Source organism: Euprymna scolopes, chromosome 15 (assembly GCF_053919585.1).
Source record: "Euprymna scolopes isolate OS-2025 chromosome 15, ASM5391958v1, whole genome shotgun sequence".
Classification (NCBI taxonomy): domain Eukaryota; kingdom Metazoa; phylum Mollusca; class Cephalopoda; order Sepiida; family Sepiolidae; genus Euprymna; species Euprymna scolopes.
The window spans coordinates 843479-965374 of record NC_136496.1 but is presented as its reverse complement, the minus strand read 5'-3'; the positions used below and the strand labels follow the sequence as shown (position 1 = coordinate 965374).

The following is a 121896-nucleotide window of genomic DNA, read 5'->3' as shown; positions in this document are numbered from 1 at the left end:
GCGCGCGCGCAACTGGGTTTTACAGTTGGGGCAGCGCGCCATTAATCTGTTTTGAATAGATTCGACGCGGCAGCGTCGGGGCTACGACATATTTACTTCAAGACATTTCTCCATAATATATATATATATATATATATATATATATATATATATATATATATATATATATATATATATATATATATATATATATAACTCAGATCAGCTTGCTTGGGCGTTTAAATCGTCCATCCGATTTGTGACTTCCGGTTTCAAAAAATTCGTCTGCTTACCTATTTCATAGCCGCCCTGTCTTAAGTCCGATATTAAAAGCCACTGCTGCTATTCAAAACATACACAAGGTAAATAATATATTTTTTTGTTTTAACTTATTTTAACGTGTTTTCCTTACAAATAAATTTAATTTAACCCCGTTTAGTTAAAAAAAAACCCCAACTGATTTAAATATAAATATATAACATATAACTATAATTATATGGTTGCATATTGGATGGCAACGCCAGATTTATCGCTGGTTGTGCACACACGCAGCGGGTGATGGAATAAACGACGTTTTTTGTATAAACAAATTGTCAGTGTATTCCTTTTGAAAAACAGGTTGTCGCTTACATTATATATACGCGCAGTCGCGCAGGTATTTTGGAGCACTCGAGTTTAACAGACTTTTATAAGGCTTGAGTTAAAAAGAGTGCAGCAATAACATAACAGACCAGTTTAGGCGTCGTGATCAGGATTATTCACACAAGAATAAAGAAGAATTAGTATCACGAAGACACACCAAAAAACGTGTCCTTGAAGAACAAAAAAGGTAAAAGCAGAAAAAAAGAAAAGAAAAAACAAAGAAACAAAGAAACAAACAATATGAGTGGCCTTCGATATTTTACCTGTGTGTTTCTGCTCTTGAAAAATATATATGTATATATACAAAACAAACAATTGATATATATATATATATATATATATATATATATATATATATATATATATATATATATATATATATATATATGTAATACTTTTTAAGAACTAAAAAGAAATACACGAATTTAGTTAAAAACTGATGATTTTTTAATTATAATTTTGATCATGAGTTTTTTTTTTATTATTATTGTTATATTGTGATTCCTTCCGTTTAATGGCATACTTTATTATTGTTACCTTGCGATTTCTTTCATTTAATTTCATACTTAATTATTGTGATTTCTTTAATTTATTCGTATACATTTTATTGTTAGCTTGTTATTTCTCTCGTTTAATTGCATAGATTATTATTGCTATTTTGTGAGTCGTTTCGTTTAATTGCTTTATTATTGTTACATCGTTGTTTCTTTCGTTTATTTGCTTATTTTATTATAGTTATTTTGTGATTTATTTCATTTAATTGCATACTTTATTATTGTTACTATTTGAGTTCTTTCGTTTATATGTGCACATTTTTATTGTTATCTAGTGTTTTATTTCGTTTTTATGCATAATTGTTATTGTAACATTTTAATTTCATTCGTTTAATTGCATACTTTATTATAGTTACATTGTGAGTTCTTTCGTTTGTTTGCATACTTTATTAGTTTTAACTTATGATTTTTTTAATTGTTGTTACATTGTTATTTCTTTCATTTACTTTCATACTATTATTGTTACCTTGTGATTTTTTAGTTGCATGACATAATATTGTTAACTTTTGAGTTCTTCGTTTATTTGAATACGTTTTTATTGTAAACATCTACTTTCCGTCAGTAATTTGCACACTTTTTCATTGCTATCTTGTGATTTCTTCCGTTTATTTGCATAGTTTTTATTATTGGAAACTAATTGTTTTTTTTTTAATTTAAATACTTTATTATTTTTCTTATTCTTCCTTTCCATGTTTTGTTATTGTTACGTTGTGATTTATTTTTTATTTTTTACTTTATTATTGTTAAGTTTTGATTTCTTTCGTTTATTTTCATGCTTTATCATTGTTATGTTGTGTTTTTTTATTTTTATACTTTATTATTGTTAACTTTTGATTTCTTTCGTTTATTTTCATACTTTATCATTGTTATGTTGTGTTTTTTTTATTTTCATACTTTATCATTGTTATGTTGTGTTATTTTTATACTTTATTATTGTTAACTTTTGATTTCTTTCGTTTATTTTCATACTTTATTATTGTTATGTTGTGTTTTTTTATTTTTATACTTTATTATTGTTAACTTTTGATTTCTCTCGTTTATTTTTATACTTTATCATTGTTATGTTGTGTTTTTTTATTTTTATACTTTATAATTGTTAACTTTTGATTTCTTTCGTTTATTTTCATACTTTATCATTGTTATGTTGTGTTTTTTTTTATTTTCATACTTTATTATTGTTAACTTTTGATTTCTTTCGTTTATTTTCATACTTTATCATTGTTATGTTGTGTTATTTTTATTTTTATACTTTATTATTGTTAACTTTTGATTTCTCTCGTTTATTTTCATACTTTATCATTGTTATGTTGTGTTTTTTTATTTTTATACTTTATTATTGTTAACTTTTGATTTCTTTCGTTTATTTTTATACTTTATCATTGTTATGTTGTGTTTTTTTATTTTTATACTTTATTATTGTTAACTTTTGATTTCTTTCGTTTATTTTTATACTTTATCATTGTTATGTTGTGTTTTTTTATTTTTATACTTTATTATTGTAAACTTTTGATTTATTTCGTTTATTTTTATACTTTATCATTGTTAACTTTTGATTTCTTTCGTTTATTTTCATACTTTATCATTGTTATGTTGTGTTTTTTTATTTTTATACTTTATTATTGTTAACTTTTGATTTATTTCGTTTATTTTTATACTTTATCATTGTTATGTTGTGTTTTTTTATTTTTATACTTTATTATTGTTAACTTTTGATTTCTTTCGTTTATTTTTATACTTTATTATTGTTATGTTGTGTTTTTTTATTTTTATACTTTATTATTGTTAACTTTTGATTTCTTTCGTTTATTTTTATACTTTATCATTGTTAACTTTTGATTTCTTTCGTTTATTTTTATACTTTATTATTGTTATGTTGTGTTTTTTTATTTTTATACTTTATTATTGTTAACTTTTGATTTCTTTCGTTTATTTTTATACTTTATTATTGTTATGTTGTGTTTTTTTATTTTTATACTTTATTATTGTTAACTTTTGATTTCTTTCGTTTATTTTTATACTTTATCATTGTTAACTTTTGATTTCTTTCGTTTATTTTTATACTTTATTATTGTTATGTTGTGTTTTTTTATTTTTATACTTTATTATTGTTAACTTTTGATTTCTTTCGTTTATTTTTATACTTTATTATTGTTATGTTGTGTTTTTTTATTTTTATACTTTATTATTGTTAACTTTTGATTTCTTTCGTTTATTTTTATACTTTATCATTGTTAACTTTTGATTTCTTTCGTTTATTTTTATACTTTATTATTGTTAACTTTTGATTTCTTTCGTTTATTTTTATACTTTATCATTGTTATGTTGTGTTTTTTTATTTTTATACTTTATTATTGTTAACTTTTGATTTCTTTCGTTTATTTTTATACTTTATTATTGTTATGTTGTGTTTTTTTATTTTTATACTTTATTATTGTTAACTTTTGATTTCTTTCGTTTATTTTTATACTTTATTATTGTTATGTTGTGTTTTTTTATTTTTATACTTTATTATTGTTAACTTTTGATTTCTTTCGTTTATTTTTATACTTTATCATTGTTAACTTTTGATTTCTTTCGTTTATTTTTATACTTTATTATTGTTAACTTTTGATTTATTTCGTTTATTTTTATACTTTATCATTGTTATGTTGTGTTTTTTTATTTTTATACTTTATTATTGTTAACTTTTGATTTCTTTCGTTTATTTTTATACTTTATTATTGTTATGTTGTGTTTTTTTATTTTTATACTTTATTATTGTTAACTTTTGATTTCTTTCGTTTATTTTTATACTTTATTATTGTTATGTTGTGTTTTTTTATTTTTATACTTTATAATTGTTAACTTTTGATTTCTTTCGTTTATTTTTATACTTTATCATTGTTATGTTGTGTTTTTTTATTTTTATACTTTATTATTGTTAACTTTTGATTTCTTTCGTTTATTTTTATACTTTATTATTGTTATGTTGTGTTTTTTTATTTTTATACTTTATTATTGTTAACTTTTGATTTCTTTCGTTTATTTTTATACTTTATCATTGTTAACTTTTGATTTCTTTCGTTTATTTTTATACTTTATTATTGTTAACTTTTGATTTATTTCGTTTATTTTTATACTTTATCATTGTTATGTTGTGTTTTTTTATTTTTATACTTTATTATTGTTAACTTTTGATTTCTTTCGTTTATTTTTATACTTTATTATTGTTATGTTGTGTTTTTTATTTTTATACTTTATTATTGTTAACTTTTGATTTCTTTCGTTTATTTTTATACTTTATCATTGTTAACTTTTGATTTCTTTCGTTTATTTTTATACTTTATTATTGTTATGTTGTGTTTTTTTATTTTTATACTTTATTATTGTTAACTTTTGATTTCTTTCGTTTATTTTAATACTTTATTATTGTTATGTTGTGTTTTTTTATTTTCATACTTTATTATTGTTAACTTTTGATTTCTTTCGTTTATTTTTATACTTTATCATTGTTAACTTTTGATTTCTTTCGTTTATTTTTATACTTTATTATTGTTATGTTGTGTTTTTTTATTTTTATACTTTATTATTGTTAACTTTTGATTTCTTTCGTTTATTTTTATACTTTATTATTGTTATGTTGTGTTTTTTTATTTTTATACTTTATTATTGTTAACTTTTGATTTCTTTCGTTTATTTTTATACTTTATTATTGTTATGTTGTGTTTTTTTATTTTTATACTTTATTATTGTTAACTTTTGATTTCTTTCGTTTATTTTTATACTTTATCATTGTTATGTTGTGTTTTTTTATTTTTATACTTTATTATTGTTATGTTGTGTTTTTTTATTTTTATACTTTATTATTGTTAACTTTTGATTTCTTTCGTTTACTTTTATACTTTATTATTGTTATGTTGTGTTTTTTTATTTTTATACTTTATAATTGTTAACTTTTGATTTCTTTCGTTTATTTTCATACTTTATTATTGTTATGTTGTGTTTTTTTATTTTTATACTTTATTATTGTTAACTTTTGATTTCTCTCGTTTATTTTTATACTTTATCATTGTTATGTTGTGTTTTTTTATTTTTATACTTTATAATTGTTAACTTTTGATTTCTTTCGTTTATTTTCATACTTTATCATTGTTATGTTGTGTTTTTTTATTTTTATACTTTATTATTGTTAACTTTTGATTTCTTTCGTTTATTTTCATACTTTATCATTGTTATGTTGTGTTTTTTTTATTTTTATACTTTATTATTGTTAACTTTTGATTTCTTTCGTTTATTTTTATACTTTATTATTGTTATGTTGTGTTTTTTTATTTTTATACTTTATAATTGTTAACTTTTGATTTCTTTCGTTTATTTTTATACTTTATTATTGTTATGTTGTGTTTTTTTATTTTTATACTTTATTATTGTTAACTTTTGATTTCTTTCGTTTATTTTTATACTTTATTATTGTTATGTTGTGTTTTTTTTATTTTTATACTTTATTATTGTTAACTTTTGATTTATTTCGTTTATTTTTATACTTTATCATTGTTATGTTGTGTTTTTTTATTTTTATACTTTATTATTGTTAACTTTTGATTTCTTTCGTTTATTTTTATACTTTATTATTGTTATGTTGTGTTTTTTTATTTTTATACTTTATTATTGTTAACTTTTGATTTCTTTCGTTTATTTTTATACTTTATCATTGTTAACTTTTGATTTCTTTCGTTTATTTTTATACTTTATTATTGTTATGTTGTGTTTTTTTATTTTTATACTTTATTATTGTTAACTTTTGATTTCTTTCGTTTATTTTTATACTTTATTATTGTTATGTTGTGTTTTTTTATTTTTATACTTTATTATTGTTAACTTTTGATTTCTTTCGTTTATTTTTATACTTTATCATTGTTAACTTTTGATTTCTTTCGTTTATTTTTATACTTTATTATTGTTATGTTGTGTTTTTTTATTTTTATACTTTATTATTGTTAACTTTTGATTTATTTCGTTTATTTTTATACTTTATCATTGTTAACTTTTGATTTCTTTCGTTTATTTTTATACTTTATTACTGTTATGTTGTGTTTTTTATTTTTATACTTTATTATTGTTAACTTTTGATTTCTTTCGTTTATTTTTATACTTTATTATTGTTATGTTGTGTTTTTTTATTTTTATACTTTATTATTGTTAACTTTTGATTTCTTTCGTTTATTTTTATACTTTATCATTGTTAACTTTTGATTTCTTTCGTTTATTTTTATACTTTATTATTGTTATGTTGTGTTTTTTTATTTTTATACTTTATTATTGTTAACTTTTGATTTCTTTCGTTTATTTTTATACTTTATTATTGTTATGTTGTGTTTTTTTATTTTTATACTTTATTATTGTTAACTTTTGATTTCTTTCGTTTATTTTTATACTTTATTATTGTTATGTTGTGTTTTTTTATTTTTATACTTTATTATTGTTAACTTTTGATTTCTTTCGTTTATTTTTATACTTTATTATTGTTATGTTGTGTTTTTTTATTTTTATACTTTATTATTGTTAACTTTTGATTTCTTTCGTTTATTTTTATACTTTATCATTGTTATGTTGTGTTTTTTTATTTTTATACTTTATTATTGTTATGTTGTGTTTTTTTATTTTTATACTTTATTATTGTTAACTTTTGATTTCTTTCGTTTATTTTTATACTTTATTATTGTTATGTTGTGTTTTTTTATTTTTATACTTTATAATTGTTAACTTTTGATTTCTTTCGTTTATTTTCATACTTTATCATTGTTATGTTGTGTTTTTTTATTTTTATACTTTATAATTGTTAACTTTTGATTTCTTTCGTTTATTTTTATACTTTATTATTGTTATGTTGTGTTTTTTTATTTTTATACTTTATAATTGTTAACTTTTGATTTCTTTCGTTTATTTTCATACTTTATCATTGTTATGTTGTGTTTTTTTATTTTTATACTTTATTATTGTTAACTTTTGATTTCTTTCGTTTATTTTCATACTTTATCATTGTTATGTTGTGTTTTTTTATTTTTATACTTTATAATTGTTAACTTTTGATTTCTTTCGTTTATTTTTATACTTTATTATTGTTATGTTGTGTTTTTTTATTTTTATACTTTATAATTGTTAACTTTTGATTTCTTTCGTTTATTTTCATACTTTATTATTGTTATGTTGTGTTTTTTTATTTTTATACTTTATAATTGTTAACTTTTGATTTCTTTCGTTTATTTTCATACTTTATTATTGTTATGTTGTGTTTTTTTATTTTTATACTTTATTATTGTTAACTTTTGATTTCTTTCGTTTATTTTCATACTTTATCATTGTTATGTTGTGTTTTTTTATTTTTATACTTTATTATTGTTAACTTTTGATTTCTTTCGTTTATTTTCATACTTTATTATTGTTATGTTGTGTTTTTTTATTTTTATACTTTATAATTGTTAACTTTTGATTTCTTTCGTTTATTTTCATACTTTATCATTGTTATGTTGTGTTATTTTATTTTTATACTTTATTATTGTTAACTTTTGATTTCTTTCGTTTAGTTTTATACTTTATCATTGTTAACTTTTGATTTCTTTCGTTTATTTTTATACTTTATTATTGTTATGTTGTGTTTTTTTATTTTTATACTTTATTATTGTTAACTTTTGATTTCTTTCGTTTATTTTTATACTTTATCATTGTTAACTTTTGATTTCTTTCGTTTATTTTTATACTTTATCATTGTTAACTTTTGATTTCTTTCGTTTATTTTTATACTTTATCATTGTTAACTTTTGATTTCTTTCGTTTATTTTTATACTTTATTATTGTTAACTTTTGATTTCTTTCGTTTATTTTTATACTTTATCATTGTTAACTTTTGATTTCTTTCGTTTATTTTTATACTTTATTATTGTTAACTTTTGATTTCTTTCGTTTATTTTTATACTTTATCATTGTTAACTTTTGATTTCTTTCGTTTATTTTTATACTTTATTATTGTTAACTTTTGATTTCTTTCGTTTATTTTTATACTTTATCATTGTTAACTTTTGATTTCTTTCGTTTATTTTTATACTTTATTATTGTTATGTTGTGTTTTTTTATTTTTATACTTTATTATTGTTAACTTTTGATTTCTTTCGTTTATTTTTATACTTTATTATTGTTAACTTTTGATTTCTTTCGTTTATTTTTATACCTTATCATTGTTAACTTTGGATTTCTTTCGTTTATTTTTATACTTTATTATTGTTATGTTGTGTTTTTTTATTTTTATACTTTATTATTTATAACTTTTGATTTCTTTCGTTTATTTTTATACTTTATTATTGTTATGTTGTGTTTTTTTATTTTTATACTTTATTATTGTTAACTTTTGATTTCTTTCGTTTATTTTTATACTTTATTATTGTTATGTTGTGTTTTTTATTTTTATACTTTATTATTTATAACTTTTGATTTCTTTCGTTTATTTTTATACTTTATTATTGTTATGTTGTGTTTTTTATTTTTATACTTTATCATTGTTAACTTTTGATTTCTTTCGTTTATTTTCATACTTTATTATTGTTATGTTGTGTTTTTTTATTTTTATACTTTATAATTGTTAACTTTTGATTTCTTTCGTTTATTTTCATACTTTATCATTGTTATGTTGTGTTTTTTTTTTATACTTTATAATTGTTAACTTTTGATTTCTTTCGTTTATTTTCATACTTTATCATTGTTATGTTGTGTTTTTTTATTTTTATACTTTATTATTGTTAACTTTTGATTTCTTTCGTTTATTTTTATACTTTATTATTGTTATGTTGTGTTTTTTTATTTTTATACTTTATTATTGTTAACTTTTGATTTCTTTCGTTTATTTTTATACTTTATTATTGTTATGTTGTGTTTTTTTATTTTTATACTTTATTATTGTTAACTTTTGATTTCTTTCGTTTATTTTTATACTTTATTATTGTTATGTTGTGTTTTTTTATTTTTATACTTTATTATTGTTAACTTTTGATTTCTTTCGTTTATTTTCATACTTTATTATTGTTATGTTGTGTTTTTTTATTTTTATACTTTATAATTGTTAACTTTTGATTTCTTTCGTTTATTTTCATACTTTATCATTGTTATGTTGTGTTTTTTTATTTTTATACTTTATTATTGTTAACTTTTGATTTCTTTCGTTTATTTTTATACTTTATCATTGTTAACTTTTGATTTCTTTCGTTTATTTTTATACTTTATCATTGTTAACTTTTGATTTCTTTCGTTTATTTTTATACTTTATTATTGTTAACTTTTTATTTCTTTCGTTTATTTTTATACTTTATCATTGTTAACTTTTGATTTCTTTCGTTTATTTTTATACTTTATTATTGTTAACTTTTGATTTCTTTCGTTTATTTTTATACTTTATCATTGTTAACTTTTGATTTCTTTCGTTTATTTTTATACTTTATTATTGTTATGTTGTGTTTTTTTATTTTTATACTTTATTATTGTTAACTTTTGATTTCTTTCGTTTATTTTTATACTTTATTATTGTTAACTTTTGATTTCTTTCGTTTATTTTTATACTTTATCATTGTTAACTTTTGATTTCTTTCGTTTATTTTTATACTTTATTATTGTTATGTTGTGTTTTTTTATTTTTATACTTTATTATTGTTAACTTTTGATTTCTTTCGTTTATTTTTATACTTTATCATTGTTAACTTTGGATTTCTTTCGTTTATTTTTATACTTTATTATTGTTATGTTGTGTTTTTTTATTTTTATACTTTATTATTTATAACTTTTGATTTCTTTCGTTTATTTTTATACTTTATTATTGTTATGTTGTGTTTTTTTATTTTTATACTTTATTATTGTTAACTTTTGATTTCTTTCGTTTATTTTTATACTTTATTATTGTTATGTTGTGTTTTATATTTTTATACTTTATTATTTATAACTTTTGATTTCTTTCGTTTATTTTTATACTTTATTATTGTTATGTTGTGTTTTTTATTTTTATACTTTATCATTGTTAACTTTTGATTTCTTTCGTTTATTTTCATACTTTATTATTGTTATGTTGTGTTTTTTTATTTTTATACTTTATAATTGTTAACTTTTGATTTCTTTCGTTTATTTTTATACTTTATCATTGTTATGTTGTGTTTTTTTTTATACTTTATAATTGTTAACTTTTGATTTCTTTCGTTTATTTTCATACTTTATCATTGTTATGTTGTGTTTTTTTATTTTTATACTTTATTATTGTTAACTTTTGATTTCTTTCGTTTATTTTTATACTTTATTATTGTTATGTTGTGTTTTTTTATTTTTATACTTTATTATTGTTAACTTTTGATTTCTTTCGTTTATTTTTATACTTTATTATTGTTATGTTGTGTTTTTTTATTTTTATACTTTATTATTGTTAACTTTTGATTTCTTTCGTTTATTTTTATACTTTATTATTGTTATGTTGTGTTTTTTTATTTTTATACTTTATTATTGTTAACTTTTGATTTCTTTCGTTTATTTTCATACTTTATTATTGTTATGTTGTGTTTTTTTATTTTTATACTTTATAATTGTTAACTTTTGATTTCTTTCGTTTATTTTCATACTTTATCATTGTTATGTTGTGTTTTTTTATTTTTATACTTTATTATTGTTAACTTTTGATTTCTTTCGTTTATTTTTATACTTTATCATTGTTAACTTTTGATTTCTTTCGTTTATTTTTATACTTTATCATTGTTAACTTTTGATTTCTTTCGTTTATTTTTATACTTTATTATTGTTAACTTTTGATTTCTTTCGTTTATTTTTATACTTTATCATTGTTAACTTTTGATTTCTTTCGTTTATTTTTATACTTTATTATTGTTAACTTTTGATTTCTTTCGTTTATTTTTATACTTTATCATTGTTAACTTTTGATTTCTTTCGTTTATTTTTATACTTTATTATTGTTATGTTGTGTTTTTTTATTTTTATACTTTATTATTGTTAACTTTTGATTTGTTTCGTATATTTTTATACTTTATTATTGTTAACTTTTGATTTCTTTCGTTTATTTTTATACTTTATCATTGTTAACTTTTGATTTCTTTCGTTTATTTTTATACTTTATTATTGTTATGTTGTGTTTTTTTATTTTTATACTTTATTATTGTTAACTTTTGATTTCTTTCGTTTATTTTTATACTTTATTATTGTTATGTTGTGTTTTTTTATTTTTATACTTTATTATTGTTAACTTTTGATTTCTTTCGTTTATTTTTATACTTTATTATTGTTATGTTGTGTTTTTTATTTTTATACTTTATTATTTATAACTTTTGATTTCTTTCGTTTATTTTTATACTTTATTATTGTTATGTTGTGTTTTTTTATTTTTATACTTTATTATTGTTAACTTTTGATTTCTTTCGTTTATTTTTATACTTTATTATTGTTATGTTGTGTTTTTTATTTTTATACTTTATCATTGTTAACTTTTGATTTCTTTCGTTTATTTTCATACTTTATTATTGTTATGTTGTGTTTTTTTATTTTTATACTTTATAATTGTTAACTTTTGATTTCTTTCGTTTATTTTTATACTTTATCATTGTTATGTTGTGTTTTTTTTTATACTTTATAATTGTTAACTTTTGATTTCTTTCGTTTATTTTCATACTTTATCATTGTTATGTTGTGTTTTTTTATTTTTATACTTTATTATTGTTAACTTTTGATTTCTTTCGTTTATTTTTATACTTTATTATTGTTATGTTGTGTTTTTTTATTTTTATACTTTATTATTGTTAACTTTTGATTTCTTTCGTTTATTTTTATACTTTATTATTGTTATGTTGTGTTTTTTTATTTTTATACTTTATTATTGTTAACTTTTGATTTCTTTCGTTTATTTTTATACTTTATTATTGTTATGTTGTGTTTTTTTATTTTTATACTTTATTATTGTTAACTTTTGATTTCTTTCGTTTATTTTTATACTTTATTATTGTTATGTTGTGTTTTTTTATTTTTATACTTTATTATTGTTAACTTTTGATTTCTTTCGTTTATTTTCATACTTTATTATTGTTATGTTGTGTTTTTTTATTTTTATACTTTATTATTGTTAACTTTTGATTTCTTTCGTTTATTTTTATACTTTATTATTGTTATGTTGTGTTTTTTTATTTTTATACTTTATTATTGTTAACTTTTGATTTCTTTCGTTTATTTTTATACTTTATTATTGTTATGTTGTGTTTTTTTATTTTTATACTTTATTATTGTTAACTTTTGATTTCTTTCGTTTATTTTCATACTTTATTATTGTTATGTTGTGTTTTTTTATTTTTATACTTTATTATTGTTAACTTTTGATTTCTTTCGTTTATTTTTATACTTTATTATTGTTAACTTTTGATTTCTTTCGTTTATTTTTATACTTTATCATTGTTATGTTGTGTTTTTTTATTTTTATACTTTATAATTGTTAACTTTTGATTTCTTTCGTTTATTTTCATACTTTATCATTGTTATGTTGTGTTTTTTTATTTTTATACTTTATCATTGTTAACTTTTGATTTCTTTCGTTTATTTTTATACTTTATCATTGTTAACTTTTGATTTCTTTCGTTTATTTTTATACTTTATTATTGTTAACTTTTGATTTCTTTCGTTTATTTTTATACTTTATCATTGTTAACTTTTGATTTCTTTCGTTTATTTTTATACTTTATTATTGTTAACTTTTGATTTCTTTCGTTTATTTTTATACTTTATCATTGTTAACTTTTGATTTCTTTCGTTTATTTTTATACTTTATTATTGTTAACTTTTGATTTCTTTCGTTTATTTTTATACTTTATCATTGTTAACTTTTGATTTCTTTCGTTTATTTTTATACTTTATTATTGTTATGTTGTCTTTTTTTATTTTTATACTTTATTATTGTTAACTTTTGATTTCTTTCGTTTATTTTTATACTTTATTATTGTTAACTTTTGATTTCTTTCGTTTATTTTTATACTTTATCATTGTTAACTTTGGATTTCTTTCGTTTATTTTTATACTTTATTATTGTTATGTTGTGTTTTTCTATTTTTATACTTTATTATTTATAACTTTTGATTTCTTTCGTTTATTTTTATACTTTATTATTGTTATGTTGTGTTTTTTTATTTTTATACTTTATTATTGTTAACTTTTGATTTCTTTCGTTTATTTTTATACTTTATTATTGTTATGTTGTGTTTTTTATTTTTATACTTTATTATTTATAACTTTTGATTTCTTTCGTTTATTTTTATACTTTATTATTGTTATGTTGTGTTTTTTATTTTTATACTTTATCATTGTTAACTTTTGATTTCTTTCGTTTATTTTCATACTTTATTATTGTTATGTTGTGTTTTTTTATTTTTATACTTTATTATTGTTAACTTTTGATTTCTTTCGTTTATTTTTATACTTTATCATTGTTATGTTGTGTTTTTTTTTTTTTATACTTTATTATTGTTAACTTTTGATTTCTTTCGTTTATTTTCATACTTTATCATTGTTATGTTGTGTTTTTTTATTTTTATACTTTATTATTGTTAACTTTTGATTTCTTTCGTTTATTTTTATACTTTATTATTGTTATGTTGTGTTTTTTATTTTTATACTTTATTATTGTTAACTTTTGATTTCTTTCGTTTATTTTTATACTTTATTATTGTTATGTTGTGTTTTTTTATTTTTATACTTTATTATTGTTAACTTTTGATTTCTTTCGTTTATTTTTATACTTTATTATTGTTATGTTGTGTTTTTTTATTTTTATACTTTATTATTGTTAACTTTTGATTTCTTTCGTTTATTTTCATACTTTATTATTGTTATGTTGTGTTTTTTTATTTTTATACTTTATAATTGTTAACTTTTGATTTCTTTCGTTTATTTTCATACTTTATCATTGTTATGTTGTGTTTTTTTATTTTTATACTTTATTATTGTTAACTTTTGATTTCTTTCGTTTATTTTTATACTTTATCATTGTTAACTTTTGATTTCTTTCGTTTATTTTTATACTTTATTATTGTTATGTTGTGTTTTTTTATTTTTATACTTTATTATTGTTAACTTTTGATTTCTTTCGTTTATTTTTATACTTTATCATTGTTAACTTTTGATTTCTTTCGTTTATTTTTATACTTTATCATTGTTAACTTTTGATTTCTTTCGTTTATTTTTATACTTTATCATTGTTAACTTTTGATTTCTTTCGTTTATTTTTATACTTTATTATTGTTAACTTTTGATTTCTTTCGTTTATTTTTATACTTTATCATTGTTAACTTTTGATTTCTTTCGTTTATTTTTATACTTTATTATTGTTAACTTTTGATTTCTTTCGTTTATTTTTATACTTTATCATTGTTAACTTTTGATTTCTTTCGTTTATTTTTATACTTTATTATTGTTAACTTTTGATTTCTTTCGTTTATTTTTATACTTTATCATTGTTAACTTTTGATTTCTTTCGTTTATTTTTATACTTTATTATTGTTATGTTGTGTTTTTTTATTTTTATACTTTATTATTGTTAACTTTTGATTTCTTTCGTTTATTTTTATACTTTATTATTGTTAACTTTTGATTTCTTTCGTTTATTTTTATACTTTATCATTGTTAACTTTGGATTTCTTTCGTTTATTTTTATACTTTATTATTGTTATGTTGTGTTTTTTTATTTTTATACTTTATTATTTATAACTTTTGATTTCTTTCGTTTATTTTTATACTTTATTATTGTTATGTTGTGTTTTTTTATTTTTATACTTTATTATTGTTAACTTTTGATTTCTTTCGTTTATTTTTATACTTTATTATTGTTATGTTGTGTTTTTTATTTTTATACTTTATTATTTATAACTTTTGATTTCTTTCGTTTATTTTTATACTTTATTATTGTTATGTTGTGTTTTTTATTTTTATACTTTATCATTGTTAACTTTTGATTTCTTTCGTTTATTTTCATACTTTATTATTGTTATGTTGTGTTTTTTTATTTTTATACTTTATAATTGTTAACTTTTGATTTCTTTCGTTTATTTTTATACTTTATCATTGTTATGTTGTGTTTTTTTTTTTTATACTTTATAATTGTTAACTTTTGATTTCTTTCGTTTATTTTCATACTTTATCATTGTTATGTTGTGTTTTTTTATTTTTATACTTTATTATTGTTAACTTTTGATTTCTTTCGTTTATTTTTATACTTTATTATTGTTATGTTGTGTTTTTTTATTTTTATACTTTATTATTGTTAACTTTTGATTTCTTTCGTTTATTTTTATACTTTATTATTGTTATGTTGTGTTTTTTTATTTTTATACTTTATTATTGTTAACTTTTGATTTCTTTCGTTTATTTTTATACTTTATTATTGTTATGTTGTGTTTTTTTATTTTTATACTTTATTATTGTTAACTTTTGATTTCTTTCGTTTATTTTCATACTTTATTATTGTTATGTTGTGTTTTTTTATTTTTATACTTTATAATTGTTAACTTTTTATTTCTTTCGTTTATTTTCATACTTTATCATTGTTATGTTGTGTTTTTTTATTTTTATACTTTATTATTGTTAACTTTTGATTTCTTTCGTTTATTTTTATACTTTATCATTGTTAACTTTTGATTTCTTTCGTTTATTTTTATACTTTATTATTGTTATGTTGTGTTTTTTTATTTTTATACTTTATTATTGTTAACTTTTGATTTCTTTCGTTTATTTTTATACTTTATCATTGTTAACTTTTGATTTCTTTCGTTTATTTTTATACTTTATCATTGTTAACTTTTGATTTCTTTCGTTTATTTTTATACTTTATCATTGTTAACTTTTGATTTCTTTCGTTTATTTTTATACTTTATTATTGTTAACTTTTGATTTCTTTCGTTTATTTTTATACTTTATCATTGTTAACTTTTGATTTCTTTCGTTTATTTTTATACTTTATTATTGTTATGTTGTGTTTTTTTATTTTTATACTTTATTATTGTTAACTTTTGATTTCTTTCGTTTATTTTTATACTTTATTATTGTTAACTTTTGATTTCTTTCGTTTATTTTTATACTTTATCATTGTTAACTTTTGATTTCTTTCGTTTATTTTTATACTTTATTATTGTTATGTTGTGTTTTTTTATTTTTATACTTTATTATTGTTAACTTTTGATTTCTTTCGTTTATTTTTATACTTTATTATTGTTATGTTGTGTTTTTTATTTTTATACTTTATTATTGTTAACTTTTGATTTCTTTCGTTTATTTTTATACTTTATTATTGTTATGTTGTGTTTTTTATTTTTATACTTTATTATTTATAACTTTTGATTTCTTTCGTTTATTTTTATACTTTATTATTGTTATGTTGTGTTTTTTTATTTTTATACTTTATTATTGTTAACTTTTGATTTCTTTCGTTTATTTTTATACTTTATTATTGTTATGTTGTGTTTTTTATTTTTATACTTTATCATTGTTAACTTTTGATTTCTTTCGTTTATTTTCATACTTTATTATTGTTATGTTGTGTTTTTTTATTTTTATACTTTATAATTGTTAACTTTTGATTTCTTTCGTTTATTTTTATACTTTATCATTGTTATGTTGTGTTTTTTTTTTATACTTTATAATTGTTAACTTTTGATTTCTTTCGTTTATTTTCATACTTTATCATTGTTATGTTGTGTTTTTTTATTTTTATACTTTATTATTGTTAACTTTTGATTTCTTTCGTTTATTTTTATACTTTATTATTGTTATGTTGTGTTTTTTTATTTTTATACTTTATTATTGTTAACTTTTGATTTCTTTCGTTTATTTTTATACTTTATTATTGTTATGTTGTGTTTTTTTATTTTTATACTTTATTATTGTTAACTTTTGATTTCTTTCGTTTATTTTTATACTTTATTATTGTTATGTTGTGTTTTTTTATTTTTATACTTTATTATTGTTAACTTTTGATTTCTTTCGTTTATTTTTATACTTTATTATTGTTATGTTGTGTTTTTTTATTTTTATACTTTATTATTGTTAACTTTTGATTTCTTTCGTTTATTTTCATACTTTATTATTGTTATGTGGTGTTTTTTTATTTTTATACTTTATTATTGTTAACTTTTGATTTCTTTCGTTTATTTTTATACTTTATTATTGTTATGTTGTGTTTTTTTATTTTTATACTTTATTATTGTTAACTTTTGATTTCTTTCGTTTATTTTTATACTTTATTATTGTTATGTTGTGTTTTTTTATTTTTATACTTTATTATTGTTAACTTTTGATTTCTTTCGTTTATTTTCATACTTTATTATTGTTATGTTGTGTTTTTTTATTTTTATACTTTATTATTGTTAACTTTTGATTTCTTTCGTTTATTTTTATACTTTATTATTGTTAACTTTTGATTTCTTTCGTTTATTTTTATACTTTATCATTGTTATGTTGTGTTTTTTTATTTTTATACTTTATAATGGTTAACTTTTGATTTCTTTCGTTTATTTTCATACTTTATCATTGTTATGTTGTGTTTTTTTATTTTTATACTTTATCATTGTTAACTTTTGATTTCTTTCGTTTATTTTTATACTTTATTATTGTTATGTTGTGTTTTTTTATTTTTATACTTTATTATTGTTAACTTTTGATTTCTTTCGTTTATTTTTATACTTTATCATTGTTATGTTGTGTTCTTTTATTTTTATACTTTATTATTGTTAACTTTTGATTTCTTTCGTTTATTTTTATACTTTATTATTGTTATGTTGTGTTTTTTTATTTTTATACTTTATTATTGTTAACTTTTGATTTCTTTCGTTTATTTTCATACTTTATTATTGTTATGTTGTGTTTTTTTATTTTTATACTTTATTATTGTTAACTTTTGATTTCTTTCGTTTATTTTCATACTTTATCATTGTTATGTTGTGTTTTTTTATTTTTATACTTTATTATTGTTAACTTTTGATTTCTTTCGTTTATTTTTATACTTTATTATTGTTATGTTGTGTTTTTTTATTTTTATACTTTATTATTGTTAACTTTTGATTTCTTTCGTTTATTTTTATACTTTATTATTGTTATGTTGTGTTTTTTTATTTTTATACTTTATTATTGTTAACTTTTGATTTCTTTCGTTTATTTTTATACTTTATCATTGTTAACTTTTGATTTCTTTCGTTTATTTTTATACTTTATCATTGTTAACTTTTGATTTCTTTCGTTTATTTTTATACTTTATCATTGTTAACTTTTGATTTCTTTCGTTTATTTTTATACTTTATTATTGTTAACTTTTGATTTCTTTCGTTTATTTTTATACTTTATCATTGTTAACTTTTGATTTCTTTCGTTTATTTTTATACTTTATTATTGTTAACTTTTGATTTCTTTCGTTTATTTTTATACTTTATCATTGTTAACTTTTGATTTCTTTCGTTTATTTTTATACTTTATTATTGTTAACTTTTGATTTCTTTCGTTTATTTTTATACTTTATCATTGTTAACTTTTGATTTCTTTCGTTTATTTTTATACTTTATTATTGTTATGTTGTGTTTTTTTATTTTTATACTTTATTATTGTTAACTTTTGATTTCTTTCGTTTATTTTTATACTTTATTATTGTTAACTTTTGATTTCTTTCGTTTATTTTTATACTTTATCATTGTTAACTTTGGATTTCTTTCGTTTATTTTTATACTTTATTATTGTTATGTTGTGTTTTTTTATTTTTATACTTTATTATTTATAACTTTTGATTTCTTTCGTTTATTTTTATACTTTATTATTGTTATGTTGTGTTTTTTTATTTTTATACTTTATTATTGTTAACTTTTGATTTCTTTCGTTTATTTTTATACTTTATTATTGTTATGTTGTGTTTTTTATTTTTATACTTTATTATTTATAACTTTTGATTTCTTTCGTTTATTTTTATACTTTATTATTGTTATGTTGTGTTTTTTATTTTTATACTTTATCATTGTTAACTTTTGATTTCTTTCGTTTATTTTCATACTTTATTATTGTTATGTTGTGTTTTTTTATTTTTATACTTTATAATTGTTAACTTTTGATTTCTTTCGTTTATTTTTATACTTTATCATTGTTATGTTGTGTTTTTTTTTTTTATACTTTATAATTGTTAACTTTTGATTTCTTTCGTTTATTTTCATACTTTATCATTGTTATGTTGTGTTTTTTTATTTTTATACTTTATTATTGTTAACTTTTGATTTCTTTCGTTTATTTTTATACTTTATTATTGTTATGTTGTGTTTTTTTATTTTTATACTTTATTATTGTTAACTTTTGATTTCTTTCGTTTATTTTTATACTTTATTATTGTTATGTTGTGTTTTTTTATTTTTATACTTTATTATTGTTAACTTTTGATTTCTTTCGTTTATTTTTATACTTTATTATTGTTATGTTGTGTTTTTTTATTTTTATACTTTATTATTGTTAACTTTTGATTTCTTTCGTTTATTTTCATACTTTATTATTGTTATGTTGTGTTTTTTTATTTTTATACTTTATAATTGTTAACTTTTTATTTCTTTCGTTTATTTTCATACTTTATCATTGTTATGTTGTGTTTTTTTATTTTTATACTTTATTATTGTTAACTTTTGATTTCTTTCGTTTATTTTTATACTTTATCATTGTTAACTTTTGATTTCTTTCGTTTATTTTTATACTTTATTATTGTTATGTTGTGTTTTTTTATTTTTATACTTTATTATTGTTAACTTTTGATTTCTTTCGTTTATTTTTATACTTTATCATTGTTAACTTTTGATTTCTTTCGTTTATTTTTATACTTTATCATTGTTAACTTTTGATTTCTTTCGTTTATTTTTATACTTTATCATTGTTAACTTTTGATTTCTTTCGTTTATTTTTATACTTTATTATTGTTAACTTTTGATTTCTTTCGTTTATTTTTATACTTTATCATTGTTAACTTTTGATTTCTTTCGTTTATTTTTATACTTTATTATTGTTATGTTGTGTTTTTTTATTTTTATACTTTATTATTGTTAACTTTTGATTTCTTTCGTTTATTTTTATACTTTATTATTGTTAACTTTTGATTTCTTTCGTTTATTTTTATACTTTATCATTGTTAACTTTTGATTTCTTTCGTTTATTTTTATACTTTATTATTGTTATGTTGTGTTTTTTTATTTTTATACTTTATTATTGTTAACTTTTGATTTCTTTCGTTTATTTTTATACTTTATTATTGTTATGTTGTGTTTTTTTATTTTTATACTTTATTATTGTTAACTTTTGATTTCTTTCGTTTATTTTTATACTTTATTATTGTTATGTTGTGTTTTTTATTTTTATACTTTATTATTTATAACTTTTGATTTCTTTCGTTTATTTTTATACTTTATTATTGTTATGTTGTGTTTTTTTATTTTTATACTTTATTATTGTTAACTTTTGATTTCTTTCGTTTATTTTTATACTTTATTATTGTTATGTTGTGTTTTTTATTTTTATACTTTATCATTGTTAACTTTTGATTTCTTTCGTTTATTTTCATACTTTATTATTGTTATGTTGTGTTTTTTTATTTTTATACTTTATAATTGTTAACTTTTGATTTCTTTCGTTTATTTTTATACTTTATCATTGTTATGTTGTGTTTTTTTTTTATACTTTATAATTGTTAACTTTTGATTTCTTTCGTTTATTTTCATACTTTATCATTGTTATGTTGTGTTTTTTTATTTTTATACTTTATTATTGTTAACTTTTGATTTCTTTCGTTTATTTTTATACTTTATTATTGTTATGTTGTGTTTTTTTATTTTTATACTTTATTATTGTTAACTTTTGATTTCTTTCGTTTATTTTTATACTTTATTATTGTTATGTTGTGTTTTTTTATTTTTATACTTTATTATTGTTAACTTTTGATTTCTTTCGTTTATTTTTATACTTTATTATTGTTATGTTGTGTTTTTTTATTTTTATACTTTATTATTGTTAACTTTTGATTTCTTTCGTTTATTTTTATACTTTATTATTGTTATGTTGTGTTTTTTTATTTTTATACTTTATTATTGTTAACTTTTGATTTCTTTCGTTTATTTTCATACTTTATTATTGTTATGTGGTGTTTTTTTATTTTTATACTTTATTATTGTTAACTTTTGATTTCTTTCGTTTATTTTTATACTTTATTATTGTTATGTTGTGTTTTTTTATTTTTATACTTTATTATTGTTAACTTTTGATTTCTTTCGTTTATTTTTATACTTTATTATTGTTATGTTGTGTTTTTTTATTTTTATACTTTATTATTGTTAACTTTTGATTTCTTTCGTTTATTTTCATACTTTATTATTGTTATGTTGTGTTTTTTTATTTTTATACTTTATTATTGTTAACTTTTGATTTCTTTCGTTTATTTTTATACTTTATTATTGTTAACTTTTGATTTCTTTCGTTTATTTTTATACTTTATCATTGTTATGTTGTGTTTTTTTATTTTTATACTTTATAATGGTTAACTTTTGATTTCTTTCGTTTATTTTCATACTTTATCATTGTTATGTTGTGTTTTTTTATTTTTATACTTTATCATTGTTAACTTTTGATTTCTTTCGTTTATTTTTATACTTTATTATTGTTATGTTGTGTTTTTTTATTTTTATACTTTATTATTGTTAACTTTTGATTTCTTTCGTTTATTTTTATACTTTATCATTGTTATGTTGTGTTCTTTTATTTTTATACTTTATTATTGTTAACTTTTGATTTCTTTCGTTTATTTTTATACTTTATTATTGTTATGTTGTGTTTTTTTATTTTTATACTTTATTATTGTTAACTTTTGATTTCTTTCGTTTATTTTCATACTTTATTATTGTTATGTTGTGTTTTTTTATTTTTATACTTTATTATTGTTAACTTTTGATTTCTTTCGTTTATTTTCATACTTTATCATTGTTATGTTGTGTTTTTTTATTTTTATACTTTATTATTGTTAACTTTTGATTTCTTTCGTTTATTTTTATACTTTATTATTGTTAACTTTTGATTTCTTTCGTTTATTTTTATACTTTATCATTGTTATGTTGTGTTTTTTTATTTTTATACTTTATAATTGTTAACTTTTGATTTCTTTCGTTTATTTTCATACTTTATCATTGTTATGTTGTGTTTTTTTATTTTTATACTTTATTATTGTTAACTTTTGATTTCTTTCGTTTATTTTTATACTTTATTATTGTTATGTTGTGTTTGTTTATTTTTATACTTTATTATTGTTAACTTTTGATTTCTTTCGTTTATTTTTATACTTTATTATTGTTATGTTGTGTTTTTTTATTTTTATACTTTATTATTGTTAACTTTTGATTTCTTTCGTTTATTTTTATACTTTATTATTGTTATGTTGTGTTTTTTTATTTTTATACTTTATTATTGTTAACTTTTGATTTCTTTCGTTTATTTTCATACTTTATCATTGTTATGTTGTGTTTTTTTATTTTTATACTTTATTATTGTTAACTTTTGATTTCTTTCGTTTATTTTTATACTTTATTATTGTTAACTTTTGATTTCTTTCGTTTATTTTTATACTTTATCATTGTTATGTTGTGTTTTTTTATTTTTATACTTTATTATTGTTAACTTTTGATTTCTTTCGTTTATTTTCATACTTTATCATTGTTATGTTGTGTTTTTTTATTTTTATACTTTATTATTGTTAACTTTTGATTTCTTTCGTTTATTTTTATACTTTATTATTGTTATGTTGTGTTTGTTTATTTTTATACTTTATTATTGTTAACTTTTGATTTCTTTCGTTTATTTTTATACTTTATTATTGTTATGTTGTGTTTTTTTATTTTTATACTTTATTATTGTTAACTTTTGATTTCTTTCGTTTATTTTTATACTTTATTATTGTTATGTTGTGTTTTTTTATTTTTATACTTTATTATTGTTAACTTTTGATTTCTTTCGTTTATTTTCATACTTTATCATTGTTATGTTGTGTTTTTTTATTTTTCTACTTTATTATTGTTAACTTTTGATTTCTTTCGTTTATTTTTATACTTTATTATTGTTAACTTTTGATTTCTTTCGTTTATTTTTATACTTTATCATTGTTTTGTTGTGTTTTTTTATTTTTATACTTTATAATTGTTAACTTTTGATTTCTTTCGTTTATTTTCATACTTTATCATTGTTATGTTGTGTTTTTTTATTTTTATACTTTATTATTGTTAACTTTTGATTTCTTTCGTTTATTTTTATACTTTATTATTGTTATGTTGTGTTTGTTTATTTTTATACTTTATTATTGTTAACTTTTGATTTCTTTCGTTTATTTTTATACTTTATTATTGTTATGTTGTGTTTTTTTATTTTTATACTTTATTATTGTTAACTTTTGATTTCTTTCGTTTATTTTTATACTTTATTATTGTTATGTTGTGTTTTTTTATTTTTATACTTTATTATTGTTAACTTTTGATTTCTTTCGTTTATTTTCATACTTTATCATTGTTATGTTGTGTTTTTTTATTTTTATACTTTATTATTGTTAACTTTTGATTTCTTTCGTTTATTTTTATATTTATTATTGTTAACTTTTGATTTCTTTCGTTTATTTTTATACTTTATCATTGTTATGTTGTGTTTTTTTATTTTTATACTTTATAATTGTTAACTTTTGATTTCTATTGTTTATTTTCATACTTTATCATTGTTATGTTGTGTTTTTTTATTTTTATACTTTATTATTGCTAACTTTTGATTTCTTTCGTTTATTTTTATACTTTATTATTGTTATGTTGTGTTTGTTTATTTTTATACTTTATTATTGTTAACTTTTGATTTCTTTCGTTTATTTTTATACTTTATTATTGTTATGTTGTGTTTTTTTATTTTTATACTTTATTATTGTTATGTTGTGTTTTTTTATTTTTATACTTTATTATTGTTAACTTTTGATTTCTTTCGTTTATTTTCATACTTTATCATTGTTATGTTGTGTTTTTTTATTTTAATACTTTATTATTGTTAACTTTTGATTTCTTTCGTTTATTTTTATACTTTATCATTGTTATGTTGTGTTTTTTTATTTTTATACTTTATTATTGTTAACTTTTGATTTCTTTCGTTTATTTTTATACTTTATCATTGTTAACTTTTGATTTCTTTCGTTTATTTTTATACTTTATTATTGTTATGTTGTGTTTTTTTATTTTTATACTTTATTATTGTTAACTTTTGATTTCTTTCGTTTATTTTTATACTTTATCATTGTTAACTTTTGATTTCTTTCGTTTATTTTCATACTTTATCATTGTTATGTTGTGTTTTTTTATTTTTATACTTTATTATTGTTAACTTTTGATTTCTTTCGTTTATTTTCATACTTTATCATTGTTATGTTGTGTTTTTTTATTTTTATACTTTATTATTGTTAACTTTTGATTTCTTTCGTTTATTGTCATACTTTATTATTGTTATGTTGTGTTTTTTTATTTTTATACTTTATTATTGTTAATTTTTGATTTCTTTCGTTTATTTTCATGCTTTATCATTGTTATGTTGTGTTTTTTTATTTTTATACTTTATTATTGTTAACTTTTGATTTCTTTCGTTTATTTTTATACTTTATCATTGTTATGTTGTGTTTTTTTATTTTTATACTTTATTATTGTTAACTTTTGATTTCTTTCGTTTATTTTTATACTTTATTATTGTTAACTTTTGATTTCTTTCGTTTATTTTTATACTTTATCATTGTTATGTTGTGTTTTTTTATTTTTATACTTTATTATTGTTAACTTTTGATTTCTTTCGTTTATTTTCATACTTTATTATTGTTATGTTGTGTTTTTTAATTTTTATACTTTATTATTGTTAACTTTTGATTTCTTTCGTTTATTTTTATACTTTATCATTGTTATGTTGTGTTTTTTTATTTTTATACTTTATTATTGTTAACTTTTGATTTCTTTCGTTTATTTTTATACTTTATCATTGTTATGTTGTGTTTTTTTATTTTTATACTTTATTATTGTTAACTTTTGATTTCTTTCGTTTATTTTTATACTTTATTATTGTTATGTTGTGTTTTTTTATTTTTATACTTTATTATTGTTAACTTTTGATTTCTTTCGTTTATTTTTATACTTTATTATTGTTATGTTGTGTTTTTTTATTTTTATACTTTATTATTGTTAACTTTTGATTTCTTTCGTTTATTTTTATACTTTATTATTGTTATGTTGTGTTTTTTTATTTTTATACTTTATTATTGTTAACTTTTGATTTCTTTCGTTTATTTTTATACTTTATCATTGTTATGTTGTGTTTTTTTATTTTTATACTTTATTATTGTTAACTTTTGATTTCTTTCGTTTAGTTTTATACTTTATTATTGTTATGTTGTGTTTTTTTTATTTTTATACTTTATTATTGTTAACTTTTGATTTCTTTCGTTTATTTTCATACTTTATCATTGTTATGTTGTGTTTTTTTTTATACTTTATTATTGTTAACTTTTGATTTCTTTCGTTTATTTTTATACTTTATCATTGTTATGTTGTGTTTTTTTATTTTTATACTTTATTATTGTTAACTTTTGATTTCTTTCGTTTATTTTTATACTTTATTATTGTTATGTTGTGTTTTTTTATTTTTATACTTTATTATTGTTAACTTTTGATTTCTTTCGTTTATTTTTATACTTTATCATTGTTATGTTGTGTTTTTTTATTTTTATACTTTATTATTGTTAACTTTTGATTTCTTTCGTTTATTTTCATACTTTATTATTGTTATGTTGTGTTTTTTTATTTTTATACTTTATTATTGTTAACTTTTGATTTCTTTCGTTTATTTTCATACTTTATCATTGTTATGTTGTGTTTTTTTATTTTTATACTTTATTATTGTTAACTTTTGATTTCTTTCGTTTATTTTCATACTTTATTATTGTTATGTTGTGTTTTTTTATTTTTATACTTTATTATTGTTAACTTTTGATTTCTTTCGTCTATTTTTATACTTTATTATTGTTATGTTGTGTTTTTTTATTTTAATACTTTATTATTGTTAACTTTTGATTTCTTTCGTTTATTTTCATACTTTATTATTGTTATGTTGTGTTATTTTTATACTTTATTATTGTTAACTTTTGATTTCTTTCGTTTATTTTTATACTTTATCATTGTTATGTTGTGTTTTTTTTATTTTTATACTTTATTATTGTTAACTTTTGATTTCTTTCGTTTATTTTCATACTTTATCATTGTTATGTTGTGTTTTTTTTTTATACTTTATTATTGTTAACTTTTGATTTATTTCGTTTATTTTCATACTTTATTATTGTTACGTTGTGTTTTTTTATTTTTATACTTTATTATTGTTAACTTTTGATTTCTTTCGTTTATTTTCATACTTTATCATTGTTATGTTGTGTTTTTTTTATTTTCAAACTTTATCATTGTTATGTTGTGTTATTTTTATACTTTATTATTGTTAACTTTTGATTTCTTTCGTTTATTTTCATACTTTATCATTGTTATGTTGTGTTTTTTTTTATTTTTATACTTAATTATTGTTAACTTTTGATTTATTTCGTTTATTTTCATACTTTATTATTGTTATGTTGTGTTTTTTTATTTTTATACTTTATTATTGTTAACTTTTGATTTCTTTCGTTTATTTTCATACTTTATCATTGTTATGTTGTGTTTTTTTTTATTTTCATACTTTATCATTGGTATGTTGTGTTATTTTTATACTTTATTATTGTTAACTTTTGATTTCTTTCGTTTATTTTCATACTTTATCATTGTTATGTTGTGTTTTTTTTTTTATACTTTATTATTGTTAACTTTTGATTTATTTCGTTTATTTTCATACTTTATTATTGTTATGTTGTGTTTTTTTATTTTTATACTTTATTATTGTAAACTTTTGATTTCTTTCGTTTATTTTCATACTTTATCATTGTTATGTTGTGTTTTTTTTTATTTTCATACTTTATCATTGTTATGTTGTGTTATTTTTATACTTTATTATTGTTAACTTTTGATTTCTTTCGTTTATTTTCATACTTTATCATTGTTATATTGTTTTTTTTTTTAATTTTTATACTTTATTATTGTTAACTTTTGATTTCTTTCGTTTATTTTCATACTTTATTATTGTTATGTTGTGTTTTTTTATTTTTATACTTTATTATTGTTAACTTTTGATTTCTTTCGTTTATTTTTATACTTTATTATTGTTATGTTGTGTTTTTTTATTTTTATACTTTATTATTGTTAACTTTTGATTTCTTTCGTTTATTTTCATACTTTATCATTGTTATGTTGTGTTTTTTTATTTTTATACTTTATTATTGTTAACTTTTGATTTCTTTCGTTTATTTTTATACTTTATTATTGTTAACTTTTGATTTCTTTCGTTTATTTTCATACTTTATCATTGTTATGTTGTGTTTTTTTATTTTTATACTTTATTATTGTTAACTTTTGATTTATTTCGTTTATTTTCATACTTTATTATTGTTATGTTGTGTTTTTTTATATTTATACTTTATTATTGGTAACTTTTGATTTCTTTCGTTTATTTTCATACTTTATCATTGTTATGTTGTGTTTTTTTTTATTTTCATACTTTATCATTGTTATGTTGTGTTATTTTTATACTTTATTATTGTTAACTTTTGATTTCTTACGTTTATTTTCATACTTTATCATTGTTATGTTGTGTTTTTTTATTTTTATACTTTATTATTGTTAACTTTTGATTTCTTTCGTTTATTTTCATACTTTATTATTGTTATGTTGTGTTTTTTTATTTTTATACTTTATTATTGTTAACTTTTGATTTCTTTCGTTTATTTTCATACTTTATCATTGTTATGTTGTGTTTTTTTTTATTTTTATACTTTATTATTGTTAACTTTTGATTTCTTTCGTTTATTTTCATACTTTATCATTGTTATGTTGTGTTTTTTTTTATTTTTATACTTTATTATTGTTAACTTTTGATTTCTTTCGTTTATTTTTATACTTTATTATTGTTATGTTGTGTTTTTTTATTTTTATACTTTATTATTGTTACGTTTAATTTTTTTATTTTTATACTTTATTATTGTTAACTTTTGATTTATTTCGTTTATTTTCATACTTTATCATTGTTATGTTGTGTTTTTTTATTTTTATACTTTATTATTGTTAACTTTTGATTTCTTTCGTTTATTTTTATACTTTATTATTGTTATGTTGTGTTTTTTTATTTTTATACTTTATTATTGTTACGTTTAATTTTTTTATTTTTATACTTTATTATTGTTAACTTTTGATTTATTTCGTTTGTTTTCATACTTTATCATTGTTATGTTGTGTTTTTTTTATACTTTATTATTGTTAACTTTTGATTTCTTTCGTTTATTTTCATACTTTATCATTTTTATGTTGTGTTTTTTTTATTTTTATACTTTATTATTGTTAACTTTTGATTTATTTCGTTTATTTTCATACTTTATCATTGTTATGTTGTGTTTTTTTATTTTTATACTTTATTATTGTTAACTTTTGATTTATTTCGTTTATTTTCATACTTTATCATTGTTATGTTGTGATGTTTTTATTTTCATACTTTATTATTGTTAACTTTTGATTTATTTCGTTTATTTTCATACTTTATCATTGTTATGTTGTGTTTTTTTTTATTTTTATACTTTATTATTGTTAACTTTTGATTTCTTTCGTTTATTTTTATACTTTATTATTGTTACGTTGGTATTTTTTTATTTTTATACTTTATTATTTTTAACTTTTGATTTATATCGTATATTTTAATACTTTATTATTCTTACATTTAATTTTTTTTATATACTTTATTATTGTTAACTTTTTATTCCTTTCGTTTTTTTTATGCTTTATTATTGTTACGTTGTGTTTTTTTTTATTTTTATACTTTATTATTGTTACGTTTAATTTTTTTTATACTTTATTATTGTTAACTTTTTGTTCCTTTCGTTTATTTTATGCTTTATTATTGTTACGTTGTGATTTTTTTTTATTTTTATACTTTATTATTGTTAACTTTTGATTTATATCGTTTATTTTAATACTTTATTATTCTTACGTTTAATTTTTTTTATATACTTTATTATTGTTAACTTTTTATTCCTTTCGTTTATTTTATGCTTTATTATTGTTACGTTGTGTTTTTTTTATTTTTATATTTATTATTGTTAACTTGTGATTTATTTCGTTTATTTTTATACTTTATTATTGTTACGTTTAATTTTTTTTATACTTTATTATTGTTAACTTTTTGTTCCTTTCGTTTATTTTATGCTTTATTATTGTTACGTTGTGATTTTTTTTATTTTTATACTTTATTATTGTAAACTTTTGATTTATATCGTTTATTTTAATACTTTATTATTCTTACGTTTAATTTTTTTTATATACTTTATTATTGTTAACTTTTTATTCCTTTCGTTTATTTTATGCTTTATTATTGTAACGTTGTGTTTTTTTTATTTTTATATTTATTATTGTTAACTTGTGATTTATTTCGTTTATTTTTATTCTTTATTATTGTTACGTTTAATTTTTTTATACTTTATTATTGTTAACTTTTGATTCCTTTCGTTTATTTTATGCTTTATTATTGTTACGTTGTGTTTTTTTTATTTTTATACTTTATTATTGTTAACTTTTGATTTCTTTCGTTTATTTTTATACTTTATTATTGTTACGTTGTGATTTTTTTTTTTTTACTTTGTTATTCTTAACTTTTGATTTATTTCGTTTATTTTCATACTTTATCATTGTTATGTTGTGTTTTTTATTTTTATACTTTATTATTGTTAACTTTTGATTTCTTTCGTTTATTTTTATACTTTATTATTGTTACGTTGTGATTTTTTTATTTTTATACTTTATTATTGTTAACTTTTGATTTCTTTCGTTTATTTTTATACTTTATCATTGTTATGTTGTGTTTTTTTATTTTTATACTTTATTATTGTTAACTTTTGATTTCTCTCGTTTATTTTCATACTTTATCATTGTTATGTTGTGATTTTTTTTATTTTTTTACTTTATTATTGTTAACTTTTGATTTATTTCGTTTATTTTCATACTTTATCATTGTTATGTTGTGTTTTTTTATTTTTATACTTAATTATTGTTAACTTTTGATTTCTTTCGTTTATTGTCATACTTTATCATTGTTATGTTGTGTTTTTTTATTTTTATACTTTATTATTGTAACGTTGTGATTTTTTTATTTTTATATTTATTATTGTTAACTTTTGATTTCTTTCGTTTATTTTTATACTTTATTATTGTTATGTTGTGTTTTTTATTTTTATACTTTATTATTGTTACGTTGTGATTTATTTTATTTTTTTACTTAATTATTGTTAACTTTTGATTTCTTTTGTTTATTGTCATACTTTATCATTGTTATGTTGTGTTTTTTTATTTTCATACTTTATTATTGTTACGTTGTGATTTTTTTATTTTTATATTTATTATTGTTAACTTTTGATTTCTTTCGTTTATTTTCATACTTTATCATTGTTATGTTGTGTTTTTTATTTTTATACTTTATTATTGTTACGTTGTGATTTATTTTATTTTTTTACTTTATTATTGTTAACTTTTGATTTATTTCGTTTATTTTCATACTTTATTATTGTTACGTTGTAATTTTTTTTATACACTTTATTATTGTTAACTTTTGATTCCTTTCGTTTATTTTATGCTTTATTATTGTTACGTTGTGTTTTTTTTATTTTTATACTTTATTATTGTTAACTTTTAATTTCTTTCGTTTATTTTTATACTTTATTATTGTTACGTTGTGATTTTTTTTATTTTTTTACTTTATTATTGTTAACTTTTGATTTATTTCGTTTATTTTCATACTTTATCATTGTTATGTTGTGTTTTTTATTTTTATACTTTATTATTGTTAACTTTTGATTTCTTTCGTTTATTTTCATGCTTTATTATTGTTACGTTGTGATTTTTTTTATTTTTTCCTTTATTATTGTTAACTTTTAAATTATTACGTTTATTTTCATACTTTATCATTGTTATGTTGTGTTTTTTATTTTTATACTTTATTATTGTTAACTTTTGATTTCTTTCGTTTATTTTTATACTTTATTATTGTTACGTTGTGATTTTTTTTATTTTTATATTTATTATTGTTAACTTTTGATTTATTTCGTTTATTTTCATACTTTATCATTGTTACGTTGTGATTTTTTTATTTTTATATTTATTATTGTTAACTTTTGATTTCTTTCGTTTATTTTTATACTTTATTATTGTTACGTTGTGTTTTTTTTATTTTATATTTATTATTGTTAACTTTTGATTTATTTCGTTTATTTTCATACTTTATCATTGTTACGTTGTGATTTTTTTATTTTTATATTTATTATTGTTAACTTTTGATTTCTTTCGTTTATTTTTATACTTTATTATTGTTACGTTGTGTTTTTTTTATTTTTATACTTTATTATTGTTAACTTTTTATTTATTTCTTTTATTTTCATACTTTATCATTGTTATGTTGTGTTTTTTTATTTTTATACTTTATTATTGTTAACTTTTGATTTCATTCGTTTATTTTCATACTTTATCATTGTTATGTTGTGTTTTTTTATTTTCATACTTTATCATTGTTACGTTGTGATTTTTTTATTTTTATATTTATTATTGTTAACTTTTGATTTCTTTCGTTTATTTTTATACTTTATTATTGTTACGTTGTGTTTTTTTTATTTTTATACTTTATTATTGTTAACTTTTTCTTTCTTTCTTTTATTTTCATACTTTATTATTGTTATGTTGTGTTTTTTTATTTTTATATTTATTATTGTTAACTTTTGATTTATTTCGTTTATTTTCATACTTTATCATTGTTATGTTGTGATTTTTTTATTTTTATACTTTATTATTGTTAACTTTTGATTTATTTCGTTTATTTTCATACTTTATCATTGTTATGTTGTGTTTTTTATTTTTATACTTTATAATTGTTAACTTTTGATTTCTTTCGTTTGTTTTCATGCTTTATTATTGTTACGTTGTGTTTTTTTTATTTTTATACTTTATTATTGTTAACTTTTTATTTCTTTCTTTTATTTTCATACTTTATCATTGTTACGTTGTGATTTTTTTATTTTTATACTTTATTATTGTTAACTTTTGATTTCTTTCGTTTATTTTAATACTTTATTATTGTTAACTTTTTATTTCTTTCTTTTATTTTCATACTTTATTATTGTTACGTTGTGATTTTTTTATTTTTATACTTTATTATTGTAAACTTTTGATTTCTTTCGTTTATTTTAATACTTTATTATTGTTAACTTTTTATTTCTTTCGTTTGTTTTCATGCTTTATTATTGTTACGTTGTGATTTTTTTATTTTTATACTTTATTATTGTTAACTTTTGATTTCTTTCGTTTATTTTTATACTTTATTATTGTTAACTTTTTATTTCTTTCTTTTATTTTCATACTTTATTATTGTTACGTTGTGATTTTTTTATTTTTATACTTTATTATTGTTAACTTTTGATTTCTTTCGTTTATTTTCATACTTTATCATTGTTATGTTGTGTTTTTTATTTTTATACTTTATTATTGTTAACTTTTTATTTCTTTCGTTTATTTTCATGCTTTATTATTGTTACGTTGTGATTTTTTTATTTTTATACTTTATTATTGTTAACTTTTCATTTCTTTCGTTTATTTTTATACTTTATTATTGTTAACTTTTTATTTCTTTCTTTTATTTTCATACTTTATTATTGTTACGTTGTGATTTTTTTATTTTTATACTTTATTATTGTTAACTTTTTATTTCTTTCGTTTGTTTTCATGCTTTATTATTGTTACGTTGTGATTTTTTTATTTTTATACTTTATTATTGTTAACTTTTGATTTCTTTCGTTTATTTTTATACTTTATTATTGTTAACTTTTTATTTCTTTCTTTTATTTTCATACTTTATTATTGTTATGTTGTGATTTTTTTATTTTTATACTTTATTATTGTTAACTTTTGATTTCTTTCGTTTATTTTTATACTTTATCATTGTTAACTTTTGATTTCTTTCGTTTATTTTTATACTTTATTATTGTTATGTTGTGTTTTTTATTTTTATACTTTATCATTGTTAACTTTTGATTTATTTCGTTTATTTTCATACTTTATCATTGTTACGTTGTGATTTTTTTATTTTTATACTTTATTATTGTTAACTTTTGATTTCTTTCGTTTATTTTTATACTTTATTATTGTTATGTTGTGTTTTTTATTTTTATACTTTATCATTCTAACTTTTGATTTATTTCGTTTATTTTCATACTTTATCATTGTTACGTTGTGATTTTTTAATTTTTATACTTTATTATTGTTAACTTTTTATTTCTTTCTTTTATTTTCATACTTTATTATTGTTACGTTGTGATTTTTTTATTTTTATATTTATTATTGTTAACTTTTTATTTCTTTCGTTTATTTTCATACTTTATCATTGTTATGTTGTGTTTTTTATTTTTATACTTTATTATTGTTAACTTTTTATTTCTTTCGTTTATTTTCATGCTTTATTATTGTTACGTTGTGATTTTTTTATTTTTATACTTTATTATTGTTAACTTTTGATTTCTTTCGTTTATTTTTATACTTTATCATTGTTAACTTTTGATTTCTTTCGTTTATTTTTATACTTTATTATTGTTATGTTGTGTTTTTTATTTTTATACTTTATCATTGTTAACTTTTGATTTATTTCGTTTATTTTCATACTTTATCATTGTTACGTTGTGATTTTTTTATTTTTATACTTTATTATTGTTAACTTTTGATTTCTTTCGTTTATTTTTATACTTATATTATTGTTACGTTGTGATTTTTTTATTTTTATACTTTATTATTGTTAAGTTTTGATTTCTTTCGTTTATTTTTATACTTTATCATTGTTATGTTGTGTTTTTTTTATTTTTATACTTTATTATTGTTAACTTTTGATTTCTTTCGTTTATTTTTATACTTTATCATTGTTATGTTGTGTTTTTTATTTTTATACTTTATTATTGTTAACTTTTGATTTCTTTCGTTTATTTTCATACTTTATCATTGTTATGTTGTGTTTTTTTATTTTTATACTTTATTATTGTTAACTTTTGATTTCTTTCGTTTATTTTTATACTTTATCATTGTTATGTTGTGTTTTTTATTTTTATACTTGATTATTGTTACGTTGTGATTTTTTTATTTTTATACTTTATTATTGTTAACTTTTGATTTCTTTCGTTTATTTTTATACTTTATTATTGTTACGTTGTGATTTTTTATTTTTATACTTTATTATTGTTAACTTTTTATTTCTTTCGTTTATTTTTATACTTTATTATTGTTAACTTTTGATTTCTTTCGTTTATTTTTATACTTTATTATTGTTACGTTGTGATTTTTTTATTTTTATACTTTATTATTGTTAACTTTTGATTTCTTTCGTTTATTTTTATACTTTATTATTGTTAACTTTTTATTTCTTTCGTTTATTTTCATACTTTATTATTGATACGTTGTAATTTTTTTATTTTACACACTTCATTATTGTTACGTTGTAATTTTTTATTTTAATACTTTATTATTGTTAACTTTTTATTTCTTTCGTTTATTTTAATACTTTATTATTTTTAAATTTTTATTTCTTTCGTTTATTTTCATACTTTATTATTGTTAACTTTTTATTTCTTTTGTTTATTTTCATACTTTATTATTTTTAACTTTCTATTTCTTTCGTTTATTTTCATACTTTATTATTGTTAACTTTTGATTTATTTCGTTTATTTTAATACTTTATTATTGTTAACTTTTTATTTATTTCGTTTATTTTAATACTTTATTATTGTTAACTTTTTATTTATTTCGTTTATTTTAATACTTTATTATTGTTACGTTGTAATTTTTTATTTTTATACTTTATTATTGTTAACTTTCTATTTCTTTCGTTTATATTCATACTTTATTATTGTTAACTTTTTATTTCTTTCGTTTATTTTAATACTTAATTATTGTTACGTTGTGATATTTTATTTTACACACTTCATTGTTGTTACGTTGTAATTTTTTATTTTCATACTTTATTATCGTTACGTTTCGATTTTTTATTTTTATACTTTTTTATTGTTAACTTTTGATTTCTTTCGTTCATTTTCATACTTTATTTTTGATACGTTGTAATTTTTTTTTATACTTTATTATTTTTAACTTTTCATTTCTTTCGTTTTTTTTATGCTTTATTATTGATAAGTTGTGATTTTTTATTTTAATATTTTATTATTGTTACTTTGTAATTTTTTATTTTCATACTTTATTATTTTAACGTTATAATTTTTTGTTTTTATACTTTATTATTGTTACGTTGTGATTTTTTTATTTTTATACTTTATTATTTTTAAGTTTCGATTTCTTTCGTTTATTTTTTTTAATACTTTATTATTGTTAACTTTTGATTTCTGCTTTTTAGGTAGCATTTTGAGAAAGTAAAAAAAAAAAAATTAAAGCTAACAAAAAATCTGAAATTTTACACCGAAAAGATTGTAAAATATCGGAATTTTTTTTTTACATGAGGGTCAGGGTCACCACTTATCAAGGCCTGTTGGCCACTCAGGGATAAGGGTTATTGCGTGTACAGTAATCAATGAGATAGTATTGTAGTAATCATTAGTATTGGAGATTTGATAGAATCTCTTACTTAAGGGAGCGGTTTTTCAGGAATATGTTTATATTGGATTTGAAGACATCCAAGTTGTAGTCAGGTGGGAAAAAGGCAATCAGAAGAGAGTTCCACAATCGTGCACTTCTGAGAAAGAAGCTCTGCTCATCGAATCTACGTTTAGGCACAGATAAAAGTGGGGAAAATTATTGACAGTAGTTTTAGCAAGACGGGTGTTTCTCGTGAAAGATTGGCGAGGGGGGACCAGAGATTGGAGCTCAGACGAGCACTTGCCATGGAAATAATGATAAAACAAAAACAGGCGTCCCTTCTGTGGGAGAGAGGCTGCAGGGAAGAGAAAAGGGCATCCCCTACCAAACCACGAAGTCTATTTTGTACTCTGTCAAGGCAGGATAGGCTGTTTTTAGCAGCTCCTGCTTAGATGTGGCAGCAGTACTCCATCCTTGGACGTACTTGGTTTTTATACAGACAGAGAATTGCATCAGTAGTGAGATATCTTCTGGAGCGGTAGAAGGATCCTACCAATTTCCCAGCGTCCCTGGCAACAGATTTGATGTACGTGTTCCATTTCAGATCAGGAGTAAAGGTCAAGCCCAGAAGCTTGTCAAAACATGGAGCCTCCCCAAGACGAGAGCCATCCATTTCAATTGATGCCAGATGGGGATCAGAGCGTTGATGATGTAAAGATAGAAGCTTGGTTTTGGATGCATTAAAAGTGACCAATCACCTCTTCCCCCATTGTACCATGCGCTCAAGATCAGAGGAGAGAGAATTAGAGAGAACTTTTATGTCATTTATGGCATTTGATGTGTTGACATAGATGGTAGTGTCATCAGCATAGATGTCAACGAATGATTTAAGTATGTGTTTTGGGAGACCATTGGTGTAGATCAGGAAGAGAGTTGGGCCCAGGATGGACCCCTGAGAAACTCCAGCATTAATACTGTGGGCCTCTGATTTCTTCCCATCAACCACTACTCTTATGAACCTATCAGAGAGAAATGATTTAATGATTGAGAAAACATTTCCAGTAATACCGTAGCTGGAAATCTTGTGAAGTAGGCCCTTATGCCATACCTTATCGAAGGCCTTTGATATGTCAAGAGCAATTGCCTTGGAAAGGAAACCTTTGTCAAGAGATTCACTAATCCTATGTGATATAACCGTTAGCACATCTACTGTAGGTCTTGCAGAGCGGAAACCATATTGCATGTCACTAAGAAGGTTGTTTCTGTTGAGGTGGTTTCTACTTCTTTATTTAATATGGATTCCAGCAACTTACTCATGACACACAGGAGACTTATTGGTCTGTACTGAGAGGGAGATGACTTTTCACCTGAATTCTTAAATACAGGGCATACTGATGAGGTTTTCCAGGGTGTTGGAAAGCACTTCTCCTGAAGGCAACGCTTAAACAGTTTAGTAAGTATGGGGGCAATTCTGGTTGGAGCTTTTTCAGCACTATAACTGGAATTCTGTCAGGGCCAGTTGCTTTACGGGAACCAAGGTTCTTGATTAGCTTGGCCACCTCACGCACAGATATTTGTATGTTGCATAGCGTGTTGTCTGTTATAGGAGGAAATACAGGGAGTTGATGGCTATTGTCGCATAGGGCAGAATTAGCTGCAAAGTTCTTAGCAAATAGTCTGGCCTTGTCTGATGCTGACGTGATGACCTCAGGTCCATTGATGATAGTTGGGATAGAACGCATGCTTCTGTTCAGGATCCTATTTGCTATTTGCCAGAACTGGTGGGAACCAAGCCGCTGCTCAGCTACTTTGGATTTAACAGACTGAGCATATACATCTCTTGCATTTTTTTTATTACTCTTTTACAGTGGTTGCTGGAAGTTCTGAAAGCAGCTTTAGTCTCAGTACATCTATTACGTTGGTGGCTATGGAAAAAGTGATTTTAGAGATATTGTAATCAGAAAAATGTGTCCCTATTTTATGAGCGGCTGCAACACACATCATTTTGAGAGGTTAAAAATAGAAAATTGAAAAAATAAATAAAAGCTAACAAAAAAATCGGAATTTTTTTTTACCGAAAATGTAAAAAATCGGAACTTTTGGAGGTATCGGAATCAGTAAAAGGTGTCCCTATTTTACGAGCGGCCAATGTCAGGTGGGGGGGAGTGGCATTTTAAGGGGGTAAAAATAGAAAATAGAAAAAATAAATAAAAATAAATAAAAACTAACAAAATATCTTCAATTTTATACCGAAAAGTTTTTAAAAATCGGAACTTTTGGAGGTATTGGAATCGGAAAAATGTGTCCCTATTGTACAAGCAGCACATGTCAGGGGGCGGCATTTTGAGAGGTTAAAAACAGAAAATAGAAAAAAATAAATACAAATAAACAAAAGCTAACAAAAAATTTGAAATTTTTTTTACCGAAAAGGTTGTAAAATATCAGAACTTTTGGAGGTATCGGAATCAGAAAAGAGTAATTGATTTTTTCAAACTATTAACAAAATTTTATAATCACTGACGTATTTATGATTAAACCGAAATTTATTATGATGAATTAATTCTGGTGATATGATTTTAATTATTTTGGGCGGTTTGCGTTACAATACAGAAAGATTCGAAAAAGTGGTAAAAAAAATCAAATATGCAAGAAATAAAATGTTCCCATTGGCTATAAAAGTTACTTTGCAATCTACCTGAATCAATCTTTGGTGTGTTAAAGTAGTTTAAACGCTCTTTATTTCACTTTAAATATTAACTTTTTAAGAGTCGTAAGAATTTAAAAAAAGCGAAACATGCTCCCCTCTTCGTCTTCGTGAAATAGGAGCAAAGAGCTTCGTTTTCAGATTTTTTTTCGAGCACATGTTTGAAAACTGAACCGCTCAAAAGTAGAAAATAAAATACACAACAGAATGGAAAAGTGCTCAAACATAACATTTAAAATAAAAAATAAAATGAAAGACTCTTTCCCCGTAAGTTTCTTGTTTTAAGTGGTGGGGAGTAGTGACGGTTTCTCTCTCTCTATATATATATGTATATATATATTTTTATGGTTAGGTATCTCAGAAAAACTATTTTATGGGGGGTATCTCACCTTTTGTGGTATTAGTACGGAACAACACAAGAAGGTGCTTTTGCAGAGAAATGCCGTGCCATTTTTAAAATAGAATTAAAAATTTTTTTCAGAATATTTGTGTGAATTTTCAAAGAAGGTACCGTAATGAAGAGAATGAAGGAGAATGGTGCGGCATTCCGTAAAAAGCGAAAAACAAAAGAGGAGGAAGCAAAAAAGAATAAAGGCTGGTGAAATTCATGGAAAAGACTTCTATGGTCGAAATAGCTGAAACGAAAGTCGAAAATCAATCATGCTGAAACCGAAGATGAAGTTGAGATTACTTACGTTGATACTGTTACTTCGGAAGTCGACATTGACAGTGTTGATACATCAAAAATTGTCAATGATGATGATGCGCATGAAGTTGAAGAATTGGAAAGGCAATCACTAGTTGGCGCGAAAAACATATACTGCAACCGATTTTACAGATAATGACTATATATAAAGTTTCAAGTCTGTAGACCTAATATTTAGAAAGCCTACGCTTAAATATGATATTTTAATGCAGATTTCCTATTTATTACTATATTATATTGGACCCAATATATAGTAATGATTTATAAAGTTAAAAAAAATGACTCGTACGCCACCACCAAGAATTGAAACCAAAACGTTTTTTTTTTTCTTTTACACAGTGATCACCACTTATCAAGGCCCGGAAGCCACTAAGGGATAAGGGTTATTGCAAGTACATTACGTTAGTGTGGAGATTTGATGAAGTGTTTACTTAAGGGGGCGGTTCATTAGGAATTTGTTAACATTGGACTTGAAGACATCCAAGTTGTAGTCCGGTGGGAAGCAGGCAGACGGAACAGAGTTCCACAGGCGTGCAGTTCTAAGAAAGAAGCTTTGTTCATGAAATCCGCGTTTTGATTTAGGCACAGATAAAGAGTTACATTTTCACCCCAAACAAGACACATTGCCACTTTGGTGTAGGTGGCTACTACTGGGGCACTATGTTGGGATTTGGGCAGCAAGATGTCGGTTCACGTTACACTTGAACTTCTGTATGTCAGTACAGTTAAGGAAGCAGGGACCTGGAATGGAATTCCAGAGGCTAGCGGTTCTGGGGAAGAAACTACTGGAGTAGAAAGATCTTTTACATCTAGGGATCTCTACTGTGTGGGGGTGGGATTTAGCTGCCTGTCACGTTTGTCGAGGATGTCTATGTCGTGGGGGCACAAGTTTCTGCAGTTCGTCAGAGCATTCACCATTAAAATACTTGTAAAACAGGCAGAGGGATGCAACCTTTCATCGATGGGACAGAGGCTGAAGCTTAGATGCCAGTTCAGGGCCTATCAGATTGGTGACTCTCTTTCGAACTTTGTCTAGGAGCGAGAGACTAGCAGCAGATGCACCAGCCCAAATGTGACAACAATACTCCATACATGGGGGAATGGTGGCCTTATAGAGGTACAGGATACTTTCAGGTGTCAGTAGTTTTCTAGCACGGTAGAGGGAGCCTACCTTTTTCGCAGTGGCCCTGGCAATGTTTTCAATATAATTGTTCCAACTCATGTTTCCTGTGAACGTTAGGCCAAGCAGTTTGAAAGATGTACACTGGCCATTGCTATTGGTGACAGAGAAGGTTTCTTGTAATTATTGAAGGAAATGAATTTAGTCTTGGCAGCATTGAAGGTGACCATCCATTTATGTCCCCATTCCACTACAGATTGGAGGTCATCCTCTAGTGTTTTTTGCCATTTCTTTAGTTATGCGTTCATTTGTTTTCCTGTCATGCCTGTTATAGAGTGTGGTGTCATCAGCATATATACCCATCTCAGAAGCAGTTTTGTCGGGGAGGTCATTAGTCATTTATAAATATTAGGAACAATAGAGGTTCAAGGATAGACCTCTGAGGCACTCCCGCATTTATATCACACTGTTTAGATGTATGACCGTCGAGGACAACCTGGATTTTTCTCTTATCTAAGAAGGATTTAATTATGTTAAGTATTCTACTAGTGATACTGTATGATTTAATTTTCCTGAGGAGACCCTCATACCATACCCTGTCAAAAGCCTTAGATATATCTAGAGCTACCGCTCTGCCCTACCCCATTTTGTCCAGTGAATGGTATATACCTTCAGAGATTACAGTGAGGATGTCAGCTGTGGAACGGGCTTGTCTAAATCCATATTGTTTGTCAGTCAGAAGTTTAGCATCTGTAAGGTGTCGGACTAGAGCATGGTTAATTATGGTCTCAAATATTTTGGCGAAAAGTGGGAGGAGGCTAATGGGGAGATAATTTGATGGGCCAGTTCTTTCGCCAGAATTCTTGAATACTGGTACCACAGAAGCAGTTTTCCAACAGCCCAGAAAGCATGATTCATTAAGGCATTTGTTGTAGAGTTTGGAGAGAACTGGAGCTACTTTGGCTGAGCAATTTTTTAATAGCACAGCTGGGATGAGATCAGGTCCACATGCTTTTGAAGTGTCAAGGTTTTTTATAATAGTGTGTACCTGAGCAGGGGTGATTTTTAGATCATTTAGCGTGGCGTCTGTCCGCAAAGGAAAGTCAGGCAGGGGGTGGTTGGAACGGTCTAGTGTGGAGTTCGAGGCAAACCGGCTGGCAAGCATATTAGCCTTGTCAGTTGCTGAGCAAACAACCTCGTGGTGGTTGGTTAGTGGGGGAATTGTTGATTGCCCATTATTTACTACACTGTTGTAGATTTTCTAGAAGTCACGATTTCCTAATTTTTGTGCTTCGATACATTTTTTAGTGGTTTCAGTAAATTCTCTCTTAGCGGTCGCTATTTCTTTCTTAACGTTACTTCTAGCTTCTTTATACTTCTGTTTGTTTGAACTGGACTTATGTCGGTTAAATCTGCTTACGTTTAGCCTATGATTTGCTTTTTGTTTTGACGTTAATGCCTGAGCTATGAAGACATGTTTGCTGCAAAGCTAAAAATTGAAACAGGAACTAATAGCTATTATGTTATGCATGCATATTCATAATGCCATCGTTTAAACTTCACCTAGCTAATTCCATCTAATTTTCACAATTTTGTACTGATTTTCATCGGTTAAAACCCAAATATAAAGTTTTGCATGTGTTTTAAAACCCTATATATGACGTTTCATGTCTGTAGACCAAAAAACTGACAAAGGAGTTTGGTATGCAAAAGTTTTTAAACAAAAATATATAAATATATATAGAAAGAGGTTTATGTTTACTATAACCTTTTTACACAAATATTATGCAAGTATAAATCATGTAGAATATCTGCATGAATATAATTACAGTTAACTGAAGATGATCATCCCATAAGAAAAAAAAAAAAAAAACTAATAGGGAATTAATTAAAATGAATGTTTAAAAGAATATGCAAATTAGTGAGATCTTTTGCAGATGAATATAATTCCATGACCCATATATAACAAAGTTGTATTTTCTTTTTAAATAATAGAAAAAAGAATTTATGATATGAATATCAATACATACAGAAATTTTTTATATGGCGATTAAGCTACACTGAATATTCCGCGTTTCATCCACTCTAAGACTTTCAGGCTTATGCGCAAATTCTGTGGTTGTTTGTCTTTTTATATATAATATATGTATAAAAACGACAAACAACCACAGAATTCGTGCATAAGCCTGAAGAGTCCTAGAGTGAATGAAACACGGAATATTCAGTGTAGCTTAATCGCCATATATATTTTATAAATTACTAACTAGATCTACCTACATATTGAGCACTTTTGAAGTAAATACTTAAAGTTTACGCATAAATCTATACTTTCGTATATTAATTTTATGTGAGTAAATTAAGTAGTTATATATATATATATATATATATATATGTGTCATGATTAATACAAACGCACGTTGTAAGATAAAAGAAGATATGCAGCCAGCGTGCCGGTTGTAATGATATCACAACCAAATGGCACTTGCCAAAGTTCGAACTAGCATTATCGCCATGAAACACCTTAATGACATTCATGGTTAATTATTAGAATAAGACAATAAGAATGACAATGACACAATCGGGTATGAATGTACTAGAAATACATTAATTTATTTATATGAGTGTAATACAGGTGAATGCAAAAAAAAAAAAGAAGATAAAACAACAATAATGCAAACGGAGGTGCAGACAACATTACGGGTCGAGCTGGGGGGGCGGGCGATAATGAACTTTATTCATGGAGACGTATTATCTCTTATTGACGGGTGATTTTCATTATATAGTTCTCCATTGGAGGGATATTCATCTCCAAGAATAACATTCGGCCAAGGTAGATCCAAGCTTTGAGTTGATTTCACTTTTCGGTCCGATGGCGATCCGCCAATTCGGGTTGAGTGGACCATATTTCAGTCACCTATGCATCTTTCTACGCTGGTGTTCAACCCCATTTTTTCAGGGGCGCTGATATTACCAAGTGTTCTCGTTTCTGTCCGCAGCCCAACTGAATTCCCCCCTCAAGTTTTTTTTCTTCATGGCTGTGGTTTGGGGTTTCTCTCTGGCTTACACCCGTTCATGTTCGCTATCTTCTCGAAAGGCGATGGGGATGGGCCGGGGGATCTTGTCTCGGTGACTTTCTTTGCGTGGGTGGAATGGAGACAGGTTGGGGATGGGATATTTGCTTGACTAATACATACATTTAATATGACATAAAGAGAACGGGGTGTATAGTCTTTTCTTATAACAATATATATATAAATTTATGAATAAATTCACTGATCATTTTGAATATTAGAACACAGCAGCTAGGCGTAAAACGTCCAAATGTGGGCTTTATTTAGTCTTATTCACAAAGGGTACAAAAGGATGGCGGCCTTTTGAGTAAAATTTAGATATCTTCAGCAAAATCGCTCCCCTTCACTGTAGAGCTCTGCAGATGCCAATAAACTTTCTTCTCTAATAACTTGTTTCCTCAGATACCTACCTTTGGAATTCCCTCCCTCTTTCCTAACTGTACTGACTTGCAGAAATTTAAATGTAATGTAAACCAGCATCTTGCTGCACAACTCCCCTCTTATTTTCTTTTTACTCACATTCACCTTTAACAAGGCATGTCACCACTTGGACGCAGGGGCTACTATTTGGGATGATGTCTAAGAAAGATTAACAAGATGTTGGTTTATGATACATTTGAATTTCTGCTTATCAGTACAGTTAGGGAAGCAGGTAGCAGAAAGGGAATTCCAAAGTCTAGCTGTTCGAGGGAAGAAGCTATTAAAGTAAAAAGCTTTCTGAAATGAAAGGGTGTGATTTTGTTGCTAAGCGGATTTGTCAGAGATATGTATATCGAGGGGGCCCAAATGCAGTGAATTCAGAGCACATTCCATTAAAATACTTGTAGAACAAGCACAGAAATGCAGTATTGTGGCGATGGGACAGTGGATGGAGCCTAGTTGACAAAGTGGGACCTATTAGATTGGAGACTCTTTTTTGGACCCTATCCAAGTGTGTGTGTGTGTGTGTGTGTGTGTGTGTGTGTGTGTGTGAGAGAGAGAGAGAGAGAGAGAGAGAGAGAGAGAGAGAGAGAGAGAGAGAGAGAGACTAGTTGTAGATGCACTAGCCAAGATGTGGCAACAATACTCCATTACTCCATGCATGGGCGAATGATGGCTGTGTAGATGTAGAGGATACTCTCAGGTGAGTAGTTTTCTAGCATGATAGAGGAAGCCCAGCTTCCTTGCAGCATCCTTTGCAAATGTCCTCAATGTATTTGTTCCAGTTCATATTACCGGTCAATATTAATCTTGCTCCTAATCAAAGTGACCCCTTAGGTGGTCACTAGCAAAAAGTCTTGTTTGGAATGGTTAAAAGTAAATTCTTTAAATTTAAGCGTTTTTGATTTGAAAAAGTTTTAACGCATAAAAAATGTGTGCTTTGTCAATCTTCTATTGTTTTTTTTTTCTTCTTTCTTTCCAGTCTTATTATCGCCAGAAACTGTAAACTTTGATTGGAGAAACCCGTAAGTAAATGTTTAGTGGGCATATTTAGTTTTCTTAATGTTTTCTAACCCCTCCCCCAACCCCTCTCTCTACATACACCCATCAGATGTGACTGTGTTCGACTTGGACTGACTTTTAAAAATTCTTTTGTTTCTCTCCTCAAGAGTTGACGTCATCATCTCCTACATTTTGACATTTCTAGTGCATTTTGGAAGCAAACCTTTGACGCCCCCCCCCCCTCGCGCTTAATCATCTTGTTGCAGTCTTCTTATCCTGACATGTACTTACTGTAACCCTCCACAAAAAAAACAACAATTATACTAGTTAACATAATCTCTACTTATTGTCATAGGGTCCCAATGTATAAGACACGTATGTGTGTGTCTAATTAAACCAAAACTCCCAAATGTCGCTTCAGCTTCTTTATTTTTCATATAAAGAGATCACCACTTATCATGGCCCGGAAGCCATTTGAGGATAAGGATTAATGCGTGTATGTTGGAAGTAAGTATGATAACTCTTATCATAGACCCTTTTATGATTACCTCCCTTTTACGTTGTAATCCCATGATCCCTTTTTTTACTCCCCGCTTCCTCTTCCTGTCCTCAATAAAATATACTTCTCTTTATACCTGTCACAAGACGCCATTTTAGGTATACACCCTAATAGAGATGGAAGCGACACTGAGAGAAATGAAGATGCTTATGCCGAACTTGTACAGTTTCTGGACGACAAAAGTTTATCTTTAATAATGAGAGAAGCTACAGATAATGGGAGAAAAGCTCTCAAAATATTATGCAAACATTATGCAAGCAAAGGGAAACCAAGGGTAATCTCCTTGTACACCCAACTCACGTCTCTTAAAAAGAAAGGAGACAAAAGCGTTACAGAATACGTGATAAAAACTGAGACAATTTTAACAGCTCTGAGAAATGCCAGGCAAACAGTTGACGATACCCTAATTATCGCCATGATATTAAAAGGACTACCAAGCTGCTACCACCTTTTTCGATTTATATGACACACAGCAACAAAGAAATAACATTCCTGGAATTTAAAACAGAACTTCATGGTTTCGATGAAACATTGAAACATAAAATCCAGTCGACCAGTGACGAAGTGATGAAATTGACATCGTCTTTTTCAGAAAATACGATGGAGAGCCGTCACCAGCATGACGAACGTGAAATATCGTGCTTCACATGCGGCGGAAAAGGACATTTATTGAAAGAATGTCCCAACAACAAACACAAACAACGAAAACAGTGGTGTAGTTACTGTAAAAGAGAGTTCTGCCGTTATAAGCAAAAAGATACAATGAAAAAGGTAGCCGACACCGAAGGAAACTTCTTTGTAGTCAAAACGGAGGACTACTACTATATCCAAAACTTAATACCGCATACGAACCTACTAGTCGACGCAGGGGCCACTTCACACATTATAACAGATGCAAAGAAATTTAAGAATTTCGACCCAACATTCCGTTTTGAGAACCACTACATGATGTTGGCAAATGGAACTAAAACCAGTGGCTTAGCCTTAAAAATAGGAGACGCTGAAGTCTGCCTTTTAGACACTAACAGAAACTCCATTACGACTACCTTAAAAGGGGCACTACTTATACCTTCATATCCACAGGATATATTTTCTGTGAAAACTGCGATCCAAAACAGAGCGGCAGTTATTTTTGAAGAAGATGGGAATATACTAAAACATAAAAATGGAACGAAATTCAAAATACACGTGCGCAACAGACTATACTTCCTAAAAACTATGGAGGAAGGAAATGCAGACGACAGTTGTCATCAATGCCACGATATCCACTCGTGGCATAAAATACTCAGCCATTGCAATTACGATGACATAACAAAACTACTCAATGAAAGAGTGACAAATATTCTGTATTTAGTACATCCAGACCTAGCCGGTCCCATAGAACCAGCGGATTTAAACGGGAACAAATACGCCATCTCCTTCACTGACGACTTTTTCTGGTGCCGTATTTGTATAGTTTATTAAAAACAAAAGTGACGCCACATTTGCCACTGAAAAATTCCTTGCAGATATTTCGTCATACTGAGGTCGGATAATGGTTCGGAGTTCAAGTCAAACGACTTTGGAAAACTACTCCGCTGTAACAACATAAAACACAAAACCTCAGCGGCATAATCGCCTCATCAAAATGGAACGGCCGAAAGAAACTGGCAAACTCTATTCGAAATGACAAGATGCCTTATCATAGAAAGCGGCTTACCAAAAACCCTGTGGAGCTATGTAGTTATAACATCTGCAGTTATACGGAACAGATCCTTCACTAACTATCTAAAACAGACGTCCTACCACAAGATGACCAGGAGAAAACCAGACTTATCAAGGATGCACATTTTTGGTTCACCTTGCTATGCCTACTCCAACATAAAAAGAAAACTAGACCCAATGTTCCAGAGGGGAATCTTTGTTAGATACGACAGAAACAGCCCGGCATATCTTATATACCACCCAGAAAACAGGAAATTGTGTAAATAGACTGGTAAAATTCACCAACAGCACCAACGACCAACACACTCAAACACAAACCCACTCATCAAGCGATGATGACGCATTTTTCCCCCAAGAAACTTAATAAAAAATTTAAAGTCAAGGGAAAATCCTGAACAGTCCAATACTGACAAACAAACCGAGTCTATAGTAGAAACTAGCTGTATGCAAAGATAGCCGACACGCAGGCACAAAATGCCCAGCTACCTAGAAGACTATGTGACAGGAGTCCAGGATGGGAGCGGCCATGCATTAATCGACACTGACTACTGCTACAAGGCTGCACATGGCATACCCCACACTTACAGAGAAGCTGTGACTTCCCCAGCGACACACCACTGGATCCAAGTGATGCGGGAAGAAATTGACTCCCTAAAAGAAAATAATGTATACCATCTAACACCCTTATCCAAAGGCAGAACGACAGTAAGCGGTAGCTGGGTGTATAAAATCAAAGAAAACGCAGACGGGTCCCCTAAATACAAGGCCAGGTTCATCGCAAGAGGGTGCAACCAAATTAAGGGAGTAGACTACACCGAGACTTTTTCTCCAACGGCCGATATCTCATCAGTCTGCATGTTAATGCAAATAGCTATCTAATACAATCTAATAGTACACCAAATGGACGTAAAAACGGCGTATCTCCATGCTCCAATTGACCACGAAATTTACATGAACAACTGGAGGGATTCGAGACAAAAGGGGAAAAAGACGAGAAACTAGTCTTGTTTACTGAACAAATACCTGTATGGCTTAAAACAATCAGGCAGAAACTGGAATCAAACCCTGCACAGCTACTTCAGCAGACATGGCTTTACCCAAAATCAGGTGGACCATTGCATTTATACGTGACACAATGACAAAGAAAAAATATCATCGTCTCGTGGGTTGATGATTTAATCATTGCTGCCGATAACATCAACTCACTAAATGACACCAAACAGGCGTTAACATCGGAATTTAAAATGAAAGACCTCGGAAAGCTGCACTATTTCCTTGAAATAGGCTTCAATATAACCGAAGGTTATATCCAGATGAACCAAGAAAAATATGCAACAAAAATATTGGAAAGGTTTGACATGTCCGAATGCAAACCTAGGATGACCCCATGCGAGCAAAACTGGATCTAGCTGGCGAAGAGGATGACATGGTTGACCCTAGAAAATACTGCGAGGTCGTCGGGAGTCTAATTTACCTGATGATCTGCACCCGACCAGACCTATGCTACATTGTCGGGAAATTGTTGCAATATTTGTTCAAGCCTTGAGAAAAGCATTGGGTAGCAACTAAACACGTACTGAGATCCGTAAAGGGTACAATGCAACACCAACTGCACTACGCAAAAACAAATCATCCAATCCATCTAATCGCATACCGTGACGCCGATTGGGCGTCTGATCAACGAGACAGATGCAATACATATTGCTTTCGCCTAACCCAGGATGGGCCACCTGTTACCTAGAAGTCAAAAGGGCAACCTACGGTCGCTCTATCCACGTGCAAGGCTGAGTACATAGCGCTGGCAAAAGCCACCCAAGAGGGGCTATACCTTGTGCAACAATTCAAGAAAATGGATCCAAACTGAGAACACATCCCAATCAAAATATTCGGAGACAGTTAAAGCGTTATAGCACTTTCTAAGAACCCCATTCATCGTTAAGATGTAAACACATCGACATTAATTACCATTTTACAGAGAAGCTCTGAATAATAACAAAATACAATTAATTTACTGTCTACAGCAGAAATGATCACTAACATCATGACAAAATCTCCAACCCAGACGAAGCTGGACAAGTTTAACAAGTTTTTATTCGGACCCTAAACTGACACTAATCTGCTCTCACATATCTATGTTTTTGTAAAAAAATAAATAAATAAATAAATAAAATCATAAATAAATAAATAAATAAATAAATAATATGCTGAGAGCAGGTGGGGGTGTTGAAAGCAAGTATGATAACTCTTATCATAGACCCTTTTTATGATTACCTCCCTTTTACGTTGTAATCCCACAATCCCTTTTTTTACCCCCCCCCCCACTTCTTCTTCCTGTCCCAAATAAAATATACTTCTCTTTATACCCATGACATGTGTGTTTGTGTCCTCCTTCAAATCTTCGTTCCAGTTCCTTTTCTCTTTTCACTGAAATGCAACTCGCAACAGTGTATGGTAGTCATTGAGACAATAGCGCAATAATCGTTAGTAATGGAAATTTGGTATAATTAGATTATTTAAAAGGGCAGTTTAACAAGAACTTGTTTACGTTAGACTTACAACCATATTGTAGTTAGTTGTAAAGCAGACCAGCGGAACAAAGTTCTTCAGGCGGGCAGTTCTAGGAAAGAAGTTTGTTCATGGAATTCATGTTTAGATTTAGGCACTGATAGAGTGGGGGAATTATTGATGGTGGTGGTGGTGATGTTGTTGTTGTTGTTGTTGTTGCTGCTGCTGCTGTTGTTGTTGTTGTTGTTGTTGTTCTTCTTCTTCTTCTTCTTCTTCTTCTTCTTCTTCAAATCTAAACTCGTCATAGACACATTAAAACAAGATGACAATATAAAACAAACAACTTTTCGGCTTTCATTTTCTTAACATATCCAATCAAATAAAATCATTTTTTTTTATTTGTAAAAAAAAAAAAAAAATCTTTATATACTTGAATCATCTTCAAATGTTGACATATTTCTTTGACTTTTCTTTATTCGTTTATGATTCATCTAATTTGAATCTCATTAAATTGAAAACCCCAATCGCATTATCATCATAAATTTCTTGTGGCAAATCTGTGCAACCCTCAAAATTTTTGTTTCTTGCACTTCTAAAAATGTTTTCACATCAAATACAACAAATTTTTGTTGTTGTTATAACAAATCTTTAGTTGAATCATTTGCAATTTTTGAAGTAGCACTTTTTTTTTTTTAGCTCTCTACATTAAGTGGCTTCATGTCCTGTCTGAAGCGATTTCCATAAAAATAAATCTTTATTAGGATGTCTATAATTCATCTAATTCAAATCTCATTGAATTGAAAAACCCAATCACTTTTATAATAAAATTATTGTGCTTGTACATTGCAAAACATTTTGCAAGTTTAAATGTTTTCATTTTATTTTTTTAAAGGAACAAAATCCAGATGGAGGTCAATTGCTGTGACAACCCCAAAAAACAGTTGTATATTTTATTTTTAACAAACTTTATGATGTCTGTAAGTTCAATATCTTTCTTTGTCCCCATCACATCTAATTTTATTTTTATGTGAAATCCGAGCCTTTTAATCAGGTCACCTGACAGACCTTTTGGCTGGGAACAAAGTGTTTTGCTTAATTTTTGTTTAATATTTTCAATCTTTACATTTACAAAAAATAAATGATAAAAACTACAAAAAAAACAAAGACTAAAAATTGACCTTGTGTCTAACTCTGCCCTCATGGGGAGACATGTAAATAGGAACAAAGTGTAGTATCTGTTCTGATACTACACTTCACCTTTTCTGTCCTCAGCCAGAAGAGGAGAAATACTTCTAGACTGCGGCAATTTTTTTATTTTTGTTCCTATCCAGAGTGCCTCTTTTTGGGGAGCTGGATTTTCCCTATATTAAAAACCGATCTTGTGTCTAACTCTGCCCTCGTGGGTAGGCAAGTAAATAGGCACACAAAGACTGGCAACAGCAGCAGCGGCAGCTGATTATGATGATGATCATCAGCATTTTTGGGCAGGTTCATCGTCATCATGATGATTATCATCATCTCTGGCCAGGTCTTTATTTATCCCTCCCATTTCCTACCATGTTTTCTTTGGCCTTCCCTTGTGAAGTTGCTATCTTAAATGTTCATGTACTAACCTAACAACTTTCATCTATCCTTTCGTGACCATACCATCGAAGTCTACTATCTGATACTACTACACCAGGCTGTGATGTTTGTAAGTTCAAATGTTTCTTTGTTTTTGCAATACAACCCCCACTCTCATCTAATTGCATTTTTATGTGAAATCAGAGTGTTATTAACAGCAGATGATGATGATGATGACGATGATGACGATGATGATATCGTCGTCGTCGTCGTCGTCGTTGTCATCATCATCATCATCATCATCATCATCATCATCATCTCTGGCCAGGTCTTTATTTATCCCTGTCACTTCCTACCATGTTTTCCTTGGCCTTCCCCTGTGAACTTGCTATCTTAAATGTTCATCTACTAACATAGCAATTCACATCTTTCCTTTCAACGTGACCATACCGGTTTCCTATGAGGCCACCAGTTTGCCATGGTTAGCAACCTGTGTTGCTGAAGGATTGGATCCTGATAACTGAGCAGTCTATAACCTGAAAAGGTGATGAAATTAAAACAAAAAAAAACATACATCCCTGCCAAACCGTTAAAAGATACTACTCTGATGTCCCAAGAAAAAAACATACAATTGTTCATATTGTTGTTGTTGTACAAAATGGTACTAAGATCAAAGACCATGCTACATCCCAAGTAAAAACACTACTATTAAAACTGTACCTTACTTCTTTAATCCGATAAGGAAACTTATCAGAGTTCATTATGAGTTTGTTTCATTTTTTGGAAAATCCAGCAATTCATGAATGCTTCTTTTTTTTTTTACATGGAAGTCATCACTTATCAAGACCCAGAGGCCATTCGGGGATAAGGGTTATTTGTGTGTACAGTAATCAATGGGATAATATCATAGTAGTCGTTAGTAATCGAGATTTGATAAATTGGATTACTTAAGGGGGTGGTTTATCAGGAATTTGTTTATGTTGGACTTGGAGACATCCAAGTTGTAGTCAGGCGGGAAATAGGCAGAACAGACATAAGAGAGTTCCACAGGCATGCACTTCTAAGAAAGAAGCTTTTTTCATGAAATCTATGTTTTGATTTAGGTACAGATAAAGAGTGGGGAAAATTATTGACAGCGGTTTCAGCTAGACGAGTGCTTATCGTGAAAGATTGGCGAGGGGGGAACCAGAGACCAGACGAGCACTTACCATGGAAGTAATGATAAAACAAAGACAGGCTCGCAATGTTTCTTTTGTGGGAGAAAAGTTACAGGAAAGAGAAAAGGGCATCCTCCACTAAGCCACAAAGTCTATTTTGTACTCTGTCAAGGAAGGATAAGCTGTTTTTAGCAGCTCCTGCCCAGCAGTACTCCATCCTTGGACGTACTTGGCTTTTATATAGATAGAAAATTACACCAGCAGTGAGATATCTACTGGAGCGGTAGAAGGATCCCACCATTTTCCCAGCGATCTTGGCAATAGATTTGATGTACGTGTTCCATTTCAGATCAGGAGTAAAGGTAAATCCCAGAAGCTTGTCAAAACATGGAGCCTCCCCAAGATGAGAGCCATCCATTTCAATTGATGCCAGATGGGGATCAGAGCGTTGATGATATAAAGATAGAAGGTTTTTTTTTTTTTTGGTTTTGAATAGTTATCTTAGCAGGAGACTGGAACATTCCGATTTAAAGTACTAACCTTGATCAAGATGTCAGGGAATCAACACCAAAATAACTAAGCTACTGCAGATTAAGACACATTTATGAAAGCAAATGACATATTAAACATAAATACTTTGAAATATACAACTTTGTATATGATACTGGAGAAAGAGAAAAAATGAACAGTTAGAAAATTCTTTGGTCTCTCAAAAGTTTGTTATTGTGGTTTGAGATGAGAGTAGTCAAGGCTTGAGCGTCCAATGGACAGGAAGAGGATAAATTAAGGGGACGTCTTTTCTCATTGCTTTCTGAAATTTCTCTGCAGACCAACCATGATTACCAAAGGGGGTTAAGTAGTTCACAGATGAAATCAAATTTTTATCCAGAACAATTTTGACCAACAAAATACCAACTTTGTGGATGTTTGTTTTGTAGTTTATTACTTTTATCTAGCCATACACATACACATACAAGCAACTGCCTTTTATATGTATGCCCTGTATTTAAGAATTCAGGTGATAAGTCTCAGTACAGACCAATAAGTCTCCTGTGTGTCATGAGTAAGTTGCTGGAATCCATATTAAATAGAGAAGTAGTCAACCACCTCAGCAGAAATAACCTTCTTAGTGACACGCAATATGGTTTCCGTTCTGCAAGATCTACCGCAGATGTGCTAACGGTTATATCTCATAGGATTAGTGAATCTCTCAACAAAGGCTTCCTTTCTAGGGCAATTGCTCTTGACATATAAAAGGCCTTCGACAAGGTATGGCATAAAGGCCTACTTCACAAGTATAACTGGAAATGTTCTCTCTATCATTAAATCATTTCTCTCTGATAGGCTCATAAGAGTAGTGGTTGATGGACAAAAATCAGAGGCCTGCAGTATTAATGCTGGAGTCCCTCAAGGGTCCGTCCTGGGCCCAACTCTCTTCCTGAATCTACATCAATGATCTCCCTAAACATATTTTTTTTTATTACATTTTCACCCCAAACAAGGCAAATTGCCACTTTGGTGTAGGGGGCTACTATCAGGGGCAACAACTACTGGGGTACTATGTAGGGATTTGGGCAGCAAGGTGTCGGTTCGCGTTACACTTGAACTTCTGCACGTCAGTACTGTTGGGGAAGCAGGGACCTGGAATGGAATTCCAGAGGCTAGCGGTTCTGGGGAAGAAACTATTGGAGTAAAAAGATCTTTTACATCTAGGGATCTCTACAGTGTGGGGGTGGGATTTAGCAGCCTGTCGGGTTTGTCGAGGGTGCACACGTCGTGGGGGCACAAGTGATTGCAGTTCGTCAGAGCATTCACCACTAAAATACTTGTAGAAAAGGCAGAGGGATGCAACATTTCGTCGATGGGACAGAGGCTGAAGCTTAGATGCCAGTTCAGGGCCTATCAGGTTTGCGACTCTCTTTTGAACCTTGTCAAGGAGCGAGAGACTAGTAGCAGATGCACCAGCCCAGATGTGGCAGCAATACTCCATACATGGGCGAATGGTGGCCTTATAGAGGTACAGGATACTTTCGGGTGTTAGTAGTTTTCTAGCACGGTAGAGAGAGCCTACCTTTCTTGCAGCGGCCCTGGCAATACCTTCAATGTAATTGTTCCAACTCATGTTTCCTGTGAACGTTTGGCCAAGGAGTTTGAAAGATGGACTCTCAGATAAAGAGTCGTTGGCCATTGCTATTGGTGGTAGAGAGGGTTTCTTGTAATTATTGAATGAAACTAGTTTAGTCTTGGCAGCATTGAACGCGACCAACCACTTTTGTCCCCATTCCACTACAGATTGGAGGTCTTCCTCTAGTGTTTCTGCCATTTCTTTAGAAATGTGTTCATTCGTCTTCCTGTCGTGCCTGCCATAGAGTGTAGTGTCATCAGCATATATACCCATCTCAGAGGCAATGTTGTCGGGGAGGTCATTTATGAATATCAGGAACAATAGAGGTCCAAGGATAGAACCCTGGGGCACCCCCGCATTTATATCATATTGTTTAGATGTACGACCGTCGAGGACAACCTGGATTTTTCTCTTATCTAAGAACGATTTAATTATGTTAAGTATTCTACCAGTGATACCGTATGATCTGATTTTACTGAGGAGACCCTCATGCCATACCCTGTCAAAAGCCTTAGATATATCTAGAGCTACCGCTCTGCCCTCCCCCGCGTTGTCCAGTGAATGGTATATATGTTCAGAGATCACAGTTAGGATGTCTACTGTGGAACGGGCTTGTCTAAATCCATATTGTTTGTCAGTCAGAAGTTTAGCATCTGTAAGATGATGGACTAGAGCATGGTTAATTATGGTCTCAAATATTTTGGCAAAAAGTGTGAGGAGGCTAATGGGGCGATAATTTGATGGGTCAGTTCTTTCGCCAGAATTCTTGAATACTGGTACAACAGAAGCAGTTTTCCAACAGACCGGAAAGCAAGCTTCATTAAGGCATTTGTTGTAGAGTTTGGAGAGAACTGAAGCTACTTCGGCTGAGCACTTTTTTAATAGCACAGCTGGGATAAGATCGGGTCCACATGCTTTTGAGGTATCAATGTTTTTTATGATAGCATGCACCTGAGCAGGGGTGGTTTTCAGATCGTCTAGTGTGGCGTCTGTCCGCATAGGAAAGTCAGGTAGGGGGTGGTTGGAAGGGTCCAGTGTGGAGTTTGAGGCAAACCGACTGGCAAGCATGTTAGCCTTGTCGGTTGCTGAGGAGACAACCTCGTGATTGTTGGTTAGTGGGGGAATTGTTGATTGCCCATTATTTACTACACTGTTGTAGATTTTCCAGAAGTCTCAAGTTCCTAGTTTTTGTGCTTCGATGCGCTTTTTAGTGGTTTCCGTAAATTCCCTCATAGCTGTCGCTATTTCTTTCTTAACGTTATTTCTAGCTTCTATATACTTCAGTCTGTTTGAACTGGACTTATGTCGGTTAAACCTACGGTATGCATGCTGCTTTTGAGCAATGGCAGTTGCACAAGTCGACGTAAACCATTGGGGAGAGTGGGGTTTACTATAAAATTTCCGCATGGGAACATGCGCAACGATTGCAGTTTTGAACCAGTCAGTGGTCTCTTTTGCACATTGTTCAGTAGGGAGAGAGAAAATATTTTTCCATGGAGCATCTCTAATTAGTTCCCTGATGGCTTCCCAGTCAGCCTTATCATAATATCTCGTTGTTTTGAGCACTGGCTCTTCAGTTTTGGGTCTAGAGTTTAGGGCGATTTCAACCATTATCACTGCATGATCAGCGTTCCCGAGTGGGCTGTGGGCCTTCGTTATGCAGTCATCGGGAACTGTGGTCAAAAACAGATCTAGAAGTGATGCGTGTTGTTCTTCCTGGTCAGGGAAACAGGTTGGAAACGTAACAATTTGTGATAGGGAGTGAGATATAGCGAAGCTATGGGTTGTGCTGCCCGCTGCATCTGTGTGAGTAGAGAATCCAAGCCAGTTTTTGTGGTGGACATTAAAGTCACCAAACACATGTATTTGTGCGCTAGTGTCGAGGGTCAGTGCCGTGTCTATGCTGTCAGATACTTTGTTTATTATGGAGCAGTCCTGAGTCGAGGGAGAGCGGTAGAGAAAATAATAGTAGCTAATATTGTGTTGCATGTTTGATGACACGACCATCTATGGCAACACATCAAAGGCTGTAAATGACAAAGCTCTCTCTGATTCTCTCTCCTCTGATCTTGAGCACGCCGTTCAGTGGGGGAAAACGTGGCCGGTTACCTTTAATGCATCTAAAACCAAACTCCTATCTTTACATCATCAACGCTCTGATCCCAATCTGGCATCAATTGAAATGGATGGCTCTCGTCTAGGAGAAGCCCCATGTTTTGACAAGCTTCTGGCCTTGACTTTTACTCCTGATCTGAAATGAAAACATACATCGTCTGTTGCCAAGGTCGCTAGAAAGATGGTGGGATCCTTCTAACGCTCCAGAAGATATCTCACTACTGTTGCAATTCTCTATCTATATAAAAGCCAAGTACGTCCAAGGATGGAATACTGCTGCCATATCTGGGCAGAAGCTGCTAAGAACAGCCTATCCTGCCTTGACAGAGTACAAAATAGATTTGTGACTTAGTGGGGGATGCCCTTTTCTCTTCCCTGCAACCTCTCTCCCACAGAAGAGATGTTGCAAGCCTATCTTTGTTTTATCGTTATTTCCATGGCAGGTGCTCGTATGAACTCACAGGCACCCTCTCGCCAATCTTTTACAAAAACACCCGTCTAGCTGAATCCACTGTAAAAAACTTTCCCCACTCTTTATCTGTGCCTAAATCAAAACGTAGATTCAATGAACAAAGCGTCTTTCTTAGAAGTGCCTTCCCACCTGACTACAACCTGGGTGTCTTCAAGTCCAACGTAAACAAATTCCTGATGAACCGCCCCCTTAAGTAGACACTTTATTAAATCTCCACACTAACGTACTGTACTTACAATAACCCTTATCCTTGAGTGGCTTCCGGGCCTTGATAAGTAATGATCACCTTGTAAAAAAAAAAAAAAAAAAAAATTATTATAATTTAACCTAAAAAAAACTAGACCAGATCAGAGTCGAGTATGTGAGGAATATATATATCTATAAAAGTGAAATTGTGTGTGTGTGTGTGTGTGTGTGTGTGTGTGTGTGTATGTGTTTGGATCAAAACACTTAAAATTTTAGATATAGGTTACTTGAACATGGATCAAACATTTTAATTTGATTTGAGCCCAAAGCAACAAATGTTAAGGGGTCAAAATTGGGGTCAAATTAAAAAATAAATTACCTCTGCAGTTTCTACCAAATTACTCAGCCAATTTTTGGTCTAAACATTTGAAATTTTGCATAAAGTGTATTCAAACATAGGGCAAGCTTTTTAATTTTTTTTTTCTGAAAATTTGGCTTCCAAGGGGTCAAATTTCAAAAGACTTGACCTTTGTGGTCTCTAGCAAACTATTCAGCCAATTTTGGGTCTAAGCATTTGAAATTTTACATAATAGGTATTCAGACATGCAGCAAGCTTTTTAATCAGTTTTGGGCGAAAATTTTGCTGCCAAGAGGTTAGCGTTGAAAGAGTTTACCTTTGCAGACTCTATTAAACTCCTCCACCAATTTTGGGTCTAAACACTTGAAATTCTAGATGTAGGTTATCTGGACATGAGTGCAATTTTTTAATATATATATATATATACATATGCAAATAAAGTTATGAACAGTAACATTGAGCCTGAGCAAAGCCGGGTTGAACTGCTAGTAATGTTGAAAACAGTAAATTTCCACAAAAGGATAGAGTAACAAAAAGAACACAAACGAAACAGGTAGTGTATGTTCGCCTTTTGTTTTTAGTCCGTGCATGTGTGAAGTTGTGAACAAAAGTTGCTCATGAACGTTACTAGTTGTACCTTTGAGCCAACGGCCTAGACTTGATTTAACCTAACTTAATGTGTGTCAGTCAACCTTATTTTAAAGGAAAAGAACTTGTCTTCATAATGTTAGAAGTTTAGAATGCAACTAATTTGCATGTGATTTGAAAAAAAAAGAATGATTAAAAGCAGATGCAGCTGGTTAGAGATTGCTGCGGAAAAATGCTGGTGTTGGAAATTTTGTCAAACAAACACAGGGTGGAACGATAAAAGTTTTGCCCTAAAGAAAACAACACTACAACTTTATATTTTAAAACTTTTATCGAAAAACTCAATTCAGGTAACTTGATTATGTAATAGAGCTGCTATCTATTTAATGTAACCGCCTTCAGCCTCAATCACCGCCTCAATACGTGTCTGAAACTGGGAGCATGCCTTTTCCACAAATGCCGGTAGGAGCTTTGGGAATACTCGACAGATGGCAGCGATCAGACTTGCTTTGTTATTGTGGGAGGTCATGTTGGTGATGTTCTCAACATATGAACAAACGAAGTAGTTCAGTGGATTCAGGTTGAGGGAGGAGGGAGCCAGAGAAGGATACAAAGTCGTAGCACTTCTTCTGAAGCTAAACCTGGGACTCTTTGGACTTGTGGGTCGGCACTGAGTCCTACTGCCACACCCAGGGTCTGTCAACAGCCACCTAATTGCACCAGGAAGTCACCACACTCTTCAGCACATCCAGGTACACTTTGATGTTGACTTTCAAGCCAACTTCGAAGATGTGAGGTGGCATGATGTGGCCCTCACTTGAACCCCCCCCCAAAGAACATAACCGTTTTTGTGCCCTTATTACACCTGTTTTTTTACAAATTAAAAATATTTCCTCCAATTAAATTTGTATTTTTTTAATTTATGTAAATTCTAATTCTATAAAGTAACAGAATTTTAATAATCTTAAAAAATGTTTGTTTCTTTTCGAAGGTGTTGTCACTGAGCAGTGTGATCGTAAGTTTCACTTACATTTATAGATTTCAAAACTCGGGAGAAGCAGAGAAGATGTTACTTAAAGACCAAAATTCGCAGAAGTCATCTTCCTCTCTCTATATTTGGTATATCCATTTTGGTATCAACATACTCAATCTTATCATTTCTTGCTTTGGTTTGTATGGAGTATGGAAGAAAAGCGTCTTAGAAGTGGTAAGTTAATTAGATCCTAATTATTTTATTTTGGTGGGGAGGGCGAAACCATCCAACTGAAGATTAACAGTTTTTCCAAATAAAATACAGGATTCTCTCCCTTAAAATTTGTTTTGTAAAGTTCTGATTTTTATAAATATTTTGAACATTACATTAAAATATTTTGTATAAGCCAAAGTTGTATTTCTGTCTGTTCAATTAGATTTCAGAAAATACTATAGAAACACACATAGACTTTACATATTACTTTTCTGTATCATGCTAAACTGGTTATGGTAAAAAAAAAAAAAGCGTTGCGTATTCATTCGCTTGAAATCACTGGGGATTTTTCCAAAATTGACATAGTATGAGTTCGTCATGGTAAAAAAGGGTCTTACAGTCATTCTTTTGAAATCATTAAGCACCTTTCAAAGAATGTTACACTTTGTTTTGCAATTCTTCTATTTTCTTATACAATGCACAATGTTTGGTTTCTTTGCAAGATTCCGATATTCAAATTTGAAAGTTAAACTAAATTTTTAAAACGTAAAACAAATATATAGAATCCCTGTCAATTATTTTGATCATACATAAAGGGCTTGTCAGAAAAAAAAAATATGCAGTCCATATGACATCAGAACAGTATTTAAGAGTGACTCGACTCTCCAAAAATACTTAGTACGAGTCAAGCCTCTGACTGAAAGTTTCATGATAAAAAACTGTGAATATAAAATTTTATGCAAATGCAGAAAACTATATGTTGCAATATTTTTCGACTATAATGGAGCATGATCGCGCACAGGCAGGAGATTCTATTTATAAACAATGCTGCTAGGAACTGAGGAATCAAATTAATTCACGTTCCACTACCAACCAATCAGAAACCAGAATTGCTCCATAAAAATTAAACCTTTTCTGTAGCAGCTTCACATGTGTTTTCTTCGTGTCAACACAGGAAGAATCTTTTGCTGTGTGGCTTCCAACTGAAGAACTGTCTACTGTAAACTAATCATCTCCAGGACTTGTGTAGAACAACTAACCATCGGAAATTGTTCTGAAACTAAACATGACTTACAACTATACAAAGGTGAAGCTGGTCGCCCCCTAAAAATAAGGTTAGAAGAACACCAGAAAGCCGCGACACGACGGGGGTGGGGCGAAAAGTCGGAACTAGCTGATCACGTATGGAAAGAAAAATGAACACATTTCCTTTTAAGGAAGAGGTCAAAATAATTTACAGGGATGCAAGTAGAGAAGTTAGACGATTTAAAGAAGCAGCACATATGCTACAAAAAGAAAAATTACTAAGCAGACCGAGCATACATATCAGCAGTATATAGGAACCGCTAATTATAAAGAAAAACGAAAATTGTACAACCCCTCAAAATTTCAACGATAACAGGGAGATAATCCCCCTTCAAAATTCATTAGAGCTTTCACCCTTTGTCAGCCTTTTTTTTTTTCACACATATGAAACCACGGCGAAAAAAAAAAGAAAAAGAAAAGAATACGAAGCTATCTACTGAGCCAGTAATTTTCTTCCTTTCTTTTCCAAGATGGCACCCAATATGCTTGATAAAGGTCGAAGGCTACATTGACTGAAACGTTGCACACATAACACTAAAGATGAGAACAATTGTTCGATCAAAACAAGTAATATAATTAATCAGTATTATTTCAACCAATAAACACGAAAAAAATTATTTTTACCAGTTTTATTTGTCATACTGTATTTTACACTTAGATTTACCCATTGTCATATTCAATGAGATAATATGTGATGGTTTCGATTTAGATTCTTTACCTTCTATTAATATCTTATTTCATTTTTAATAAACTTTATTCTACCTCTACATCCTGATTTAGCTAATGCTTCATTATAATATTCTTTCTTGTTATTAAATATATACTCATTATGGGATAATCTGGATATTCTTTTAGATATGCTAGGTATAATTGATTTTTTCATTGAGATTGGATGATTTGATTTATAGTCAATATTATATACAGTTTGATTAGGTTTATGGTATGGTTCATTCATATTGTTAATAAGATTAAGAGTGACGTCTAAAAAATTTACTATTTTATGATTTTTATCCATAATTATTTTTAAGTCAATATCTTTAAAGAAATTGTTTAGCATTTGTATAAGTTTTTCTAAATTTCTATTACCAGAGTGGATTAAAAATAATGCATCGTCTCTATACAGGACCCCCCCCTATAATTCGTATTGTTAATAAGATTAAGAGTGACATCTAAAAACTTTACTATTTTATGATTTTTATCCATAATTATTTTTAAGTCAATATCTTTAAAGAAATTGTTTAGCATTTGTATAAGTTTTTCTAAATTTCTATTACCAGAGTGGATTAAAAATAATGCATCGTCTCTATATAGACCACCTCCTTGTACTTGGCTCCTTTTTAGGTAACTATTTGAGAATGTAGAGACCAATCAAGCCAGTAACCAAAACAGAGTCCAAGCCGCCCATCATAATGTCAAAGTTTAATTCTCTGTTTTTTTCTTTTTATCGAAGAAATTGATGGATAACATGATTCAATGTCAAACATTATAAACGTACTATTCTTACATTTATAATTGATTCCTTTATAGCTAACTTATTAAGAATGTAGAGACCAATCAAGTCAATAACCTGTGCAGAGGCCGGGGTTACCCATCATAATATCAACGTTTAATTCTCTGTTTTCCCTAGTCCAATATTTATTATTATATTTAATTAATTCTAGTTAATTTTACTATGTCAATCTCTAATTTTGTAATATTTGTTTCCGATTTCGCAAATTCTAATGTCTTATCTTATAATTTTGGAGAAATTGATGGGTAATAGAGAAACAATATCGAACATTATAAACTTACTATTCGTACATTTGGGTAATATATTAAACGAACTCAGAACCTCCTCCGATACAGACCATAGATTATGAGTTACTTTGTATTTTATTTTTGACAATATTCTATCTAAAATCTTTTTACTAATGTTACCTATATCTGAAATACAAGGAGAGATCAATCTAATTGTCGGGTTATTTTCGAAGTTGGGTTTGTGGTCCTTCTGATGAGTTAACAGCAAAATTGATTGATATAATAATTAAGTGAATGATTTTGCTCTATGAAACAGTTAGTGTCAAGAACTGTAAGTGTCAACGGAATTAAAGGAATAAATTGTAAGATAGTCAACATCATGAAATTTGGAATATAGACTTTTGTCATTTATTTGTATATATACAGTCATGATCATATTTATTAGCACGGTTCAATAAAAATCATATTTTGTTAATAAAATCTCATAAAAATGGTCAGAATCGAAAGTTATTATGCAGTATCATATGTATTTTGTAACTGCTCTTTCCGATGCAACAATTGGATTTCCAAAAAATTGAATACTAAAGAAATTACAAACGAAATATCTAAATTACCGCGTTCAAAATTATTGGCACGGTTTATTATTTTCATCTATTTTTTTTTTTTTTACATGGGGATCACCACTTATCAAGGCCCGTAAGCCAGTTGGGGATAAGGGTTATTTTGTGTACAATAATCAATGGGATAATATCGTAGTAATAGTTGGTATTGGAGATTTGATAAAGCGTCTTACTTAAAGGGGCAATTAATCAGGAATTTGTTTATGTTGGACTTGAAGACGTCCAAGTTGTAGTCAGGTGGGAAACAGGCAAACGGAAGAGAATTCCACAGGCGTGCACTTCTCAGAAAAAAGCTATGTTCATGGAATCTACGTTTTGATTTAGGCACTGATAAAGAGTGGGGGAAATTACTGACAGTGGTTTTAGCTAGACGGGTGTTTATCATAAAGGATTAGCGAGGGGTGACCAAAGATTGGAGCTCGGACGAGCACTTGCCATGGAAATAACGATAAAACAAAGATAGGCTCGCAACGTCTCTTCTGTGGGAGAGAGCTTGCAGGGAAGAGAAGAGAGCATCCCCCACTAAGCCATGAAGTCTATTTTGTACTTTGTCAAGGCAGGATAGGCTGTTTTTTGAAGCTCCTGGCCAGATGTGGCAGCAGTACTCCATCTTTGGACGTACTTGGCTTTTATATAGATAGAGAATTGCATCAGTAGTGAGATATCTTCTGGAGCAGTAGAAGGATCCTACCAATTTCCCAGCGGCCCGGGCAACAGACTTTATATATGTGTTCCATTTCAGATCAGGAGTAAAGGTCAAGCCCAGGAGCTTGTCTAAACATGAAGCCTCCCCAAGACGAGAGCCATCCATTTTAATTAATGCTAGATGAGGAACAGAGCGTTGATGATGTAAAGTTAGGAGCTTGGTTTTAGATGCATTAAAAGTAACCAGCCATCTCTTCCCCCACTGAACCACGTGCTCAAGATCAGAGGAGAGGGAATCAGCGAGAGCTTTGTCATTTATGGCCTTTGATGTGGTGCCGTAGATGGTTGTGTCATCAGCATAGATGTTAACAAATGAATTAAGTATGTGTTTTGGGAGATCTTGATGTAGATCAGGAAGAGAGTTGGGCCCAGGATGGACCTCTGAGGGACTCCAGCATTAATACTGTGGGCCTCTGATTTCTGCCCATCAACCACTACTCTAATGAACCTATCAGAGAAATGATTTAATTATTGAGAAAACATTTCCAGTAATAACGTAGCTGGAAATCTTGTGAAGTAGGCCTTTATACCAAACCTTATCGAAGGCCTTTGATATGTCAAGAGCAATTGCCCTGGAAAGGAAGCTTTTGTCAAGAGATTCAAATATCCTATGGGATATAACTGTTAGCACATCAGCTGTAGATCTAGCAGAACGGAAACCATATTGCATGTCACTAAGGAGGTTATTTCTGCTGAGGTGGTTTACTTCTTTATTTAATATGGATTCCAGTAACTTACTCATGACACACAAGAGACTTATTGGTCTGTACTGAGAGGTGGATGATTTATCACCTGAGTTCTTAAATACAGGGCATACTGATGAGGGTTTCCAGGGTGTTGGAAAGCACTTCTCCTTAAGGCAACGCTTAAACAGTTTTGTAAGTATGGGGGCAAGTTCTGGTCGAAGCTTTTTCAACACTATGATTGGAATGCCGTCTGGGCCAGTTGCTTTATTGGAATCAAGGTTCTTGATTAGCTTGGCGACCTTGTGCACAGATATTTGTATGTTGGATAAGGTGTTGTCTGTTGTAGGAGGTAATATGGGGAGTTGCTGCCCTTCGTCGCAGAGGGTAGAGTTAGCTGCAAAGTTCTTGGCGAATAGTTTGGCCTTGTCTGATACTGACGAGATGACCTCAGGTCCATTGATGATGGTTGGGATGGAACGCACGCTTCTGTTCAGGATCCTGTTTGCTATTTGCCAAAACTGATGGGAACCAAGCCGCTGCTCAGCTACTTTGGATTTGACGGACTGAGCATATAGCTCTCTTGCATTTTTTATTACTCTTTTACAGTGGTTGCTGGCAGTCCTGAAGGCAGCTTTAGTCTCAGTACATCTATTACGTTGGTAGCGATGGGAAAAGCTATTACCAATTTCATGTTTGACAAGGTTCCGTTACCTTTTTGTAGCCTTATTTTGCTTACTTAATGTTATTTAAAAATTTTTTTTTCTTTTTCAGATAATTTTTAGACAGCGTTTGCTTTGCATTAATTTAAATCAAGGAATTCTTGTTATGGTTAAGACTAAGGAACACAGCGAAGACCTCAGGAAGCGTGTGATAGCGTGTCATTCCAAGGGGGGGGCTATGATAAGATTTCTAAGAAGCTAAACCTTCCCAAATCCACTGTTCGAGCCATTGTAAAGCAGTTCAAATCACAAGGTCATGTTATGAATTTGAAAGGTCGGGGTAGAAAAAGGCTACTGTCCATGAGAGCAGCGCGAAAAATAGTTTGACGTGTCAACCAAAACCCAAGGATCACTGCTGGGGAGATTGTAGAGGAACAGAGAAGAATGTGTCTCAACACAAAGTTGGTAGAGTTTTGAAGAGAGCTGGTTTGAAAGCATGTCGCCCGAGGAAGACTCTCTTATTGAAACCTGTGCATCTGAAAGCAAGGCTAGAGTTCGCAAAGCACCATATTGATAAAGATGCTGCCTTCTGGAAACATGTTGTATGGTCCGACGAAACAAAATTTGAGTTAATCGGCCATTATAGTGTTCCTTCTGTCTACAGGAAATTTGGCAAAGCCTTCTTGCCTAAGAACACCATACCAACTGTGAAGCACGGCGGAGGCAGTTTGATGTTTTTGGGATGCTTTGCTGCCATTGGACCAGGACGACTTGTTAAGGTCAAAGGCATCATGAAAAATGAGGATTATGTGAAAATCCTGAATGAAAACCTGAAGGACTCTGCTAGAGAGCTGTCACTTAGTCGATGTTGGTGCTTCATGCAAGATAATGACTCAAAGCATTCGGCTAATCTGACTAAGAAATGGCTTGGCGACAACAATATCAATGTTTTGGAGTGGCCATTCCAGAGCCCAGACCTCAATCCAATTGAAAATTTGTGGAGGATTTTAAAATTGAGGGTAATGGAGAGGAAGCCTAAGAATTTCGCTCAGTTAGAGGATTGTTGTCAGGAAACATGGGCTAAATTTACTGTTGAAGAATGCTACAAATTATTGGAAAACTATAATAAATGACTACAGCAAGTAATTAAGGTTGAAGGCCATACAATCGATCATTAGAATTACGGTGCCAATAAATTTGAACAAGGGAATTTTGAAATATCGTTTGTAATTTCTTTATTATTCATATTTTTGGAAATTCGATTGTTGAGTTGAAAAGAGCAATTCAAAATATATATTACACTTTTAATTTCCTTTGATTTAACCCTTTTCTGAAGGATTTTTAAGACAAAATCAGGTTTTTATTTGATCGTGTCAATAAATATGATCATGACTGTATGTATATATATATATATATATAAAATGAGCTAGTTTTTCCCCTCTGATTTTGATCTTAATAGGATTAAAAATCTAGACATTACATGAAATATATATATATTACATGAAGTATATATATATATATATATATATATATATATATATATATATATATATATATATATATCTTGAGTTCCTTCAAAACTTATGAATTCTTGGTAAAATTATTTATGACAAGAAATGGAAGGTTGTAGCAATTAAACGACAGTCACTCGGAAGAAAAATGATGTAAGCGTGACACACAAAATAACATACACGCTATCGTATTAATATATAATTGTTTTGTTTTTTTAAATTTTGTTTTTAGTGTATAAATCTCTTTGCCTGTCTCATGGTTTTTGAAGTTGCAGCAATCGGAATGGTGCTTATGTACACAAGGTAAATATTATTTTTGAGGCAAATTTGACAGTTTGCTCCCTTTTTATATTTCTCCTAGAAGATGTACCCGGCGTTGCTCGGTATTAAACGCAACGTTGAGTTCCTTTTGAAAAATGAAATTAAAAAAAAAAACCCAGAAAACACTCAGACATGTTTGTGCGAGTATTATGTTTTCTTTTTTTTTTTTTCAAAACAGTTCACTTTTTGTAAGTAAAAAGAATTACTCAAGCTGAGAACTAAACCCAAACCTAAAGATAGAGTGTCCAGTACGATACCCATTTGACCAACTTGACACCATCTTTAGAAAGTGTTTTCAAACCTCATGAAAGTGTTGACAAACATAAAAATCTGATGACTCCCAAGTATCAATTTTTCTATTTTGACCCCTTAGCAGTCCCTTTTCCGGATAAAAACCGATTAAAAAGTTTTCCACATCTCTGATTACTCTATATGTCTAATTTTAAGTCTGAAAAAAAAAAAATTGTTGAGTATGTGACCCAACTCCCTATGGGAGACGAAAAAAGTATCATTAAAGGGTGAAATCGACACCGAATTGAAACTTTTGTTATGTAAGCTGTCCTGGACAACAGCGGATGACCCGATGAATTTTAATATATCAAATGCGAAAAAGTTAAAATTCAATGATGATACAATAAATTCCAATAAATTGCTAATCGCAGGTTATGTTTTGTCTTTGTGTAAATCATGACCCCCCTCCCCCCGAATCATGTGAAGAAATATGAATTACACAATTCTTTGGGAGGAAAATCCGTAATTGCTATGCAAGGATGTGTTGGCCAACTAACCAATGAGAGAAGTCCCCATTGTGGTGTGGGTAAGATGATTGGCTGAATGAGGAACTAGCGGCCCTCAAGCCCACGCCACCCATTTACTATGAAAAAAGTTGCACAAGCAATTTCAAACAGTTAGAGAGAGTTGAAGTTTTTAAGTTTTTTAGTTTTTGAAATCGCCAAGCTAAGTTTGCCACCCTCCTCTACACGTTAACCGTCGCCACCAGTCAATTAAAGGAAGAACAGAGATATCATGTAATTTACTGTTGAAAGGAATTTATCAAAATATTATAAAAAAGAACTTGTAAATATTATTTTGATTGTAACTAATTCGTTTTGGATTTTAATAATTAATGTAAAAAAAAACAAAAAAAAACACTGTGAAGCTGATTTTTCTCTCCTCCTCGCTTGCTTGTCAACAGCTTTGGCTTAATGAGCTTTTAATTTTCAGCAAGCGACCGGCGGAACAGAACAGATGGCATTGCCTCTGAGATGGGTATATATGCTGATGACACCACACTCTATAACAGGCACGACAGGAAAACAAATGAACACATATCTAAAGAAATGTCAGAAACACTAGAGGATAACCTCCAATCTGTAGTGGAATGGGGACAAAAATGGATGGACATGTTCAATGCCGCCAAGACTAAACTAGTTTCATTCAATAATAACAAGAAACCTTCTCTACCACCAATAGCAATGGCCAACGACTCTTTATCTGAGAGTACATCTTTCAAACTCCTTGGCCTAACGTTCATAGGAAACATGAGTTGGGACAATTACATTAAAGGCATTGCCAGGGCCGCTACAAGGAAGATGTGCTCTCTCTACCATGCTAGAAAACTACTAACACCCGAAAGTATCCTGTATCTCTATAAGGCCACCATTCGCCCATGTATGGAGTATTGCTGTCATATTTGGTGCATCTGCTACTAGTTTCTCGCTCCTTGACAAGGTTCAAAAGAGCGTCGCAAATCTGATAGGCCCTGAACTGGCATCTAAGCTTCAGCCTCTGTCCTATCGATGAAACGTTGCATCCCTCTGCCTGTTCTACAAGTATTTTAATGGTGAATGCTCTGACGAACTGCAAGCACTTGTGCCCCCACAACGTGAACACCCTTGAAAAACCCGACAGGCTGCTAAATCACACCCCCACACCGTAGAGATCCCTAGATGTAAAAGATCTTTCTACTCCAGTAGTTTCTTCCCCAGAACCGTGAGACTTCCATTCCAGGTCCCTGCTTTCCCAACTGTACTGACGTGCAGAAGTTCAAGTGCAACGTGAACCAACATCTTGCTGCCCAAATCCCTACATAGTACCCCAGTAGTTGTTGCCCCTGATAGTAGCTCCCTACACCAAAGTGGCAATGTGCCTTGTTTGGGGTGAAATTGTAATAAAAAAAAACAAAAAACGATGGCATATCAACCCTTGCTTCGAGGAGGGAACGATTAAACACCCGACCTAGACTGAAAGACACTGGAATTTGAAGAACTTTTTAGCTCCTCAGATCGGAAGAGATCCGGAGAGATATTACAGAATTGTCTCTAAGTACCAGGATAGATAAAACACGTCCTGCCTCCTAAAAGGTTGAGAAATGTCCTCACACACGCACATTCTCACTTTTATAGATTTATAGATTGTGATGAAGATGAATTTGTAGCAAATTCAATTCTGATGTTTTGTTCCTGTTGTGAAGGAACATAACTGGCTATACACCGGTTACAAACTGTATATATATATTGGACTGTTTGGCAGACAGCGGCAGACAGCGGCAGACAAGCAGTCGCAGTAAGACGGATAGTCTTACGTGTTGATTATCAGACTTTCTTCCCCATACTTGTTACTATGTACTTCTATTTACCTTAGGCGAGCAGCCTTACGTTTCTGTATTATAAATAAACCCCATTACACATACCACTCGGTGTAACTCACGTTTGTCTTTATTTCCTAAGTATTTAGGAATATAACAATGGCGACGAAAGGATGTTCTTTCTCTTAACAGAGATAAATTACCGTACCAAGGACTGTGTACAATGCAAGGATTTTTTGTTTTACGAAAAAAACAAACTACACAAGGATTTTTGACCACGTGCGTCAATGAATTTAAAAATTTTTCCTACCTAAAGTAGCGAAAAGTACGGATTTTTCTTCGTAAAGAACTCATAAGAAATTATAGAAACATGTTCAAGGTAAAGTGGAATTTATATTTATTTTGACAAGTAAAAAAAAAAAAAAAAAAAAAAAATGGTCGCAAGTTGAATTCGAAACTACACTAAAGGATTACGAGTTTCGAAAGAAAAAATATAAATACAACGACTATTGTACCATTTTATGCCACGTGGGAACGGCAGCCATATATTTTTTTTTTTTTGGAAAATTAATTGTTTGTTATTGCCTTTATATAAATAATTGGAACTATTTGTCGTGGGAAGTAAGAAATATTTTGTGTATGAACTTACGTTGTTGAAAAAAAAAAAAAAAAAAAAAAAGAATTATTTTACAAAGCCTGTTGAATTACTATGGATGAACTTTGTTGAAACGTGTTGTGTCTGCATATTGCTACTAATTTACGATATACGTAAATTTACGATTTTTCTTTGGAATTATTGTGTAGAATTCGAAAAGACATTTTTGTACTAGAAGCTAACATGGAACAATTAGCAGAGTTAGCTAAGGCTCTAGCCCTTAGCATCCAGGAACAGACAAAAATGACTCAACAATTTTTAGCGCAACAACAACAACAGCAACAACAAATTCAACAACAACAGCTACAGCAACAGCTGCAACAACAACAAGAAAGAACACAAAAAACTTTAGAGGCACAACAAGAACAAACAAACATACTACAACGACAAATGTCGACACAGCAAAAGAATTTAGAAAAGCTAATTCTAACGTCGACCGGGAAGAAGACTAATTTTTCTGCCGAGGGTATTTCAAATTCACTAACGGAATTTCGTTACTCCCCGGATACTGGTGTTACTTTCCCTGCATACTACAGAAGATACGAAACAATTTTTACGAAAAGATGTTTAGACTGGACCGATGAGGAAAAAGTTACCCTGCTACTACAAAAACTGGGTACTGATGAAAACACCAAGTATGCAAATCTAATTCTACCAAAAAAACCGGAGGAGGTTTCGTTCGAGGAAACAATTAGTACCTTGTCGAAAATATTTGATAAAAGGGATAGCCTATTTCACTCTAGATACAAATGTTTGAACATTCAGAAGGCAGAAGCTGAAGACTATCTAGAATATGCTTGCACTGTGAACTGTTTATGCGAATCATTTAAATTGAATGAAATTTCCGCAGACCAATTTAAATGTTTAATCTTTGTACAAGGTCTCACAGCACCAAGGGACAAAGATATACGTTCACGGATCCTAACAATTATGGAGGCGGATCCTAACATAACATTGCAAAAAGTCACTGAAGAGTGTCAACGTCTGATTAACATAAAGAAAGACAACACTCGCATTGAAGAGAAAAATATTTTTAAGGTGCAGCAAGTAAAAAGGCAAGGGACCACAAGAAAGTCCAGGTTCCAAGAACACAGGATCCTTAAAGGATACAAAGACCCAAAGCTAAAGTGTAAATGTTGTGGTAGTTTAAGACACAACAATAAGACCTGCTGGTTTAGGAACAAAATATGTTATGAATGTGGTCTCAGAGGTCACAAGGGAACATACTGTGCCCAGAAGAAAAGACAAGGGACCGATAATGTAAATACGCTTCGCATGAATAAAGAAAAAAGCTGCGAAAGACGGAAATATGTTGATGTTCGGATAAATGGACATCTGGTTACATTGCTTCTGGATAGCGGTGCAGATATTAGTATTATAAATGAAGATATATGGAAAAGGATAGGTCGACCTGAATTAACGAAAACTAGAAAGACGGCGAGAAGTGTGTGCGGCAAAAGATTAGAGTTCAAGGGAGAATTAAAATGCAAAGTGACATTCGCTAACCAGACTCATAAATCCAAAGTGTACGTCGTACCAGGAAAGAATACATGCCTGTTTGGGGTAGATTGGATTGTCCTGTTTAATTTATGGGAGAAACCCATAAATTCGTTTTGTAACGTTTTAACTGCAGAAAAAGCAAACCAAAGGGAAGACTTCCTGAAGGATTTGAAAACTGAATTTCCCAATGTTTTTGCCGAAGGACTAGGACTCTGTATTAAGACAGAGGCAAAATTTGAATTAAAGAAAAATGCCACTCAAGTATTCAAACCTAAAAGGAATGTGCCTTTTTCAGCGATGGACGCAATCGAAAAAGAGTTGGATAGACTTCAACAACTGGAAGTCATTGAAAAAGTTAACCACACAGATTGGGCAAGTCCAACCGTGTATGTAAAGAAAAAAAATAACAGAATAAGGGTCTGTGGAGATTTTTCAACGGGTTTAAATGACTGTCTATTGGACCATAATTATCCCCTTCCGTCCGCAGAAGATCTGTTCTCTAAGCTTAACGGAGGAAAAATTTTTTCTAAGATAGACCTCTCAGATGCTTACTTGCAAATTAAGATCAGCGATGAATGCTCCAAATACTTAGGCATAAATACTCATAAGGGCATTTTTAAGCTAAAGAGGCTTCCTTTTGGATTAAAGGTTGCTCCTGCTATTTTCCAGCAAATTATGGACACGATGCTGGCAGGGTTGGAATTTTCAATGGCCTACCTTGACGATATCCTAATTAAAAGTGAAAATTTGCAAGATCATAAGAAGCATGTAAAAGAAGTATTCAAAAGAATACAGGAATTTGGTTTTAAATTGAGCCCAGAAAAATGCGATTTTTTTATGAAAAAAATTAAATATCTAGGTCAAATAATCGACAAAGAGGGTCGAAGACCGGATCCACAAAGGACTGAAGCAATTGAAAAGATGCCTGCTCCAGATTCAGTGACAAAATTAAAATCGTTTTTGGAATTAGTTCAATACTATGCAATTTACATCCCTAACATACATAATTTAAGAGCTCCTCTTAACGAGTTACTGAAAAAGGGTGTTAAATGGAACTGGAATAAGGAATGTGAATCTGCTTTCCAAAATATCAAAAGATGTCTACTGTCAGACTTAGCATTGGCACATTTCAATCCAGAAAAGGAACTAATACTAGCAACGGACGCCAGTGATTATGGTGTTGGCGCTGTATTACTTCACAAGTATGAGGATGGTAGGACAAAAGCTATCGCCCATGCTTCAAGAACGTTGGTTGCAGCGGAGAAAAATTACAGCCAAATTGAAAAAGAGGCGCTGTCGATAATATTTGGAATTACAAAGTACAATCGATTTCTCCATGGACGATCTTTTATTTTGCAAACCGACCATAAACCCCTACTTACCATATTTGGATCAAAGAAAGGCATTCCCACACATACTGCGAATCGATTACAGCGATGGGCTGTAACCCTCTTAAACTATCAGTTTAAGATGGAACATGTATCCTCAAAAAAGTTAGGACACGCAGATGCATTATCACGGTTGATCCCTAAAAGAAGCGAAAGTTTCGAAGAAACGGTAATTGCTGCGCTTAAAGACGAAAGTGAATGTACAAGTTCAATGTGTAATATGATACGTGAACTTCCGGTAACTTTCGAAAAAAATAAAAAAAGAGGCAGTAAATGACATTTTCATTAAGAAAATGAAAAATCAATTGGGATGGATAAAAAAAAATAAAAAGGTAGATCAAACAACGCCTTTTTCCATCTGTGAAGATGTGCTCATGTATGGTGAGAGGATCGTAATTCCACTAACGTTACAGAGGAAAATTCTGAAGGAATTTCATACAGGTCATCCGGGCATTTCGAGAATGAAATCCCTTATGAGAGGATATGTGTACTGGCCTGGTATGGACAAGGAAGTTGAAAAATGTGTCAAGACATGCAGAGGATGTCAATTAGCAGCTCGAGATCCTCCAGTAAAAACGACGCCATGGCCAAAGACGGACCTACCCTGGTCACGTCTGCATATTGATTATGCGGGACCTATAAATGGTTATTTTTACTTGATTATTGTAGATTCTTTTTCAAAATGGCCAGAAATATTTAAGTTTAGACATCCAACAGCAAAAAACACTGTGAGTGCGCTTAATGAAATTTTTAGCCGTTTTGGAGTGCCAAAAACCTTAGTGAGCGATAATGGAACAGCATTTACTGCTCATGAATTCAAAGAATTCTGTGACTCACTAAATATTCTACATATGACAACACCTGTGTACCATCCACGATCGAATGGGTTGGCCGAAAAATTTGTAGATACGTTTAAAAGGGCACTTAAGAAAAATCTTACTACGGACACAGACGAACAATGTATTCAAACATTTTTAGCAATTTACAGGGTGACACCAAATCCTAATAATGATGTCAATTCTTCCCCGGCTGAGCTAATGTTTGCAAGAAAGATAAGATCTGTCTTCGATAGGCTGCTACCAGAGAAAAAGAAAGTTTTAAAAAAAGAAAACCTTAATACCAAGTGCTTCTCCCCAGGTGAAAATGTATATTTCAAAAATTTTCAAAATGGACGAAATCAGTGGGTTGAAGGTATTATTAAAAAAAGGATTGGGAGCATGGTCTATACCATCCAAGGATTAAGTTTTGTCTGCAAAAGACACAGAAATCAAATACGTCCCAGACTGTCTCCAAATGTGGAAGAGACACCAATGGAAACATTGTGCGATATTTTTGATATACCAAAACCAGCGTGTGTACCGCAAACAATGAATATTTCGCCTGAACCGACCATACGGGCTGGACAGAAACCTTTACCCCGGGTAACGCTGACCAGAAGGAAAAGCGCAAGAAAGAGAAAAGTTACCAGGAGATTAAGCCCTGACCCTAAAAGGAAGAGGTATTTAAGCTAAAATCAGGAAGATTTCAGCTTCAGGGGGAGGTGTTGTGAAGGAACATAACTGGCTATACACCGGTTACAAACTGTATATATATATTGGACTGTTTGGCAGACAGCGGCAGACAGCGGCAGACAAGCAGTCGCAGTAAGACGGATAGTCTTACGTGTTGATTATCAGACTTTCTTCCCCATACTTGTTACTATGTACTTCTATTTACCTTAGGCGAGCAGCCTTACGTTTCTGTATTATAAATAAACCCCATTACACATACCACTCGGTGTAACTCACGTTTGTCTTTATTTCCTAAGTATTTAGGAATATAACAGTTCCATTTTTAGATTTCAAAATGAACCAAATTCCAAATGTTATTTGTCGATCTTTTTTATTTTGATTCTTCAAGTTGTGATTTATTTCAACATTCTAATCCACATTTGTCATCAATTGAAATGAATGGCTCTCGTCTTCAGGAGGCCTCAAGTTTTGACAAGCTTCTGGGCTTGACCATTACTCCTGATCTTAAATGGAACACGTATATCAAATCTGTTGCCAAGGCCGCTGGAAAAATGGTGGGATCTTTCTATCGATCCGGTAGATATCTCACTGCTGATGCTATTCTCTATCTATATAAGAGCCAGGTACGTCCAAGGATGGAATACTGTTGCCACATCTGGGCAGGAGCTGCTAGAAAGGACTTGTCCTGCCTTGATAGAGTTCAAAATAGACTTCGTAGCCTCATAGGAGATGTCCTTTTCTCCTCCCTGCAACCTCTATCTCACAGAAGAGATGTTGCGAGTTTGTCTCTGATGTATTGTTATTTTCATGGAAAGTGTTCGACTGAGCTTCAATCTATGGTCCCCCCCCGCCAAACTTTCACAAGAAACACTCGTCTAGCTGTAAACACTATCAATAATTTCCCCCACTCTTTATCTGTACCTAAACCTAAACGTAGATTCCATGAACAAAGCTTCTTTCTTAGAACTGCACGCCTGTGGAATTGTCTTCCGTTTTCCTGCTTTCCGGCTGACTACAATATGGTTGTGTTCAAGTCTAAGGTAAATAAGTTCTTGATGAGCCGTTCCATATAAGTTATCAAATTTACCAAATTTTCATTACTAATTATTACTATATTGACCAATTTCTACTGTACACTCTTTAACCCTTATCCTTGAGTGGCCTCTTGGCCTTGATAATGTGGTGATGCCTATGTAAAAAAAAAAAAAAAAAAAAAAAACTTAAAGCACTCCATTTTCCCATGTAGGTTGTATTCAGAACGAATCAATCACACATGTGGAGCATTCATTCTCTTGGACAAACCGTTGCAAAGGCATACATTTCTTCAATCACAGGAAAGTTGACAAGGCAAGGAAAACTAGGAAATAATTGATTAATGGAATTCTGAACAGTTAAGCATTCTTAACAACACGAATTTATAGTGAGCTTGCAAAGTATTGTCTAGCTAAAACCACTATCAAAAATTTCTCCCATTCTTTATCTGTGCCTAAACCTAAATATGGATTCCATGAACAAAGCTTCTTTGTTAGAACTGCACGCATGTGGAACTTTCTTCCATTTGCTGACTACAATATGGTCGTCTTCAAGTCCAATGTAAACAAGTTCTTGATGAGCCATCCTCTTAAATAATCCAATTTACCAAATTTCCACTATTAACGATTACTACAGTATTGTGTCATTGACTACAGTACACTCATTAACTCTTATCCTCGAGGGGCCTTCAGGCATTGATAAGTGGTGATTCCTATGTAAAAAAACCTGCTGCAGTATGCGTTGCATGTTCGATGACATAAAATAATGAAAATTTATACTGAGTTTATTTATTTATAACCGTAGACTTTATTTGCAACAAATAAAGAAGATTTATACATTTTTTATACAGAGAATAACTTTTGGTGAAAAATGTATAAGACCATGTGTGTGTGTGTGTGTGTGTGTGTGTGTGTGTGTGTGTGTGTGTGCTGTGCGCGCGTTGTTTATCTCTGCAATCGTGTGTGAACTGAGAATAACATGTTTTAATTAATGTGATTACAGAGTTAATTATGTGATCGTGCGGTTTGTTGTTCATGATTTTTCTAAAGTTTAGTTTGTCCTTGTCTGTGCCAGGGGAAAAAGAGAAAGAGAAAAACAGAGAGAGAGAGAGAGAGAGAGAGAGAGAGAGAGAGAGAGAGAGGGAGAGATAGAAGAGGAAGTCGATATCGCCACCTATCAGCTGAAAAATGCAACTGCTGGAAATAAGGCCGATAACCATAAATACCTCGAAGTGAAAGTGTTTTGCATAGTGTGCGTCTGTGTTTCTTTACAATATCATGTCAGCTGATATTTGTGCTTGACAATGAATGCCCTGGAAAACCAAACTAAATAGCAAATAAAGTTGGATTAAATGGTGGATGGTTGAGCTCAAGATCGTTGAAAACTGAAGGAAAACCAAACCAAATGGTAAGTACAGTTGGATTCAATAGTGGATGGTTGGGTTCAGAACATCTAAAACCCAAACCAAATGACAAATAGTTGGATTCAATAGTGGATGGTTGAGTTCAGGATAATTGAAAACCGAACTAAATGGCAAATAGTTGGATTAAATGGTGGATGGGTGAGCTTTGGATAATTGAAAACCAAACCACATGGCAAATAGTTGGATTCAATGGTGGATGGTTGAGATCAGGATCATAGAAAACTGAACCAAATGGCAACTGAAACAGATGGTAAATAAAGGGTGATTAAATGGTGGATGGTTGAGCTTTGGATAATTGAAAACCAAACCACATGGCAAATAGTTGGACTAAATGGTGGATGGTTGAGCTCAGGATCATTGAAACCTGAACCAAATGGCAAATAAAGTTAGATTCAATGGTGGATGGTTGTGCTCAGGGTCATTGAAAACTGAACCAAATGGCATAGTTGGATTCTATGGTGGATGCTTGAGCTCAAGATCATTGAAAACTGAAGCAAATGGCAAAAGTTTGGATTCAATAGTTAATGGTTGAGCTCAGCATCATTGAAAACTGAATAAAATGGCAAATAAAGTTGGATTCTATGGTGGATTGTTGAGCTCATAATCATTGAAAACTGAACCAAATGGCAAATAAAGTTGGATTCAATGGTGGATTGTTGAGCTCAGGATCATTGAAAACTGAACTAAATGGTAAATAAAGTTGGATTCAATGGTGGATGGTTGAGCTCAGCATCATTGAAAACTGAATAAAATGGCAAATAAAGTTGGATTCAATGGTGGATAGTTGAGCTCAGGATCATTGAAAATTGAACCAAATGGCAAATAAAGTTGGATTCAATAGTGGATAGTTGAGCTCAGCATCATTGAAAACTGAACCAAATGGTAAATAAAGTTGGATTCAATGGTGGATGGTTGAGCTCAGCATCATTGAAAACTGAATAAAATGGCAAATAAAGTTGGATTCTATGGTGGATGGTTGAGCTCATGATCACTGAAAACTGAACAAAATGGTAAATAAAGTTGGATTCAATGGTGGATGGTTGAGCTCAGCATCATTGAAAACTGAATAAAATGGTAAATAAAGTTGGATTCAATGGTGGATGGTTGAGCTCATGATCACTGAAAACTGAACCAAATGGCAAATAAAGTTGGATTCAATGGTGAATGGTTGAGCGCAGGATGATTTAAAACTGAAGCAAATGGCAAAAAGTTTGGATTCAATAGTGGATTGTTGAGCTCAGGATCATTGAAAACTGAATCAGATGGTAAATAAAGGGCGATTAAATGGTGGATGGTTGAGCTCGGGATCATTGAAAACTGAATAAAATGGCAAATAAAGTTGGATTTAATGGTGGATGGTTTAACTCAGGATAATTGAAAACTGAAGCAAATGGCAAATAAAGTTGAATTCAGTGGTGGATTGTTGAGCTCAGGATCATTGAAAACTGAACTAAATGGTAAATAAACGGTGATTCAATTGTGGATGGTTGAGCTCAGCATCATTGAAAACTGAATAAAATGGCAAATAAAGTTGGATTCAATGGTGGATAGTTGAGCTCAGGATCATTGAAAATTGAACCAAATGGCAAATAAAGTTGGATTCAATGGTGGATTGTTGAGCTCAGGATCATTGAAAACTGAACCAAATGGTAAATAAAGTTGGATTCAATGGTGGATGGGTGAGCTCAGCATCATTGAAAACTGAATAAAATGGCAAATAAAGTTGGATTCTATGGTGGATGGTTGAGCTCATGATCACTGAAAACTGAACAAAATGGTAAATAAAGTTGGATTCAATGGTGGATGGTTGAGCTCAGCATCATTGAAAACTGAATAAAATGGTAAATAAAGTTGGATTCAATGGTGGATGGTTGAGCTCATGATCACTGAAAACTGAACCAAATGGCAAATAAAGTTGGATTCAATGGTGAATGGTTGAGCGCAGGATGATTTAAAACTGAAGCAAATGGCAAAAAGTTTGGATTCAATAGTGGATTGTTGAGCTCAGGATCATTGAAAACTGAATCAGATGGTAAATAAAGGGCGATTAAATGGTGGATGGTTGAGCTCGGGATCATTGAAAACTGAATAAAATGGCAAATAAAGTTGGATTTAATGGTGGATGGTTTAACTCAGGATAATTGAAAACTGAAGCAAATGGCAAATAAAGTTGAATTCAGTGGTGGATTGTTGAGCTCAGGATCATTGAAAACTGAACTAAATGGTAAATAAACGGTGATTCAATTGTGGATGGTTGAGCTCAGCATCATTGAAAACTGAATAAAATGGCAAATAAAGTTGGATTCAATGGTGGATAGTTGAGCTCAGGATCATTGAAAATTGAACCAAATGGCAAATAAAGTTGGATTCAATGGTGGATTGTTGAGCTCAGGATCATTGAAAACTGAACCAAATGGTAAATAAAGTTGGATTCAATGGTGGATGGGTGAGCTCAGCATCATTGAAAACTGAATAAAATGGCAAATAAAGTTGGATTCTATGGTGGATGGTTGAGCTCATGATCACTGAAAACTGAACAAAATGGTAAATAAAGTTGGATTCAATGGTGGATGGTTGAGCTCAGCATCATTGAAAACTGAATAAAATGGTAAATAAAGTTGGATTCAATGGTGGATGGTTGAGCTCATGATCACTGAAAACTGAACCAAATGGCAAATAAAGTTGGATTCAATGGTGAATGGTTGAGCGCAGGATGATTTAAAACTGAAGCAAATGGCAAAAAGTTTGGATTCAATAGTGGATTGTTGAGCTCAGGATCATTGAAAACTGAATCAGATGGTAAATAAAGGGCGATTAAATGGTGGATGGTTGAGCTCGGGATCATTGAAAACTGAATAAAATGGCAAATAAAGTTGGATTTAATGGTGGATGGTTTAACTCAGGATAATTGAAAACTGAAGCAAATGGCAAATAAAGTTGAATTCAGTGGTGGATTGTTGAGCTCAGGATCATTGAAAACTGAACTAAATGGTAAATAAACGGTGATTCAATTGTGGATGGTTGAGCTCAGCATCATTGAAAACTGAATAAAATGGCAAATAAAGTTGGATTCAATGGTGGATAGTTGAGCTCAGGATCATTGAAAATTGAACCAAATGGCAAATAAAGTTGGATTCAATGGTGGATTGTTGAGCTCAGGATCATTGAAAACTGAACCAAATGGTAAATAAAGTTGGATTCAATGGTGGATGGGTGAGCTCAGCATCATTGAAAACTGAATAAAATGGCAAATAAAGTTGGATTCTATGGTGGATGGTTGAGCTCATGATCACTGAAAACTGAACAAAATGGTAAATAAAGTTGGATTCAATGGTGGATGGTTGAGCTCAGCATCATTGAAAACTGAATAAAATGGTAAATAAAGTTGGATTCAATGGTGGATGGTTGAGCTCATGATCACTGAAAACTGAACCAAATGGCAAATAAAGTTGGATTCAATGGTGAATGGTTGAGCGCAGGATGATTTAAAACTGAAGCAAATGGCAAAAAGTTTGGATTCAATAGTGGATTGTTGAGCTCAGGATCATTGAAAACTGAATCAGATGGTAAATAAAGGGCGATTAAATGGTGGATGGTTGAGCTCGGGATCATTGAAAACTGAATAAAATGGCAAATAAAGTTGGATTTAATGGTGGATGGTTTAACTCAGGATAATTGAAAACTGAAGCAAATGGCAAATAAAGTTGAATTCAGTGGTGGATTGTTGAGCTCAGGATCATTGAAAACTGAACTAAATGGTAAATAAACGGTGATTCAATTGTGGATGGTTGAGCTCAGCATCATTGAAAACTGAATAAAATGGCAAATAAAGTTGGATTCAATGGTGGATAGTTGAGCTCAGGATCATTGAAAATTGAACCAAATGGCAAATAAAGTTGGATTCAATGGTGGATTGTTGAGCTCAGGATCATTGAAAACTGAACCAAATGGTAAATAAAGTTGGATTCAATGGTGGATGGGTGAGCTCAGCATCATTGAAAACTGAATAAAATGGCAAATAAAGTTGGATTCTATGGTGGATGGTTGAGCTCATGATCACTGAAAACTGAACAAAATGGTAAATAAAGTTGGATTCAATGGTGGATGGTTGAGCTCAGCATCATTGAAAACTGAATAAAATGGTAAATAAAGTTGGATTCAATGGTGGATGGTTGAGCTCATGATCACTGAAAACTGAACCAAATGGCAAATAAAGTTGGATTCAATGGTGAATGGTTGAGCGCAGGATGATTTAAAACTGAAGCAAATGGCAAAAAGTTTGGATTCAATAGTGGATTGTTGAGCTCAGGATCATTGAAAACTGAATCAGATGGTAAATAAAGGGCGATTAAATGGTGGATGGTTGAGCTCGGGATCATTGAAAACTGAATAAAATGGCAAATAAAGTTGGATTTAATGGTGGATGGTTTAACTCAGGATAATTGAAAACTGAAGCAAATGGCAAATAAAGTTGAATTCAGTGGTGGATGGTTGAGCTCAGGATCATTGAAAACTGAACTAAATGGTAAATAAACGGTGATTCAATGGTGGATTGTTGAGCTCAGTATCATAGAAAACTGGACCAAATGGCAAATAAAGTTGGATTCAATGGTGGATGGTTGAACTCAGGATCATTGAAAACTGAACTAAATGGTAAATAAACGGTGATTCAATGGTGGATTGTTGAGCTCAGTATCATAGAAAACTGGACCAAATGGTAAATAAAGTTGGATTCAATGGTGGATGGTTGAGCTCAGGATCATAGAAAACTGGACCAAATGGCAAATAAAGTTGGATTTAATGGTGGATAGTTGAGCTCAGTATCATAGAAAACTGAAACAAATGGCAAATAAAGTTGGATTCAATGGTGGATTGTTGAGCTCAGGATCATTGAAAACTAAAGCAAATGGTAAATAAAGGGTTATTCAATGGTGGATGGTTGAGATAAGGATAATTGAAAACTGAAATAAATGGCAAATAAAGTTGGATTCTCCCTTTGTTCTATCACCGACCTGGAATTAATGAAGCAATTAATCTATTAAAAAGATTAAAAAAATACTCATGCTCCAATTTTGTCTTTTTATTATACATAACTTTGTCATTATTTTTAACTATTAATTTAATTTTGCCAACCAAAATGCAAATCAATTTTCCTAAAACTTTAGATGATTGTAACATCTTTATTTTCCCCTTAATTTTAATATAAAACTTAATTTTGATATAAAACTTAATTTTGATATAAAACTTAATTTTGATATAAAACTTAATTTTAATATAAAACTTAATTTTAATATAAAACTTAATTTTAATATAAAACTTAATTTTGATATAAAACTTAATTTTAATATAAAACTTAATTTTAATATAAAACTTAATTTTAATATAAAACTTAATTTTGATAGCTAATTTGAACTTGATATAAAAGTTTTCATCTTTTTTTTTTTTTTAGCTGAAATGGTCTGGTATGGAAGATGACGTTCTTTGTGTAAATACAACTAGTATTCTGCTCACCGTAAGTTTTGATGAAATTATTGCTTTACTTCTTATAATTCAGCTTGATTAACACTCCAGTAAGCACAGATCAATCTTAGTGTCCTGTTAAAGATATGAGAATACAATTGTCTTCCTGCTAGAGATCCTGCAGGTCACAGGATCATTCTTCTAAAAATCATTGGATCCATTTCCCCCCAAACCATCAACTCTTCTTCACCAAGACAGACGTTATCTAGTACCTTCAAGAAAGACCCAACCGGCACTTGTAGCAAATTCTTTCATACACTTTACCTCCTTCTTGTCTATCACACGTAAGAGGAGAAGTAAATTTTTTCTATGATTTTTATACAGGGTGGAACAATAAAATTGTTGCACTAGAAAAGACGACATGATTCCATTTCCGTTTCATGAAAACCGGTTTTCTTTTTTTGTTGAAGACCATTAAACAGTCAGTAGAAAATCTTCCAGTCGGAACTAAAGATAAACAGTAATTGTTGTGTCCCCACCCCCTTACAAACATTACTGAAAAAAAAAAAAAAACATTGTTGTTACTGTTTAATAACGTTTTGTTAAAAACAAACAAAAAAAAACATTGAAGTGTTTATTACTGTTGCTTACCCCCCCCCCAAAAAAAAGCTATCGGAAGACAAAATGAACCAAAAAAAAAAAAAAAAAAAATATTCAACAAAATAAATTTATTTTACTTTAAAAAAAACTTATGGTAAGTGTTTGTGATTTATTTTATCCAAATTTTTTGTATTAATTTTATCCATTTTGTTGTGTGTGTATAATATCTTTTCCTTGTAATGTTGTTGCTATTCACATACTTTTAGCGTTCTTGCACCGTAGCTCCGAATTCTCGGCTTTCGTCGGCGTTAACGCCGAAAGCGTTCGTCAACGCTTGGCTAAGATCGTGAAATCGGTGGGTAAAATACTGCAGGAGTACCATATATATATATATATATATATATATATATATATATATATATATATATATATATATATTTCCGTGTGTTGGAACGTTTTCATTTTAAATTCTACACAATTATGCAGAATGTAGAAACTATGCATAAAAAATTTAGTGTAATAGTGAAATAAAAACAATCATCGAGGCATATGTATTTTTGGTTCTGTGCTATTTTTAAATAGTTTTTTTCAAGTTTAATTCAAGTTTTACAATATCTTTTTTTTTTATTAAATTGTTAGGTGGAAGCACAGAATATTTACCCCCCCCCCTGTTAAGAATGCTTTCGAAATAATAACGTTATTATTTTAGATCAGTACCAAAAATACATAAGAACCCAATAATCTAATAGGTAATTAATTAATGCTCATTTTTCCAAGGAATATGCAAATTAGTTAACCTTTATAAAGTCGTTTGCATATCCATGACTGAGTATATCAAGAAGTTTATTGTAATAATTTTTGAATAGAAGAAGTAGGATCTGTCCTTTAGGCTAAGATCCAGGTGTGGTATTTATTTTGATGCTGCTCTTAGGTTGATTTATCCTTGGTGAATGTGAGGGGTCTTCTATATTAGGTAAAATTTTTATTTTTGCCTACTATTAGAGTGCTCTTTTGGGGGAGTTGCTTTTCTCTCACATTAATAACGACCTTGTGTCACATATTGCTTATGTGAGGAAGCAATTAAATACTAATAGAAGAAGTAGGCTTTAAATATCAATGTCAGTGTAACAAAAAAACTTAACTTTATAGATAGATAACTTATTTTCATTCTAAAATAAAATTGTGATGATCTGCTTTTTATTTATTTTTATTTTTTTCAGGCTTTCCTGGTTTCCGACATTTTTGCATATTATGATATTTCTATATGGAAGAGAAAGGAATCTTTCGATTAATTTTATTTGTTTTTAATTACTTCAAAGACCTTTTCTGTTTATAAAAACAAAATTCCTCAAATATTTATTTTATCACTCTGTCTTATTTGCATACACATTTAACTGATTTTTAAAAAAATTCTATAACACATTTATAAACATTTATGAAAAGACGTTTCAATTATACCAGTCATTATAGGAGCAACTGGGCTTATGAAAAAGAACTTTAAAAAGTACATAGCAAGCATACCCGGTGAACCAAGTGCAAGTGAAATACAAACGATTGCACTGAAAGGGACGGCTAGAATCCTGAAAAGATCTCTTGGTTGGACTCACTAAAATAGGGGTAAATGTCAGACATCTGGTTGGATGTCCCACCCCCTATAAGAAAAAGTTTAAGAAAAATGACAAAAAGAGACAAAACATTTCCAATTCTATTTTTCTGAATAAAATCCACAACACTGTAATTTTTTATTTTCTATTTTACATTTTATTTTTTTACTTCGTAGAAAATTTGAAAAGATGTCTATTTTTCCTAAATAAATTCATAAATCTGTATTTTTGTTAAATAAAATGTTTTTTTTAATTTGATTTAAAAATATTTCAAATTTTAAAAGTTTTTTTTAAAACTTGTGTCAAACAGTATCATTGTTATTGCGAGATCATTGTTTTTTTGTTTTTTTTAAATAGAGACACATGCAACAAATTTATTCTTTTTAGTATTACATCACCAATAATGCGCCCTTTTTATGACGGCATAAGTACATACATCGGAGGGGGCATCAGGAAATTATCTCCCTGCGTCAATTAAGGACCATTTTTCTACATAAATGTACACCATATCTTCTAGCCCCTAAGCTTTTTAACACCCACCAGAATCATTGCATATTAACCTTAAGTTTAACCTTTGTTTAGAAATTGTGGTGAAGCTGATATAGAAAGTGATGACGGTCATCTTCATCAGGCAAAACTCCATCATTATTCTATGGAAGTCTGTTGTGAAGAATACGTTTCTGAATTTTTGAGATGAGGATTGGTTATTCATATTATTTGGATTCATCGAACTACTGTTCTCACAATTCTTTTTTTTTTTTTTTTTCACAACGTTTCGGTCGATGTAACCTCCGATCTTCTTCTTTCGAACTCGAGAATGTTTCTTTTGAACTCCGGAATTTGGACGGAATTTTGTAGACGACTAGGATATAAATACCCTAAACTCGCTACAAGAAAAAATAATGAAAAGAATTGAATGAAGGAAACAAAGAACTCAAATGCTGGAATAAAATAAACATGTTGTTTATTTTCTGTTGAGAAATGAAAGTCTTGAGTGTACACGTGTTCATTCAGCCATTGACGACTATGCGCGTGAAAAGAAAGGGGAATGCAATAGAGAAACGCGAAGTGGCAAGCTGGCCTGTAGAAACAGAGGGTTAAGCTCAGTAGAGCGTCGCGCACATGTCTGTTTTGATGGACCAAAGCCGAAGGGGAGATAGAGTGAGAAAGTCAATCCAGTTCATGGAGAGAGAAAGCGTATAAAGTGTACGTACGGTCTGTTAGCTCATTGTCCCATATAGTAGCAAGTGGTGTGAGGTATGCGCGTGCACGCGCGCCTGCTGAAATGGCGGTGGCTGGTGCGCCGACCAACCACCTCGGAAGGCATGTTGGAAAAATTGCTCTTTTTTTATAGGTGTTTCTGGTGGTCTTTTGCGCATGTGTGGATTTCCTTTGAAAGAGGAAGTGACGTTGTCCTTGTGTGCGTATATGTACGTACGTTAGCGTGTGTGTAAATACACGTGAATAGGAGTGTATGTACGCGAACGTGAATATATGTGCGTGTGTGGACGTGCGCGTGTATGTTTGTGCGCACGTATGTATATGACAAGTAATATAGCTTGAAATTTGAACACGTGTTTTTGTGTGAGACTAGAAAAGGCTTGCGCAATTTTGAGCGGAACCCTTTATTAACTTCACGTAAATATAACATTTGACTGATTATTTTAATTTCTATAATACATTTATAAATATTTATAAAACGTTTTAATTTGTATTTTTATGAATAAAACCCACAAAACTGTTATTTTTTATTTTCTATTTTACATTTTATTTTTTACTTCGAAGAAAATTTGAAAAGATGTCCATTTTTCCTAATGAAATTCATAAATCTGTATTTTTGTTAAATAAAATGTTTTTTTTTTTAATTTGATTTAAAAATATTTCAAATTTTATAAGTTTTTTTACAACTTGTGTCAAACAGTATGATTGTTATTGCGAGATCATTGTTTTTTTTTTTAAATAATATGATTAGGAACAAAAATAAGAACATATGCAACAAATTTATTTATTATTTTTAGGGTTGCATCACTAATAATGGTGGATTTTATTGACAATAAATTACATAAATTAGAGGAAGCATCAGTAATTTCTTTTCTAGAATCCAAACTAACAACCTTTTCTAGATAAATGCATGTTATATCTTCAGAAAATATTAACCCCAAGCCTAACCACAACACTATATCTTCAGAATTATTGTATACTAGCCGGTCGTAAAATACACATAAATATTATATTTTATTTCATACAAAACTGAAACATGTGCATGTTTTTTTCTAAGCAGAAAAAAATACTCGAACTGAGATCGATACTAAAACCTAAAGACAGTTAGTCAGGTATGATTACCATTAGACCACGGTCTTTATGTTCGATAATAGCAGGGTTAAAAAGTGTTGATTATCTATCTATCTATCTATCTATCTATCTATCCATCTATCTATCTATCTATCTATCTATCCATCTATCTATCTGTCTATCTATCTATCTATCTATCAATCTATCTATCTATCTATCTATCTATCTATCTATCTATCTATCTGTCTATCTATCTATCTATCTATCTATCTATCTGTCTATCTATCTATCTATCTATCTATCTATATATCTGTCTATCTATCTATCTATCTATCTATCTATCTATCTATCTATCTATCTATCTATCTATCTATCTATCTATCTAGTGAAAAGTGGACAATAGGAGTGACCTTGCTAGGCTTAGAAGAAAAATATTGTTTTGGTCAAATAAGTTTAGCTCAAAGTTAATCATGCATTACTTCTAGCTAGTCTAAAGTTAATACATAACCCTAAAGGTATTACTTCTTAACCAGATTTTAAACGAGTTAAAAATAACCAGACTTTTTCAATTTGATAAAAGTTCCATTATAGTATATTTATTATGGGGTGGTCGAACATTCTAGCATTAGATAGATAATTCAATGTTGAATTTAAAAGAAATAAATAAAAATACAAAACTCACCAAGATTCACCCCCCCCCAACCACCGCCACCCAACATACCCTTTAAATATCGGCATAAAAGCAGACTGACTGGCTGGCATTCCTCCTCTTTACGCTATGAACTCCAAGCTAAGTCGAACTCTACGGTCCTAAAAGCTAAGAAACTTTTCTGTCCGTAACTTTTGCAGCCTACTAATCTAAAAACACTAACATGTTTACTTTTTTATTTTTTATTTGTTCTCTTTTTCCTTATCACAACTTTGACTTTAATCCTGAACATTTGTCTTGTTTTCTTATGTTTCTCCTAAATTTCTTTTGTCAAAAATACTATTATTAACCAATACTTTTTCTTATATATAAAACGAGAAAAACAAAGTCTCCCATGAAATTGAACATTTCCCAAATTACATTTGTATATTATCTGAACTTAAAAACATGCGGCTTTTTTTTCTTCTAAAGTAGGCATTACTTCTAGCTAGTCTAAAGTTAATACGTAACCCTAAAGGTGTTACATCTTAAGCAGATTTTTAAACGAGTTAAAAATAACCAGACTTTTTCAATTTGATAAAAGTTCCATTATAGCATATTTATTATGAGGTGGAGCTGAAACGGTCGAACATCCCAGCTCGACCTAGATAAAGGCAAAAATGTATCCTTCCATTAACATGAGAGGAGAGACTATCTTCAAGTACTATCCTAAGCCGGGAATGGGGCAACGGACTTATACTAAGTAGATATTAATAAGTCCTTTTCACTTTTTTTATTTTATTTTATTTTATTTATTTATTTATTTTTTCAATGGAGTGTAGATAATGCATGTGGATGTGTTATTGGCAGCTTCAGTAACTCTCACTTCTTTTTTGTCCTTCAGTCCTCATTTCCAATGAATGGTTTTTCTGACAAAGGGTGAAGAAAAAGCTGCTTTCCAGGTCGGTAGTACTTTGTAAAGAGTAGACTGAGATGTCGGAAAATTTCTGTTTCTATGTCTATCCTTGTGGTCATGTCACTAGTAAGGGTGCTGGAGGTAAACGTTTCATCTGGGCTGACGTTACCTGCCTGATAGTCAGGGACCCGAACCTTGGATTAATCACTAAGGAGGCTGTCCTATCAGCAGGTGCAAAGTACAGGGGCTGCTGTATTGCCATTTGGTGAATGGATTCTGGACCATACAGTAGTTTCTGGTTGAGCCTCTCGATGCCACACTAGTGGGTAATTATGGCTTAAAAAAAAAAAAAATTCTTGTTTTTTTCTCTCTTATTTTCCCTCTCTGTCCTGCTCTAACCAAATCTACCGACCTGCTCCAAAAACCCCAAAACCTCAACAATCATGACAAATCTCCAAAAAAGAAACACGAATAAACCTAGAACACCATCCTCCAACGTAGACCCCTACTACCAGGTCTCCTTCTCCAACATCAGGGGTTGAAAGACAATTACAGGAGACGAAACCAGACATATTCTTTCTAAGTAAAACTGGCATAGGGCCAACAACTTCTCTAGACGAATTCATAACTAAAGGATACTCTAACTTAACATCTAAATCTGACCCCAAGATCGCCATGGGCATGGAATATGTGCCTACATCAAAGATGACTTTCCATGTGGTAGGGATATCTCCAGAGAAGACCCTAATTTACCTTATATGTGCTTCCGAGTTGTACTAGCTTACACCACTGCATTTATATTTGCTGTCTATCGCCCCAACAACAGTGGGGTTACTATCTTTAAGAGCATATCTGAGAAAATTGACCACATCCTGTCTGCTCATCCTTCGGCTAACATTCATATTTGCAGTGACGTCAATGTCCATAATGTGGAATGGCTGACCCACTCAAATAAAACCGATAGCGAGGGGAGGTTTTGTCATGATTTTGTCATTGCCTATGACCTCACTCAGATTGTTCACAAACCCACCCGTGTGCCCGATACTACCGGTCAATATGCAAGCCTTCTAGACCTTTTCCTCACAACTTCCCTTGAGCTGTGTTCATGTTCCATTCTATCTGTTCTGGGATCCTCTAACCACTCTGTTGTAGCAGTTAAGATAAAAATGAAATGTAATAAGTCTTCAGACGTACCTCCCCACCGTACTGTATATCAATACTCTATGGCTGACAGGGATAGCTTCCGTACATTCATATCTGACCTACCTCCGCATTCCATGTTTAAAAAGAATGTGTCCTTTATAGTATCAGACTTGACCGAATGATTTATTGTAGGCATAGACCGATTCATACCATCTAAAAATTTCCAACAAAAACCTAACAGCCAGCCATGGTTCTCCCCTGAATGTACTGCTGCCATCGAGCACAGAAATCACTTTTTCCATAGCTACCAACGTAATAGATGTACTGAGACTAAAGCTGCTTTCAGGACTGCCAGCAATCACTGTAAAAGAGTAATAAAAAATGCAAGAGAGCTATATGCCCAGTCTGTTAGATCCAAGGTAGCTGATCAGCGACTTGGTTCCCACCAGTTTTGGCAAATAACAAATAGGATCCTGAACAGAAGTGTGCGTTCTATCCCAACCATTATCAATGGACCAGAGGTCATCTCGTCAGCGTCAGACTATTTGCCAAGAACTTTGCAGCTAATTCTACCCTATGCGACAATGGCCATCAACTCTCTGTATTTCCTCCTAAAACAGACAACACGCTATGCAACATACAAATATCTGTGCATGAGGTCGCCAAGCTAATCAAGAACCTTGATTCTAGTAAAGCAACTGGCCCCGACGGCATTCCAGTTATAGTGCTGACAAAGCTCCAACCAGAACTTGCCCCCATACTTACAAAACTGTTTAAGCGTTGCCTTTAGGAGAAGTGCTTTCTGACACCATGGAAAACGTCATCAGTATGCCCTGTATTTAAGAATTCATGTGAAAAGTCATCTCCCTCTCAGTACAGACCAATAAGTCTCCTGTGTGTCATGAGTAAGTTGTTGGAATCCATATTAAATAAAGGAGTAGTCAACCACCTCAACAGAAACAACCTTCTTAGTGACACGCAATATGGTTTCCACTCTGCAAGATCTACCAATTCTCCCTTTTAACATTCCTTTATTTCCCATTGGCTGATACCTTACAAACTGATTAATCCGGAATATAATCTTATTACATAAACAAACACGCTCAACATTTACAAATATAGCTGCTTTCTCTACACTACAAAATCTTTAAAAAAATTAATTAATCCAAATAGAACCATATTAAACTCCCATTAGAAATTTTAGTACTAATGCACTAACAGTTAAATATGTACACATTAACTATTCGAAACAACCACACCACAACAAAAAATACCATGAAAAAAATTACATTTATGTTTAACCGTGCTTACAGGCTGTTACATTTTAAAATATTTTTAGGTTTTTTTTGTAACGCAAACCATTTCTACCCCCCCAATTCCATACCCTGAACACCATATTTACTGCATGTACGCTATATACTTACTTATTCTACAAACGCTACCCCTTCTTTGTATGATTGCTTTTACACGAGTTGTACTTTTTTTCTGAAGAAAAGATAATTTTTTTTACGTTACCTCCAACTTCAAACTTTCTTTAAAAATGACTACTTTTATAGGTTTCCCTCTGTACTGATTCAGATAATCTTTATATATTTGACGAATACAAGTACTTTACGATATATAACGCCCTCTCCACACAATTATGTTATTCACCCATCCCCACCAAAAAATAAACATACCCTCAATCCAATATTTTGTGTAGGTAGGTTAAAAACTTATTTACTTTGCATAAAAGGCCAGTTGTTCTTTTCTTTTCCTTAAATATAAATTTTTACCTTATGTCCAACTTCACAATTTTCTTTAAAATGAAGACTTTATAGGTTTGGCGGATACAAGTAGTTTCCAAGATATAATACCTTGCATTGTGTGCACTTTTAATCACTGGCCACTAGATTAATACATGTGGGCTGACTGACACTGCAACCACCCAATTTTTTTGTTGGTTCATAGTAGTGGCACATAGGAATCTTGATAGTGATTATCACAGTTACATTTCGGGCAAATGTTTTTACAATCCCACCCTCACTCACAAAATGAAGTGTCTATTCTGAAAGCCGTTCTTAACATGAGGAGGTTGGGGGTTGTGCAACAACAACAACAGCCGTACATTTATTTTTTGCGTGAGGCGCGAGCATGCTTCCACCGGGCAATGTCAGTTAATGGGCCGTGCTAGTATATATATATATATATATATATATATATATATATATATATATATATATATATATATATATATATGTTATAAAAATATGTATAGCAATTAAGCTACACAGAATATTCTGCGTTTCATTCGTCAGGCTTATGCAAAGAGTTGTGGTTACCTCGTGTTTTTATATATGGACATGCTATTAAATTTTTAGTTAGCCAATCAGCTTCCTAGTTTTCACCACGCCCATCCTAATCAGCCAATTTAGTCACGTGCAGATCGTCATACAATAATAAGATCACACTGACTGATGCTAAAAGCATTTAACAAGAATAAATGTTTAATTTAAACTGTATCTCTCACGGTTTATGGTAGCCTAGTGGTTCGAGTCCTTGCTAATGAAGCCAGACATGACTTCTGTTGCTGGGTTTCGAATCTCTCGACTGGCGTTAATCGTGACACCCTGCACTGAAGATTCTTGAAAGGATGAAACACTAGTGTCTGTAGGTATTAGAGAGAGAAAGAGAGAGAGAGAGAGAGAGAGAGAGAGAGAGAGAGCGACAGACTGACAGACAGAGAGGGGATATACAAAAAAGAGGCAAAAGTTATTAAAAATATTAATGTATACTATACGTTGCCTCGGATTGAATGATGGTCAATGAATGTTTTACACTCCTATATTGTTATCGTCATCGAAATCGATGAAATCACCCATTTTTCAATCAAATCGATTGATTGCCTGCTCTAGTTGGGGAACCATTGCAGTGCATCAGGAGAAAGCTCACGTACCTCTTACTTCGCAATACATTGTAGTCCACATTGCACTGTAGAGAACCTACTATTGATTTTATAAAATTATTTTTATATATAATGGCTTGAATTAAAGTTTAAAATGCAAAAGTCAAGTATCATACTTCAACTGTGCTCGGTAAATAAAACATGATATGTTTAAATGAATATCCGTGTCTGTCATTCTTTTTTGCTATTGCCATTATCTCTTTGGCTTTTATGTGTACCTTGCTAGTCATATAGTCAATTGGCACTTTCACCGCCTATCAACTCTGTGCAACAAGTGATGACCCCAACATAATTTATGGAAACAGGCAAATGGTTAGCGAAGAAGATAGTGAAAAAAATCCAGATCATCCAGGCAGCTGTTGATGAAGATGATATTCAACCCGGACTTAACCAACTATGACTATCAAACATCTCAACAAACTCAGTCCACCAACCAACACTGAGCTCTTGACTTCATACTGGATGTAAAAAGTCAAGCTCAGCAAACATAAACAATTTCTGTCAAGGCCTACTAACTCTCTCCTATAGCAAACATGACAACCAAACCCTCGCAGAAATTCATCAAGCACCATAAAATTCACAGACATCACCAACAACCATGATGGAAGAAGTTGCGCCAGTTCAAGTCAAGTTAAGCTGCAACACACACACTAAATAAAATTCAACAACTGGACTTAGATGATTTAGTCAACACACATGGGACCCAATCAACTAAAATAATGTGCTCTAACACCAGTACAGACCCACTTGTGATTGGCACTGTAAACCTACTTGAAACTGAATTCAACCATAGTGTACCATCAATCTTGACAATTCACTCCACAACACGGACGACTAAGTCAACAAGTGCAGACTCACTTGCACTCATTTCTTAGACTCAGCAGACACATGCAAACCAAGATCATATGAAAACTAAGATCAATGCAAACCAAAATCACATACAAACCAAAATCACATGCAAACCAAAATCACATACAAACCAAAATCACATGCAAACCAAAATCACATGCAAACCAAAATCACATGCAAACCAAGATCACATGCAAACCAAGATCACATGCAAACTAAGATCACATACAAACAAAGATCACATGCAAACCAAGATCACATGCAAACTAAGATCAATGCAAACCAAAATCACATGCAAACCAAAATCACATGCAAACCAAAATCACATGCAAACCAAGATCACATGCAAACCAAAATCACATACAAACCAAGATCACATGCAAACCAAAATCACATACAAACCAAGATCACATGCAAACTAAGATCAATGCAAACCAAAATCACATGCAAACCAAGATCACATGCAAACCAAGATCACATGCAAACTAAAATCACATGCAAACCAAAATAACATGCAAACCAAGATCACATGCAAACCAAAATCACATGCAAACCAAGATCACATGCAAAACAAAATCACATGCAAACTAAGATCACATGCAAACCAAGATCACATGCAAACTAAGATCAATGCAAACCAAAATCACATGCTAACCAATATCACATGCAAACCAAGATCACATGCAAACCAAAATTACATACAAACCAAGATCACATGCAAACCAAAATCACATGCAAACCAAAATCACATGCAAACCAAGATCACATGCAAACCAAAATCACATACAAACCAAGATCACATGCAAACTAAGATCAATGCAAACCAAAATCACATGCAAACCAAGATCACATGCAAACCAAGATCACATGCAAACCAAAATCACATGCAAACCAAAATCACATGCAAACCAAGATCACATGCAAACCAAAATTACATACAAACCAAGATCACATGCAAACCAAAATCACATGCAAACCAAAATCACATGCAAACCAAGATCACATGCAAACCAAAATTACATACAAACCAAGATCACATGCAAACCAAAATCACATGCAAACCAAGATCACATGCAAACCAAAATCACATGCAAACTATGATCACATGCAAACCAAGATCACATGCAAACCAAAATCACATGCAAACCAAAATCACATGCAAACCAAGATCACATGCAAACCAAGATCACATGCAAACCAAAATCACATGCAAACCAAAATCACATGCAAACCAAGATCACATGCAAACCAAAATCACATGCAAACCAAGATCACATGCAAACCAAAATCACATGCAAACTAAGATCACATGCAAACCAAAATTACATACAAACCAAGATCACATGCAAACCAAAATCACATGCAAACCAAGATCACATGCAAACCAAAATCACATGCAAACCAAAATCACATGCAAACCAAGATCACATGCAAACCAAAATCACATGCAAACCAAGATCACATGCAAACCAAAATCACATGCAAACTAAGATCACATGCAAACCAAAATTACATACAAACCAAGATCACATGCAAACCAAGATCACATGCAAACCAAAATCACATGCAAACCAAGATCACATGCAAACCAAAATCACATGCAAACCAAAATCACATGCAAACCAAGATCACATACAAACCAATTTCCCTTTGTCTTTAAATAAATATCAGTGTCTATTGTTCTTCTTTGCTATTGCCGTTGTCTCTTTACTTCTGTGTGTACCTTGTTAGTTGTACAGTCGATTGGCACTTTCACCGCCCCTAGACCATCTGCAACAAATCTACAAATTTACCCAAATGTGAAAACATTTTTGGTTGTAATTTACAATAAAAACTGATGTTTGCAATTCCATAAAAACGACAGTCGAAATTCCTGACATTCAGTTTAAAAATTGTTCGTTATGAATAAATTACAATTTTTTCTCGGCTTGACATAAAAAAATCTGTGATCATTCACATGCGAAAAATAACCTGATTTAACATTTTTTGTCGAAATGACTCAATAAAAAGACATTTTTGATGAACTTTTTCCACCATAATATTTGTTGCTTTGCTTGTCAGATTTGAAAGGCTAATGAGTTTCATATTGTTAAAACGATCCAAGCTAGCATGACATGATTTAATTTTTTTTTTTCATTAAATAAAATTCAATATGTTTTTTGTCAAAAAAATGAATTAAATTGTTTTATGCAAAATTCCTTAATATTTCTCTCACAAACAGAACAAATGACTTTGCTGTCAATGCTACTTATGTTCACTTGTTTAGACTATTATTGTAAAGTTATTGTAGAATATACTTAAATTTAATTTCTTTTCTTTATTTCCTTCTAAGATATCTATTATATATATATAAAAGTGAAGGTGTGTGAGTCTGTCTGTCTGCCTGTGTACGTTTCCCTACGCAATAACTCTGTCAGTTTTACGTATACATATTCGAAATTTGGTATACAGGATACTGAGATTTGGGAAAATGGATGTGATCGGTTTCGTCCAGAAATTTCGCTGTTAAGGGGTCAAAGTTCAACGGTTTGACTTTTGATAACTCTACCAAACTCCTCCGACAATTTTGAGTCTAAACACTTAAAATTTTAGATATAGGTTCGTTGGACATGGATCTAACTTAACAACTTGATTCGTGCCCCAAACAATAAATGTTAAGGGGGCATAATAGGGGGCAAAATTTAAAAAATTGACCATATTTTTGTTTTTTTGTTTTTGACTTTTTTGCTCAGCACTTCCAAACACCCCGGCAACGCCAGGCACCCATGCTAGTATATCTATAAAAGTGAACATGTCTGCGTGTGTGTCTGTGTGTCTTTGTGTCTGTTTGTGTAGATTTCCCAACGCAATAACTCTGTCAATTTTCAGTCTACAGACTCGAAATTTGATATACAGTGTACTGAGATTTTGGAAAAATATTTATAATCTGTTTTCGGCCAGAAATTTGGCTGTTAAGGGGTCAAAGTTCAACGATTTGACATTTGAGAACTCTACCAAACTCCTCCGACAATTTTGAGTATAAACAATTGAAATTTTAGATATAGGTTCCTTGGACATGGATCTAACTTAATAACTTGATTTGAGTCCAAAACAATAAATATTAAGGGGTCATAATAATGGGTCAAAGTTAAAAAAATTTGACCTCTGCGGTCACTACCAAATTACTCAGACAATTTCTGGTCTAAACGTTTGAAATTTTACATAAATGGTATTTAGATATAGGGCAAGCTTTTTAATCACTTTGGATCGAAAATTTGAGCTACCAATATATAAATGTATGTATGTATGTTTGCATGTCTTCCTAAAACTTTCGACAGAGGCGACGGATTTTCACAAGATCAGTATCGTTTTGAAGCACAACCCTTCAGGCGACAAATACCAAAAAATTGGCTAAAAACATTAATTAATACTGGAATCCCTCACGGGTCAATCCTAGGCCGATCTCTCTTCCTGAACTTTTTTTTTTTTTTACATGGGGGTCACCACTTATCAAGGCCCGGAGGCCACTCAGGGATAATGGTTATTGCGTGTACAGTAATCAATGAGATAGTATAGCAGTAATCATTAGTATTGGAGATTTGATATAGTGTCTTACTTAAGGGGGCGGTTTGTCAGGAATTTGTTTATGTTGGATTTGAAGACATCCAAGTTGTAGTCAGGTGGGAAACAGGCAAAATGTAGAGAGTTCCACAATCGTGCACTTCTGAGAAAGAAGATTTGTTCATGGAATCTACGTTTGGATTTAGGCACAGATAAAGAGTGGTGAAAATTATTGACAGTAGTTTCAGCCAGACAGGTGTTTCTCTTGAAAGATTGGCGAGGGGGGACGAGAGAGTGGAGCTCAGACGAGCACTTGCCATGGAAATAATGATAAAACAAAGACAGGCTCGCAACGTCTCTTCTGTGGGAGAGAGGCTGCAGGGAAGAGAAAAGGGCATCCCCCACTAGGCCATGAAGTCTATTTTGTACTCTGTCAAGGCAGGATAGGCTGTTTTAAGCAGCTCCTGCCCAGATGTGGCAGCAGTACTCCATCCTTGGACGTACTTGGCTTTTATACAGATAGAGAATTGCATCAGTAGTGAGATATCTTCTGGAGCAGTAGAAGGATCCCACCATTTTCCCAGCATCCCTGACAACAGATTTGATGTACGTGTTCCATTTCAGATCAGGAGTAAAGGTCAAATGCAGAAGCTTGTCAAAACATGGAGCCTCCCCAAGACGAGAGCCATCCATTTCAATTGATGCCAGATGTAACGCTATGTAACATACAAATATCTGTGCACAAGGTCGCCCCAAGCTAATCAAGAACCTTGATTCCAGTAAAGCAACTGGCCCTGACGGCATTCCAGTTATAGTGCTGAAAAAGCTCCAACCAGAACTTGCTCCCATACTTACAAAACTGTTTAAGCGTTGCCTTAAGGAGAAGTGCTTTCCAACACCATGGAAAACCTCATCAGTATGCCCTGTATTTAAGAATTAAGGTGATAAGTCATCTCCCTCTCAGTACAGACCAATAAGTCTCCTGTGTGTCATGAGTAAGTTGCTGGAATCCATATTAAATAAAGGAGTAGTCAACCACCTCAACAGAAACAACCTTCTTAGTGACATGCAATATGGTTTCCGCTCTTCAAGATCTACAGCAGATATGCTAACGGTTATATCACATAGTATTAGTGAATCTCTTGACAAAGGTTTTCTTTCCAGGGCAATTCCTCTTGACATATCAAAGGCCTTCGATAAGGTATGGCATAAGGGCCTACTTTACAAGATTTTCAGCTACGTTTTTCTCAATCATTAAATCATTTTTCTCTGATAGGTTCATAAGAGTAATGGTTGATGGGCAGAAATCAGAAGCCCACAGTACTAATGCTGGAGTCCCTCAGGAGTCCATCCTAGGCCCAACTCTCTTCCTGATCCACATCAATGATCTCCCAAAACACATACTTAAATCATTCGTTGACATCTATGCTGATGACACGACCATCTATGGCAACACATCAAAGGCCGTAAATGACAAAGTTCTCTCTGATTCTCTCTCCTCTGATCTTGAGCACCTGGTACAATGGGGGAAGAGGTGGCTGGTCACTTTTTATGCATCCAAAACCAAGCTTCTATCTTTACATTATCAACGCTCTGATCCCCATCTGGCATCAATTGTGATGGATGGATCTCGTCTGGCTGAGGCCCTGTGTTTTGACAAGCTTCTGGGATTGACCTTTACTCCTGATCTGAAATGGAACACGTACATCAAGTCTGTTGCCAAGGTAGCTGGAAAGATGGTGGGATCCTTCTACCGCTCCAGAAGATATCTCACTACTGATGCAATTCTCTATCTATATTGTTGTGGTTGCAAGGTTGAACAATAATTAGTAAGGAAATACAATGAAGACGCAAACAACAAGATAACGCAATAATAAGTGTATTAAAGAAAAGGTATATTTACAATATGTACAAATGACGGTGTCGAGTCAGAGAGTCTTGGTGGGAGGACATGTACGCTCTTCGGCGTCACTTCCGGTGGCATTTGAGTAAGACACACCAAGGCCAACCTAGGCTTGCCATTTATAGTGTTATGTTATTCACATATGCAAATAAGTGGTTGCCACCACAACGCCCCCCTCCAAAGATTTGAAGTCACACAGATTTCAATATCTTTTTCTTTTTGGGTTTACCATTAATGGTTCATTCACTTTTCTTTTCCTACCTGATCTTCGGGGTTCAGGTGCATTTTGAGGCGGTTCCAAATTAAAAGATTCGTATATGATATCTATGGTGTCCTCCTCTTCGACTGTTGTCGTATCATCATCATCTTGGATATGACGTTTTTTTATCTGATTTAGGTGCCTTTTATGTATATTCTGTAGACCTTTAATCATGTATGTACAATCACCAATGCGTTTATCCACTACTCCACATTCCCAGTAAGATGTGTTATTTCTGTAGCACTTAAAATATACTCGATCTCCCGAGTTATATTTCTTTCTTCTTGTGTGTGTAGTGTTTCGGATAATTGCCTGCCTTGGCAATAGTTTGTCAAACGCTGATTTTACCTTTCTGGCAAACATGAGATCAGCTGATGATGTTTGATGGTGTACTAGGATGTGGTGTAATCCTATATACTTGCAAGAATTGTTGCAAAGCTTTTTCTGTTGGTGTTCCAATGGATTTCTTTAACGCTCGTTTTAGCATGTCCACGAACCTTTCCGCGAGGCCGTTCGACCTTGGATGATATGGCGGAGTCGTGATGTGCTTCACTCGGAACGTGTCGCAAAATTCCTTAAACTCTATGGATGTGAACTGCGTTCCGTTGTCAGTGACCAGTGTGTCTTGTACACCGAATCTTGCAAACAACTTGTGTAGGAACCCTATTGAGTTGTTCGTTGTTGGATTCCTGCAACGCATTACCTCCGGCCATTTTGTGAAACTATCCACTACAATTAAATAATAGTTTTCACCTACTGGACTAGCGAAGTCCATGTGGATTCTCGACCATGGTTGGTCGGTTTTCGGACAAAGTTTGTGTACTATAGGTGGAGATTTTGCCGCTAACTGGCATCCTTTACATTTATCAATTGTTGTCGCTATGTCAGTGTCCATGTTACGCCAGTACACGTAGCTTCTCATTAACGACTTCATTCGATTTATCCCCGGATGTCCTGTGTGAAAATCTCTTAACATCCTATTCTGCAATGTTTTGGGTATTACCACTCTCTCGCTGTACAGTAACACATCGTCACATATGGAGAAAACTTCCTGCACCTTTGTGTCCGTTATGATTTTCTCTTTTATGTCCTTTATATATTCATCTTTCTCGGCTTCCCTTTTAATGTCCGACAAAGTTACGGGTAGTTCCTTAATGATGTTTGCTACCATATTTTTTACTTCAACATTTGTCCGAATTGCTGCAATGACTGATTCTTCCAGATTGTGTTTCTGTGGTATCAGTCTTGACAGTCCATCCGCATGGCAAATCTTTTTTGATGCTAGATGTTGTAACTGGAAATCGTAATTAAGTAGTATTGTACCCCAGCGCAGCAATCTATTTGCGGTGTATACCGGCAATCCTTTTTTTGATCCATAGATCGTGACTAATGGTTTATGGTCGGTTTCAAGTATGAATTGTCTACCATATAAATATCAGTGAAATTTAGTCACGGCAAAGATTATGCTCAACGCTTCTTTTTCGATTTGTGAATATGCCCTTTCGGCTGGTATCAGCGTTCTCGAAGCGTGCGCTATTGGTTTTCTAGACCCATCCGGCATAATATGTTGAATGAATGCTCCTAAGCCGTAGGAGCTAGCATCACTAGCGACGACTATTTTTAAGTTTTTGTCCAAGTGCGTTAAGAATAATTCGGATGTTAGTGCACTCTTTATTTTGTCAAAAGCGGTTTGACATTCTTGCGTCCAGTTCCACGGTGTATCCTTTTTAAGCAGATTATTTAAGGGGGCTCGCAAGTTATGATTGGTAATAATTTGCAAGTCCTAAGAAACTCTGCAAGGTTGTTACATTATCGGGTGCTGGCATATTTTTTATTGCCGCAGATCTGTCTGGGTCTGGACGTCGTCCATGTTTGTTTATTATGTGTCCAAGATACTTAATCTCGCTCATACAAAAGTCACATTTACTTTCTTTTACTTTAAAGCCGAATTCTTGTATTCGAGTAAATACTTGTTTCAAATGTTCCTTATGTTCTTCTAGGGATTTGCTCCTGACAACAATGTCGTCCAGGTATGCACATGCGCACTCAATACCACTTAGCATGGTGTCCATCGCTTGCTGAAAGATGGCAGGCGCTACTTTGATGCCAAAAGGCAATCGGTTGTATTTGTATAATCCCTTATGCGTATTGATGCATAGTATTTTTGAGCAATTCTCCTCGACCGGTATTTGCAAATACGCGTCGCTCAAGTCTATCTTGGAGAAGATATTACCCCCATTCAACTTCGTGAATATTTCCTCTGGGCTTGGTAGGGGGTAATGGTGATCATTTAATAGGGAGTTGACCCCGGTCGAAAAGTCTGCGCACACTCTAACTTCATCATTCTTTTTCTTTACGTATACGGTGGGGGCTGCCCACTCGTTGTGTTCTATTTTTGATAGAATTCCCGTCTGTTCCAATCTATTTAATTCTTTATCAATCTTTTCCAACCCAGCGAACGGAACATTTCGCTTTTTTCTAAAAATTGGACTGGCGTTTTCTTTAAGTTCAAACGAGGCCTTGAATTTATCGCAGTGACCTAAGTTAGTCGTGAATGCCTCAGGAAATAATTCTTTTAAATCGTCTTTTATATTTACTGTTGTTGGAGAAGAACATTCTAATTTTTTACAGAATGTATTGATTGGCTTATCCCATAGTCCGAATTTCTCAATTAAATCTATTCCAAACAGATTTTCACTATTTTTTAGTACGAATATTTTTAATTTCTTCGAAATCCCTTTCAATTTTATCGGGAGGACAACTTCTCCTTCAAATTTTATACCACCACCAGTTACCGTCCGGGCTGCTTTACTAGTTTTCATCATGGCCGGTTTTCCCAACTTTTTCCATGTATTCAGGTTTATTATAGAAACATCGGAGCCGGAGTCGAGTTGTAACTTTATTGATGTTTTAAATATTTCCACTTTTACGTATTTTCGCCGATCTTTGTCTAATTTTGTATTTGATTTTGTTTGCTGTACTCTCTTTCTGGTGTAATCTTTATATCTGCAGCAATCGCTTTTGTGTCTCACCTTCTTACAAATGTAGCATTTTTTCTTCTTATAAGGACAATCTGATTCCCAATGCTTTTCTGCACATCTCTTACAGTTATATCTAGGAAGAGGCTTGTTATATTGTGTACTATATTTATGGTTATTATCTTTGGAATATCCCGTTCCATTGCTTTTCTTTGTAAAGTTCTTGGTTGGTGCGTATGGTTTTCTAACTTTTCTTACATATGCCACTCCGGATTCTTCTATATTTTTTGAATCCTTTTTTAGTGTAATGGCCCTTTCACAGTCCTCTGCTAGTTTCTGGAGGGTTAAATCTTGCTCAGATTCCAGCTTAGACAACACTCGTCTGCGTATTTCTGCATTTTTCGTGGAAACTAACCCTTGAGCGAAGATTAGACATTTAAAATCTTCTACCGTTAGTTCTGCAAGCTTAAAATTATCGCAGTTTTTATTGACAACTGATGCGTATGTCAAATAATCTTGGTTGTCCATCTTTCTTAGATTCATGCACAGCCATCTTTTATGAAAAAGAGATATATTTGGATTAAATAATTCTTTTAGTAATTTTACAGCTTACATGAACTCTAATTCCGCAGTTTTTTTTAGGTAATATGTAATCTACGAATTTGCTGTGTTCTGATGTACCCAATTTTCTGAGTAAGAGGCTCACTTTCTGACTATTTGGCCAATTTTTACAGTCCAGTTGAAAAACATCCTCATATCTTGTGTAGTATGCTTCAAAATTCTTCTCTTCCTCAGGCACATAATGAAATGTGTCCATGTTATTAAAAATAGTTGTATGGGAGAAATTAACACTATCGACATTTTCTCGATTACTCTTTAGTAGTTCCAGTGTTTTAGCAAAACGTTCATCTTGTCTTTCTTCATATTCCAATTGTAGTTTCTTATGCCTTTCTTCCTGTTCCAATTGCAGTTTTTTCTGCTTTAATTGTGCCATTTTCTGCTTTTCTTCTTGTTCCTGCTGCCATTTCAATAATCTGTCCTCTCTCTTTTCCTCGCGGTCAGCCTGTGCCTGTATTTGTGTTTGCAAAAGCTCGTTTTGTGTAGCTTGTCTGCGTTCATCCCGCTCAGCCTGTGCTTGTAAAAATTGCATGAACATTTTTGATAAGTCTTCCATGTTTTTTTTTTTTTTTTTTTAGTGTGTAGTTAAAAAAAAATATTGTACCATGTACAATATACACCGGTTTGGGTTACAACAAAAAAGCAAATTGCTGTAAGCTCCTGTTTTCAATAATAATATCGCTGCTTGCAATAATATATTCTTTTTGCGAGTCACGCTGCAAAAAAAAGAATAAAACAGGTTTATCTGGAATCACGAAATGGAATTGACTTTCCGTTTTTAGGCACTTATTAATAAGTAACTCTTTCCACAAAATAAAAGTTTGGTTTTTTTTTTTTTTAATCGAGTCACAATTGAATAAATGTATGCAGTACATTTAGTTCTTTGAGTTTTTTTTCTCTAGTATTTTAGTAATTAAAATAACTCTTAAATTGAGATTACCTTTTTTTTTCCGTGACGTTTTACTGTATTATCCGTTATTCAGTGACAACTTCAAGAAAAAAAATCCTTTCCTTGAATTTTAGTTTTAGCTGTGGTATTTCCTTTTAGTACCGACGTCAACCAAAACATTAATTAAAAAGTCCTTTAGTTGTTGTTTTGTTTACGGAGAACAGTAATTAGAATCCACTGGTGAACCTTTTTCGTAGGTTACTTCCTTGCTTTTCGTAATACGGGTCTGACCTGTCGTTTTTGCGACAGAACAAAGTTCGCTTTTCGTTTGCAAGTTGGTCCTTTAGTAAGATTTGTCGTGTAGCGACAAAACAAAAATTCACTTTTACGTTCGTTTGCAAGTCGGATTCCCAGAAAACGGCGTAAATTGTCGCTTTTGCCACGTTAGAGTTTTTTTTTTTCACTTGAGTTGAAACTTCTCTTTAGCGTAAAATCCGTTTGCTCGTCAACACTTTGCATTCCTTAAAAACATGGTCAACCTTTGCGTTGTACTTTTTTTTTTTTTTTTTTTTAAATAGTTCTTCGTCAAACTGTTATATTTGACGCTTCATATCTCGTCGCCAACTGTTGTGGTTGCAAGGTTGAACAATAATTAGTAAGGAAATACAATGAAGACGCAAACAACAAGATCACGCAATAATAAGTGTATTAAAGAAAAGGTATATTTACAATATGTACAAATGACGGTGTCGAGTCAGAGAGTCTTGGTGGGAGGACATGTACGCTCTTCCGTGTCACTTCCGGTGGCATTTGAGTAAGACACACCAAGGCCAACCTAGGCTTGCCATTTATAGTGTTATGTTATTCGCATATGCAAATAAGTGGTTGTCACCACAACATATATAAAAGCCAAGTACGTCCAAGGATGGAATACTCTTGCCATATCTGAGCAGGAGCTGCTAAAAACAGCCTATCCTGCCTTGACAGAGTACAAAATAGACTTCATGGCTTAGTGGGGGATGCCCTTTTCTCTACCTTGCAACCTCTCTCCCACAGAAGAGACGTTGCGAGCCTATCCTTGTTTTATCGTTATTTCCATGGCAGGTGCTCGTCTGAACTCCAATCTCTGGTCCCCCCTCGCCAATCCTTCACGAAAAACACCCGTCTAGCTGAATCCACTGTGAAAAATTTCCGCCACTCTATATCTGTGCCTAAATCAAAACGCGGATTCCATGAACAAAGCTTCTTTCTTAGAACTGCACGCCTGTGGAACTCTGTTCCGTTTGCCTGCTTCCTACCGGACTACAACTTGGATGTCTTGAAGTCCAATGTTAACAAGTTCCTAATGAACCGCCCCCTTAAGTAAACACTTCATCAAATCTCCACACTAACGTGATGTACTTGCAATAACCCTTATCCCTGAGTGGCTTCCGGGCCTTGATAAGTGGTGATCACTGCGTAAAAAAAAAAAAAAAAAAAAATTAGGGTCTTCTCTGGAGATATCCCTACCACATGGAAAGCCATCTTTGATGTAGGCACATATTCCATGCCCATGGCGATCTTGGGGGTCAGATTTAGATGTTAAGTTAGAGTATCCTTTAATTATGAATTCGTCTATAGAAGTGGTTGGCCCTATGCCAGTTTCACTTAGAAAGTATATGTCTGGTTTCGTCTCCTGTAATTGTGTTTCAACCTCTGGAAGGTTGGAACGTAGACCTTTGATGTTGGAGAAGGAGACCTGGTAGTAGGGGTCTTCGTTGGAGGATGGGGTTCTAGGTTTATGCGTGTTTCTTTTTTGGAGATTTGTCATGATTATTGAGGTTTTGGGGTTTGTGGAGCAGGTCGGTAGACTTGGTTTGAGCAGGACAGAAAGGGAAAATAAAAGAGAAAAAGACAAGAAATTTTTTTTTTTTTTTCGTAGCACATGATAAGGTAAAGCCGTAACAATTACCCACTAGTATGGCATCGAGAGGCCCTACCAGAAACTACTGTATGGTCCAGAATCCATTCACCAAATGGCAATACAGCAGCCCCGGTACTTTTTTTTTTTTTTTTTTTTTTTTATTACATTTTTACCCCAAACAAGGCACATTGCAACTTTGGTGTAGGGGGCTACTATCAGGGGAAACATCTACTTGGGTACTATGTAGGGATTAGGGCAGCGAGATGTTGGTTCACATTGCACTTGAACTTATGCATGTCAGTACAGTTGGGGAAGCAGTGACCTGGAATGGAATTCCAAAGTCTAGCAGTTCTGGGGAAGAAACTACTGGAGTAGAAAGATCTTTTACATCTAGGGATCTCTACAGTGTGGGGGTGGGATTTTGCAGCTAGTCGGGTCTGTCGAGGGTGTTCACGTCGTGGGGGCACAAGTGCTTGCAGTTCTTCAGAGCATCCACCATTATAATACTTGTAGAACAGGCAGAGGGATGCAACGTTTCGACGATGGGACAGAGGCTGAGGCTTAGATGCCAGTTTAGGGCCTATCAGATTTGCGACTCTCTTTTGAACCCTGTCAAGGAGCGAGAGACTAGTAGCAGATGCACCAGCCCAAATATGACAGCAATACTCCATACATGGGCGAATAGTGGCCTTATAGAGGTACAGGATACTTTTGGGTGTTAGAAGTTTTCTGGCACGGTAGAGAGAGCTCACCTTCCTCGCAGCGGCCCTGGCAATGCCCTCGATGTAATTGTTCCAACTCATGTTTCCTGTGAACGTTAGGCCAAGGAGCTTGAGAGACGTACTCTCAGATAAAGAGTCGTTGGTCATTGCTATAGGTGGTAAAGAAGGTTTCTTGTAATTATTGAATGAAACCAGTTTTGTCTTGGCGGCATTGAACGTGACCATCCATTCTTGTCCCCATTCCACTACTGATTGGAGGTCATCCTCTAGTGTTTCTGCCATTACTTTAGTTCATTTGTTTTCCTGTCGTGCCTGCTATAGAGTGTAGTGTCATCAGCATATATCCCCATCTCAGAGGCAATTTTGTCGGGGAGGTCATTTATGAATATCAGGAACAGCAGAGGTCCAAGGATAGATCCCTGGGGCACTCCCGCATTTATATCATATTGTTTAGATGTACGACCGTCGAGGACAACCTGGATTTTTCTCTTATCTAAGAAGGATTTAATTATGTTAAGAATTCTACCAGTGATACCGTAAGATCTAATCTTCCTGAGGAGACCCTCATACCATACCCTGTCAAAAGCCTTAGATATATCTAGAGCTACTGCTCTGCCCTCTCCCGCTTTGTCCAATGAATGGTATATGCGTTCAGAGATTACAGTGAGGATGTCTGCCGTGGAACGGGCTTGTCTAAATCCATATTGTTGGTCAGTCAGAAGTTTAGCATCTGTAAGGTGCTGGACTAGAGCATGGTTAATTAAGGTCTCAAATATTTTGGCAAAAAGTGGGAGGAGGCTAATAGGGCGATAATTTAATGGGTCAGTTCTTTCGCCAGAATTCTTGAATACTGGTACCACAGAAGCAGTTTTCCAACAGCCCGGAAAGCAAAATTCATTAAGGCATTTGTTGCAGAGTTTTGAGAGAACTGGAGCTACTTCGGCTGAGCACATTTTTGATAGCACAGCTGGGATGAGGTCGGGTCCACATGCTTTTGAAGTGTTGCACCTGCTGATAGGACAGCCTCCTTAGTGGTTAATCCAAGGTTCGGATCCCTGACTATCAGGCGGGTAACGTCAGCCCAGATGAAATGTTTACCTCCAGCACCCTTACTAGTGACATGACCACAAGGATAGACATAGAAACAGAAATTTTCCAACATCTCAGGCTACTCTTTACAAAGCACTACCGACCTGGAAAGCAGCTTTTTCTTCACCCTTTGTCAGAAAAACCATTCATTGGAAATGAGGACTGAAGGACAAAAAAGAAGTGAGAGTTACTGAAGCTGCCAATAACACATCCACATGCATTATCTACTCTCCATTGAAAAAAAAAATAAATAAATAAATAAATAAAATAAAATAAAATAAAAAAAGTGAAAAGGACTTATTAATATCTACTTAGTATAAGTCCGTTGCCCCATTCCCAACTTAGGATAGTACTTGAAGATAGTCTCCCCTCCCATGTTAATGCATGGATACTTTTTGCCTTTATCTAGGTCGAGCTGGGATGTTCGACCGTTCCAGCTCCACCCCATAATAAGTATGCTATAATGGAACTTTTATCAAATTGAAAAAGTCTGGTTATTTTTAACTCGTTTAAAAAGCTGGTTAAGAAGTAATACCTTTAAGGTTATGTCTTAACTTTAGCTAGAATAATGCATACTTTAGAAAAAAAAAACGCATGTTTTTGAGTTCAGATAATATGCAAATATAATTTGGGAAATGTTCAATTTCATGGGAGACTTTTTTCTACAGCAATGAGCTTCCAAATTACATCCTAAGATCATTTATTGACATTTATGCTGATGACACTACCATCACTACAGATCAAAGGCTGTAAATGACAAAGTTCTCTCTGACTTGCTCTCCTCTGATCTTGAGCATGTGGTACAATTGGGAAAGCGGTGGCTGGTTACTTTTAATGCATTTAAAACCAAGCTCCTATCTTTACATCATCACTGCTCTGATCCTCATCTGGCATCAATTGAAATGAACAGCTCTTATCTTGGGGAGGCTGCATGTTTTCACAAGCTTCTGGGCTTGACCTTTACTCCTGATCTGAACTGGAACGCATACATCAAATCCGTTGCCAGGGCTACTGGAAAAATGGTGGGATCCTTCTAGCGCTCCAGTAGATATCTCACCCCGATGCAATTCTTTACCTATATAAAAGTCAGGTACAGCAAATGATGGAGTACTGTTGCCACATCTGGGCAGGAGCTGCTAGAAGCATCTTATCCTGTCTTGACAGAATTCAAAATAGACTTCGTAGCTTAGTGGGGGATGCCCTTTCCTATTTCCTGCAACCTCTTTCCCACAAAAGAGATGTTGCAAGCCTATCTCTGCTTTATCATTATTTTCATGGCAAGTGCTCGTCTGAGCTTCAATCTCTATGGTTCCTCCTCATGAAACTTGCACGAAAAATACTCGTTATCTGTGCCTAAACCTAAACGTACATTCCATGAACAAAGCTTATTTCTTAGAACTGCATACCTGTGGAACTCTCTTCTGTTTGCCTGCTTTCCAGCTGACTACAATTTGATTGTCTTCAAGTCCAATGTAAACAAGTACTTGATGAACCATTCCCCTAAGTAATCCAATTTACAAATTTCCACTACTGATGCATAGTCAGTAATCCTTATCCTCTAGTGGCTTCTGGGCCTTGATAAGTCGTGACTTTCTTGTAAAAAAAAAAAAACACAAAGGATACATTTAACGGCAGAGGCTGCTCAAGATTCATAAGAGCTGTCACCTCATTGACATACACCCAGAAGTTCATTTAATAATTTTTTAAATAGAAAAAGTAGGCTGTTCATATCAATGCCAGAGAAAGAAAAAACTCAGCTTTATAGGTGTACTAGCAGGGGTGCCCGGCGTTGCTCGGGTGTTTGGAGGTGTATGCTGTGCAAAAAAAGCAAAAAAACAAAAAAAATGGTTAATTTTTTAAAACTTTGACCCCTATTATGACCCCTTAAAATTTATAGTTTCGGGCTCAAATCACTTTATTAAGTTAGATCCAGGTTCAAGGAACCTATATCTAAAATTTCAAGTGTCTAGACCCAAAATTGTCGGAGGAGTTTGGTAGAGTTCTTAAAGGTCAAATCGTTGAAATTTGACCCCTTAACAGCCAAATTTCTGGCTGACACCCGTCACATCGATTTTCCCAAATCTCAGTACCCGGTATTTCAAATTTCGAGTCTATAGACTAAAAATTGACAGAGTTATTGCGTAGGGAAATGTACACAGACACACAGACACACAGACAGACACGTTCACTTTTATAGATATATAGATATACTAGATCACCTGTGACCTGTAGAGTCAATATTTGTTTTAGATATTATTATGCCGAAGTTTGTTGCATTTGAAGAAAGCATGCTCAAGTATAACTTATGTAAGTGTGTCACAGCAGAGACACTCAGGCGAGTCCTTCATTCTGGAATTTCTTTGAATAGCATTAAATAGTTACGCATTTTGAACCAATCGCCAGGTCAGAGAGAACTTAGTTGTTGAGATGACTCGGACATGGCATCTAACTCCATCTACAGCAGATCTTCTCTTTAACCCCCCCCCCCCAATCACTAGATAGCAGTAGCTTCCTTCACTAATTCCCTTCATAGAAGACGGAGGATATTTATTCAAGAATTGCTATGATGGCTTTCGACTGAATATATCAACCACAGGATTGCATGCAACTTCTTCTGACAGAATTTGAAAAGCCAGTCTCTCGACGTGTCGATGACACGTTAAGTTAGGTATCCCAGCCTTTCTCATATTGATATCGAATATAGTCCAGTCTGCTAACCCAGTGCCCATCCCAGAGCACAGATGGTTTAGGCAATTTTCAGACAGGAAAAGTACAGACAGTCAGTAAAAGATAAGGGGAAAGATCTAAGTGGCACACACCTAACCACTACCCTTTAAGGAGAGCTTCCTTTGAAGTCGAGTTTTCATCCACACTTTGCCCTTTAACTATACATCCAAGCGATTCTTCTCAAGATGGAGTCCTGGTCCGGCCCACACACTGAGGATTCGAAGAGGGCCAGCATAAAAGAGTTAAAAGAGTGGTGGTCCCCGCTGCAGCCATCCAACTGTAGGCGGATTGACCTACTGCAATTGATTTTGGCCTTTGTAATAATTTTGTCGCCTCTGTCACCCTCTTGCTATCAGGGAAGCATAACACAAAAGCAGTGATTTCATTGGTAAACATTAGCTCGCACCCCATCAGGCAAAGTGATTCCAGGTAGAACTCAACTTGCCCCCCTTCCCTACTCTTTAGCTTGCAAAGTAGTTGCTTCAATGCGCTAAATGTTTTAGTTTCGATTGCAGCTGAGAGCACACACGTCATTTCTTTAACTTTTGCAATCAGTACTATATATATATATATATATATATATATATATATATATATATATATATATATATATTTATATATATATATATATAATATTCAAGAGAGAATTGGCTCTGTAATAATAAATACAAAACTTGCATGAATTAAAATATATATTTAAATATATTGTACGACCGGGCAAAGCGTCCAAGCCCGCTAATTTACAATAATTAAAATATAAAAGAATGGCATAGTTAAAAAGGCAAAAAAAAAAAAAAAAAAGAAAAAAAAAAGAAAAAAAGAAAGCGAAAGAAAAGAGTAAAAGTAAAAATGCTCCCGGGCAATGTCGAGTAGATACAAAGAGTGACAGATAAATTGTCAGTGAAAGATAAATGGAAACAAAAACAACCCCCTCCCTCTCTTCGAACGTTTAAAAACAAAAATATGTTTTGTAAATCGTCTTTTGTTCATTGGTTCAATTTGGAAATTTTGAACTATAAATAATAATTTGAATAAAATTATAAGTTAAACAGTCAAATAAAGTGTCACAAAAAGAAACTGCCCCCCCCCCAAAAAAAACCCTATCCCTCCTTTGGCCAAACACAAATAGATTGGGCGAAACTAAAACGTAATTCATGTGTAAAAACTAGAAAGTAAAACTTCAATAAGTGCGTTGCATAAAGCCAGTGTTGTTCTTCTTATGGAGCTCTCTGTTAACACACCTTTCAGGTAAGTTGTTTTTTTTCATACATTTATGGATTAAACAACGTTATTTTTTAAAAGTTTTCATATGCATATAGGGTACCGAATAATGCTAGAAAGGTATATGTTTTGTTTTCGATTTAAGCTGATGACACCCAAGTCGTATTTTTTTACTCACTACTATATATCAAGTCCAATATAATAATCGATACAGAAGTGGCTCTATAATAAAAAATACTAAATCAGCATAAATTGAAATATCATATGTAAGAGTATTTTATAAGCAGGCAACGCCCGGCACCCTGCGAGTCTATCTATATATCTATAAAAGTGAACGTGTCTGTCTGTCTGTCTGTCTGTCTGTCTGTCTGTGTGTCTGTGTGTCTGTCTGTCTGTGTACATTTCCCTACGCAATAACTCTGTCAATTTTTAGTCTATAGACTCGAAATTTGAAATACCGGGTACTGAGATTTGGGAAAATCGATGTGACGGGTGTCAGCCAGAAATTTGGCTGTTAAGGGGTCAAATTTCAACGATTTGATCTTTAAGAACTCTACCAAACTCCTCCGACAATTTTGGGTCTAGACACTTGAAATTTTAGATATAGGTTCCTTGAACCTGGATCTAACTTAATAAAGTGATTTGAGCCCGAAACTATAAATTTTAAGGGGTCATAATAGGGGTCAAAGTTTTAAAAAATTAACCATTTTTTTTTTGTTTTTTTGCTTTTTTTGCACAGCATACACCTCCAAACACCCGAGCAACGCCGGGCACCCCTGCTAGTATATCTATAAAAGTGAACGTGTCTGTGTATCTGTGTGTCTGTATACGTTTCCCTATAACTCTGTCAATTTTTAGTCTACAGACTAGAAATTTGATATACAGGTTTCTGAGATTTGGGAAAATCGATGTGATCTATTTTTCGCCAGAAATTTGGCGATTAAGGGGTCAAAGTTTAACGATTTGACCCTTGAAAACTCTACCAAACTCCTCCGACAATTTTGGGTCTACGCACTTGAAATTTTAGATATAGGTTCGTTGGACATGGATCTAACTTAATAACTTTATTTGAGCCCAGAACAATAAATTTTAAGGGCTCATAATAGGGGTCAAAGTTAAAAAAATTGACCTCTGTGGTCTCTTCCAAATTAATCAGACAATTTCTGGTCTAAATATTTGAAATTTTACACAAAGGGTATTCAGAGATAGGACAAGCTTTTTCATCAGTACGGGTCGAAAATTTTTAGTTACCAATATATAAGTGTATGCATGTATGTATGTATGTCTGTTTGCATGTCTGCCTTAAACTTTCAATAGAAGCGACGGATTTTACCAAGATCAGTATTGTTTTAAAGTTCGATCTTTCATACGACAAATATCGAAAAATTGGCTAAAAACATTAATATCTTCCCCTTCAACTAGGCACTTTTCTACAGGAGGGAGTCACTTTTTTCGCCGATATTTTTTAAAGTTATCCTGTCCTTTAGATTATCTAGCCTTTATTTAAAAAAAAATGTCGCTTCCGGTTTGGTGGTGGTCGTAACAGCATAAACGTTAGGTTTTATCCCGTTCTTTTCCTCCTTTGCGATACGGGTTCGAGCCTGCCTTCCTACTACCACTTTTTTTTTTTTTGCTATACATACACATCCAAACACCCGGGCAACGCCGGGCTTAAATGCTAGTAAATAATAATTTGAATAATATTACAACTTAAATAGACAAATATATAAAAGTTGCATAAAATAAAATTAAAAAAAAACAAACAAAGCAAAAACAAAACAACCTATCCCTCCTTTTACCAAACACAAATAGATTGGACGAAACTAAAACTAATTCATGTATATAAATAGAAAGTAAAACTTCAAAAACTGCATTGCATAAAAGTAATTGTTGCTTTTCTTTGGGAAAGAATATCACGTCTTATACCGGGCTCTCTGTTAACTCAGGTAATTTGAAGATTTTTAAAAAATTTCTTTGAAGAGTGATTGTGATTTGACAAGATTTGACATGACGGTCTTTCAATTATCGATTACCATGGCTTATAGAATCCTTAACGAGAATTAAACGTTCTAGCTTCTCAGTCTAAAATAAACAGACAACACAAATTGGAACAAAGACATAAAAGATACTGCCAAGTATGCTGTAAAGGAGATGGGCTCCTTCCATCAGACTAGAAACTTTTCACATCTACCAGCAGTGACATGCAGAGAACCTTTTAAAGGCAATTGCTCAAGTGAAAAAACGGTGTCTCGGTGGGCACAGGCCTATAATACATTCCTCTGAAAAGGGCACTTTTAAAATAGGAGTAAAAGGGATAGGTGCTTGGGCACCCCTAGCGCTCTTCTCTGCATGTCCCTATCTGCCAGTATCGCATATCTCTATAAACCCATCATTTAACAATGCATGGAACATGGTTAGGGTTAGGGTGAAACGTTTAAACAACCTAACATTCAGACAATATAAATTGGAATAAATGCATAGGAGATACTGCAAAGTATGCTGCAAGTGATGTAGGCTCCCTTTATCAGATTAGAAAACTTTTTACATCTGCCAATATCGCATATCTCTATAAATCTATCATTTAACAATGCATGGAGTATGGTTGACATATCTTGGCCGGTGCACCAACCACTGGTCTCTTTCCTTGGACAGATTTCACAAAAGAATCTCTTATTTAACTAATTCTCACACTGTTTACCACTGGCCTCCACATAAGAATCAAAGTTAGACACTGTCGTCTTTTATTATGGAACAGGGTGTGTTCAGCTTCATCAGAAAATTTTTTTTTCACATGGCAGTATTTTGTTTTTGTTCTATTACTTTATGAATTCAGCATTTCTATTTCTTTTTTCCACAGCCTCTATTGGGTTTCTATCAAAAAAATTGTCGCAAACACAACAGAAATATTCTACTTTGTGGAAAATTCATTTTCACTATTTTTTCTCCCTTTCTTTCTTTTTTCCTTCGTTTCCCCTCTCTGTTTTCTTCTTCCTCCTCTTTCGACGTCATATGATCCCGTTCTGCTCACTGATTGAGCAAGCCTCTCTTGGAGCGCCAAGTCTGCCACAAGGTGCATTATTTGAGTAAAAAAATCAATTGCTATTCTCATGTCGTGGATGAAGAAAGTTGTGGAAGAAAGGGTTAACTGTGTCAAGGTTAACCGACATATTTAATCGATATCTCAGGCAAACAAAAGATCTTATTGTTTATGAACAGTTTCTTGGTCCTGACTAGATTGTAAAATAGTTGAAAGGAAAGAATTGCAGGTTCCCCCAGGAGATAAAAGAACTTTTAAGTCAAGTTACCTGGCTTTTGGAATGTGTCTAGGGTGAATCTGAGACAAAGAAAATTTGAGAAAGAACCGACTTTCAGTCTTAACTGGACTTTAAAACAATTGAAACATGCAACGAATCCACAGGAATTAATTATCTCAGGATAAAAGGGAAACTCGGGATATGTTAGGGCTAGGGTTTCTAGTTATCTGAAATCACAGCATCGGATATCTGCTCCGAAACCTGCACTTATATCGCCTTTCTTCATAAGGGAAAACCACAAAAGGATTATTCGTCTACTGATTGCATTTACGAAATACTCCCAAAGAATAACTATAACTGATGAAGCTAACACATCTAATGGAGAATGGGCACGTTTTAAAATGAAAAGATGAAGACTACTGTTCCTAAAAGAACCTAGATTAAAAAAGGAAATCACACTCTTTCTGTAAAGGATTAATACAAACTGTGAACTGCTTTCACTAAGTGGGCCCCGCCTTCCCTCTCTTTCTTTTTCTCTTTCTCTCTCTATCCCTTTCTCCCAGCTCTACCCTTTGAACAGGGCTTCCAGATTGGCTTTTCGTAAGGCTAAATTCACAAAATTTGGCCTTTTTTTAAAAGCAGTTTAGCCTTCAAAATTTCTGTTTGGCCTTTTTTCAAATTTGGTTTCAAGTTTGGCCTTTGACTTGTTTTGATAATATTGTGTGTGGCGTACCGCACCCCTTCTCAGATGCATGGTATCATAAAAAAACCTAGACACCTCAAAAGCATGTGGACCCGATCTCATTCCGGCTGTGCTATTAAAAAAGTGCTCCACTGAGGTTGCTCCAGTTCTCTCCAAACTTTACAACAAATACCTTGACAAATCTTGCTTTCCTGACTGCTGGAAAACCGCTTCTGTGGTACCAGTTTTCAAGAATTTTGGCGAAAGAACTGACTCATTAAATTATCACCTCATAAGCCTTCTCTCACTTTTTGACAAAATATTTGAGTTCTTAATCAAGCTCTAGTCCATCACCTTACAGCTGCTAAACTCCTGACCGACAAACAATATGGATTTAATTAAATCCTTTTTAAGTAAGAGAAAAATCCAGGTTGTCCTCGATGGTCGTATATCTAAACAATATAATATAAATGCGGGAGTACCTTAGGGGTCTATCCTTGGACCTTTATTATTCCTGATATTCATAAATGACCTTCCTGATAAAATTGTTTCTGAGATGGGTATATTTGCTGATGACACCACTCTCTATAATAAGCATGAAGGAAAACAAATAAACACATATCTAAGGAACTGGCAGAAACACTAGAGGATGACCTCAAATCTGTAGTGGAATGGGGACAAAAATTGAGGGTCACATTGAATGCTACCAAGACTAAGCTTGTTTCCTTCAATAATTACAAAAAACCTTCTCTACCACCAAAAGCAATGGCCAAGAACAAAAGTACTTCATTTAAACTCCTTGGCCTAACGTTTACAAGGAACATGAATTGGAACAGATACATTGAGAGCATTGCTAAGGCTGCTGCGAAGATGGGCTCTCACTACCATGCTAGAAAACTACTTATGCCTGAAAGTATTCTGTACCTCTATAAGGCCACCATTCGACCATGTATGGAGTATTGTTGTCACATTTGGGCTGGTGCATCTGCTACTCGTCTCTCGCTCCTGGACGGAGTTCAAAAGAGGGGCATCAACCTGATAGACCCTGAACTGTCACCTAGGCTTCAGCCTCTGTCCCATCGATGAAATGTTGCATCCCTCTGCCTGTTCTACTGACGACGAACTCCAAGCACTTGTATGACCTTGACATGCATACTCCCGACAAACCCGACAAGCAGCTAAATCCCATCATTTCACAGTAGAGATTCCTAGGTATAAGAAGGCCTTCTATTCCAATAGTTTCTTCCCAGAACTGCTAGACTTTGGGAACTCCCTTCCGGGATTCTGCTTTCCTAATTGTACTGACATGCAGAAGTTCAAGTGTAATGTGAACAGACATCTTGCTGTCCATCTCTCTTCATAATATCCCTGCAACTTATGTCCCCAATTGTAGCTCCCCCCTACTTCAAAGTGGCACTGTGCCTTGTTTGGGGTGAAAATTGAATTAAAAAGAAAAAAATATTTTCTAAAGAATGAAAGTCGATAGAATTTATTTTTATAATAATCTGTATACGTTTATCTAGCAAATAAACATAAAGTTAGGTAAATGTGTAGTTTTGTGGCGTAAATTATTTGACAGACAAAACTTATGAAAACTAGTTATTTTATATAAAGTCCATTATTAGATCCAAAGGCTGAAATAAAACCAGAAAAAATGTAATTTTTATTATTGTTTCATCATTTTTTATTAGACTAAATATACGACATTCGAGGCCGCTATATTGCTTTTAAAATTTGGCCTTTCTATGGTTTGACAGATTGGCCTTTTTAAGGCCAAATTTGGCCTTTTTCACGCTCTTTCATTACAAAAAAATATGGTGGCAAAAACATGATTCCATAAAAGAGCATAAAAAGGCCAAATTTGGCCTTAAAAGTCCAATCTGTCAAACCTTAGAAATACCAAATATGGTATTTTTTTTTTTTTTTTTTCATTATATTGTACATGTGTAATATACTGTGAGGTGGTATGTTTCAAATCCCAGAAAACAACACACATTTCTGGTTGGCTTCCTGTCTGGAATCTTATTTTGTCAATATGTAACAAATTGCTCCGTGGATTTGTCGTTTCAACATTTTTCTTTCCTACTTATTTTTATTACAGCTATCGCAGTAGTAGTAGCAGTAGCAGTAGTAGTAGTAACAATAATAATAATAATAAGAAGAAGTCCAACATAAACAAATTCTTGATGAGCCGTTCCCCTTAAGTAATCCAATTTACTAAATTTCCACTACTAACAATTACTACGATATTTTCCCATTGACTACCTTACTTTTGCATTCTGAAACATTTTGAAAAAAGTAATTGAAATAAATGTTAACATTTGATTTTTTTTAGAAACAAATCAAGATGGTTGCCATTTCTATGACTGGAGGTGACATGGAAAAGAACGTTGTGAAGCCATCCGTTAAGCAAGGTGAGAATAAAAGTCTTAATAATCTAAACATGGAATATATTTTAGGTCAAAACCTCCGGTGACAAAAAAGCATCCACCTATATTGTTACGACGCGTTAAAAATAGAATTAATTTTCTTACATTAAAAACCTGTTTTATTTTTCTAGTTGAACAACTCTTTACTAATGTCAATGATTCTGAAATCTACAACCAACTCGTGCGGACAAATTCATTTACATTTTTATTTATTTTTTACTAAAATGTCCTAACTTTTGTATTGATCGGGTGTGGATATGTTGGTTCACAGGAGGTTATCTCCTGCAGCATTACCTCCTCATTTTGAGGAGAGACGGCTTACTTAGGACCAGTGTGTCTTTTCTCTACTATTTTTTTCTTATTATTTCTGCTAAGAAAATGGATAAGAATGAAGCAAGAAAATGAATTGTTATGTTTTTATTATTATTATTAGTATAATATGGGTTAGACCGCTATAACGCTATTTTTTAGTCAGTCTGAGAAATTGTCTTCAGATAGATGGGCTGTTGCATAGCCTCCTTCCATTTGGGTGACTGGACAGTGTAGGATCAGGTGGTCTGTGTCCTGGAGTGCCTTCTTGCACTTTAAGCAGATTGGGGAGTCTATTTGTTTCCACCTGTGTTTGCTTATTGCAATCCTGCAGTGTCTTGTTCTCATCTGGTTTGTGGCTACCCACTGCTTCCTGCTACAGGGTGGAACGATAAAAGTGTTGCCCTAAAGAAAATAACACCACAGCTTTATTTTAAAACTTTTTCATTTTATTTATTAAAAATTGTATTTTCACCCGAAACAAGACACAGTACCACTTGGATGTAAGGAGCTACTATCGGGAACATAAGTTGTAGGAATTTTTTTTTTTTTTTTTTTTTTTTACATGGGAGTCACCACTTATCAAGGCCCAGGAGCCACTCGAGGATAAGGGTTGCAGATGTAGGGAGTTGAACAGCCAGATGTCTGTTCACATTACACTTGAACTTCTGTATGTCAGTACAGTTGGGAAAACAGGAACCCGAAAGGGAGTTCCTTACATCTTCTTATATCTAAAGATCTGTGTAGGAGTGAGATTTAGCTGATTGTTGGGTTTGTCGGGGGTATTTATAGCAAAGAGCTAGAAGGGCTTGTGTGACACTATATCTCAATGCCACGGTTTCTAACATACTCTACAGCTTGGTCGAGTGGTGATTTGGCCATGAGCGTAGAGATACAAAGAAATGCATTCCCAGAATTCCCTTTCTAGATCACCCTCTTTCTGCACGGACCGTCATGAGGTGAGAATGCATATTTCTGTCTCTCCGTAAACGAGGGAGGGGGGTGCCCCCCCTCAACACTTGTCAGGGTAGGTTAGTTAGTTTTGAAAAGCCTATTGCCTATGTTTAATTGCAAAAAAAAAATAATTATAATGTGTATATTGTATTGTAATATATTTTTTTGTAAAATAAACAGTTAAAATTATACAATATATATATTACAATTGTGCCGCGTGTCGTTTTTTTGTGCCTGCCATAAATGCCTTCCTTGAAGAACGAGACGGCCCTGAGGAAAAGGAAGATTCCAACTGTAGCAGAATTAGCAGTAACCAAAATGAGAAATAGAGCTTACCTCGGATACGTTTTGTTGCATCGGAGGAAGAGGAAGACAGTACAATGTCTTCTGAATGAGCAGAGAGTATAATGCAGGACGATGGAGAGCCATATAATGCACATACTGAAGAAGCGGAAGAGGGATCACCCGTCTTGCCTTTACGAAGGAGTACCCGACAAAGATGGATACTGTCCCCCTGTCCCTGCCCTGATTGTGAAACACCGCCTATGGAACAGCAATAACGGTAGTAATGCGGAAGTTGACAAGGAGGAAGTTCTGCCTCCAGTTCTTCGAAGAAGTACCCAACAAAGATGACTGCCCCCATGCCCCGTTTATGATCAAGAGATCAGGGGGGAGTGTAGCAGAATTAGCAGTAACCAAAATGAGAAATAGAGAGCTTACCTCGAATACGTCTGTTTTGGGTTGAGCGAAAGAGAGAGTTCCAAGATGGCGTCCATGGGCATTTATTAGCGTTTACCCAATGTAATTATCGTTGAATCACGTCTGCTCTCGCGTGATTATGCAAATATGTCGTTCCCGGCCGCTATAAAGGCAGGACACTCGAAAGGAGAGGGGGCGTTCTACAGATTGTGTGTAGGTGATTCTGGTGAGTAGATTCTGCTTGTTACGACCCACGTGTCTGCAAGAAGCGAGTTTTTGTTCCGTCTGTTTTTAGTTGTATTTTTGTTTTGTTTGTTTTGCCTACTACATTTTTGTTTCAAGCTATTTCGGCCCAACTATGGCGAAGGTGCGGATAAGCAGCTATATTATCAAGCCGTTCTCTGGCGAGGGAGACGTTGTAGCGTGGCTGAAAAAAGTGAGACTTGTCGCACAACTTCAGCAGGTGGATGATGTAGCGAGTCTGCTACCTTTATATCTGGAAGTTGATGCACTGGCCCTCTACATGGAAATGGAGGAGGACGATCAAAGAAAAATAGACCAGATTGAGGCCCGATTAAAGGAGGCATTTACCGATGACGCGTTTGCAGCATACAGAAAAATAACTATGGTTAGATGGGCTGGCGAACGTGTGGATGTTTACGCCAACAAAATCAGGCCGTTGGTTGGATTGGCCGGATTCACAGGAGATGGCTTAGAGAGACTCACAAAATTGACTTTTGTCACTGGGTTCCCTGACGCTATCTCAATTGCTCTTCAACAGGTGCCGAACATCAAAGTCCTGACCATGGGGGAACTAATGTCGAGAGCAAGAATTTTGACGACGACTGGGGAACACAATCAGGACGTGGTTGCGGCCACATGCTCACCCAACAACCACAGGGCCCAGAATATTCCCGTTAGTGTGACCTGTTTCAAGTGCAATACGAAAGGCTACTTTACAAAGGACTGTTGAAAACGTGGAACACGGTGTTACCAACATGTGGAACACGGTTGTTTCACCAACCTGAATGCCACCAGAGGGCAAGACGTTTCCTGGGAGAAGGAGGAGCCACACAGCCACATCCAACATCTCAGGTACGCTTTTCTTCTTACAGACCCTAATGATGGCCCATCGTCACGTCATCATGAGACCACTTCTAAGACATTTCGTATAACACGTGTGTCGGTCATACACCAGTGACCGGCTGATCATGTTATATTGTAGTTCCTCAGAGCATCCACCATTAAAATACTTGTAAAATAGGCAAAGGGATGCAATATTTCGTCGATGGGACAGAGGCTGAAGCTTAGATGACAGTTCAGTAGCTATCAGGTTGGCGACTCTCTTTTGAACCTTGTCCAGGAGTGAGAGACTAGTAGCAGATGCACCAGCCCAAATGTGACAACAATACTCCATACATGGGCGAATGGTTGCCTTTTAGAAGTACAGGATACTTTCAGGCATAATTAGCTTTCTAGCACAGTAGAGAGAGCCCACCTTCCTCGTAGTGGCCTTGGCAATGTGGCAATGCTCTCAATGTATCTGTTCTAACTCATGGTCCCTGTGAACGTTAAGCCGAGGAATTCGAAAGAAGTACTTTCAGGTAATGTATCTTTAGCCATTGCTATTGGTGGTTGAAAAATTCAATTCATTAACTTACATCAATAGCTGACAGCTCTTTAACGTAGCCATCTTCAGTCACAATCACTGATGATACAAGTCTGGAACTGAGAGCCTTTTCCACAAGTGTCAGTGGGAACTCGGCAAATACTTGGCAGATGGTGGCGATCAGGCTGTTTTTTTTTGTGTTGTGGGAGGTCATGCTGGTGATGTTCTCAGCGTATGACCAAACGAAGTAGTCCAGCCGGTTCAAGTCAAGGAGGAAGGGGGCCAATGATAGAAGGGTACAAATCGTTGCACTCCTCCTTCTGAAGCCAAGCTTGACTCTCTTTGGACTTGTGGGCAGCACCGAGTCCTGTTGCCACACCTAAGGTATGTCAGCGGCCACCTGATTGCAACAGGGGATCACTACACTCTTCAGCACATCTAGGTATGCTTTGATGTTGACATTCAAGCCAACTTCGAAGATGTGAGGTGGCATGATGTGGCCTTCACTTAAAACCACACCAAAGACCATAACCGTGGCCAGAAACTGTTATTTGTGGCAATCCAGCGATACATTTTGAGGGTTCTGGCAATGGTCCTATTGTCATATGAGTTGTACAGCAGCGCATCTTTGATCTCGCTCATTGAACATTGCGTTACTTTCCGACATGATAGAAGGCTCCTATCGCTCTTTGGATTTGTACACAACTGCCCAACTAGTAGA

At 31.4% G+C, this 121896-nt stretch overlaps 2 protein-coding genes across 5 annotated transcripts in view; both read left to right on the top strand.

The window, feature by feature from the left end:
* Nucleotides 1-239: 239 nt before the first annotated feature.
* LOC145293682 (uncharacterized) lies at nucleotides 240-84886 on the top strand. Of its 2 annotated transcripts, none has more exons than XM_080140080.1 (7): nucleotides 240-341; nucleotides 44996-45038; nucleotides 50676-50760; nucleotides 59339-59554; nucleotides 66770-66840; nucleotides 82404-82466; nucleotides 84235-84886. In XM_080140080.1, the coding sequence occupies exons 3-6, from the start codon at nucleotides 50689-50691 to the stop codon at nucleotides 82405-82407; spliced, it is 363 nt and encodes a 120-aa protein (XP_079996206.1). In that variant the 5' UTR covers nucleotides 240-341; nucleotides 44996-45038; nucleotides 50676-50688; the 3' UTR covers nucleotides 82408-82466; nucleotides 84235-84886. The 2 variants fall into 2 exon arrangements, with proteins under 2 accessions (XP_079996206.1, XP_079996205.1); XM_080140079.1 differs by lacking the exon at nucleotides 240-341 and adding an exon at nucleotides 530-808.
* Nucleotides 84887-111042: 26156 nt separating this feature from the next.
* The window catches only part of LOC145293681 (uncharacterized), a 74723-nt gene continuing 63869 nt past the window's right edge, over nucleotides 111043-121896 (top strand). Inside the window, exons 1-2 of one of the 3 annotated variants that reach the window (XM_080140075.1) lie at nucleotides 111043-111266; nucleotides 117511-117589. In XM_080140075.1, the coding sequence (XP_079996201.1) occupies nucleotides 117523-117589 (67 nt within the window). In that variant the 5' untranslated portion in view covers nucleotides 111043-111266; nucleotides 117511-117522. Of the gene's footprint in view, nucleotides 111267-113066; nucleotides 113186-117510; nucleotides 117590-121896 lie in introns of those variants that run through there. The other 2 variants (XM_080140078.1, XM_080140077.1) reach the window with 2 other exon arrangements.

Excerpts from the sequence above, each read along its gene's own strand:
- LOC145293682 (XM_080140080.1), top strand. The coding sequence starts at position 50,689 with ATGGAGGTCAATTGCTGTGACAACCCCAAAAAACAGTTGTATATTTTA. Across the intron at positions 50,761-59,338 it reads TAACAAACTTTATGATGTCT|GTGTTGTCACTGAGCAGTGT; the intron begins GTAAGTTCAATA and ends TTCTTTTCGAAG. Across the intron at positions 59,555-66,769 it reads AGAAAAGCGTCTTAGAAGTG|TGTATAAATCTCTTTGCCTG; the intron begins GTAAGTTAATTA and ends TTTTGTTTTTAG.